Raw genomic sequence first — 144179 nt, 5'->3', positions numbered from 1 at the left:
GGGAACCCTTCCAAACTCATTCTATGAGGCTAATATCACCCTGATATCAAAACCAGACAAAGACACATCAAGGAAAGAAAACTTCAGACCAATATCCCTGATGAACATAGACACGAAAATTCTCAATAAAATCCTAGTAAATTTCATACAAAACATATTAAAAGGATAGTGCACCATGATCAAGTGGGGTCATCCCAGGATGCAGGCTTGGTTCAACATATAGAAATCAATAAATGTAATTCATCATATCAGAGACTTAAAACAAGAATCATATGATCATCTTAATACATGCAGAAAAAGCATTTCACAAAATACAGTATCCCCTCATATTTAAAACACTAGAAAACTGGGAATAGTAGGAATATACCTCAACATCATAAAAGCATATGTGCTAAAACCAAGGCCAACACCATTCTAAATGGAGAAAAATTGAAAGCACACCTCTAAAAACTAATAAGATAGGGTGCCCTCTTTCACCACTTCTATTCAAACTTGTGCTTGAAACTCTAGCCAGAACACTTAGAAGAAAGAAATTAAAGGTATACAAATAGGAAAAGAAGAACTCAAACTATCACTATTTGCTGATGACATGATTCTATATTGGAAGATCAAAAAATTCCACCAGAAAAACTTCTAGAACTCATAAATGAATTCAGCAAAGTAGCAGGATATAAAATCAACACCCACAAATCAAATTCATCACATCAGTAATGAATTCAGTAAAAGAGAAATTAATAAAACTACCAATTCACAGTAGGCTCCAAAAAAAAATAAAATAAAATACTTGAGAATCAATCTAACGAAAAAGTAGAAAGACCTCTACAATAAAACTAAAGAACATTAAAGAAAGAAATTGAAGAAGTCCTTGGAAGATGAAAAGACCTCTCATGCTCCTCCCATGCTCCTGGATAGGCAGAATTAATATTGTCAAAATGGCCATACTACCAAAGGTGTTATACAAATTTAATGGAATTCCTATTGTAATTCCCAATGACTTTCTTCATAGAAGAATTGCAACTCGCAATGACATTCTCCATAGAAATAGAAAAAACAATTATGAAATTCATTTGGTAAAAGAAGAGACCCAAAATAGCCAAAGCAATCCTTGGCAAAGAGTGAAGCAGGAGGCATCACAATACCAGACCTCAAACTATACTACAGAGCTATAGTAACAAAAACAGTATGGTATTGGCAACAAATAGACACAGACCAATGGTACAGAATAGAAGACACAGAGACAAACCCATAAATACAGTTATCTTATACTAGACAAAGGCACCAAAACATTCACTGGAAAAAAGATAGCTTATTCAACAAATGGTGCTGGGGAAAATGGAAAGTCAGATCAACTCTTGTACTGCAGTGCTTGTGTTCAAGAAGGCAGTCTCAGGCTGGGGAGGTAGCTCAGTTGGTAGAGAGCTTGCCTCATAAGCACAAGGCCCTGGGTTCAATCCCTAGCACCACAAAAAAGGTCTCAGTCTCAATAGCTCAATAGTACCTAACACTACATTGTAGGGCCTACAGCATCACATCACTTCATCTTTCCTGCAGGCACTGTATCCTCTCACAATCCTGCAAGAAGGGTGAGTATGACATTTTGAAAGAGAGAAACATTCACACAATTTATTAGTTATAATTCTTCTATTTTAATAGTCATTGCTGTTAATATCTTACTGTATCTAACCTATAAATTGAACTTTTATCATAGATGTACACATAAAAGAAAAAGCATAGTATACATAGGGTTCAGTATCATCCCAGGTTTCAGACATGCCCTGGGGGTCTTGGAACAAGTCCTTCTTAGATAAGGGGAGCCTTTGTATCTCCCTTTTAGAGATGAGACACTAAGACATCACATCATTTTTCTCAAGGCCACACAACTAGTGAGTCTGAAGTTGAAGTCATATTTCCCACTTCTGCAACCATGCATAGAAGGAAGGACTAACATGACACATATCTCATCATGGATCAAAGGAAAGAGAAAAATGCTGACTCCAAAGTCTAAACTTTCCCTTCTTTTTTGTTTCAATCTATCAAAAATAGAAGTATCTTAATTTTTCTCTATCATTATCTTCTGGTGTCTGAAAATGCTAAAGGGGGAAAATGGCAAGGAATTAACATTCACAGAGCTTAGTGCTGAGCTTCACGCTCAATCCTTTCTACGCGTCATCCCATTGAGCAGCCCCTTCAGGGCACCTTTGCAATGTTCAGTTCTCCGTTCAGGTCCCACCAGGACCAGGGCAGATGATCTGAGTATCCCCTTATTCACAACTGCTGTTGAACAAATTCAGAAGGTAAACACCAAATCATGCCCAATGGTCATAGCCAGAAAGATGGATTTCAGAGGGTGAAATAGGTCAAAGGAAAGGTAAAAACAAGAAAGGAACTTGTGACAGTCTCAGTGAACACTACAGAAAATGAGCTCTGGGTGAGTACCTACGCCCTTAGGTGTGCATAAGAGGTCTCTTGACTGAAAGGCCTAGGATTACACAAGCAAGGTCTTTGAACTTCTGAAGGTTGGGTCAAGCTCTGCTTCCCACAATTCCTGTGTAATGAGTGAGTAGCAAATTCACTCAAAACTATCTTTCCAACCAGTGACAAATACGTGGGAGCAGTAACTCCATGTCCACAGTCAGATTCTGAAAAATTATAAAACAGAATATATATTGAAAAGAAAATGAGGAATGAATATTATCCTGGGGGTGAAAGCAAAGAATAAATATTAAGTGACTTTTTCCTTTCAGTCTGCCTACTCTGACCTTTCTCATGAGGGCGTCTCACACATTAAGAAAGGACAAGAAAGCAACCAATTAAGCATCTGTCACCACTTTCCCTTTAGTGTTTAATTTGAAACAACTTTCCATTTCCTTCCAAATGAGAGTTGATTATTCAAGGGAGCTGGCTGCATTGTACATGGCTTTGCTTGGCCCAGACAAGCATTAATCAGCATTGCATCAACAGTGAAGCTGGAAGTTTCAACAAGATGGAAAAGGAACATTTTCACAATGGTTCTGAAAAGCTGCCTGTGTGAGCATTACTCACCCATGGTAACAAGATTAATGAACATAGCCAGCTGGATGGTTCTTTGAACATTACCCTCAAAGTGATTTTCAAATGCTCTTAACCAAGGAGACAAAAATCACATCATGAAAGATATCATATCTGATGTCAATCTAGCAATAGACCTTGTCTATCAGTGAATGTGGGAAATGCTTCATGTTTGATTTGAATCTTAATTTTTAGATCATCATTCTAAGGGAGTTACTATTCCAACTGACTGTGATACAAATCTTTCTAAATTGTTAGCTCTGACTTTAAGGAGCCCAAGTATTTTTCCATTTTCACTCACAGGACTCTGTAGTCAGTATTTATAACCAAAGAGGTGTTAAGCCAAGAAGCCACTTCCTTCATGGTCATCTGCAGTTACTCAAAGATGCACTTCTCTCTCTCATCTCCCACCACATCCCTCACATGCCCTTGTCTCCAGTCTCTTTGAGATGCTCGTCTTTCCCCAAATACAATTCTAGACCTTTGCTCAGTGGATAAGTTTGCTGGGGCTTCCACAATGAAAGTGATTTAAACAACAGAAATTTATTTTCTCGTGGTTCTGTAGGCAAGATGTCCAAGATCAAGGTGCTGGAAAATTGAGTTTGGGTGAGAGTTGTCTTCCTGGCTGCCAGATGGCCACCTTCTCATTGTCTTCACACAACCTTTTCCCTGTGCGTGCATGGCATGGGAAGAGTGTGCGTTCTGGTGTCTTCTTCCTCTTCTTATAATCCAATGAAGACATCAGTCTATTGGAGTAAGGTCCCACCCTTATGAGCTCATTTACCTTAATCACCTCCTTAAAGCCCTGTCTTCAACATATGAATTTGGTAGCAGCACAATTCAGTCCACAACACATATGCACGCCAGTCCCAAAAGTTCTTCTCTCCTTTCTCTACTCAAATATGATCCACTCGAGTTCCAGATTCCATCCAAGTGTTTTCTTCTTCTCAAAAGTTTTCCCCAATCCCAGTCAGACACAATCTATTCCAATCGTGGCCCATCCTCACCCATCTAGTTTCTTGCTGACCACTTCCATGTTTCACTCCACTAATACACAGTGAGCACCTTAGAGACAAGGACTCTGTCAGATTCACCTTGCATGACCCCTCAACACCGAGACAGTCTTGTGTGTCACAATCACTTGTTCGTTCTGCAGTCTCTCCCTAACTGTTCAGTTTGCTCTCTCCTCCCTCACTTCTGCTCCTATAGTCTTTGCAATTGAACACCGAGATCTTCTAGTGTGACGTTGTACCTGTATTCTAATAATCCCCAAATCTGACTGTGGTCCACACCTCCCTGCTGAGCCTCATTTCTGAATGCCCAAATCCCAGCTCGATGTCTCTACTGGATGCCCCTCAGGCAGCCCAAACACAACCACCCATCTAAATATAACTCACCCAGTGTCAAATTCATCTCTAAATTCTCCAGGGGCAACCCACCTCAACATTTCCCTTTCCGCCACTTCTCTTTAACTGAGCCAGGATGTCACTTGCCAAGAGGATGATGACAATGATGCAGGGTGTGAGGGTGGAGTTGAGGAGGTGTGAGGATGATGGTGACAAGGACAACAGCAGCAACTTAATTATTTTTCTTAATTGTGTGCTGAACCCATTCCCATCACTGCCTTCCGTCCTCTTTCCAATCTCACCATACCAAATCCAATTGCCCCCAATTACATGTAATACTTCCTGCTGTTTCTTTCTCAGCCAACAGTATCATCCATACATCTTCTGCATCCATTAATTCCCACTTATTTTTTAGAACTTAGGTGAAGCCCCCACCTCCCACAGGAAGACTTCCAGAATTACCTTTGTGCCCTGTGGCAACAGCAGGTAACCTCTCTCGGTACATGTGTGGGATAAAACGTGGAAAGTTAAACTAAGGGTTTTTCTTGTTGACTTTCTCGACAGTTCTCTTTCACTGTCAGGTCAGGGGTCTTCCTTGCCCCTGGGAAAGGAGCATACACACACAAACACATCATCACCATCATCATCACCATCACCATGAACTAAGGACTTATTTGACTTATAGAAAGAAATCGGATATAAAATTGCCTTCACCGATCACATATTTGAATTGATCAGAGAACTTAAGCTCAGTTTTTAAAATATAAAACTACACATTTGGTCACATTAGGTGTCACTTTCTTACTTAAATAGAATAATAGAGACAGTTCTATATAACTTTTTCTGGGTAAAATGAAGAAATAAACGAGTCACAGCTAAGTGTTGTATTCTACAGCACTACATTCTTGAGACTATAATAGCCGCAGTTAATCTCAAAATAAGTTTAAAAGCAAAAATTATCTAATAGAGTTGCAAGGTCCTCAGGTTTAGGTTATACCCTTCAGACAAACTCAATTATGTATGAAACTATTGTATGAAGGGAGATGGGCAACTCCACCAGTGACTCCCGTGGCTCCTTGAACAGTTTCATCATGTTGCTAAATGTTCCACTGATGAGACAGATCACCAATACCCCGGGTCTGAAATGTAATCAATACTACAACATGGAAACTCAGTTTATTACATTTCAAAGTGGTTGGGTTTAAATGAATAACAGCAGAATACAAAAACAGTTCTTTATGTATTTCATAAGAGGACACAAAAGAAACCGCTAACGAATGGGATAAAACATTACCTCACAAGCCGGCACAAATTTGGATTAAGCAGCCTCTCTCAGTTCAAGGACTGCCCTGGCACTGAGATTAGCTGCAAAATGTCAGCACAAACAGACCAGCCCACACTGGTGAGGAAGAGGGGAGGTGGGAGTATTGTTTGACTAAGATCTCAAGCTGACTGCTCATCAATGCGTACAACTGGCTTGATTAAAAAAAAAAAGTCCCTAAAAGAAAGCTATTCAATTTTCAAGGCTTTTAGTTTGAATTTTTAGTTTTAGTTTTAATCAATCTCCCAATTATTTTGAAAACAACTATTTACTAACTGACTAATACTGGATTTTTAAATTTTAATTCTTACCAATTTCTTTCAAAATAATGTTCAATTGCATCTATCCTACATTATCTTTCACAAACTGATTTTCTAAGGCAGAAGAAGACTAAGAGGCTGTATTGCAAAGAGCAGTAGACTGCAATTCTGATGACTCAGGCAAGCCAAAAAATAACCCTTCTGGGAACAGAGTGTGGAAATGTACTCACAGTCTGCGTTTTATGCGCAAAAAGTAATCAGAAGCCACACATCTCCTTCCCACACAAAGGGTAAAGAGATCCATAGACATATGTAACAGAGAGCAGTATAAAAGGACAAAATTAATTTCCTCATACAAATTAGAATAAGTCTCATTACGTGTAATTATAAGAGGTACACTGAGTTACAAAGCTTAATGCCAAGTTACCTTAATTGCATCATAAGTTATAGATTACCAATGCTTTCATGTACATCATCTCAAGTGATCCTACAACATCACCCAGAGATATTATTATTTCTAATTCAGTTGAAGAAACTAAAGTTCAGAGAAGTTAAGTGGCTTGTCCGAGGTCATAAACTGCTACCTTCTGAACCAGAGCTTTGCCACTAAATCATCTAAATCCAGCATTTTTTCTAACATTCCACAGCTTTCTCCACATACCTAGGTCTACCCAGCTACATCTCTCACCCATAGCCCACTTCCTCAATAAAACGTTTCCTGAGCATCTACTTGCTACTTGGCACTTTGTGACATGTTGAATTTTCAAAGATGAATCAGATAACCTCAATTGAACTCCAGAAGCACACAATCTCCTGGGAAGATGGTTACATTGTCAGCATTATCAAAAGGACTACATTATTTTCCTGCATTTACAATGTACCAGGCACTGTTCTAAGCACTCTAAATATTAACTCAATGTAATCTCATAAAAACTCTGTGGGGCAGTATTATTATCACCATAGTACAGATGAGGAAACAAATGCTAAGCCAAACTTTACCAAAGATTAATAAGTAGTAAAAAGAATAGTTCAGTGCTAAGGCAGCATTAAAGAATTTCAATACAGGCAGTGATGTGAAAGGTGAAAAGGAATAAAACATTCCCAAGCAACATGTATAACATGAAGAAAGTTAGCAAGGCTGAGGGGCTGCCCTGCCTCCTCAACACGTCACGCCACTCTTTGGCCTCTCTACCCTTTACAATCCCTCTTATCCAACCTACTACATCAATCAGGGCTTATGGATTATTGGATGTGATTGGAAAGAAGAAAGAAGTCAGAGGATGACTCCAAAATACTTGAGTGGGAGCAAGAAGGATGGAGCTACTACAAACTGTAATGGAAAGACGGTGGGAGTTGCCACGTGAAGAGGCAGAGAAGCTGCTAAGGGTTGTGTGCACATCCAGCCGAAAGCTGTGCACTCCACACGGGCAGCATTTGCCTGAAAGGAGAGTTTCTTTTTTCTAATTTGCATAAAAAGAAACACTGTGGCAACTCTTTAAAAAAATCAGGAGTTTGGTTTAAGCATGTTAAGGGATTAATAGACATCCAAGTAATTGTCAAGTAGTAAATGAACAAATCTGACATCCCTGAACAGATCCAGAAAGAAAAAACAAGTGGGGAGTTGCCAGTTTCATTTATTATAGAACTATGAGACAGAATGAGTGCATTCATGGAGTGGGAACAAATAAAGGGAAGATACAAAAACTAATGTCTGGAGTATCCAATGTTAAGGGGTCATACCCAAGAGGAGAAACCAGGCAAGGAGACCAAGAAAGGATAACCAGCAAAGCAGGAGGAAATCCAGAAGGAAGTGATGTCCAATGTCCACTGCTGACCATAGAACAAGTAAGATAATAACTGGAAAGGGATTCCTGGATTTACCAATCCAGCAACAACTGGTGACTTTAACAAGACCACTCCTGAAGAAATAATAAGGAAAAAAACTTAAATGGATTGGATTAAGAGTGAATAGGGGGTGAGGAATAGGACACAGAGAGAAAAAGACAGCTCTGAATGTTTCGTTGTAAAGAAAAGCCGAAAAACGATCCCTTGACAGTAGTGGTTTTAACTACCACTTGCTATGTTTTAAGTTGAGAGAAATAACTGCACGTCTTAGGCGCGTGAGAAAGGTTCAGCAGGGATGGAAAATGATGACAAGAAAGAAAAGAGAGAGGATTAGTGCAGCGGTGTCCTTGAGGTCGATATTAAAGGGTGGAATCAGGACACAAGTGGGATGCTTCCGCCTCAGCCAAGAGCACACACAGTCCATCCTTCATAACAGAAGGCAAAGGCAGAGTGGAGGGGCATCGATGCAGGTGAGCAGGCAGAAGCAGTGATGGGAATCATGGTCTGTCTATTCTGGACCTGTTTTCTCAGAGCTATGGAAAGGTAAGCAGCACCTGAGGGTCAGGACTGCAAATATTATAAGATTATTGGTTAAAAAAATTAAGATCTGATGCAAAAAAAAGGCATTGTTGAAGATGTGGAACAACAGAAAGCACCCATACACTACTAGTGGGCATAAAAATTGGTAGGACCACTTGGAAAATAATGACACTATAAATTAAAGGCAAAGATGTGTATAACCTATGACCCAGTAATGTAATTCCTAGTATTTATCCTATATAATTCTGTGTGCATGAGATCATGATCCTTGATAGAATGATTTGGCACAGTTGCTCTTATAAGAGGTGGTAAAAAAAATTTTAAAGATAAAATACAATGGTTTACCAATTAGAAAGGAGTCACTGTGAACAAAAAAAACCTACCAATAACAATTTCAAGGCAGAAATGTTAATTTGGGAACTCGTGGTTTCAGAGGTCTCAGTCCATAGATAGCCAGCTCCACTCCTCAGGGATGGAGGTGAGGCAGAACATCATGGCAGAAGAATGTCACTCAGAACATCATACCAGAAAGCAGAAGGGACTCCTCCTCACCATGAACAAATATGTAGACTTCTCACCTCCTCCAGCCACACTCTACCTGTCTACAGTTACCACTCAGTTAAACCCTATCCGGGATTAATGTACTGATTAGGTCAAGGTGTTCATAACCCAATCATTTCACCTCCAAACCTTCTTGCATTGTCTCACACATGAGTTTTTGGGGGATCCCACAAACTGAAACAATACAGGAAGGCAGGGGCTATGATCATGAATGACCATTCTGAAATATTCTGAAGTATTGTCATGTCCCATTTATTAAGTCAGATGATTTTTTTAAACTATACATGTAGGTTTTACACATTTTGTTTAAATACTTTTATATCTTCAATTCAAACATTAAGAAAATGTTTTTAGGACTGGGGTTGTGGTTCAGTGTAGGGCATTGGCCTCACACGTGTGAGGCACTGGGTTCAATTCTCAGACTGTAATAAATACATAAATAAATAGATAAATAGAATAAAATAAAGCTATGATTTCCATCTACAACTTAAAAAAACATTAAAAAAAATGTTTGAATTCCTTAGTCTTTTGACTTGAAGTTGTCATTTTTTATTTAGAACTATCTCATTAGATAATATTCCATTAATCTAAGATTTTTTCCTCTCCCCTCTGCCATCTTTTCCCTCTGAGGATGACATAATTTCCCAGAGTTGGGGGGGGTTACATGAAATCCTGCAGCTGGGGAAGGGTATCTGATCCACATGTAATAATCTGTGCTCATTAGCATCTATGAAGGTATAGCTCACAATAACAGAACTTAAACTATACTACAGAGTTATAGTAACAAAAATGGCATGGTATTGGCACCAAAACAGACATGTAGACCAATGGTACAAAATAGAGGATGAAGAGACAAACCCACATAAATACAGTGATCTCATACTAGACAAAAGCACCAAAAACATACATTGGAAAAAAAGATAGTCTATTCAACAAATGATGCTGGGAAACTGGAATCCATGTGCAGCAAAATGAAATTAACACCTGTCTCTCACCTGTACAAAACTCAACTCAAGTGGATCAAGGAGATAGGAATTAGACAAGAGACCCTGCACCAAAATAGAAGAAAAGCAGGCCCAAATATTCATCATGTTGGCTTAGACCTGATTTCCTTAACAAGACTCCCAAACACAAGAAATAAAATCAAGAATCAATAAATGGGATGGATTCAACTAAACACTTCTTCTCAGCAAAGGAAACAATCTAATGTGAAGAGACAGCCTACAGAATGGGAGAAAATCTTTACCACATGCACATCAGATAGAGCACTAATCTGCAAGATATATAAAGAATTCAAAAAACTTAACACCAAATAAAACAAATGACCCAATCAATAAACTGCTAAGGAACTGAGCAGACACTTCACAGAAGAAGATATGCAATCAACAAATATATGAAAAATGTTCAACATCTTTAGCTATTAGAGAAATGCAAATCAAAACCTCTAAGATTTCATCTCACCCTAGTCAGAATGTCTATTATCAAGAATACAAGTAACAAAAAGTGTTAGTGAGGATGTGGGAGAAAAGGTGCACTCATACATTGCTGGTGGAACTGCAAATTGGAGCAACCACTCTGGAAAGCAGTATGACAATTTCTTGGAAAACCTGGAATGGAACCACCATTTGACCCAGTTATCCCCACTCCTCAGCACATAACCAAGAACTTAAAAGCAGCATACTACAGTGAGACAGGCACATCCATGTTCATAGCAACTCAATTCATAATAGCTAAACTGTGGAACCAACCTAGATGCCCTTCAACAGATGAACAGAAAAAGAAACTGTGGTATATAAACACAATGAAATATTACTCCGCCTTAAAGAAGAATGAAAATTATGGCATTTGCCAGTAAATGAATGGAGTTGGAGAATATCATGCTAAGTGAGGCAAGCCAATCCAAAAAAAATAAAAAACAAAATCAAATGTTTTCTCTGATAAGTGGATGCTGATCCATAAGGGGGAGGAGGGCAGGGAAGAATGGAGGAACTTTGGATAGGACAGAGGATAAGGAGGGGAGGGAGGAGGGGAGGGAATATGGGGTGGGAAAGATGGTAGAATGAGAAGGACATTATTATCCTATGTACATGTATGATTGCATGAATGGTGTGACTCTGCTTCATGTACAACCAGAGAAATGAAAAATTATGCTCCATTTGTGTACAATGAGTCAAAATGCATTCTGCTGTCATGTATAACTAATTAGAATGAATGAACGAATAAATAAATAAATAATAATAAATGATCAAATGACGTCACACACTAGCATATGATATGCACATGCTCAATTGATGCCCCAGCTCCATGCCAACTTTGAAGGCAGTGCACTCTGAATCCTCCTCATTCTCAGCACTTGGCCCTATAGGCTCAGAAAGTTTCAGCCACTTTTTTGTATTGCCCTGCTGAGCATGAGGATCTAGCAAGACTGCCCCAGGCGTATTATCTTTTGCTTTCCACCCTCCAGCACCAGATCTTGGAAAGCAAAGTGCAAATCTCCACGCTCTGGGATTCTCCCAAATCTGGCATGTTTCTCTGGTTTCGTCCCCTTCAAATGCATTCCCTACAAATATCCACATCCTGCATCTCCTCTGTTTTCAGGTTCATTTTACAACTTTTGTTCTCTGATTCCATTAGACTCTGACTTCTAATATTTCACAATTCTTTGAGGATCTGGAAAATTCTGAAGGTCCTGGCATTTTCCAATAGCTTTAATTCTGTGGAGGTTTGCTTCACATATTTTGAAGCTCTGTTATCAGGCATACTTATTTATGGTTGTCATGTCGTCTTATGTATTGACCTTTTAAACAACATGGAACCTCCTTTATCTTTTGTAATAACCTTTGTCTCAAGGCTTTATCTGATACTGATACACTTTACCCAACCTTCATTTACATGGTATGTCTTTTTCCAACACATTTGTTTTCAATTCATTTTGATATTGCCCTACAGGTTGCTGCAGCTCTGTTCTTTTTTTCCTGTCTTTTTCTCTCTTTCAGACTAGATAATTTCTACTGATGCACCATAAAGTTCCCTAACACTTAACTTCTGTCTTCTTCAATCTATTCTTTCAGTAGCTTTTTATTTCAAATATTATGTTTGTCAGTTCTAAATTTACATTTTGTTCCTTTGTATAGTTTTAATTTAAATAGGCATATTTTCCTTCATATCTTTAGCTATAGTTGTAATTGCTACTTTGAAATCCTTATCTGCTAAAAGCAAAATCTGGTTATCTTTGGGTCAATCTTTTCCATGCAGTGTGGGTCATATTTTCTTCTATCTTTGCATCTAGTAATTTTAGATTGCATCCTAGATATTGTGATAATACATCATGAAGTTTCTGGATTCTGTTTCTCCAATTTTATATTTGTTGGCGTGTTTGGTTTGGCAAAATGAGGTTGAACTCAAATGCCAATTTCTAAAATCTCAGTTCAGTTCTTTTAGCATTAGCTGGGCAGCTTGGAGTTTTCCTGTACCTGTGTAAATCATGATCCTGACAGAAAATTGGGCAGTTGATACACAGTATCTGGGTCTCCCTCCATGTGGTTCTCTATTCTAGGATTATCCCATTACTTTCAGCTGCTGTGACTGCCTCACACTCTGTCCTCAGTTAGCCTGTAGGTTTTTTAATCCATGTTTTGGCTTCTCAGTATACCTACTGAGACTTCCCTTCAGGCTAAAATCTGTAAGATATTAGAAAGCCACCAAGCGCTACTCCTTTTCTCCAAATGTCCATACAAAACATACACATGTGCCTGTTCTGGTGTGTGCTCTCTAATGCCTTCAGCAGGTTAGGCTTTCTATTTTATGCATTTTTATTTATTTGAGGAAGAATTAGTCTGATAGAACCTGCTATTCCATTACCAGAAGCAGAAATCAGCACTTGCCATTAAAATCCATTAAAGAGTTTTCTCTCTATTGTCTAGCATTTTTTTAATCCAATTAGAAACCCAGTGAAATCTTTCCTTCTTTCTTTCTTCCAATCCTTTCTTCCATGGGGCTATAGAATTCAACCTCACAGTCTAATTTTAGTGTTGAAAAGCTAAAGGGAATAGAATAGGAAAAATGCATAGGTAAATATTTCAGAATATTCTATAGAAGAGGTAAAGCATTTTAACAACCATTTGAACAAAATACCAACATTGCTGGTCAAGAAGACCCTGAAAAAGGAGCCATTAGAAGAGAAAATTCAAGGGAGATAAAAAAAAAAAAAAAAAAAAAACACCCAGGACCTGGGTAACAGACAGATCTGAGTGAAACCCTCCAAGAGCTGTAGTTGGGGTGGAAAGGGAGACATCTGTAAGTGAAGGAAGTTCCTCAAGGCTACTTAGAGCACAAGAAAATGGAGAATCCCTAAATTCTAGTGCCATTGCTTCATGGCATTTTAACCTAAAAGATACCAGACTGCCTACATTCCAAGCTTTGTTTTAGATAAAAGAGAACTGGGCAGATATAATCTGCCCTAGAAAAGGACATACACTCTCAGGCACTTCCCAATGAGGTGACTTCCAAGACAGTTTTCCAAAGAAGCAACGGATTTGACATGTCAGCAGTGGATGCTTATTGCAGCTAGGGTATGGGTACATTCCCCTATTAAAAGTAACCCTAGATGGGCACCAACAGCAGCAATGAGAGGTCGGTTTTGCACGCCTAGAACCAGTTCCTTCTCCATCCAGCCATAGCCTCTCTGTGATTCTGGTTGGTCACAATTTGGGGAGAAATTTTTAAGAGGAACCCTAATGGGACAACTCCCGCAAGTCCTGTAGTGGTTCTAAAACCGTAATATCATCTGTTGTTTCTACCACCTGTGGGAAGTAACAAAAAAAGAGAGAGGGAGAGAGAGAGAACTGGATCCCATATCTTCATAATTTAGACCCTGCCCCTTAACCACAGTGTTGACACTACCATATTCTTTTTTTTTTTTTTCTCTTTCCACAATTTTTATTGGTTCATTATAGTTGTACATAGTGATGGGATTTGTTGTTATGTGTTCGCACACACACAATATAACAATATATAATTTGGGCCCTATCATTCCCCCAGTAATTCTCCTCTCCCTCCTCACCTCCCACCCCTGCTCATTTTTCTTTACTGATCTCCCATCGCTTTTCATGAGATTCCCATCCTCCGCCTTTCTCCTCTTGAGCTTCCATATATGAGAGAAAACATGCAACCCTTGACCTTCCAAGTTTGGCTTATTTTGCTTAGCATAATGGTCTCAAGTTCCATCCATTTTCCTGCAAATGACATAATTTCATTTTTTTATGGCTGGATAAAACTTCATTTTGTATATGTACCACGTTTCTTTATCCATTCATCCATTGATGGATACCTAGGCTGGATCCACAGTTTGGCTTTTGTGAATGAATGGACTTGTTTTCCTGATTTCTTTCTCAACAGATTCATTATTGATATTTAAGAAAGCTATTTATTTTTGTATGTTGAGTTTGTAACCTGTTTATCAAATTTGTTTATTAGTGCTAGCAGTCTTTTGGTGGAGTTTTTTGTCTTGTAGGTGTAGCATCATACCATCTGCAAACAATGATAATTCGACTTCTTCCTTTCCTATTTTTATCCCTTTTATTTCCTTGCCTAGTTACTCTGGCTAGAGTTTCCTGCACTATATTAAATAGGAGTGGTGAAAGTGGAAATCCTTGTCTTATCCCAGATTTTAAAGGGGATGCTTTCAGTTTTTCCCCATTTACTATGAACTTGGCTTTGGGTTTTTGTTTTTCAGTTGGTTTTTGTTTGTTTATTTGTTTGGTACTGGGGATTAAAACCAGGAGCAATTTACCACTGAGTTACATCCCCAGCCATTTCTATTTTTTATTTTGAGACAGGGTCACTTTCGGCCTTGCTGAAGCTGGTTTTGAATTTGTAAACCTCCAGCCACAGCACCCTGAGATGCTGGCCTTACAGGCATGGGCCACCACATCCAGCTTGGGTGTTTCATGTGTAGCCTTTATAAGGTTGAGGTAGATTCCTTCTATCCCTAGTTTCTTCAGTGGTTTTTTTTGTTTGTTTGTTTTTTTGTTTTGTGGGGATTGAACTCAGGGCCTTGTGCTTGCAAGGCAAGCACTCTACCAGCTGAGCTATCTCCCCAGCTCTCTTCAGTGTTTTATCATTAATAGGAACTGAATTTTGTCAAAGGCCATCCTGCGTCATTGAGATGACTAAGTGATTTTTTGTCCTTCATGCTATTTATATGGTGAATTACATTTATTGAATAGCACATGTTAAACCATTCTTGCATCTCTGGAGAAAAAAGCGACTTGGTTGTGATGTATATATAATCTTTCAAATACGTTGTAGAACACAATTTGCTAATGTTTTAAGAATCTTTGCATGTAAGTGTATCAGAAATATAGGTTTGTAATTTTCTTTCCTTGATGTGCCCTTAACTGGTTTTGGTATGAGTATGATACTGGCTTCACAGAATGAATTTGGAAGTGTTCCATCCTTTTCTATTTCATGGAATAACTTGAGGAGAATTGGCAGTAGTTCCTCTTCAGCTGAGAACCCATCTGGTCCTGGGCTTTTCTTTGTTGGAAAACTTTTTATTACTGCTTTTATCTCATTACATGTTATTGATCTGTTTAGGTTTTCTTTGTCTTCTTGATTCAGATTGTATGTGTCTAAAGACATATCTATTTCTTTTAGGTTTTCCAATTTATTGGAGTATAAGTTTCCAAAATAGTCCCTAATAATCTGTTGGATTTCTGTGATGTCTGTAGCGATTACTCCTTTCTCATTTCTAATTTTATGAATGTGGGTTCTCTCTCTCTCTCTCTCTCCCTCTCTCTCTCCTTTAATTTGGCTAAAGGATTATCAATCTTGTTTATCTTTTCAAAGAACCAACTCTTTGCTTCATTGACCTTTTTTATTATTTTATTCTCAATTTCATTGATTTAGGCTCTGATTTTAAACTTTCTTTCCTTCAACTGGTTTTGGAATTTCTTTGTTCTTATTTTTCAAGGGCCTTGAGATGCATCATAAGGTTATTTATTTGAAATCTTTCTGATTTTCTTATGTAGGTACTAATAGCAATAAACTTTCCTCTTAAAACTGCCATCATAGGATACCAGGGGCTCTAGTATATTGTATCACTATTCTCATTTTTTTAAATTTATTTTTAGTGTAAACAAATGGGATACATGTTGTTTCTGTTTGTACATGAAGTAAAGGCATACCATTTGCATAATCATACATTTACATAGGATAATGATGTTTGATTCATTCTATTATTTTTTCTCCCCCCCACCCCTCCTACCCCTCCCATCCCTCTTTTCCCTCCTTCCTCCATTCTTGCCCTCCTCACATCCCCCATTATGTGTCATCATCTGCTTATCAGCTAGATCATTCATCCTTTGGTTCCTTGAGATTGGCTTATCTCACTTAGCACGATATTCTCCAATTTCATCCATTTGCCTGCAAATGCCATAATTTTATTATTTTTTATGGCTGAGTAATATTCCATGGTATATATACACCCCAGTTTCTTTATCCATTCATCAATCAAAGGGCATCTAGGTTGGTTCCACAGTCTGGCTATTGTGAATTGAGCAGCTATGAACATTGATGTGGCTGTATCTCTGTAGTATGCTGATTTTAAGTCCTTTGGGTATAGGCCAAGGAGTGGGATAGCTGGGTCAAATGGTGATTCCATTCCAAGCTTTCTGAGTAATCTCCATACTGCTTTCCAGAGTGGCTGCACTGATTTGCAGCCCCACCAGCAATATATGAGTGCACCTTTTTCCCCACATCCTCGCCAACACCTATTGTTGCTTGTATTCTTGATAATCGCCATTCTAATTGGTGTGAGATGGAATCTTAGTGCAGTTTTGATTTGCATTTCTCTTATTACTAGAGATGTTGAACATTTTTTCATGTATCTGTATATTGCTTGTAGATCTTGTTCTGTGAAGTGTCTATTCATTTCCTTAGCCCATTTGTTGATTGGGTTATTTGTATTCTTCGTGTAGAGTTTTTTGAGTTCTGGAGATTAGTGCTCTATCTGAAGTGTGAGTGGCAAAAATTTTCTCCCACTCTGTAGGCTCTCTCTTCACATTACTGATAGTTTCTTTTGCTGAGAGAAAGCTTTTTAGTTTGAATCTATCCCAGTTATTGATTCTTGCTTTTATTTCTTATGCTATGGGAGTCCTGTTAAGGAAGTCTGATCCTAAGCCAACAAGTTGAAGATTTGGACCTACTTTTTCTTCTGTAAGATGCAGGGTCTCTGGTCTGATTCCGAGGTCCTTGATCCATTTTGAGTTGATTTTTGTGCAGGGTGAGAGATAGGGGTTTAGTTTCATTCTGTTGCATATGGATTTCCAGTTTTCCCAGCACCATTTGTTGAAGAGGCTATCTTTTCTCATTGCATATTTTTGGCACCTTTGTCTAGTATGAGAAAATTGTATTTATTTGGGTTTGTGTCCATGTCCTCTACTCTGTACCATTGATCTACCTGTCTATTTTGGTGTCAATACCATGCTGTTTTTGTTACTATTGCTTTGTAGTATAATTGAAGTTCTGGTATTGAGATACCCCCTGTTTCGCTCTTCCTGCTAAGGATTGCTTTAACTATTCTGGGTTTCTTATTCTTCCAGATAATTTCATGATTGCTTGCTCTATTTCTGTAAGGTACATCCTTGGGATTTTAATTGGAATTGCATTGAATCTGTATAGCACTTTTGGTAGTATGGCCATTTTGACAATATTAATTCTGCGTATCCGAGAACATGGGAGATCTTTCCATCTTCTAAGGTTTTCTTTAATTTTGTTCTTTATTGTTCTGTAGTTCTCATTGTAGAGGTCTTTCACCTCCTTTGTTAGATTGTTAGTTTCTATTTTGTTGGAATACAGATATTCAAAGTAGCTTCTCATTATGTTATATATCTCAATGGTGTCTGTCGTGATATTTCCTTTTTCATCATGAATTTTAATAATTTGAGTTTTCTCTCTCCTTCTCTTTGTTAGTGTGGCTAAGGGTTTGTCTATTTTGTTTACTTTTTCAAAGAACCAACTTGTTTTTGGCAATATTTTGAATTGTTTCTTTTGTTTCAATTTCATTGATTTCAACTCTGATTTTAATTATTTCCTGCCTTCTACTACCTTTGCTGATATTCTGTTCTTCTTTTTCTAGGGCTTTGAGCTGTAATGTGAGGTCATTTAGTTGTTGACTTTTCATTCTTTTCTGGAATGAGCTCCATGCAATGAATTTTCCTCTTAGTACCACTTTCACAGTGTCCCAGAGATTTTGATATGTTGTATCGTTGTTCTCGTTGAACTCTAAGCGTTTTTTTTATCTCCTCCCTGATGTTTTCTGTTATCCATGTTTCATTCAATAGCATATTATTTAGTCTCCAGGTGTTGGAGTTATTTCTGTTTTTTATTTTATCATTGATTTCTACTCTCAGTCCATTATGATCTGATAGAACACAAGGCAGTATCTCTATTTTTTTGCATTTCCTAAGGGCTGCTTTGTGGCATAACATATGGTCTATTTTCAAGAAGTTTCCATGTGCTGCTAAGAAGAAAGTGATTCTGCTCATTGATGGATGGAATATTCTATATATGTCTATTAAGTCTAGGTTATTGATTGTGTTATTGAGCTCTATGGTTTCTTTGTTTGGTTTTTGTTTGGAAGATCTATCCAGTGGTGACAGCGGTGTGTTAAATTCACCCAGAATTATTGTGTTGTGGTCTATTTGATTCCTGAAATTGAGAAGGATTTGTTTGATTTACAGGGATGCACCGTTGTTTGGGGCATAAATATTTACAATCGTTATGTCTTCCTGATTTATGGTTCCCTTAAGCAGTATGAAATGTCCTTCTTTATCCCTTCTGACTAACTTTGGCTTGAAGTCCACTTTCTCTGATATAAGGATGGAAACCCCCGCTTTTTTACTGAGTCCATATGCGTGGTAGGTTTTTTCCCATCCTTTCACCTTTAGTCTGTGAATGTCTTTTTCTATGAGATGAGTCTCTTGCAGGCAGCATATTGTTGAGTTTCTCTTTTTAATCCATTCTGCCAGTCTATGCCTTTTGATTGATGAGTTTAGGCCATTAATGTTCAGGGTTATTATTGAGATATGATTTGTATTCCCAGTCATTTGGGCTTATTTTTAGTTTTTAACTTGGCTTGGTTTCTCCTTTGAGTGGTTTTTCTCTAAGGTAGTTCCTCCCTTTGCTGACCTATATTGTTGTTTTTCATTTCCTCCTCATGGAACATTTTGTTGAGAACATTCTGTAGCACAGGCTTTCTATTTGTAAAAACTTTAAACTTTTGTTTATCATGGAAGGATTTTATTTCAATTCAAATCTGAAGGTTAGTTTTGCTGGTATAGGATTCTTGGTTGGCAACCATGTTCATTCAGAGCTTGAAATATGTTGGTCCAACCCTTCTCACTTTTAGAGTCTGGGTTGAAAAGTCTGCTGCTATCCGTATTGATTTCCCCCTATATGTATTCTGATGCTTTTCTCTCACAGCCTTCAAAATCCTATCCTTATTTTGAATGTTAGGCATTTTCATTATAATGTGCCTTGGTGTGGATCTGTTGTGATTCTGTGCATTTGGTGTTCTGTAAGCCTCTTGTGTTTGATTTTCCATTTCATTCTTCAGGTTTGGGAAATTTTATGATATTATTTCATTAATAGGTTGTTCATTCCTTTGGTTTGTATCTCTGTGCCTTCCTCAATCCCAATAATTCTTAAATTTGGTCTTTTCATGATGTCCCATAGTTCTTGAAGATTCTGTTCATGATTTCTTACCATCTTCTGTGTTTGGACCTCTTTACTTTCAAGATTAGATATTTTGTCTTCATTTTCAAGGTTTTGTCTTTCAAGTGGTTTAGTCTTTTGGTGATGCCTTTCCATTGAGTTTTTTGTTTGGTTTATTTTTTCCTTCATTTCAAGGATTTCTGTTTGTTTGTTTGTTTGTTTGTTTGTTTTTTTAGAATCTCTATCTCTTTGTTGAAATGATTTCTTTCAACTGATTATTGGTATGATCATTCATTGCCTGTATTTGCTCTCTTATCTCATCCTTTGCTTCACTAATCATCTTAATCATGTATAATCTGAAGTCCTCTTCTGACATTTCTTCTAACATACTGTCATTGGATTCTATCAATATAGAATCTAGATTTGTTTGAGTCATTTTCTTCCCTTGTTTTTTCATGTTGTTCATGTATCTTCCCCTCTAGTAGTACAGGTCTGGGGTATTTCAGATTCTCCCCTATCGGCTTATAGTGGCCCTATAGGTTTCCAAAACCTTTTCTTTAAGGGGAGATCAATATTAGCAGTGCCCAATTCAGACACTATGCAATCCTAGACCAAATAGCCCCTATGAGAACATTAACAATATTGTCATTATAGACAGAATGAGTTCAATTATTATCTTCACTATAACAGATTTGCAATAAGGTCTGCAGTTTCTAATGGAGGACAAAGAGGATGCAGAGGGATGTAGGATGTAGCTGTTAATGGGATAAGAAAAGAATATACAGAAGTTCTAGATAATAGAAAGGGTGAGTATAATCAAAAGAAATTGGTTGTTAGCGTGCAAAAAGGGAGAAAGAAACTGAGGGAACAGGTAAACAAAAGGAAAAGAGAGCAAGAAAAGTAAATAAATAAAAACTTAAAATTGTTCAGTAAGGAGAAAAAAGAAAATCTACAGTATAACAATTATCTAGTAATGAAACCTCCCAGTGTTCAGTAGCCTGATGCATGAGAGGTACCTGACAATAAGCTTCAAGTCTCCAGCAGGCAACTCAGGATGGGATTTGCCCCACCTAAAGATCAGAGCTAAGGCTTCCAGGATTATCCAAGATGGCCCTCCAGCTTCCAAATGTGTTGGCAAATGGGGAGCTGCAGCTCAGGGTGTGGACTTGGTCAGCTGGAGGTCTTGGAGGCGGGGTGCAGTTGGTCAGGCAGGGGTCCTAGAGGTCGGTGTGTTTGGTATGGTTGCGGGATCCTGGAGGTCGGGTGCAATCAGTCAGTCTGGGGTCCCAGTGATAGGGTGCAGTCAGTTGGTCTGGGGGTCCTGGCAGCAGGGAGCAGTCAGCCGATGTGAGGGCCCCAGAGGCAGGGAGTGATGGGTCAGGCCGAGGGATCCTGGAGACCAGGCTCAGTCAGTCTGGCCAGGGGTCCTATGGGGCCTGGCTGTGGTCTCAAAATGGCAGCAGCCACGTGTAATCAAACCTGCAGGTACTGTGACAGAGAACTTCCAGGCAACAGCAGGCAGCTGTACCTCCACTGGTGGTCGGCGATCAGTTTGCTGACTGTTGTCGGACGATCGCGAGGTGAACCTCATGCATTGGGTAATGGAGAGGTGAAAGGCAGGCGATGCACAGGCGAGAGGCAGGTAAATGGCGGTTGGTAGGTGCCTGACAGTGAGCAATCTGCACTCAAAAATGCGTTGATATGCTGGCAGACTACAGGTGATCACAGTAGACAAATGGGGTAAACAGCAGGGGATTGATAAGCAGCAAAAACTGCCTCACCAAGAAACAGATATCCTCTGATTGAAACCGGAGTTACAGAGCGACAAGGAATGCAGCCTCCCTCTAGTCCGCCATCTTGGATTCCACTATTCTCATATGAGTCTAGGAATTTTTAAAATTTCTCCCCTGATTTATTCTATCACCCATTAATTATTCAAAAGTTGTTCAATCTACATATCTTTATATAGTTTCTGTAGGGTTTTGTCATGTTGATTTCTAATTTTATTCCATTATGATCTCATAAGATGCAAGGAATTATATCAACTTTTGTATTTGCTAAGAGTTGCTTTATGACCTAGAATGTGGTCATTTTGAAGAAGATTCCATGAGCCACTGAAAAGAAAGTGTATTCAGTTCTCAGTGGATGAAATATTCTATAAATAGTTGTTAAGTCCTTTTGATTTATAATATTTTTCAGATCCAAAGAGTCTTCACTGAATTTATGTCTGGATAACATGCCTGATGGTGAGAGATGTGTGTTGGAATCATCTAGTATTAAGTGTTGGGGTCTGTCTTAGGCTTCAATTTGAATAGTGATCTTTTGTGTAATTAGTTGCACCCATGTTGGGGCATAAATATGTATTATTGTTACAACTTCTTCTTGTATTGTTTCATTCACCAGTAGGAAGTAACTTTCTTTGTCTCTTCTGATTGAATTTGGTTTGAAGTCTGCTTTGACAGATATAAGAGTGGGTACTCCTGCTGTGTTCAGGTTCCATTCACATGGTATTTCAATTTCCATTCTTTCACTTTCAGCCTGTCTTTGCCTATAAGGTGAGTCGCTCACAAACAACATGTAGTTGGGTCTTGTTTTTTTGATCCATTTTGTCAGCCTATGTCTATTAATTGAAAAGTGGAGACCATTTATATTTACCATTTATATTTATATTTGATGTTACAGAGAGATGTTTATTGATCCTGCCATTTTGGTTTATCAATATGTTTAATTTGGTCTTGTTTTTCATTTGCTTAGCTACTCTTCAAATGAGATTTGTTCACTGTGAGCTCTGGGGTTTTTGTTGTTGTTGTTGTTGTTGTTTTTGTTTTTTGTTTTTTAAATTTCTTCTGTGTAGAGTATTTCTTTAAGTAAGTTCTGTAGTACCAGCTTAGTGTTATGAATTCTTTTTATTTCTCCTTCAATTTTGAAGAATAGTTTTGTTGAATATAGAAATCTTGGTTGACAGTCATCTTCTTTTAGGACTTGGAACACACCATTCTGAGCCCTCCTGGCTTTTAAAGTTTGTGCTGAGAAGTGATTCTGATTGGTTTACCTCTAAATGTAACCTTACATTTTTCTCTTGAGGCTTTAAAACTTTATCCTTAGTCTGTATGATAGGAATTTTAATTATAATGTGTCATGGAGAAGTTCTCTTTTGCTCTTGTCTATTTGGAGTTTGGTTCCTTCCTCTATATGGATGTCTGTGGACAGCCAAAGAGCCCCAGTCTTTGACTGATCCTGCAGTGTAGGCAAAAACCAGGACTGGGAAACATTCCTTGCCAAAAGGCAAGGATGGGAACAACCTTGACACTCAGCTCTGACATCAATAGTTATCAAACATTCCAGTACAATGGATTTTCTGCATACAGCAGGATAGCCACAGGATGTTCCTAACCTTGTAACAGCAGTATAACCATAAGATGTTTCTAACTCTGTAACTTTTTAGTGCACAAAGAAGCCTGATATCTCACAAGCTTTGAATTTACAAAGGTTCTGTAGTTAAACTTCCTGATTATGAGATTCTCTATGATAAACATGCTGATCTAGTTCTGTGTCACTGTTCCTCCACCAGAGGACAGTTTCCCACCCAGGCCCAACTTTTCTTAAAAATGTCTCTGTTTTTCTTAATCGCCTGTCACCCCTACTCAAGATCCTTTGTTGTTGCTGCACAGGTGTCAGCAGATGTCCATCTCATTCTCAAGGTTTGGAAACTTTTTTGTTATCTTTTCCCCAAAGAGCCTGAATATCTCTATCTCTCTTTCTCTCTCTCTCTCTCTCTCTCTCTCTCTCTCTCTCTCTCTCTCTCTCTCTCTTTCACACATACACACACACCCTTAATTTCTCTCTCTCTCTCTCTCTCTCTCTCTCTCTCTCTCTCTCTCTCTCTGTCTCTCTCTCTCTCTTTCACACACACACACACACACCCTTAATTTCTTTCTCTCTCTCTCTCTCTCTCTCTCTCTCTCTCTCTCTCTCTCTCTCTCACACACACACACACACACACACACACACACACACACACACCCTTAATTTCATTGATTCTTAAATTTGGTCTTGTCCCAGAGCTCTTGTCAATTCTGATTATGGTCACCTATTTTCTTTTCTTTAATGCTGTCTGAATATTCAAGGCTGGTCACTTTGTCTTCTAGCTCTGAGATTCTGTCTTCAGCATGATCTACTCCACTGGAGAGACTTCCAACTGAATATTTTATTTGATTTATTATGTATCATGTCTCATTTCCAAGATTTGTTTGGTTCTTTCTCACTATCTCTGTTTTGTTATTGAATTTCTCATTCATTTTCTGTACTGACTTCCTTAATTCATTCAGTTGTTTTTCTCTATTCTCTTGGAATTCATTGATCATTTTTATAATCTTTTTTTTAATTCTTTATCTGGTATTTCATCCACTTCAATATTTTGGGGGTCAGTTGCTAGTGCATCATGAACTTTAGGAGATGTTGTGTCACCTCATTTGTTTTTTTTTTTTTTCTTCCATATTTCTTGTATTCCTATATTAGGTGTTATGCATCTGTTGTATGTGTGGGCCTTTATAGGGCATAATCTTCACTTGCCAAAGTGTCCAAGAGTGAAATAGATTGAGACTACCTTGTAGATGTGGTATCCATAGCCTTTGTATCAATTCTGTTTTTGCTGTAGCAGTGGATGTAGGTGTGACCTGTGGGCCACCCCTATCTGTTTCTACTTGGGGCCCCATGTTTAGTTGGGTTACTGTCTCTTTTATTCTTCCTATTAAAGTAAAGCTGAAGTTTGAGCAACACTAATTTGTGTGTGGAGCCAGGGGCACTATCTTTTGGTTGAGTTTAGTTCAGTAGAAGAGTCTGTTCCCTGTGAACTTGTAGTGCCCCTGTAGGTTCCCAGCACCTCACAGAATGGGTGGAAACAAACAATAGCAACAACCAATAAAAACAACATATAACATTAAAATAAATACATGGTTCCTACTATGATTTCTACAATGTTAATTATCACAAAAACAGGAATAGTGGAGTCAGTAATTGCCAATAGCAAAAATAAGTAATGATGAAAGAGGTCAGGCATTAAAGCAAATGACAGGTGTCAACTATGTTAAACACAGTAGTAATAGCTGCAGCAGTATAAATGGTGGGGGCAGGAATTATATAAACCAATGAGTTCTAAGAGGTGGTAAAAAAAAGAATACAGTTCATTGAGAGAAAAAAATATGATAGAATAGAGTTTACAATTTCAAAAGTGAACAGAGGAAAAGCAGAAGAGATAGAACAGGTGATGGTTATAAGGAAGGAGAAGAAATTAGGGGAAAAAGGAGTGAGAGACAAAGTGAGAGAATTTGGCTTTTACCAGAAGAAAGGAAAGAAATAGAAACAAACAAATGAAAACAAATATTTAAAAAAAAAAAACTAAACAAACCAAAAACCCTAATCCTCAATAGATAAGTCAAGGAAAAATAACATTTTTAAAAGTGCTAAAAATGAGAAAAAATAAATATGCAATGTGCATATGTTCAGGAATCAATCAGCACAGCAAGAACAAAGGAAGAAGAAGAAGAAGAAGAAGAAGGAGGAGGAGGAGGAGGAGGAGGAGGAGGAGGAAGAGGAGGAGGAGGAGGAGGAAGGGAGGAGGAGGAGGAGGGGAGGAGGAAGGGAGGAGGAGGAGGAGGGGAGGACGAGCAGGAGGAGGAGGAGGAAGAAGAAGAGATTCTTAATTAAAAAAATGAAGAAACTGTCTCCACTGAAACAGTCAAAATAGTTGAAAAGAACAGATGGTCACTACCTATGTCCAACAGTCCTTTTCATTTATTTCTGGGTTATGTACTGAGAAAGAGGGAGAGAGAGAGAGAGCAAGGGCTATGGTTGTTAGCCCCCTCCTCTTTTTAGGTTGCTCATCAAGCTGCCAGTTGAGTGGTCTAAATCAAGCTGGTTGAAATAACTCAGCTTCCCTTCTCATGAGTATAAGGTAGGATGGAGTGGGAAGTACTGTCAGTTGGATCTTTGACAACATAGCTTCCAGGGTGCATTCCCAAGGTATGGTTACTGCAGACTTCTGTGAGGGGAATTCCAGAGGGGACCTTGTTGGGTGATGTCTGCTTTGGACAGATTAAAACAACACACCCCTGTGGCCTGGTAGATGCTGATCTCTCCTGGAGTCTGGACCTCAGGAGTGTCCCAAGAATTCTACTCATGGGGCAAGTGAAGGGTTATGGAAAATGATATTAATATAAGACAGCTCCCCAAGAAAAATGGAGGGACAGCGTGACTCAGGAGGAGGGAGGGAAATTAGCCAAACATTAAACCTCTCCCATACATCCTTCCCCAATAACAATGGGCCCTGAAGGGAAAAGCCAACTTTCATCCTTTCCCAGGTTCATCCCCAGCATCTCCCCCAAAAGCAAACATTTACCCCTTCCCAACCCCAATGGGTCCTGAAGGAAGGAGGCACATACTGAAATGCTGAGTCCTGGACTTTTACCCTTCCCCATTGCAGATGAGTCCTGGAAGGAGAAAAGCAAATAGTGAAGCTCTAGGTAACAACAGGTTCCAGAGGAAGCAGTGAACACCAAGTTGTAAGATTTTCCCAGTGACAGTGAGTTTCAACCTTTTTACAACTGCCCTCCTGAGTTAAAATTTTAACTTGCACAGCTAGGTCCCTGACTGTCCAAACTGCACATCCACAGTCTCTAATGAAACTATAAAACCCAGGCTCCTTCTTTAAGCCAGGGGCCATCTCCATACCCAGAAAATGAGCCCTCTCTTGCCTGACGGATTGCCTTCCTGCAGAATAAAGGAAAGCTTGCTGATCTGAGGATTGCTTCCCATCTCCTGCCTCCGTTATTTGTGGGCCATGAGCTCACAGCAGGGGAGCCAATCCTCCACCCACTCTGCTGCCCACAGACACAGCCTTCCCAGGGGATTCACACTCACCTGTTCAGATTCCCAACTTGCCTCAGTTGGTCACATGAGCTGATAGACTCAAAGGGAAAGCAAGTTTGGCTCCCTTTCACTTTTCTGACTCAAATCACCCTGGGCACAATCTTTTCTGTGCCTCTTTTACTCCCACTCTACTAGGTACACCCTAGGTTGTACACTAGGTGCTTGCCGGGGCAGTATGGCAATGTTAGATGTGGTTTTCTGGCTCCCACAACAATAGCTGCATTGTAGCCACCTCAAGATGGCTCCCACGTCAGCTCTCTGCAGCTGGCTTAGAAACATAGTGCACTTTTCAAACAACAGTTCATGGTGCAGCCTATGGATCAGCTAAGTTCAGGCTTCTTTTCCTATCTCGGGTATTTCGTACCAAATCTGTCCATTGTTTTCTTTCTGTGTTCTCCATCCCTCTGTTCTTAAATAGCACCACTACCACTGCCCCTGCTACAACTGGCTTGGCTCCAATACTCTTTCTTCTTTGTTTAATGCACCCACATTTCTGAGTCTCTGAAACACTGACTGACCAATCCCGAACTGTAGCGAAATCCCTCTTTCACCTACAGGTTGAGAAGCAGTACTCTTACTGCTTAAAACAAAACCGCCAAGTAACTAGGAATGCAGCCTTCCCCTACCCCACCATCTTGAATCTCTCATATTCTTTTTAACAACAGCCTGAGGCCCATTCACATTTCTCTTTTAACTATTCAGTGTCATTTACTTGGGCCACTTGAGTCATGCCTAAACATGATGGAGAATTCTAATATAGAACTTTTTGTTCTTTCTCTGTATATCTTGGAGCTTTAATCACAGCAGAATAAACTGAAGCTTTTTTTATGATTGTGTAGAATACATGAGTTTCCAGCCCTCTCTTCTAATTATGAAAAAGCCACAGGGCCTCTCATGGATTGCTTGGCATGGTGTCCAGGTGTTGATGGCTCACAGGATTTACAAAGATTAATTCAGATTAATTCAGAAATTTATTGAAGGAGATATCTAGTAGGTGTTCCCATCTGTGTGACTGTTATTGACAATAATAAAATGATATGAGTTTCAAACCTCACTGTCCCATGCTGCCTTCAGATTTAATAATTAGTCAGAATCTGCATTCTTCCCTGAGGTATCTTTGTATCATCTCAAGTAAGAATGACAAGCTGAGATCAATGGATTTAAGAAATTTTATTTTAAAGTCTGCTTCTGTCTATGGGTTTATTCCTTTCAATATGTGAGTTATAACAAAAGTTAACATCTTCCAGACAAATCACTATACATCAAGGCGTAAAGCACGCGGTGCACAAATCATGGAGGTGGGAACAGACCTCAGATCAGCAAGCTTTTCTTTATTCAGAGGCAGGGTCAATCAGACAAACACCCGAGGTGGCTCATTTTCAAAGGGAAAAATGGCTGCTGGCCACAAGGTTCTGGGCTTTAGATACAGCCTGAGCACAGCCAGGCCATGGGAGGACTTAGTTACTTCTGGCGGGGTCTTTTGGTGGGCAAGGGGCAGGGCCAGGTCATGGGAGGAGTTTTGATGGCAGGATCACTTAAGGCAAGGCAGGAGGACCGGTATGTAACCACGTTCTTCACAAGGTAAGACTAATTATCTTTTTATTCAAGAGATAACATGTGTTTCTAATAATAGCAATAGCCAAATGAAGAGAGAATAAACCATTCACAAACCAAGAATGGCTAGTTTGTTGGGGTTTTTTTGTTTGTTTGCTTGTCTATTTTTTAATGATGCACCAGATGCCAGGTACAGTGGTACATGCCTATAATACTTGATAAGCTGAGGCAATAGGGTCACAAGTTCCAGGCCAGGCTCAGCAATTCAGGAAGACCCTCAGTAACTTAGCAAGACCCCATCTCAAAACAAAAAATAAGGACTGGGGATATAGCTTAGTGGTAAATCACCCCTGGGTGCAATCCCCAGCACATATACACACACAAAGAAACATACATAATTGAGTAAATAAATAAATTATATTTTAAAAATAATTTTAAAATTATGCACCAGGGGCTTGAGGTATAGCTCAGTGAGAGAGGACTTGCCTGACATGTGCAAGGCCCTGGGGTTGATCCCTAGCACCACAGGAAATAAAATAAAATAAAGTTACGTACCATATCACTCTCCCCTCCTGTCAACCACTTACACTACTCAAAAAGTAGTTTAACAAATAATCTCAAAATGCCCAATATAATCAAAGAGCAACTTAACTTGAATGGAAAATAAACTTAGTATTAGGACTTGTTTTTATTTCCTTCCCTTAAAAAATAAAAATGTTGATATTCTTTAAAAATCATAAATATTCACTGTGTTATTTTTGAAACTGCAATTGTATAACCAAATATAACACAAAATTTAGCATGTGGAAATAAAAGAAACTCCTGACATCTTTTGAGTAACTACTACATGTACAGAAGAGGAGCAGAATCCATATCACATCTAACCCAGTGAAGATTTTGGGGCCTTTCCTTATATCCTAAGGATTACTTATCTTTTCTCTTTTTTTAGGTTTTTTGGTTTAATATTAGAGTTCTCACTAAGAATATTTTCTCCAGTCCTCAGATTACTGCTGTTAGTTATAGTGACAAAGCCTGGTAATCTCCCCAATATATAATCAGAATTCACATATGCTACAAATAAAACAGTGGATCCTGATCATTCTTAAACAAAACATAAGTGATTTTGTCCATCAAAATTAAAAAACAGAGAAAGTTTCTCCACGGAAAAATGATATTTATTGGGGAATAAGCCTGCCGTGGGAATCTGAGAGCATTGCAGAGGGACAACCCTTGCCCATTGGATGTATTAAAGGGTTGGAGGTGAGGGAAAGTTTTTCAAGACAAAAATGAGGAGGGTTACCTCAACTGTGTTGAAGCAAGAGTCCTTGACCACAACGATTAATAACAAGAATGGTGTCAGCTCCAGGTTGAACAGGCAATGGCTGAGCAGATATCCTTGGAGAAATACTTACTGTAGCCCATAGTGGTGGCCTCTGTGCCAGTCTGTGGATCCGGCAGTCTTTGACAGTAGTTACTGTCAAGCAATCACTCCTTCATCACCTCCTGCCTTTGTTGCTGTTGTTGGGATTGATACAAGTGAATCCACTTTGATCTGACAACTTTCGGATTTCTTTCACAATTTATTAACACTAAATATACTACAGAATAAATTATATTTGATTAAGCAGATTTACAAAATCAATAACAGAGCTCACTAGGCTATGAGATAGCATCCAGATGCCACCATCCAAAGCCTGTGCGGCAACCTTTACCAGTATCAGTGGTCAGCACCAATGAGCAGGAGCAGGAAGGAGGGAAGAGACACATGTTTTTAACACTGACTCTTTGCTAAATGTTTTTGTCCTCCATGTCCCTGGCAGTTGCTGGATGCTATCCCCCTTAGCCTGAACAAAACAAATAACCAATGCCACTCCCTTTGGCCCTCCAAACAACTTTATCCTTTCTGAATACAGTTGATATATAATATTAATTGGACACACACCAACTTAATTTTTATTGCCATTAGTGTCTTAAGGCTAAATTAGAAACTTCCTCTCCCACTAATTATTCAATGCACTCATTCAGCAAATAATTACATGCCTGTTAGATGTCAGTCAACATAGAAAAACAAGAAAAAACTAGACAGAGAAGGAGACAAGCTTTCCAGATGGAGGAAGGTGCATGTGTGGTTTTCCTCGTGCCAGCCCAGAACACCTGTGGTGGCTCAATTGCCCTCAAACACTGAGCGATAACAACTCATCCCAGGGCTTGAGTGTTCTTATTTCTGTTAATTCTTATCCAGTAAAGAGAGACTTCGAATCAAGAAAAATAGATTCTTGTTTGTAAATACTTTTTATTTTAGTGGTTACTTATAATTTGGCCCAAATTATTGGAAATCTTTGAAAATTAACCCATTAAGCTAATTTTTCCCTGGGGGGGAAAAAATGTCAACCACATTTTATGGTAGTGACGAGAAAAGTGATTGTCAGTGTGATAATCTAGATTTTTTCAGGGAAAATACATTTTGCATACATGTATCAGTGGGGTTAATAGCATAAATGAGAGGTAAATGAAGCATAAGTGACAAGCTTTACAGTAGTATCAATATGATCTTTAAGATAAATTATGCTTTATTTCATTCTGGAATTTTCCTTCAAGATTCTAATACCCTCTGACTAAAATGCCTAAATAAATGAATTGTTTGCGCTAAGACACATTTAATTCTTGGCCTTTGGGCACTTCTATACTAAAACAAAAATCTGTTTTTCATATATCATAATTCCTTTAAGTCTTTGCTGAACAAATCCATCTTGAAACAAAATGAAAAGAGTAACTGAGAGCTACACTTGATTAGAAAAAATACATTTACTTGTAGTTTTGCAGTGTAATTATATTTTTTTAAATACAAGTATGTCCCTGGTGATTTTACTCCAAAAGTAATCCCTGAGAATCTACCTCAACATGCTAGTACCTACATAAACATGTACATATTTGTTACCAGCATATACATGTTATGGCTTACATTTTAAACAAACTACATTAATTAGTCCCCTTTTTTAAATGAGTCTTTTGTTTTGCTCCACAAGTTGGCATTATAAGTGTAATATTCGATATTAAAGTTTAAAAATAGCCAAATGCAGTGGTGCACACCTGTAATCCCAGCAACTAGGGAGGCTGAAGTAGGAGGATGACAAATTTGAAGCCAGTATCAGCAACCTAGTGAGAACTTGACTCAAAATGAAGTTTTTTTAAAGGTGGGGTATAGCTCAGTGGTAGAGCACCCCTGGTTTCAAACCCCAGTATCACTAAATAAATAAATAATAAAGCTGAAAATAAAAAATTAAATGCAAAGTCACCTCAAACTCACTCCCTTAAATGATAAATAAAAATTTAATTACTCAACAAAGACACTATCAAGAAAGATTATGAGTATCCTTTTGGAAAATAAAGAACACTACCTTATTTCAGACAAAAATATGTATACAGTTTAGCTGTTCCCACCATATTTTTCTAAAAATGACTGAAAAGGAGATAGGAAGAAGGGAACTTCCTGGGGACTTAGGCAGGATCTGCAGGGCTCTAGAGATTCAGCAAGGAACAAAGCAGATATGCTCTCTCTCCTCACAGAATTGATGGGAAAGAGACAGACAGGAATTGAGGAAATACAGTCTTAGGAAACATGAGGAAACAACCAAGTGCCAGGGGAAGGAACAATGAACTTCTCTGCCTTGGATCAGGACCCACTCACCAGTAGTTCCAGAGATGATGCCCAGAGTCACTGTTGCTGTTGTTGTTTTCAATGTTGTTATTATTAAATATGGAGAGCAATAAAAATAAATGGCATTATGAAAGTTTAAGGAACCTTACCCAGGTCTTACAAACACTGTTCCTGGGCTGTAGCTCCTGACTCCTTTTCTTCTTCCTCAAGTCACAGTGAAGTTGTAGTGAGTGTTTGCTTCATGCTGAGAAAACGTTTATGAATAATAACCCACTGCAAGAATGGCTCAGACACATATTTAACCCCAGTGATGCTACCACACAGAATGCCTGGACCTCGCCAGCATGGAAGTACGAATGGACTTAAGCAGCATGGTTGCAGTACTCAATCTAGTCTTTTAACCACCAGCGCCAAGCTCCATAAAATCGATTCAGCCGAGACAGATATTGATCATGAAGACAGCGAAAGCAAAGAGATGAGCTCTGACCATTTCTTCTCATTTTCCCAGCAGCTCCTCAAGGTCAAGGAACATGTCTGCTTCATTCTATAAATCTTCATTAACCCTAGGACAAGGTTCTTCACAAAGGGAGCCCTTCCAGGCGTCCTTGAGGGAAAAGAAGGTATTGAAGGATCCTGTGAGTTATTTTTACTGAAAGTAAACGCAGCATCTTGAAACAATGAATAGATAACTATAACTAAGAAAAAGTGAACGTGAGGAAAAAGTGGTAGAAATGAAAGTTGAATTGTGGGTTGGGGCTAGTCTGAGGAAAACATGGAACTCTGTAGAAAAGAAAGCCACTAAAGGAATTTGGAACACACTTCTTTACCTCAGGCTGAATGAAACTACAGGATTCTTGGTTGAGAAGAGCAGTGAGATTTGGGGAACTATCTGGAAAGGGATGAAGGCCACAGTAGAGTGATAATGGAACTGTAATAATTAATGGTACAAAGGAAGATAGGGAAAGAGAGGGAACTAAGATAACCCCATAGATCCCCCTGACTTGACTGAAAGAGTAGCAATGCCAGTGCTAAAATGGAATTCCAAGGAAATCAGGAGGGAAGTCATTCTGGAGGACAGTCAATGAATTTGGTTAAACATATTGAGTTTGAAGTAAGACTGAAAATACTCAGTGTTTTTATTTATTTATTTATTTATTTATTATTATTATTAATCTGTTTTCTTTAAAAAAAAAAAAAAACAGATTAAATTAGCTTGATTAAATTTAGAATGACCCAAGGTACAATTATTGTTGATTTTATATTATTGTTTTAATGACAGCAATAAAAAGCTCACTAAAATAATTAGGAGAATAATCATTACCAGATATCAATGAGTTAATTAGAAAATAATTGGAAACTCAAAGTCTGTGTTATCTGCATACAGATATTTTTATGTCTGCTCTGGGCCAGGCATTATGCTTGGAGCAGGGCATATAGGAGCAACAATCAGAAGGCCTGGAAGACTGTTAAGAAGACAGTATAAGATATATTGGAATCTAGGGGATTTCTCTTGAAATTACATTTGCACAAAAACAGCACTGTTTTCATTTAGATTGAAATTTTTTTTGAAGTGACTCAGGGGAGAGGGTTAAGATAGGTAACAGAAGCTGTAAACCCCCTTCCCAAATCATCCCTTGGTCCTAACAATTGTGCTGAACAAGAGAGGCCTCATGTCACATGACCGTCTCCCTAATGGAGCTTAGGTCTTGTCTAGAAAAGATGTCATAGTTTTAAGAGGAGGAAAGGAAACAGGCATGGTGGCACAAACCTGTAATCCCAGCAACTCTAGAGACTGAGGCAGGAGGATCACAAGTTTGAGGACAGCGTCAGCAATGTAGGGAGAACCTGTCCAAAAAAAATAAAAAGGCTGGGGGCACAGCTCAGTGGTAGAGCACCCTGGGCTATCCCCAGTACCAAAAGAAAGAAAAAGAGAGAGAGGAGGAGACAGAGAGAGGGAGAGACAGAGAGAGGGAGAGACAGAGAGAGAGGGAGTGAGGGGGAAATCAGGAAGAGAGGCAAAGGAAGAAAAGAAATTGTGTAAGAGAATAACTTAGGGAGAGGGATATGATTTAGATGCTAAAAAACAAACAAGACCTGACTAAGTAACATTTGAACTAAATCTTAAAGAAGGAGTTGGAAGCATCCAGGGGAGAGGGGGTTGCAGACAGAGGGAAAAGAAGGGGGGAAAGCCCTGAGGAAGAAAAGGACCTTGCCTCCACTGAGTGTCAGGAACACGAGGCCAGGTTAGTTCAGAATAAGCAAAGGGAACAGGACAAAAAATTAGGTCGAAGTGGTAGGTATCTTCCACTGAGGAAAATGAAGCTCAGAGAGGTTGAGAAACACAGTCAGGCTGGAAGGGGTCAGTCCCTGAAGCCCGATCAGTTTGATTCAGTCTCTACTCCTAACCCCTTCAGCAGACTCCTAACCCTATCTCTCCTCACCTTCCTGATCTTCCTGGTCTTAAGACCTTTGTTAACATACTATGTCACTCAACTTTTTTGTCACTATGACCAGAACATCCAACAAGAACAATTTAAAAGAGGGAAAGTTTATTTGGGGTTCATGTTTTCCGAGGTTTCAATCCATAGCGGGCTGACTTCATTGCTCTGGGCCTAAGGTGACAGCAGTAGCTCATGGGGGAAGGGCCCAGCAGACGAAAGCCGCTCATCTCATGATGGGATCAGGAAGCAGAGAGGGGAGTATGAAAGGTCACAGGGAAGATACACCTTTCCAGGCAATGCCCCAGTGACCCAGCTCCTCCAGTCATAACCCACCTGTCTCCAGTTACCACCCAGTTAGTGCATTCAAACTAGGATGGACTGATTAGGTTACAGCTCTTATAATGACTTTACCTCTGAATATTCTTGTATTAATAGGAGTTTTGGGGGGATATACTCAAACCATAACAGGTTCCCAGGTCATACTCCAAAACTTCAGAATCAGAATCCTATAAAGAGGAGGATCAGGATCCCACAGAAAACAGACCACAAAAAATTGTATTTTGCACACAAAAATATTTGTATGCAGATAACACAGGCTTTGAGTTTTTAATTGTTTCCTAATTAACTCATTGATATCTGGTAATGGTTGTTTCCCTAATTATTTTAGTGAGCTTCTGAATTGCTGTCAACATAAAATTGTCATATTCTACAAGGAATATGACATTCAAGAAGAATTTAATAAAAGGATTAGATTAGTCCCTGAAACAGGAAAGAAGCCCATATACAAAATCATGTCTGTTTCCCCTGTGTATGAAGTACAAAACATGCACAAACTGAGCCCAACCAAGCTGGTGCCTGTGAGTTTAGCACCCTCATTCTGTGAATTAGTTTGACTTTCACATATGGGTTGCTTTTCTACAATACGTGATTACTACATTATGAAATTCTAATTGTTTTTGCTCTCCTGCATGAACTGCCTGGAAGATGAGATGCAAATTAACACATAATGTAATTACTTCTGCTCTCAACCTATTCAGATGTATTTTTCTTCCCCAATAGGCTCAGGTAAGTGGCCCTTATTTTAATTTACAACATCCTCCTAGTCCTACCTTTTGCAGCCCACGGCCTCTACCCTGGTGAAATGCCTAACATTACCATAATAGAGAAAGTTTTTGTTTTTAACAAACATATCAGAATTTCTGCATCCAAACAAAGCTTATCTTTCTAAATAATCACATTAGAAGGCCCAGTATTTATTATATAGATGGCTGTAGTTTTAGACCATTACATTCTCATTAAAATATTATATAAAGAAAAACCTTGAAAGAGAAAAGCGGTGTCATCAGTGAAGGGTGACACACATGGAATTGGGAGGCAGGTGTAAAAGCAGAGCTGCCTCCTGCCTGGACGGTCATGCAGAGCATGCAGGTGACCGGAAACCTTGTTCTTGCCAGCTGCCTGCCCTGATGCATCCAAAACAGGAAAAAGAGAGAGAGGTGGAAGGGAAGAGGAAAAGGCAGGAAGGCAGGGAAGGAGGGAAGAAAAGACAGTATCAACCAGAAATGTCTTTTGATGAAGTACCTGAAAATCTGGTTTCAATGAGACATTAAGCATGTAAGAATGTTGCTGAGGGTGAATCGTTTGTACCTGTAGATACTTGAAACAGCTGATATGTTCAACCTCAGTGAATTGGTTGTATAATTGATGGACTATGCACACGAGGAAGTGGTTTCCTGTGATTCAAAGTTATGGTATAGACCCATTTTCATTGATACGGAAAACTGTGAGGTGAGAAAAGCAGGTCACAGAACTATACGTACAATGAGATGTCACCTTTCAATTCTGTACCCATGTAAATATATGTATATGTGTGTACAGAAAGATGGGGAGAGAGAGACAAGGAGACAGAGAATGAAAGATTCTCATTAAACATCAAAAATGGGTATTTTTGAGAAAGAAAATTATGGGAGATTTCTTCCTTTTTGCTTAGTTCTATTTTCTAACTTTTCTATAAAGAATAAGACTTACTAGTGCAAAAAGCAAAGAAGGCTATCAGAAAGAAAACTGAGTAACTGTGACTGAAGATTATTATTCAAGTAGTTACACAACATTTACTATTCTATGTCATTTTTTAAAAGCAGGCAATAGCATGCCACAGATACTAGTGATAAGATTTGCAAACCGTTCTCTGGAGTCCATCTCTAGTGTGCCTTTAAAATCATGAGACTCTGTGTCTTCAACATGTATTATTAATGGAAAAAATGAGCAAAAAATGTACAGAGTAGGCAACCAATTGTTCACAAAGGAAAGGAAAATAAAAATGATAGCTGATTGACTTAGATGTGCATAAAAATTATCTGGAAGAATAAATAAAAAAAGTAGAACAGTAATTACAGGTGAGCCATGGGAACTGAGCAAAGGGGAACAGAGAGCACTTTATATTTCTTTAATGTTTGAAATTTGTGAATGTATTGCCTAATGATTGTTGGTTTTTGTTTTTGTTTCTGTTTCCATTTTTTTCTCTGAGCCAGGATCTTGCTATGTTGCCCACTTTGCCCTGAATCTCTTCAGCTCAAGTGATCCTTCCACCTCAGCTTCCTAAGAAGTTAGGACTACAGATATGAGTCACCAGACCTAGCCAACTAAGTTTTTAATCTTCTGTACATCTCATTATCTTTTTTTAAAATCAGGTTTCCCCAGGATTATACATAGCTATGTAATTGATTTCATTGGTTTAGTCTTGAATTAATACTAATAATATTCAAATGTCCACATGCATGATTTTTATGTGTAGATTTATTTTTACATTTCTTCTAGGTCGCTTCAGACATAAATGGTAAGATGGGTTATGTAGAAGAGGACTATCTCAGCACCTTAACAGTTGAATGGGTGAATATTTTCATCCCATTCTTCCTAAGGAGAGGTTAGCTAGAAGGTCAAACAGAAAATGAACCACGTGGAGGGCTTATTAACAGGCATGTGGGAGGCACATGTTCTCATTCATTATTCTATATTGGATCCAGTGTTAACTTACCTTGGATCATACTACTTCTCTATTGTTTCCCCATTAACACGGTGCACCCAATGGGAACATCTGCCCAACATTAATGAGCTATTCACAGGAGAAACAAGAACAGGGTACCAGGAGCCAAGGTAAAACTATTAGAGGGAAAGGGCGATGGTTGGCTCCTGACCTAAATTGAATTGCTTTTAAAAGACAGAAGCAGATTTTTAATTATGCAATCCCTTTGTTTCTCATTTCCTTTAAAATGTAAAGGTCAAATTTCCTTTATGAATGCTAAAAGCCAGATCTGATGTTTACTGTCTGTGATGAACTGCTGGACTAAAACCAGAAGAGGAGACCTGTTCAACCAGATGAAGCAAATCATTTTTTTTTTCCTTTTGTTACCATCCAAAATACTGTTTGGAATAGTTAGTTAGTAGTTACCATCCTTCTCCTGTTATAACTCATTTTTCTTTTTTTAAATACTATTCTAAGAGAAATGTAGTTTGCCTTTATAAAGAAAGTGTTTGAAAGCATCAAGATTTGGGATAAGAAGAAGTCTAGTTAACTTCCACTTTTTCAAGTTTTCACTTGGAACTGAGATTGCTTTAAGCTTCTCTTCTATTTCTCATATACTATTCTTTGCATTTCAATAATGAAAGAGACTTTTTTTCTTCTCACACTTTCCCTCTACCCTTCATTCTTCCCCACCCTCCCAGCTCCAGCCCATACCTCCATCCTTCCAAGTCTCTTAAGTCCATGTCTTAAACAGCAATTTCCCCTCTGGTATTGTCAGATACAGAAAATCCCCATAGTCCATTTTCAAAATACAGCATTTAGCTTTAAATGTAAAATGACTTGGTATATAACAAAGGCAGCTGGAGGAAGAACAGAATGGAAAATTACAGGCAGTTAATACCAGAGTATAAAAATCCACACCCCTTGATAAACAGGAGGTAAGAAGGAAGGGGCCTGGCCTGACCATCAGAGATAAACTGTGTATGTGTCAAAAGGCACTCAGTCCAAGGTGAGAACGAAGGGAGGTAAGGACACGTAAAGGAATATTTCTTTAAATATTCCAACAGGAGAAAGTAAAACCCAGGTAATGTTCTGGAAGACTGTGCTCCCCATAGTATTCAGTTAATGAGGAACTGGGGGAGGGATCTTGTGCTTTAGGGGATAAAACACTGGTTGTACCTGAACTGGGGAGTCCCTGAACACCCAATCTAGGCAACCATCATTAAAGTAAAGCTTCACTGGGGTTGGGGCTGTAGCTCACTGGCAGAGTGATTGCCTAGCACCTGTGAGGCACTGGATTCGATCCTTAGCACTGCATAATGAAGTAAACAAATAAAATAAGGGCACGATGTCCAACTGCAAAAATATATAAAAAAAAAAAAAAAAGTAAAGCCTCATCTTTGCTGTTCCTTGAGTCTCTTAGTCCATTCTTGGAACTTGGACCAAGATACTGTGAGCCTTATCAGTTGCCCTGACTTCTTGTTCTCTGATTTTCTGTGTATTTCTGTTCATACCATCCACCTTAGCACTTAAGCCAACATTGTCTCATCTTTTATTGGCAAGAAATCTAAATAAAGGAACTGCATCCCTTCACTTGACAGTACATAAAAGAAAGAAGGCACAGCTGTGCCCAGAGTTTGAATCATTGTCATCAGACTCCCCCTTTCCATCCCTGGGCTCTGCACTCCTGCTGTGCAGTCTTTCTCAGTCAAGCTGTTCTGGTAAGGTGACTTATGTAATCCTGATGCTAGGGGACAGACAGATGAGGACAGTGGGAACACGAGGTTAAGGAAATCATTCTATAACCTGGGCCCACTGTGCTGACCCCAACATGCTTTCTTTTCCAAGAAGCAATTTACCTGCAGCCCTAAGTGGACAATCTAGCCTAAGTGGGCAGGATGTGTCACATTACTTAGCAAAATACCTGTTAACTACAGAAGAAATGCAGGCCCAAAATAATGTTCATAAGAGGAATTCAAGTTACCCTGATTTTATGAGACTTTTAAGGAGAATTTTATGACCAGATCCTGAAACTCTGGGAGAGAACGATAGTTCCTCCTAACCATAAAATCTCTAACAATGTAATTGGAATGATTTTTGCAATTGGAACTGATCAGCATGGGCCAAGATGAGTTAGAGTTGCCATGGCAGTGGGAACTTGAAAGTCTGATGTCATCTTGCTGTCAGTTCAAAGTCAAGAGGTGGACCTGGATGAGACTCTCTCTGGAAACTTCTCTGGGACCCCCAATAAAATTGAAGCTCAAGAGAGGCACATTGTCCTTTTCCTCTCTGAGAGGACTGCCTTTCTCCCTTAAGAGTGTCCCCTAGGGCGAGGGATATAGCTCAGTTGGTAGAGTGCTTGCCTGGCAAGCACAAGGCCCTGGGTTCAATCCCTAGTACTGAAAAAAAAAAAAAAAAAAAAAAAAAAAAAGTGTCCCCTTTTTCTTTTCCTATCCTTTCAATAAACTCATGCCTGTTATTCTGAGCAACATGTCTGAAATCTTTCTGACTTCATCGCAAGAACCGGGGTTCGAAGGGGTATCTTCACACTGCCTCAGTTTCTCGAAAGGCCCCAGCTCTGTAACACTGACACTTGGAGACCCCATCAAAAGAATACCCTCTTTCCCAAAGTCCTAGCAGAAGTCTCCAGGCTAATGGTAAGAGGTCCAGCCCTGAGTTACATGCTCACCTCTGGAAATCAGCTCCACCCAAAACCCATGCCCTGAAAAGGGAACAGAATGGACCACCCTGCCCTCATGCAAAAAATAAATAAATAAATAAAATAAAAGAGGAATTCTGGCACCAAAAGGAACAATGTTGGACAGACACACACACACACACAACCACCACCAAAACAAAGTCCTCCCAGCTCAGCACCTGTCCTGCCCCAAGATCTGTGTGTACATCTTGCTTCACGCCTAGAAAATAAATTTCTGAAAATCAGATCCACAATGAATCATATCACTAGCAAATGTATGTACGTATTCAGTAAATAAGAAAATTCCTCTTGCTAAAAAAAGTGGGAAGCCCAGTGTAAACCTCAGTGTCTATGAGGCTCAATACTGCCACAAACACAGCAACAGAAGTCCCATTTAGACAGCAATAGATGTACACAATAGATGTAGCAATAGACAGTAGACAGCAATAGATGGTGACAGGCCTCAGCTGATCCCAACACCGTATCTGGAAATCCCAAAATGTCAGCCTTGCCTTGTGCTGTGGGGGACGTTTCAGATATTCTGTTTTGCTTTTTGAAGAGTCTATAACAGAAATCAGTGAACTTTTTCCAGATCCAATAATACATATTTTAGGCTTTGTTGGCCATGTGGTCTCTGTTGCCGCATTTGACTCTGCTTTCATAGTGTTAAAATAGCTCTAGACAATACGTAAGTCAATGAGCATGGCTGAGTCTCAATAAAACTTTATGGACACTGAAATTTGAATTTCACATATTTTTCACATGTCATAAAATATTGCCTTGTTTTGATTTTTTTCCAATGATTTCAAACTGAGGAACACACTCTACAGGCCACACAAAACAATGAACAGTGGGCCAGAGTTTGTTCATGGGCCATAGTTTGCCAACCTCTATCCTAGAGAGGTTGCAATATTTTCTAGAAGAACCACTTTATGACCTTATTTTAATGAGATGCAAACAAAAACTAAATTAGGCCAGATTTGGTGGCACACACCTGTAATCCCAGTCACTCTGGAGGCTGAGGTGTAAGGATCACAAGTTTGAGGACATCCTAGTAAATTTAGCAAGACCCTGCCTCAAAATTAAAAATAAAAATGTCTGGAAGTGAAGCTCAGTGGTAGAGGTGCCCCTGGGTTCAAATTCCAGTATTGTAAAAAATAAAACACACACACACACACACACACACCAAAAAAAAAAAAAAAAAAAAAATCAGGCAGGTTTAATGCTTTCACTTTTAGGTGAATTTTCTTGTTCTAGATTGAAGTGATAGTACGCATGGTATTGTGCATTAAAGTCTTTCCAATCTGTTCTTAATCTAAGGGCCTGCAAAAACCAGTTCTTCAAGTTCCAGAACTGACACCATAGAGGCTTGATACCATGAAAGAGACTTTCTTCAGATTTAAAAGTCATAAAACATACACATAGCTTAATTACATTATGTTTATTCTATTAATCTACTAATGTAATTGTGAAATTACATTATATATTATATATTCAGCTTCAAATTGATCAAAATATCTGGTTAATGGGTGGAAGGCTTTTCTAAATTCATGTATAAATTCAATCAATATTTACTGAATGCTCCAGATATTGGATAAAAATAGCAATGAATGTTTTACTTTATTCCGCATAATAATTGAGGTAAATAATATTTACGTGGTGTTCTAAAATTGTCAGATTGTTAAGAATTGCTATATCATTTATGCATCATTTCATTATTTACTTCTCCTCCTAACTCAGTCAATCAATTGTGTAAATCCACTTTATATACAGAAAGCCAGAGAAGTTCTGGGACTTGAAGACCCAGAACTTGAACCTAGGTGTTTTGGCTCTAAGAGCCTTTCCTTTTCAGGATACTTGCTCATTGATAAAGATTTTTGAGTGTAAAGGCAAGTCCTTTGTGAACTTAAAGTATACCTCAAATTTTACCACCCACATATAAAGACAGATACTGAACAGTAAGCTCTTAACATCTTTCCAGAATAGGAATTTAAATGGAAATTCGATCTCATGAGGCAAACAATTGCAGGAACAGAAGATGCTCCTATTTCCTGTGTCTTTGGAAAACCCTGACAATGGAAATGCAACCTGGTTCCTCCAGAAGACACAAGTATATTCCCCTTAAAGGTAACCAGCCCCAAAATAACAGCCTTGCCCCAGTTTTGCCAAGTTTCTTCCTCTCTGCCCTCCTGCCCCTGTGCACATTTCTTTCCCTCCTGAGTTAATCCCTGCGTAGGAAATCAGATGCCATCCAGTGGTGATAGCCTAGAAAAACTAAAATGAAGCAGCTGTTCAAAGGGATATAAATCATCCCAGGTGTGGGACATGAACCACAAGAGAGCTTAAAGACCCTGGAGGCACACAGCTGACTGTCTTCCCCCTAGGGAAACTCTGATCATTCTCTCAGGAATCAGCCTCATCCAGTAGGCATCATGACCTTGCCTGAGCACTCTAGCCCCATACCCAACTCTTCTCTTAGCTGGGATTTAGCACTTGAATGAGACCTGATAGCCTCAACTGTTACTTACCAGTTCCTGTGTGTTCACAGTGTGTCCTACTAGCCTGTTACCTTTAGACATTAGTTTCACCTCCTTGTATGCTCGCCCCTTTGTCAGTATCTACTGCAGCAGGAATCATTGTGACAGTCTGTTAACCTCAGTGGCCCCAGTGACCCCAACTCCCAGTATTCACACTGTGTTTCCCTCTGATTTCATTGAGGGTTCAACACATAACTAGTTTTAAAATTGGGATGCAACGGAAAGAGCATTGTGACTTGGAACTTCTGCTTTTGAACCCATGGGTATTTGATGGTACTGAGAGAGAGAGAAGCCCTACCATCCCAACCCCCAGGTGACCCACAGGCTGAGAAACCATAGAGTAGTCGTCAGTGAAATTAGCCGAACTATCCAGCTGGGCCCATATTGCAGAACCATAAGAAAATAAAGTGTTACTACTTTAAACCACCACGTTCGGGTTTGATATGCAACAACAAATAACTCAAACAGGTTCTCAGAAAATATTATTTGATTAAATAACTGAATGAATGGATGAATGGAATTCTTAATTTTTAAATTGCTTTTGCTATAAAACTATCAAAGTAGCAAATATGATATTAAAAACTCATAGAGTGGACAGAGAAAAAAGAAAAAATAACATTTATTGAGAGACTTCCAGGCCCCAGACACACTATCAAGGCATTTTTACATTTATATTTCAATTTCTCAACAACCAGCCAGTGAGATTATTAATATTTTCCTATATGTTTTGTTAAGAAAACTGAAGCTCTGGCAAGTAAATCTGGTCAAGGTCAACCAGTTTTAAGATACAAAAACTAGGCTTCAAATAGAAATCTTTGTGCTTTACTTGCAATGCCCACATTGCTGCCCCCCATCCCACCATACAGCCTTCATAGACATCGTAGTCAGTGAGGTACAACCATTATCCACAGCCCTTGGGATCATGAGACCAGACCTGAGATCAGATTCAGTGATGCCTCTTGCTTAGATGCATCTATGCTGGTAATGTCCCAGAAACCTAGAAAAGCAAGAGGAGAGAGAGAGAGCCCAGTCCTCTTTAAAATGCACACCCATATCCCAGCACACCCATGTATATGCTGGCTCAGTAAGTCTGAGCATGACAGCAAATAAGTATGCACTTTGACAAGATCCCCAATTAATTCTGATACACAGTCAGATTTGAAAACCACTATGCCAGTCCATTTAAAAATACAACTATTCCAGAAAAATATAATGATTTACTCTTCAGCGCACATATCATGCTGATGGTATGTGAAAGATGGTACGTTTTTAATTATGGGGATTGTCTATCTTGACATCTTCAATTCACTACATGTCATCAATGATATTCTTTAATGCTGACTTTTATAAAACTAGTTTAAAATATCTCAAAAGGTGAGATAAAATCTCAGTGCCATTACTCCATGAAATGACAAAATGGATTTAGGTTTTGTTCTTTGAACAGACACTAATGCATCTTTACTATGATGTTTCCAGCTGAAACAGTCATATGCCCTATAACAACATTTTGGTCAGTGTTGTACCGCATACAAAATGATATAAACCATATAGCCTAGGTGCATAGTAGGCTAGACCATCTAAGTATATGTAAGTACACTCTAGGATGTTCACAACTACAAAATCAACATTTTCTCAGAATGTATCCCTCTCCCAAGCACATCATTGAAACAAGCAACACGTGACTGTAGTTCAGTAAATTTAGTAACATCTATACCTTGCCTTCACATTTCTCTATTTTGCTAAATAAATGTGATATGATTTGACTTCCGGAGCAAGGTGGAATCTGGTAAACATACTCCTATAAAACTGCTTCCATGTTTGCACTAAAGGATCCATTAAAATACATGGCAAAACTGACCACCCCTTCAGTTCCCTGACTCAGAGCAAAACAGTGAGCAGCAGCCCTCTGTGCTTCCATGGGTGTTTGTCAACAACTCTGCCCTTCCGGAGCCCACTCCTCCAAATCTCTTCATCCAGGCAGAGGTGACAAATTCAAGAAAATAATGGAGCAATAAGTATGCATACAGAGGTGGAAGGAGATGCAAGGAGGGACTGGTAGCAGCTGGTGACTTCTGGTATGGGAGGATACATGCTAGGGATTGTAGATTTTTGTGCCTCATGGTGGTTCACATATCACAAAATCAGGCATTAGAGGTAGATGTCATGTCAGTTGAGCAAAGGTCTCCTCAGAAACAGAAAACTGGGTTGAAAGCTCAATGTGTAAACCTTTCATATCTCTGAAAAAGAGACCCTATCAACGTATCGATACATCTCTTTAAAAGATATGGGTGTGGGGGTGGGAGAAAAAGTCTACTCACTCCGATAATAAACATGAAATCTCTATCCATCTCACTTTGTTCAAGGAAAAGGATCACAAATCTGGGAGAATGGCACATGAATTACAAGTCAAGGAAAAGAAAACAGTATTGAAGACAATGGGAAAAAGAACTAACCCTTGGAAAATAAACTCTTCCAGAAGAAAATTTTCAAACTTGCCCTTCTAAGTAGGTACAGTATAAAAAGACCCTGGGTGTAAAAGAGAGAAGCAGGACCAGAAAGTGAGAGAGTAAAATGAGTGATTTTAAGGAAATTAAAACCACCATAGCACACAGCAGTGTTTGGATGACAACACTTATTAAAGCTGATTTTATGGATGCTTTATTACCCAACGAACTCTCTCACAGATATGAAATTTACCCTAAGAAATGTTACAGGGGCATCAGGATACCAAGTTCAGGACATTTAAGCAGTGTTGTTTGTAGTAGCCAAAAACCATAGAAAGCCCAACCACCCAACCTTAGATGGGATAATGCCATGCTACCCACTGGGTATGTGGGAAGACTGCACAGAAATGAAGGCAAGAAGCCCACAACATAGATGAAGCTCACAAATCATGACTTGCTGAAGAGCCAGACCAAAAGCAAATCTACCTTGGTTGAGTCCACATATATAAAGTTTAAAGGCTAACCTACAAGGTTTAGGATGCCTACTTAGATTATCAGATATTAAAAAAAGAAAAGGTAGGGCAGTGGTTACCAATGAGGCCAGAAGAGTGCTACCTTTAGGAGGAGCCTGGGGTTTGCGCTTGGTTTCACATGGGAGCCTCTGCAATGTGTTGTTTCTTAACCTGAAATGTGATACACGGATTGTTCTCTTGCAATTTCTCCGAATACACATTTAGGATTATACTTTCCTTCCTGCTCATTGTATTTTATTATTTTTTAAAGTTTTATAAGCATCGTGGCAGAAATAAAATCTAGATTGAAGGAAAAGGCAGATTTGACAAAAGAAAAAATTAGGATGAATTTACATTTTCTTACAGAATATAAAGGAAAAGACTAGGGATAAAAACAATGAGAGATAAGAAGATAAGAAGATGACCACGAAGGAAAGAGAATGGACAGATTGAAATTTAGATAACTGATGTTCCCAGAAAAAAAACAGTCCAAAATGAAACTGAAGTCTATAATAGGTAGGAGACTTTATATAAATTAACTCACTTTATATAAATTAACTCACTGAATCTTGACAGTTACTCTGTGAGGTTAAAAACCATCATTAGTTTCCTTAAACTCTCAGAAAAGGTCTAACTTTCCCAAGGCCTTGTGACTAACTAATAGGCAGGTAAGTGGTAAAAAGAAGCCAAGAATTCCTGTTAGCCCTCTGAGCCACTACACCACACTGCCCTCAATTTTTTCTGCTTTAGATTAAAATATAATATACTGTAACACTCAAACTTACAGGATAGTATTAAAAATATTTTTAAAGATTTCAGGAGAAACTTACATTTTGATTCCAGAATTGTATATGCCCCGGCTCTTATAGCTTAGAGACAAGGTGTCTCCCAAAAGCTCATGTGTGAGAAAAGGCAAGAAAGTTCAGAGGTGAAATGATTGAGTTATGAGCCCCTTAACTTAATCAATGTGTTAATAACCTGATAGGGATTAACTGGGTTGTAACTATGGGAAGGTAGGGTGGGGCTGGAGAAGTTCCTTCGATGGGGGCATGCCATTGGGGTCTATATTTTGCTTCCTGGTGCTATGTCCTGAGACATTTTTCTCCACCACACTCTTCTACCATGATGTTCAGACTCATCATGCACCCAAAGCAATGGAGCCAGGTGTTTATGGACTGAGACCTCTGAAACCGTGAGCTCCCAAATGAACTTTTCCTATTCTAAATTTTTCTCATCTAGTCTTTTGTTCACAGAGATGGAAAGCTGACTAAAACACCTGCCTTAGTCCACTTGGGCTGTTAGGGCAAAATTGCCATAGCCTGGGTACCTGACAAACAACAGAAAAGTATTTCTCACAGTTCTGGAGAACGGGAGCTCAAGATAAAGACATTAACTCAGATATTTCCATAAGTATACCCACTTATTTTTTTAAAATATGGAGACAAATTTCAATTGAAGAGTAGAAACCTGAGATAAAAATGAAGAAGTAATGACATAGAAGTATTGACCCAGAGCTCCAAAAATGACAGAAATAAAGACAGATTTAAATAGTAAGGAACACTTGGAAAAGAAAACTGAATCAGTATCAAAACATTTTTGATGGAGATAATTTTTTAAATTTTTTACAATAATCTATAAAACCAAGATTACATTAATAAAAACTGGGTAGGGAGGAACAATGATCAATAAGAAAGTGGAAGATGAGTCAGTCTGCTCAAACACAGTAATCAAAGATACAGTTTTGACTCCTTAACAGTTAGAAAAATACAAGTTAAGGGATATTTTTGAGAAATTTTAAAAACTAAGTACTACTCGAAGAATTTAAATGTGTGTGTGTGTGTGTGTGTTTATCTCCAAAAGAAGATGAAAGCAAAGAAAATGAGATCCATATTTCAAAACAAATGGAATGCAAAGAAATATGAAAACACAACATGAAACAAAATGACAAGTACAACCCCACATATTAAAGTCCAAGGGTGGCAGATGGAGTGCAGAGCGGGAGTTTTTAAGAGATCCATTGAATGTAAAATGACATGATAGTGAAAAAAAAAAAACAAAAAAGTAGAAAATACAGGTAGAAAACAAGAAAGATGCAGCAATGAAAGTACTGTCAGATTAAGAGAAAGTAAAGGCCAAAGCATCACGTGTGGCAAATAGGATCACTTCTATTACGTTAATGAGTAGCATGTCCCTTAGTACCACAATAGCAGTCATATCCCTGTATGCTGACTAGAATTGTAATGAAATCCAGGCAGGAAATTAAAAAAAAAAAAAAAACCAGGGTACATTTTCAGTAATATAACAGAAGGGGAAACTTTGACACAGTCGCCATTTCAACAAATCAAATAGGTGAAAAACAAACAAGAACTGGGCACGGTGGCGCATGCCTGTAATCCCAGCAGCTCGGTCGGCTTAGGGCAGAGGATCGCAAGTTCAAAGCCAGCCTCAGCAATTTAGTGAAGCCCTAAGTAACTCAATGAGACCCTATCTCTAAATAAAATACAAAAAAGGGCTGGGGATGTGGTTTAGTGGTTAAGTGCCTCTGGGATCAATCTCTGGCACCAAAAATAAATAAACAAACAAACAAGAGCAATGTTTTAAGAAATATATAATATGGCCGGACATGGTCTTGCATGCCTATAATCCCAGCAACTTGGGAGGCTGAGGCAGGTCAGATTCAGCATCTTAGTGAGACCCTGTCTCAAAATGTGAAATAGAAGAGTGGGAACATAGCTCAGTGGTAAAGCAACCCCAGGTTCAATCCCCAGTATGGAAAAGAAAGAATGGTCAAATTAGTGGTAATCTAGTGTAATTATCTAATGATAATCTAATTCTGTATCCCGTGAACAAAAAAAAAAAAAAAAAAAAAAAAAAATCCTAAAACCTTCCAAGTAAAAGGGGAAAAAATCAAAATTATTATTAGTATCCATTTAGAAATAATCAAGTGGAAAAAAAGGAAATTACCAAGTAAGAAACTATAACAGAACATATCAATAAGACACTCAGAGAAAAATATTCATAAATACTTTAAATATTAACCAAGAAGGTATCAAAATAAATGAACTAAGCACTTGCAAAAAAGCAAAAAAGCAAGTAAAGGGTAAGCACAAGGAAGAAATTAATAAAAGAATAAGAAAACAAAAAATAATACTAGAATTGATAAATAACTCCAGAAGATGATTCTCTGAAAGAACTTATAAAACAGGCAAATTTCTGGTGAATCTAATCAGGAAGCAAAGGAAGTATTCACAGAGAAACAGGAATTCAGAATAACACATATGAAAATATTTTTTAAAATAAGGTTAAAATATTTCCCAGGTGCTGTGGTGCATGCCTGTAATCCCAGCAGCTCCCGAGGCTGAAGCAAGAGGATTGCGAGTTCAAAGTCAGCCTCAGTCAAAGCGAGGCACTAAGCAACCCAATGAGACCCTGTCTCTAAATAAAATACAAAAAAGGACTGGGGATGTGGCTCAGTGATCGAGTGCCCCCAAGTTCAATACCCAGTACCTCTCCCCCATCCCCCCCAAAAAAGGCTAAAATATTTGAAAAATCTGGATCAAACAATTAAATACAACTTCACACAAATTAGTCTAACAAAAATCACTAAAATCTAGCAAATAACCAGTACTACACATATGTAGTTGGATGTGCTAGACTAAATCACAGAAAACTGCTTTTGTTTTGAGGACAGGAAAGTTGAATGACATGTCATTCAGCAATGCTCTACGAAAGCAGCAAACAGGCAGTGCCCAGGATGTCCGCCTGGCTGTCCATTGCCTTACTTACATTTCATGGCAGCACACCCAGTGAGAGGAGCATACAAAGAAGGGCTACCTGATTTTTACCCCCCAGACACATTAAAATTCAGAAACAACTTTTGCTGCTCAAGAAACCCAGTTGCCCATGCCTGATACTCAGATTCTGTGGCTTAACATTCTTGTTATGCCAGCCCTTATGCAATGCCCTTGTCTGCAGTGCAGGATCTAGGAGCTCTCCACTTATGTCCACCCAGGGGAATTTTGTGCAAAGACTTAGTCATAATCTTTCACAGGTTAACACCCACAACTCTCCTCACTTTTTTATCAATTCTCTCACTTCATTCAATAAATATCTGACAGCATTTTATGTGCCATACAATGTAATAAACCTAGGAATACAAAAACTCTGGGCAAAAATACCAGCCATTAAACACATTAAGTCCGAAATTTTCAATTCCATGAATATTTTAACAGAATTGACACAGATGCATTAAAATGAATTGGAAATCATAATCCAGAGCTTATATGTCCTGTATTATCATTAAGAATGAAAACACAGATTTTTTTCCTACAAATAGGAAACTGGGACAATACACAGCCTTTTACATATATAGGCCATCCAATAAATTGAACATTGGGCAAATATGATATCCTGAGATGGGACAAATGGGTCTCAGTGGAAAGACATGGGAAAGGAAGATACAGTGAAAAAGTGATTTCTGGTATTGACTGTGCAAAAGCAGCTAGGAAAGCACTGCCAATCAGCCCAGGGGTCTTTTTCTCACCTGAAGATAGAAACCACCAAGAGGCTTTCCATGATCAGCCACATGTCTGAAAGGCATGGCAACTCCGGATGGTGCCGAACTGCTGAAGATCTCCAGGCTTGAGGTGATGGACTTTCTCTGGCATCTGCAGAGATGAGAAGCAGAGCTGCAGACCACAGTTTAAAAGTAATGGATGGGTCTTGGGTTGTAGCTCAGTGGTAGAGCGCTTGCCTGGCATGTGTGAGGCACTGGATTTGATTCTCAGCACCACATATAAATAAATAAATTAAATAAATGTCCATCAACAACTAAAAAATAAAATAAATAAAATATGAACTTTGAAAAAATAAAATAAGTAATGGATGGAACCCAAAATTGAGTAAAGATGGATGCAAGCAGGACCTGGGTGGTCACCAGAAATGAGAAAGCAGAGATCGTGTAATGACCTGTCACATCCACCTCATAGCTTGTTCCAAAGTTAGTCAACTGTGAGTGTAGGTTGACGAAGGAGGGTATTGCCTGTGGACTTAGAAGACAGTCATATGAAATCTGTCATCTTAAAATATTGAGCTTAAGGATCTCTGTGATGAAATTTTTGTAATTGGTGCAGTCTCAGTCTCAGTTTCTGAAGCTGAAAAATGATCCTCTAGCAGCCGCATTGGGGCAGCCACCAAGGACATGAACCCCAAGTGGAATCTCTCATGTGCCTGATGAGCAAGGGCTCTGTAAACTGCTGTGCCAGAAGGCTTGAAGTGGACATTGCTTGTCTTTGTCTTCTGTTGAAACTGGGAGGTTCTCTCCCAGTGCTACCAGACCAGATTCGCACAGCCCTGCTTCTGCTAATGCCTGTGAGTTAATTTCCCCCAAATAGAATCATTTAAGAATTCTTTGGATTTCATCTTCAAAAATAGCCAAGGATGATCAGCCCAAAAAACATTTGGCAGCTAGTGAAGTTGGGGCATTACTAAGAACATTTGAGCTTCAGCTTTGGTGGTTTGGGTATAATCTCATGGTATAGATGGGACTGCAGTGATTGTAAATTGAAATTGTTATTAACATATATACACGTTGTTGTAGCATTCTAAGGGGAAACTGATGCTTGGCCTCAAAATGCACTTCTCGGTGGATTTCCTTTGAAGTCAGTGTTTTGGGTCTAAAATTTGAAGCATGATTAATGGTTCTTTTTGTTTTGTTAATAAGGAAGGAATAAACAAAGGAATGAAGGAAGGAAGGAAGGAAGGAAGGAAGGAAGGAAAGAAAGAAAGAAAGAAAGAAAGAAAGAAAGAAAGAAAGAAAGAAAGAAAGAAAGAAAGAAGAAAGAAAGAAAGAAAGAAAAAGAAAGAGAGAGAGAGAGAGAGAGAGAGAGAGAGAGAGAGAGAGAGAGAGAGAGAGAGAAAGGAAGGAAGGAGGGAGGTAGGAAGAAAGAAAGGAAGGAAGGAGGGAGGGAGGAAGGAAAGTTACTAAGAGGCACTACCAACCCAACAAGGCTTTATTGGGACTTATGCTTCAGCAAAAGGGAGACAGCACACAGGATGGGGTTCCAGATCAGTTCTCTGAGGAGGCATTAGGTGAAGCTTTCACAGCCCGGCCACTGCCTTGCATAGGCACACTGTGGCTGTTGCACATAATCCAGGATTTCTTCACACAGTCCATCATCTTCTGCTCCTGGCAACATTTGCACTTGACCTGGTGTTCTGTACACGTGCATTGGGTTATCTGCACTCCACCCCCAACCCTAGCAAGGTTATACAGCAGTCAGTTGGTCATTCTGTGCTAGCAGCACTTGTGGGTTAGAAGAGAAGCTTTGCTAGGGATCAGGGTCTGCCTAATCTGTCTCAGAAGCAAGCCCTGGGAAAACAGTAGACTTCTCTGGGAAGGTATCCCTAAGAGTAAGTATGAGAAGAAAAGAGAAAATAAGAGAGACAAGTTTGGGTTTTCTAGGTAAAGTGAGGTGACCCCAAGAAAACCACTCTCTCTTCCACCTTCCAGCCAATCTCCAGATCCTTTCTATTCCACTCACCTCCTCTAAACATCATCCCCCTTGCTTAAATAACACAGTGTAGTAATTGGGAGAAGCCAAAATTACCTAATTGGAATGAGCTCCTAAACACCTGCCAGTGAATTATTTTAGATTTTTTTCCATGTACTAACAGTCTTCTTGCAACACACATCTAATACAGTCCAGAGCCTGGGACTGTCCTGTGAACCTTCAGTGACGGTGGTGACGCTGATGGGAACCAGCCACTGCAAATGGACAACACCTCCACTGAAAAGGAAGGGATTAGGAATCTGAGAAGAGAGGAAGAGGAGGCAGGAAATGGGGGTAGTGGTAACCGACATGGGACGTGAGTGTGAGACCTAATGCCCTCAATCCTACATCAGGAGGCTTGGAGAGGAGAGAAGTCAGTAGCAATTCCAGGTTAAGTAAGGAAATCCCCAGTCAAAAGGAGCTTGGATCTTTCTTCCTATCTGGAGCTCTATTCTACCTATGGGTAACTATAGTAAACAGCAGAAACCAGTGAGGGCCAAATGCCAGTGAGGACCACATGCAAGCACCACAGGAGTTTTGGTCGCCCTCCAGAAAAAGAGCAGGAAAGGGCATGGATTCTGGAGCAAACATCTGGGCTTACAGCTGGAGTCTGCTGCTCAGCAGCTATGTGAGCTTGAGCAGGTCACTGAATCACTCTGTACCTTAGTTTCCTCTTTGATAAAATGGAAGTAATAATGGTGCCTCTCTCGGAGGTTATCCTGAGCACACAGAACAGCACCTACTACAGAATGAGTGCTCAATTCATATTGTCAGTTACTATTAAAGATATTGTGAGTTTGCACTTCACGATGCATTTGTATACAACCTCCATAGTGTTATCTGTGGGCATAACTACCTACCCAGGTTTCACAAGGTTTTCAAGCCTTTGTTTCTTTCTGTGTAAAAGGCACACAATAATTTGGGGTACTCAAAAGGCAATGAAGGGTCACAGCATGAACTCCCATAACAGTCATGGCAGTCAACGCTTTTGTTTTGGGTTTTTTTGTTTGTTTGTTTGTTTGGTACCAAGGATTAAACCCAGGGGTGCTTAAACATGGAGCCACATCCCCAACGCTTTTTATATTTTATTTAGAGAGAGGGTCTTGCTAAGTTGCTTAGGGCCTCACTAAATTGCTGAGTCTGGCTTTGAATTTGTGATCCTCCAGAGTCGCTACAAGCAACTGCAGGAGGCATGTGCCACCTTGCCCAGCAGCAGTCAGCTCTTAAGGGGCATTTTTTAAGTGCCAGACAGTGCCGTACGCATATTACAGGCACTCAGGCATTCGATCCTCACACACCTCCATGAGGCAGGGGCCATGATTTTCCCCATTGTGCAGCAGAGGAAGCAGACCCCAAGAGGTTAGGAAACATGCCTGAAGTAACCTAGCAGGTGGTGACCAGGTTGGACCTTGAATCCAGGCAGTGTCCCAGGGTCTGTGCTCCTCAAGTACTTCCCTTTACACTCCTTTACTCTTTGCATTTGTGTTTAAAATCAATATCTGTGGATTTTTTTTTCCTTGAAGGATATGGACTATATTTATGTTTCCATCCTTGCTGAATGAAATATACTTTTTTAAAAATCTCTGAATCCAAACTACAGGCTTAACCAACCCTACTGGGTAAGCAAATACTCAGAACTTGATGCTTGAAAAAATCTGAGACACTGGGTATTTCTAAAATTTACCAAAACTGTTCATCCACACAGATGAAGATCTTCTCCACTCAAGCGTGAAAAGTGAATAAGAGTGAGAATTTTTAACTCTTCAGAATCTTTCTCTAAATAGAATTTTTGGAAATAAATTTCCCTGGGTTTTATGGTTGCATTTTTACTGAATAAAGAGTATCACCATATCTTAAAGCTATACCTAGGTTGTAAAGAAAATGTTAAATATTTTACAAGAAATCATGAGTTAAAAAAATATGGTTACATCTGGAGATGTGAGGTTGATGTAATCCCCAAATCCCACCCAGCCTGTCTTGTACTATGGAGCCCACAATTGCTGCTGCTTTTTAAAGAATTGACTCACACAGCAAATAAAAAAATTCATGCATTTATCATTTTCTTCAGGGAACTCAGACTTTGAAAATTTTTCATGCATGATGTGGAGTTAAAGTATTTTCCCATTTTGTACCCTTTCAGCAAACTATTCCTTACTTTCGGGGTCCAATTATTTCACACAGGAACAGGGATTAGCTTTCGAAAACCAAAGACTAACAAAGCATGGGTCTTGATAGAAAAACAATCACAAAGAATTAGAAAGTGGAGAATTTCAAGTGGAGAAGAAAGGGATGTAAGCCAGGTTTCCTGTTATATAGCAGCTACTGTCACCTGGTGGTAAAAAAGTGTCAGTGCCTTCAAATTGTGTTCAACTTGATTGAAATTTGACTTACCCTCAGCGTGTGCTGACATGTTACTCTTAAGTGGTTTCCTCTTTATGTTCAGTACATTATTCATTTTCTTTCTTTAGTCATTCTATCATGTGTTCAATGAAGTCTTAATAATATTAAAAAACCAGAGTGAATTAAAATGTTCACTATGTTCAAGAGCTATTTCAGCAATTCTCCAAAGTAGACAGTGGAAATAATATAGAAAAATGTAATGACACATCTCCCAACAGAACAAAAGAACACAGAATAATTTGTGTCTTGTCAAGTTTTATTTCATAACCCTTCTAAATTTAATAGTAAAGAAGACTAGGAATAAAATCGGAGTATTAATTTGGCTAAATCAAATAATTCAGAAATAAGAAAAAATGTACTCTAATGCATGAGTCACCTAACATATAAAAAAAAAACTTGCATTGATTATTTGAAATAAAATTATGATTTTATTTTCAGGGTGTTTTTTCGGAGGAAAAATGATTAAATACCTTATGCCTCTGTCCCTGCAAATATCTGACTGATAGGTTAGTTCTATTTCTAACTTTCTAGAATCATCAGCAACTGATATTTTTAGCACAAGGCACTGCTCTATAAATCATTTTTATCTCTAGTCTATCAGTGCTATGTAACCTACACAGTATTGCATATAAAATGATTGAACAATTTTTTGTTCTGAGCTATTTTTTAGCTAGGGCAGTCGAAAACACACTGAACTGATGTTACACAGAGTTGTGCAATGGAGGGTCTGTTTTTTGTCTCAGACTTCAAGTAAGGAGGGACTTAAATACCCTTCCCGCTGCTACAGTCCATAAGAATCCCACCCTACAGAGCAGACCCAGCAGCAAAAGAACATGAACACACAACATTCCACAGAAAGCTGCAGCATCACGTCACCCCATCATGTCACCCGCTTCGTTAACAAGAACAGCAGATGACCCTGACTAACATTTCCAAGGGACGCATTACCTTTCATTACAATTAGTTGATAAAGATTCAGTCTTCGCATGTTGTACACATGATCAAAATATCACCCTATATTCCACAAATATGCACAATTATGTCAATTTTTAGAAGATTCAGCTCTTAAAGGTTATTTTGAGCAGTTGATAAGCAAATTCTGTGACTCAGAATAAAGGTTCTGAAGAACGAGATATCCCAGGCAAGAACTGAGTGGGTGAGTCCAAGAGAAAATCCTCAAGTTCTGGGTGAAGAACACGTGGGAGAACAGAACCCTGAGAAACAGTGATTCAGAAGTCTCCATAAGAACCAAAGGATGGGAAAAAAAAAAAAAAAAACAGGATGACAATGGAATTCTCTGTGTCTCATTTGTACTCTTGTGGTGGATGAACATATAACAAGAGGCTTAAACTAAGATGTCGAGATAACAGATGGCAGATTCCAAGTGAACTATGAGATAAACACTGTGGAAATGTAGATGAGGTATTTCCAATCTGGCACAAGACAAGACCATTGTTAAAGTGGGGCTCGGTCTATGACTTTAAGAGTGGCCTTTAAGTGACCCAAAAACTCATCAAGGGATTGTGAGAATGATAAGCTACACATATTATGCAAATTTAAAAGGATAGTTGGGGACAAAAACATAATAGCTTTCATACAGGCTATAGTGTAGCTCAGTGATAGAGTACATATTTAGCAAGCACAAGACCTGAGTTGGATCCCCAACACCAAAAAAAAAAAAAAAAAAAAAAAAAATCTGCTTTCATAATTATAGCCACAGTTCTTGCTCATTTAATGGACTAGTCACAAAGGGGTAGTGACTCATGTGCAACTCCCAGTACCCAATAAGGTCTTCAGTTGCTTTCAGAAAGCTATAAATTAGAAATCCTGCTGGATATTTTTAGAAAGACACCTAGACCAGGTGACTCTTACCTGCTTTGAGCAGACAGATAAGGTAAAAGAGTGCGTCTTCAGGAACTCTGTCCCAGTGTGCTGCCCATTTCGTTTCTGACTTGTTCTCTGAATACTGGATCTGCACTCTTCACAATACAGACAAGTCAAAAGGTAAATCATCATGGTAACTGTGATCTTTGTTTTGCAGATAAATTGAACTCTTAGAATAGGGAGTTCTATTTGGGATTAATGGTGAAAGGATCCCAGAAATAGCCATGCTTCAGGATTTGGGGCAACCGTCTCGGAGCAGCAGGAGCCAAGGACCTACACCCTAGTGTTCCACCATCAGTTCACCTCTTCCACTCCTGTTTCTTGAGTTTGTCCTTTATCTTCTCATTAAAGAATGACTGGTGCTGGGAATGTTCCTATTCAATCTCTCAAGAAGAATATAATTAGTCTAGTCAGTTACCTTACTGCAGAAACTTGTTTTTGTTTTGTTTTGATTTTTTGTACATCCCCAGTTATGGGGTTTTTGTGGGGTTTTTCTTTTTTTGGGGGGGGGATGGGGAGGTTTTTTGTTTGTTTGTTTGTTTGTTTGTTTGTTTTGAGATAGGGTCTCATTAAATTGCCCAGGCTGGCCTTGAACCTGGCAATCCTCACCCTCTCAAGTAGCTGGGATTACAGGCACATGCCAATGCACCTGGCTCAGAAATTTTTCCATGCCAAGTTGTGTCACGGACGCCAATCAGTCTGTGGATTAGGTGCCCTTGGGAAACTTGACTCCACCCCTTTGCTTTAGGAAGAGACTGAGGTTGGCTGTTCAGTTCAGCAGAGTAGCAAGTAGGAGAACGTAAGCACCATGACTGAACTGTCTAGTATCCTAGGTTGAAATTTGGAGTGTTTTACTCTGCACGGATAACTTTAGGTTTTATTTATTAGCAGACTTTATCTATTACAGGAAAAGAGTCAGATATAACATAGCATAGCTACACCATATATTAAACACATTTGTGATTATATTCTTAATAAATGAAAGTAGGTTCTGCACATATTTAAAATTTCTATTTGACAATCACAGTTTCAATAATCTGTTTAATCCCCACATCAATGCACAGAACTGTTGTTTTGTGGAAGGTCTTGCAGAAAGGTAGACATTTTTCAATCCTGTTAGTTCTCTTCAGCAGATACAGGCAGATTCTTAAGTGTTACAGACAGCTAATGATATAAACTTATATCCGAAAGGTGCAGATGGAGAAGCAGATGCAGCTGTCGCCATATAGGCTGAGTAAGCACAGCAGGCATGTCAAAATGTTCCTGCCAGAGAACCCACAATAATAAAATATTAGCTCTCTGAAACCATACTGGACTTTAGACTCCAAATGGAAACTAATCATTAGAGTCATTTACTATGAGTCATGTCGGGAGTGTATACAGCACTCAATAAATTAATATAATTGAAAAGGCCCACTGTAAATATACAAGAAAATGAGAAGATCCACTGTACAGAAAACATAAAACAGAAGTGTATGGTCCAAAGTTTGTTCAGAAACTGTCAAATTTATTTCTCTAACTACAGGTGGAGCCATGTCTATCTATTCTGTAATGATTATTGAACCAACTAATAAACATAACTAATTAGAGACGTTCATAAAATGCCTTGGCAATCTTTTCTGCAGCACCCCCTATAATGGAAGGTAGTTCCTAAAGTAATTAAAAATAGTCATTAATTGAGCCTTTTCACAATTCATTACTCAGGGTCTTCTTTTTCTCAATATCTATTAAAATACATAACCTAATTCTAGGCATTATCAAATCCCAGAATTCAATGAAAACATTCTCTTCAGTTACATATTGTACTACCATTAATATTTCAGCAACTTGGTAGCCTTTTTAATAGAAATACTTCCTTACTGAAAAAGATATACTTGATAGATCAGTAGGCTTACTGTTCTCATTAAAAATAGAACTTTAGAATTAAACATTGCAAAAGCCCACATATGATGGCATAATCCATGCCAATGGAGAAAGACTGTGTCTAACTCTGTGGTCCATATTTACCTCATTAGTACTTAGTAAATAATTAAAGAAGAGCCATCTCAGCTAATCCCACAACTTCAGCTATCAATTCCATGCTTATTGTTCCCAAACCTGAGCCTCCCAACTCCAAAATGCATATTTTCCATTCACTGCTGGACATCCACCTATGAAAGTTCCCAAACATGGCAATGTTGCTCTTAGCTGACTGTCGTTTAAATTGTGGTCCACAGAAGCAACACTGGTATCACCTCAGAGCTTGTAAGAAATGCAAAAATCTCAGAACTTGTGGATCAAAATCATTTTATCACTATCCCTGGATGTTCCTATGCATGTACAGGTTTGAAAAGCACTGCCCTTGGATTCTCTTATCTCTGTTGAATTTTACTTCTTCACAAATGTTTTCAAACCTACAGAATACTTAACCTCACAAGGATTTCATGAAGATTAATTTCTAAACCTCTGCAGATTAAGTTATTTTTAAATTGCCTTGAAGAAAGGGCTTTAAGCCTCTAAATAGAGTGAAATGTGATCCTTCCTTATTGGAGATTCTTTAATCAGCCAACTTATCACTTCAAAGTGATATCTTTACTCATAAGTAATCTTTATTCATAAGTAATCTCCAGATTTGTCATTCTTAGAAAAATTTCTAATCCCTTAGAAAATTGTTGATTTTATGGATTTCTCTAGTTTGCCAAAACAAACAGTGCATTCCCCCAAACAGGTGAAATGTATATACAGGATCTTTGTGTGGATGCTTCTGGCTGCTAAGGCAGCTGAGCCGTGCCTTCTCCTAGAGCAGAAACAGCATCTCCTCCAGCAGAGCAGGCCACAGCTCCCACAGGACACAGCTTCATAACACCAGGTCCTACAGTGTAATTTTCCCTGCCTAAATTCCCTGGTGGGGAAGATACAGTTCTGTGAACAGTGGGCGCACGATGTCCCAGGTGGAGGCTTTTTCTTAACCAGTAAACACCTGCCTAACAGGCTGCCTGATTTCTTCTAATGACAGTATCAGAGTGCCAGACAGCTTCGTAGGGTAATAGTTGTGGCCCCTCAGTATGTGTTCTATAAAACAGATTTAACTATTTCTTCATAAAATCCTGGTCAGAGCTTGCTTTTATATGTCATATAAATCCTTCCCAATTCAGTATGTTTTCTTTAAAAGTGAAAGGCACTCTAGCAACCTACACTGTCTTGTCTAACTTGTCAGTAAAAGCCATCTATATCCACTAGGTAACCATCAATGACACTGGGGGGAGGGATTCTTGAACTGGGTTAAGAAGATAGGACTTTATGACCTTAATGGACCTTTTAAGCTTCAAAATTCCTTAATTCCTCAACTCTGCAACTACTTGTATTTCATATGTATGAGTGTAACATCAAGTCTTCCCTGAAGTTCATTAAAGGTGAAGTTTTAGATAGGTTAGTCATTAAATAACTAAACAATTATGATTTGCCATTAGCTTGGACCAAAAAATGTAAGTCATTATTCATTCAATGCTTCCATTACTTTTTTAAGGCAGTTATTTTACCATTAACAGAAGAACCAATATCTATTTCCTTCTTAACCTTAAAACTTAATTTACAAAGACTTTCAAACTTGGCCTTTTGGGTTTTACAAAATATCTCCATTGAATAATTTTGTTTTCCTTCTCATTAAAATTCTAATTTTATCATTATTTCTTTTCCCTTTCTTTCTTTAGATTCATTTGTGGTCCCTTGTTATTTCCTAAGATTGAACAAAAATTTCTTTTCAACCCTTTCCTCCTATTGCATTTAAAATAACTGATCTATATAATTATCTTTTTTCTCATACTCCAAGTTTTGACCTATAATACTTTCATTGTTCAATTCTACATTTTCATTGAAATATCTTAATTCATCAGTAAACCAACCCTGACAGCTGTTTCCAAACAGAGTGGTGTAACAAGGACAGGGCAGTAGACCTGAGCTTCATTATCACCGGCACCAGCAATTCTAAACAAGCAGTGATTAAAATATTACAACTCAAAAAAAAATGTTTTATTGATCTAAGTTCTATACATTCACTATGGATACTGCTGAGTTTTAAAAATGTGTGTAACTAGCTTGTGATTTCAATGGCTCTGATTGAGGCTGAGGCAGGAGTATCGCCAGTTCAAAGCCAGCCTCGGCGATGACCAGGCGCTAAGCAACTCAGTGAGACCCTGTCTCTAAAAAAATACAAAATAGGGCTGAGGATGTGGCTCAGTGTTCAATCCCCAATAACCCCAAAAAGCATGTAACATTCTGATTCATTCACTTTTTTGTAACTTATCCTCTAATCAACATTGTGTTCTGCATGAAACTTGACTCCAAGTCATACAATTGAGCCCCAACCTACATGGACACCTTACGTTTACAAGATAAGATTGTTTTAACCATTTTAGCTTATACAGTTTGTGTCTTCAGTACCTGCAGAACTATGTGTCTTAGTGTTCAAACAATAGATTCAAAATAAAAACTAAGAGCACCATAATTACAAAGATGAAAATGCATTTGTCATTCAATGTGATCTCTTGGAGTTTTTGTGATTAAATTTTAAAATAGAAAAGCACTGAACAGAAAAACACCGTGTGAACTTTGTGTAATTTTTATAAGTGAAAAATTTGTTGCACTTACACATGGAATCAATCTTTACTGAATCTGAATGTCTTTCCAATTGAATTTTTTTAACTGTCGTTTAAAGGACTAAGAAAATTAACATTGCACCAGTGATACAATTTAGAATATTTCTCTGCTGTGAAGTTTCAGATGAAGTTAAGAGGAACCCAGACTCAATCAGGCTTAAGCAATGTATGGTGAAACACTGAGCTTTAAAATTGTTCCTTGAAGATCAGACACAGAAATTCTAGCTACTAACTAAAAATCTCTTGATCAAGTTTTTTTGGAAATCACTAGAATCAATCCTATATAGAAACATAGTGTTAAAAATTCAGGAATTGATTGTGAAATGGGATTTTTATGCATCTCCAACTTATCTTTAGCAGTCTTCTGTAGTAGTCAGCTTTTTCACTGCTGTGACTAAATGACCCAACCAGCACAACTGTAGAGGAAGAAAGGTTTATTTGAGGGCTCACAGTTTCAGAGGTCCTCATCCATAGAAGGCTGGCTCCATTCCTTGAGGCTCTGGGTGAGGCAGAACATCATGGTGGAAGAGCATGGCAGAGGGAAGCAGCTCATATCATCAGGAAGCAGAGAGACAGAGAGACTCCACTCTCCAGATACAAAATATATTCCCCGTAGCCACAGTTCAATTCCCACCTCCTCCAGCCACACCCTATCACTTCAATTAATCCCACCTGTGATTAATTCACCAATTGGGTTAAGACTCTTACCACCCCATCATTTCCCCCCTGAACCTTCCTGCATTGTCTCACATGTGAGTTTTTAGGGGACACCTCACATCCAAACCATATCTTCCCATTTGTTTATTTGTTGCTTTAAATTTTTAAAAATCTTGAAATAAAATAAAAAGTATTCTACAACTATGAACAATAAATAGACTTACAAATCTGGCTATGTTCTATAGAACATGGTGATGAGAAAGGATCAGTTTTTATGAAAGCTTGAGAAATTTGCTGAAAAGAAAGAGAAAATGTAATGATATGTTCCTTATTGTGACAGATCAAGAGATATATTTTCCATTTTTATAGAATATACTAAATAGTATTAATAAATTTTCCCTTTTCTTTCTTTTTCTTTTTCTTTTTTTTCTTTTTTTTTTTTTTTTTTTTTTTTTTTTTTTTTTTGGCTGCTTCTTTCCTCCTCCTTGACTTCTCTTTGATTGATCAAGTTACTTTTACTGCATCTTTTCCTCTACTCGTTGGAATTTACATTTTGGTTTGGAAGCTATACGTTCTATTTTGGGTCTTTATTATCCTTAACTTTTGAAAATACATGGCTAATTGTATATTACTTTTATGAAACCTGAAGTTACGGTTTCTGCCCATTCTTACTTTACCATTTACATTTACTTATTTTTGTTGTTGTTTCTTTAGAGGAAAAAAATCCCTCAGTTTCAAAAATATCCCAACCTTGCCGATAATTGAGTTTAATGTCAGTAATGATGCATAAATGTGAAAGAAAAAAAATCTGGACTTATTTGTAATGTAACTTCACTCATGCTTACTTGGATTTTTATTATAGTCACTGGATAATAAATACGTTAAAGCTAAACTGGTAGTTGTATCAGTAGACTAAACAAAAGAAGAAGAATAACAGAAGAAGAATGCTTTAACTTTGTAAGGTAAACTATTAAAAAGCAAACAGGAAAAACAGACATCATTGAATTAGTTGGTGAAGTGCTCAAGATGAACACAAATCAAGCACATAAGAGTACAAAAAGAATATGCACAAATACACTGCAGATATGGAAAATGAAAATAAAGATAAGGAAGAATGTCAGAAAACAAATATTGAATTTGCCAACATTGTTGGAAAAATAACTGAAAAAATATTTCATTGATGTAAAATAAAACAAAATACAACAACCCACAGTATTTAATTTGTAACAGCCAATAAAGAATGCATTTTCCCAACAAGTATATGAAAAAATGCTAGATTGTGAAACCAACCTAGATGCCCTTCAACTGGTGAATGGATAAAGAAACTGTGGTATATATACACAATGAAATATTATTCAGTCATAAAGAATAATATTATGGCATTTGTAGATAAATGGATGGAACTGGAGAATATCATGCTAAGTGAAATAAGCCAATCCCAAAAAACTAAACACTGAATGTTTTCCCTGATAAGTGGAGAATGATATATAATGGAGGTGGGGGGTGAGAGAAGAATGGAGGAACTTTAGATTACATAGAGGGAAAAAATGAGAGGGAGGAGGGGGCAGGGATATGAAAGATGGTGGAATGAGACAGACATTACCCTATGTACATGTATGATTAAACAAATGGTATGAATCTACATTGTGTACAACCATAGAAATGAAAAGTTGTACCCCATTTGTGTACAATGAATCAAAATGCAATCTGTAAAAGTAAAAAAAAAAATTTTTACATATATGAAAAAATGGTCATTCAATATCACTAATCATCAGTGAAAAGCAAATCAAACTCATGTGAGATACTTTCTTACCCCAGTCAGAATGGCTATTATCAAAGAACTAAAAAAGAACAAGGGCTGGGGAAATAGCTCAGTTGGTAAAGAGCTTGCCATAGGTTCGATTCCCAGCACCCCCCCCCCAAAAAAAAAGAACAAATTTTAGTGCAGATGGAGAAAATATGGAACCCTTATACAGTGCTAGTGGGAATATAAATTAATACAGACATTATGGAAAATAATACAGAGGTCTTTCAAAAAACTAAAAATAGATTCAACTAACTTCTGATTATATATCCAAAAGACTTGAAATCATTCATCAGAGATACCTACATTCTTACGTTTATTACAGCATTATAATAGCTAAGGTGTGAAATCACCCAAGAAGTCCATCAACATATGAATGGATAAAGAAAATGTGATACACACACACATACACACATATATACACCATGGAATATTATTAGGCCATAAAAAGACTAAAATCTTGCTATTTGCAACATAATTGGGTGGAACTGGAAGTCATTATGTTAAATGAAATAAGCCAAACAGCAAGACAAATCCCACATGTTTGCTCTCATACATGGAAGCTTAAATTTTGATCTCTAAGGTCAATAGAGGTAGTAGGTTGAAGAATGAATAGAATAGTGATTACTAGATTTGTGTGTATGTGTGTGGCACTGGGTATTGAACCCAGGGGTGGGGGCAGGCTCTACTTCTGAGCTATATATCCCACCTCTTTTTTAATTTGCAGGGGACAGGATCTCACTAAGTTGCTGCTGCTGGTCTTGAATTTAAAATCCTCCTGCCTCAGGCTCCTGAATCACTGGGATTACAGGCACATTCCACCATGCCTGGCTACTAGATGTTAAGAGAAGAGGAAGGGGAATAGTAACTAAGATCTACCTCTCTACTAGCTCCCTGTTTGAGGGAGGTTGGATAACAGGTACCAGAATACAGTTAGATAGGAAGAATAAGTTCTAGTATTGTACAGCATAGTAGTGATACAGCTTACTATAACCATTTATCTATTTTGTAAAGAACTAAAAGTTAGGAGCTTAAAGTTTCAAAACATAAGGAAAAGATTAGGAAATAGGAGGGCTAATCAGCCTGATTTGATCATTACACATTGTATACATGTACTGAAATTCACACTGTACCCCAAATATGTACATTTATAGTGTTAATTAGAAATAGGGCTGGGGATATAGCTCAATTGATAGAGTGCCTGCCTCGCCAGCACAAGGCCCTGGGTTTGATCCCCAGCACCACAAAAATAAAATAAAATAAACCCAAAAAAAAATAAAATAAAAATAAACAAAATGTTTGTTTTTGTCACTAGATTCCAAATGCCACACAAGGGCTGAGGACGTAGCTCAGTGGTAGAGCACTTGCCTCGCCTGCTCGAGACCTTGGGTTTAATCTGCAACTACAGAAAAAGAAGAGTTCGAATAGCATATGTCAATTAATGCTTAGATAGAATTAGAGGCCTGACTCCACCAACTGTGTCCTTTCTACCATTTTTCCAGGGAAGAACTGAAATCTGATTTGATGTATATTATACTATGTGAGTAGGCAGAAGTGTTTAGATTTTATTGTGAGGACAAAGGGAAATGACTGTCATATTTGTATCTCAGGAACAGCACTTTTGTTGCAGTGTGGAAAGCAAAGTGGATGGGATGGAGAAAAGGGGATTGAGGAATCCACCAAACCAGGTGAAACATAATGAAGGTAGAAGAACAGCAAGACAGAGAACAGTAACTAGACTAGGGAGTTATCAGAGAGGTAGATCTTAATTACTAAAATTTGAGAAGCATTAAGAGTTGACAATGCGGGGGGATCCAAGATGGCGGTCTAGAGGGAGGCTGCATTCCTTGTCGCTCCGCAACACCGGATTCAAGCAGAGGATATCTGTTTCTCGGTGAGGCAGTTTTTGCTGCTTATCGATCCCCTGCTCTTTACCCCATTTGTCTGCTGGGATCACCTGCAATCTGCCAGCATATCGACGCCTTTTTTGAGAGCAGATTGCTCACTGTCAGGCGTCTATCATCCGCCATTTGCCTGCCTCTCGCCTGTCCATCGCCTGCCTTACCCCTATCCATCACTCAACGCTCGAGGTTCACCTCCCGATCGTAGGAAAGCTGCCAGCAGATTGACCACAGACCGCCAGTGGAGAACCAGCTGCCTGCTGCTGCCTGGAAGTTCACTGTCACAGTACCTGCAGGTTTGATTACACATGGCTGCCATCATTTTGAGACAACAGCCAGGCCCTGTAGGACCCCTGGCCGGACTGGCTGAGTCCCGTCTCCAGGATCCCTCAGCCCAACCAATCACTCCCTGCCTCTGGGGCCCTCACATCACCTGACTGCTCTCTGCCACCAGGACCCCCAGACCAACTGACTGTGCCCTATCACCCGGAATCCAGACCAACTGATTGCACCCGGCCTCCTGGATCCCAAAACCACACCAAACACACCCGACCTCCAGGACCACTGCCGGACCAACTGCATCCTGTCTCCAGGACCTCCAGCTGACCACGTCCACCCCTGAGCTGCAGCTCCCCATTTTCCAACACATTTGGAAGCCAGAGCAGCCATCTTGGATAATCCTGGAAGCCGTAGTGCCGATCTACGGGTGGGGCAAATACCATCCTGAGACGCCTGCTGGAGGCTTGAAGCTCATTGTCAGGTACCTCTCATACATCAGGCTACTGAACACTGGGAGGTTTCATTAGTATATGACTATTATACAGTAGATTTTCTTTTTTCTCCTTTTTTAAAAAAAATTTAAGTTTTTATTTCTTTACGTTTCATGCTTTCTTTTCCTTCTGTTCACCTGTTCCCTCAGAGTTGCTTTCTCCCTTATTTACATGACGTTATTGTCCCCATAGGGGCTATTAGGTCTAGGATTGCATAGTGTTTCATTTGGGCACTGCTAATATTGATCTGTCCTTAAAGAAAGGGTTTTGGAAACCTATAGGGCCACTATAAGCCTATAGGGGGAAATCTGCAATACTGCAGATCTGCAGCGCTAGAGGGGAAGATACATGAACAACATGAAAAAACAAGGGAAGAAAATGATCCAAACAAATCTAGATTCTATAGTAATAGAATCCAATGACAGTATGTTAGAAGAAATGTCAGAAAAGGACTTCAGATTATACATGATTAAGATGATTTGCGAAGCAAAGGATGAGATAAGAGATTAAATGCAGGCAATGAATGATAATACCAATAAACTGAAAGAGCACCTGCAGGAAGCAAAAGATCATTTCAACAAAGAGATAGAGATTCTCAAAAAAAAAACAAACAGAAATCCTTGAAATGAAGGAGACAATAAACCAATCAAAAAACTCAATGGAAAGCATCACCAACAGACTAGACCACTTGGAAGACAGAACCTCAGACAATGAAGACAAAATATTTAATCTTGAAAATAAAGTCGCCCAAACAGAGAAGATGGTAAGAAATCATGAACAGAATCTACAAGAACTATGGGACATCATGAAAAGACCAAATTTAAGAATTATTGGGATTGAGGAAGGCACAGAGATACAAACCAAAGGAATGAACAACCTATTCAATGAAATAATATCAGAAAATTTCCCAAACCTGAAGAATGAAATGGAAAATCAAATACAAGAGGCTTACAGAACACCAAATGCACAGAATCACAACAGATCCACACCAAGGCACATTATAATGAAAATGTCTAACATTCAAAATAAAGATAGGATTTTGAAGGCCGTGAGAGAAAAGCATCAGATTACATATAGGGGGAGACCAATACGGATAGCAGCCAACTTCTCAACCCAGACTCTAAAAGCTAGAAGGGCCTGGACCAATATATTTCAAGCACTGAAAGAACATGGTTGCCAACCAAGAATCCTATACCCAGCAAAACTAACCTTCAGATCTGAAGATGAAATAAAATCCTTCCATGATAAACAAAAGTTAAAAGAATTTACAAATAGAAACCCTGCACTACAGAATGTTCTCAACAAAATATTCCATGAGGAGGAAATGAAAAACAACAATGGAGGTCAGCAAAGGGAGGAACTACCTTAGAGAAAAACCACTCAAAGGAGAAACCAAGCCAACTTAAAAACCAAAAATCAGGCAAATGACTGGGAATACAAATCATTTCTCAATAATAACCCTGAACATTAATGGCCTAAACTCATCAATCAAAAGACATAGACTGGCAGCATGGATAAAAAAGAAAGACCCAACAATATGCTGCCTGCAAGAGACTCATCTCATAGAAAAAGACATCCACAGACTAAAGGTGAAAGGATGGGAAAAAACCTACCACGCACATGGACCCAGTAAAAAAGCGGGAGTTTCCATCCTTATATCAGATAAAGTGGACTTCAAGCCAAAGTTAGTCAGAAGGGATAAAGAAGGACATTTCATACTGCTTAAGGGAACCATAAATCAGGAAGACATAATGATAGTAAATATTTATGCCCCAAACAATGGTGCATCCCTGTACATCAAACAAATCCTTCTCAATTTCAAGAATCACACAGACCACAACACAAAGTCTGGGCGACTTTAATGCACCGCTGTCACCACTAGATAGATCTTCCAAACAAAATCCAACCAAAGAAACCATAGAACTCAATAACACAATCAATAACCTAGACTTAATAGACATATATAGAATATTCCATCCATCAACGAGCGGATACACTTTCTTCTCAGCAGCACATGGAACCTTCTCGAAAATAGACCATATGTTATGCCACAAAGCAGCCCTTAGGAAATGCAAAAAAATAGAGATACTGCCTTGTGTTCTATCAGATCATAATGGACTGAGAGTAGAAATCAATGACAAAGTAAAAAAAGGAAATTACTCCAACACTTGGAGACTAAATAATATGCTATTGAATGAAACATGGATAACAAAAAACATCAGGGAGGAGATTAAAAAATTCTTAGAGGTCAATGAGAATAATGATACTACATATCAAAATCTCTGGGACACTATGAAAGCGGTACTAAGAGGAAAATTCATTGCATGGAGTGCATTCCAGAAAAGAATGAAAAGTCAACAATTAAATGACCTAACATTACATCTCAAAGCCCTAGAAAACGAAGAACAGAATAACAGCAAAAGTAGTAGAAGACAGAAGCTAATTAAAATCAGAGCTGAAATCAATGAAATTGAAACAAAAGAAACTATTCAAAAAATTGACATAACAAAAAGTTGGTTCTTTGAGAAAGTAAACAAAATAGATAAACCCTTAGCCACACTAACAAAAAGAAGGAGAGAGAAGACTCAAATTACTAAAATACATGATGCAAAAGGAAATATCACAACAGACACCACTGAGATACAGAACATAATGAGAAGCTACTTTGAAAATCTATATCCCAACAAAATAGAAACTACCGAAGACATTGAGAAATTTCTAGAGACATATGCTCCTCCCAAACTGAACCAGTAGGACATACACGATTTAAACAGATCAATATCAAGCAATGAAATAGAAGAAGCCATTAAAAATCTACCATCCAAGAAAAGCCCAGGACCAGACAGATTCTCAGCCAAGTTCTACAAGACCTTCAAAGAAGAACTCATTCCAATACTTCTCAAAGTATTCCAGGAAATAGAAAAGGAGGGTACCCAACCGAACTCATTCTATGAAGCTAATATCACCCTCATACCCAAACCAGGAAAAGACACATCAAGGAAAGAAAATTTTAGACCAATATCCTTGATGAATATAGATGCTAAGATCCTTAACAAAATATTGGCAAAACTTATCCAAAAACATATTAAGAAAATTGTGCACCACGATAAAGTGGGGTTCATTCCTGGAATGCAAGGATGGTTTAACATTCATAAATCAATAAACGTAATCCATCATGTCAATAGACTTAAGGATAAGAATCATATGGTTATTTCAATTGACGCAGAAAAAGCATTTGACAATATACAACACCCCTTCATGCTGAAAACACGAGAAAAAATAGGGATAGTAGGAACATACCTGAACATTGTAAAGGCTATTTATGCTAAGCCTATGGCCAACATCATTCTTAATGGAGAAAAACTGAAACCATTCCCTTTAAAAATGGGAACAAGACAGGGATGTCCTCTTTCACCACTTCTATTCAACATTGTCCTCGAAACTCTAGCCAGAGCAATTAGGCAGACTAAAGAAATTAAAGGGATACGAATAGGAAAAGAGGAACTTAAGCTGTCACTATTTGCTGATGACATGATTCTATATTTAGAGGATCCAAAAACCTCCTCCAGAAAACTTCTAGACCTCATCAATGAATTCAGCAAAATAGCAGGTTATAAAATCAACACACATAAATCTAAAGCATTTTTATACACAAGCGATGAAACAGCTGAAAAGGAAATGAGGAAAACAACTCCATTTGCAATAGCCTCAAAAAAACAAAATACTTGGGCATCAATCTAACCAAAGAGGTGAAAGACCTCTACAATGAAAACTACAAAACACTGAAGAAAGAAATTAAGGAAGACCTTAGAAGATGGAAAGATCTCCCATGTTCTTGGACAGGCAGAATTAATATTGTCAAAATGGCCATACTACCAAAAGTGCTATACAGATTCAATGCAATTCCAATTAAAATCCCAATGACGTACCTCACAGAATTAGAGCAAGCAATCATGAAATTCATCTGGAAGAATAAGAAACCCAGAATAGCTAAAACAATCCTTAGCAGGAAGAATGAAACAGGGGGTATCGCAATACCAGAACTTCAACTATACTACAAAGCAATAGTAACAAAAATGGCATGGTATTGGCACCAAAATAGACAGGCAGATCAATGGTACAGAATAGAGGATATGGACACAAACCCAAATAAATACAATTTTCTCATACTAGACAAAGGTGCCAAAAATATGCAATGGAGAAAAGATAGCCTCTTCAACAAATGGTGCTGGGAAAACTGGAAATCCATATGCAACAGAATGAAACTAAACCCCTATCTCTCACCCTGCACAAAAATCAACTCACAATGAATCAAGGACCTTGAAATCAGACCAGAGACCCTGCATCTTACAGAAGAAAAAGTAGGTCCAAATCTTCACCTTGTTGGCTTAGGATCAGACTTCCTTACCAGGACTCCCATGGCACAAGAAATAAAAGCAAGAATCAATAACTGGGATAGATTCAAACTAAATAGCTTTCTCTCAGCAAAGGAAACTATCAGCAATGCGAAGAGAGAACCTACAGAGTGGGAGAATATCTTTGCTTCTCATACTTCAGATAGAGCACAAATTTCCAGAATCTATAAAGAACTCAAAAAACTCTACACCAAGAATACAAATAACCCAATCAACAAGTGGGCTAAGGATATGAACAGACACTTCACAGAAGAAGATCTACAAGCAATCAACAAACATATGAAAAAATGTTCAACATCTTTAGTAATAAGAGAAATGCAAATCAAAACTACCCTAAGATTCCATCTCACCCCAATTAGAATGGCGATTATCAAGAATACAAGCAACAATAGGTGTTGGAGAGGATGTGGGGAAAAAGGTACACTCATACATTGCTGGTAGGGCTGCAAATTAGTGCATCCACTCTGGAAAGCAGTGTGGAGATTCCTTAGAAAACTTGAAATGGACCCACCATTTGACCCAGCTATCCCACTCCTCGGCCTATACCCAAAGGACTTAAAATCAGCATACTACAGAGATACAGCCACATCAATGTTCATAGCTGCTCAATTCACAATAGCCAGATTGTGGATCCAAACTAGATGTCCTTCAATTGATGAATGGATAAAGAAACTGTGGTATATATATACAATGGAATATTACTCAGCCATAAAGAATGATAAAATTATGGCATTTGCGGGCAAATGGATGAAATTGGAGAATATCATGCTGAGCGAGATAAGCCAATCTCAAAAATCCAAAAGGCAAATGATCTCACTGATAAGCAGATGATGACACATAATGGGGGGATGTGAGGGGGGCAAGAATGGAGGAAGGAGGGACTGTATAGAGGGAAAAGAGGAGTGGGAGGGGAGGGGGGGAAGGAAAAAATAACAGAATGAATCAAACATCTTTACCCTATGTAAATGTATGACTACGCAAATGGTATGCTGTTACTCCATGTACAAACAGAAACAACATGTATCCCATTTGTTTACAATAAAAATAAATTTAAAAAACAACAACAATAACAAAAAGAGTTCACAATGATTTTTTGGTTCCTGGTCTGAACTGGACAACTAAATATATTCATCAGATGCAATCTCTGAGTTAGGGAATGTGAGAGGGAAGTTTATGAAGCATGGACCAGATAAAGAAATGTCAGTTCAGTTTTGGAATCAGTCAATAAAGGAATATATTTATCCCATTACACCAAAGTAAGTATACATAGATAGGGTCTAAGGGTCGTTTTTAGAGATAAGGCCAAGAGAGGTGGCAGGTTGAAGATCGTTCTTAAAAAACTCAATTCTGCTAATAATTTAGCAAATTTTTTTTATCTGCCCTTTTTTAAAAGGGTGCTGAAAGCAAATTAAAGGGAATAGAGAAAGAAAAAGAAATGGAGACAGGTCTCAATGGATCAGTGATGCTTTATTAAGCAGCAGAGGGGCATATTTTCAAGAGGGAAAATGGCAACTGGCTACAATAAGGATCTGAGTTTTACAGGGCTAGCAGGAAATGTGTTATAGGAAATGTGCTGGTTACAGCTAGAGGGAGACCTTGGGCAGCCAGTGGAACGGTTGTTGATAAGGAAAATTGCAACAAGTTCAGAGCCCATTATTCTCCCTTTCTCCTTGGGGATTGTTATTTTCCACATCCTTCAGGTGCTAGGATAGCAGGGAGGTTTCAAGATGGTGGAATAGAGGAGGCTGCTTTCCTGGCTGCTCTGTGGCACAAAACCAAGAAAGCAGACAGGCAGCTTCTCAGCACGGTGGGTGAACACAAAAAAGAGAGGGGGACTTAACTGGAATTTAAAACAGGACATTTAAAGCAGACTGGGGACTCAGGAGTTTGGATATAATAAAGAAGAAATCCCCAGCGGTATAGCCACTGCTGCAACCAGGCTGGAAGCGCCAGCCAGATAAGTCCTCCCATGAGCAAAGTGGAAGGAAAAGAGGGACAGGAACCCACATTTTTAGGAAGCTTGAGGTGGGTGTGGGTATGGATCAGATTGTTTAGAAAACAAGACATTGCCCAAATAAGCTGAAAGGCACACTGTAACTCTCCAGGAGGCATGCAGAGGACAAAGGAAGAAACTACTTTGCAGCCATGGGAGCAGATCCCTGGCAAACCCGAGTTGGGCCCGAAATACAGGTCCAGTAAACACACACTGCACAACACAGAGTGTCTAAGTGACCAGGAGAAAATCAGACATGGAGAGAAGTTTACACAGGAGACCACTGGTCAGGAAACTCACCCAGCTCTAGCCCTTTCCCTCTAATCCAGCTGCAAGCAAGACTAGCAGGGAGAGATGCATCTGGCCAGAAATTCAGAAGGGTGAGGGGCAGAAGAGATTGAGTTTGGAGACCAGGAAACCTGGGGGCCAAAGGTGATGTAGAGGACTAAGAATTGGCTCCTCCATCACATGAGTGGAACTCAGGGGAGATCCTGGGGTACAGTCTTCCAGTGTGGACCAGCAATTGCTGGGCCCTGGAGGGGTGTGGATTTAAAATCTCCAAACCAACTGGCATGCAGTGAAGAGCCCAGAGCCCACCTAAACCTAAACACTGCCTCCAGGAATTTCACTATAGGATTACCTCCTTGGAGCATCACACTCCAGAAGACCATACCTAAAACTGCTAAGAGAAACTGAGAATCTTCTGAACTCAAACAGAGTTAACTTTTCTTCAAGATTTTTTTTTCTTTTTTCCCTTTTTTTACTTTAATGCTGTTTAATTGTGTCCTAAATGGTACACAGACATTTATACACACTCATATTTGTTTTTTTTTTTTCATTTCTAGCATTCTTTAAAAATATATTTTTAGTTGTCAATGTCTTTATTTTACTTATTTATATGCGGTACTGAGAACTGAACCCAGTGCCTCACACATGCTAGGCAAGCACTCTACCACTGAGCTACAATCCCAGCCCTCATTTCTTGCATTTTTGAAGCAATTATTTTTCATGGATCAGTTTTTTGAGGACTTGGGTGTTTGATTTTAGTTTTGTTTTGTGTTTTTTTTAACTTTTATTTTTTCTCTTACCTGTCTCTCTTAATTCACTTTTCTTCCGCCAACAGCCAATCTCTATTGTTCTTTCATTCTTCCTTTTTTAATTCTACCTTCTCTCCTTCTTCCTCATAACCATCACATCCTATATCACTTCTGCTCTCTCCTTGTCCACCATTTGAAATTATAAACCCTTTTGCAAACTTGCTGTTTTCATTGTAGGCAATAACTACTCATATCACTCATTTATTGTGATAATTAACATTGTAGATGTCATAGTAGGAACTATTTGGTTTACTGCTGTATACTGCTTGGATTGGTTGTCATTATTGTCTCCCCTTAAAAAGTGAGGTACTGCAAAGCTTCAGAGACATTTTAAGTCTACAGGGAAGAAACTCTACTGCCTCAGATTCATACTGTTAGATGGGTAGACAAACACCATGAAAGAGCAAGGGAACAAATTGCCTCAAACAAACCAAGATACTCTAGTAAAAGAATCCATCAACACCACAGTGGAAGAAATGTCAGAGGACTTTAGAATTACATAAACTGATCTGCAAAGTAAAGGACAATATAAGGAATTAAATCTAAGAGAAAATACAAGAAGTGAAATCAATTCAATAGAGAGGCAGAGATTTGAGAAGGAAAAAAATAAAAGTGAAAAACTGCAAATGGAGGAATTACACTAAAAGAACAGCAAATCAATGTAGAAACCAATTTAAGTAAAACCACAAATAAATCCAAATGATAGGAAATAAAAATATCTCAATAACAACATTGAATGTAAATAGCCTAAACTCATGAATCAAAAGACATAGACTAGCAGATTGGATCAAAAAACAAAACCCAACAATATGCTGTCTCCAAGAGATTTGCCTCATAGGCAAAGATGTCCACAGACTGAAGGTATAATGATAGGAAAAAACATCTCTCTCACATGGATCACATCAACAAGCAGGGATTTCTATTCTCATATCAGATAAAGTTAACTTCAAGCCAAAGTTAATCAGAAGGGACAAAGAAGGACATATCTTACTGCTTAAGAGAATTGTACATCAACAAGACATAACAATCATAAAGTATTTATGCCCCAAACAATGGAGCATCTACATACATCAAACAAACTCTTCTCAATTTCAAGAAGCAAATAGACTAAAACACAATAATACTGAATGACTTTAATACTCCTCTCTCACCACTGGTTAGATCCTCCAAACAAAACCGAAATAAAGAAGCTATAAAACTAAAAAAGACTTGATTATTTAGATTTATAGACTATTTCATCCATCAATATCTGAATATATTTTCCAGCAGCACATGGATTCTTCTCTAAAATAGACCATACCTTAGGCCACAAAGCAAATCTTAGCAAATACAAAAATATAGAGATAATACTGTGCATCTTTTTGCATAATGGAATGAAATTAGAAATCAAAGATAAAATAAAATATAGAAGCTACTCTAACACATGGAGACTAAATAATATGCTATTGAATGATGAGTGGATAGCAGAAGAAATCAGGGATGAAATAAAAAATACTTAAGAGGTAAATTAGAATAGTGATACAAACATATCAAAATCTCTGGGACACTATGAAGGCAGGGGAGGAAAGTTTGTTGCATTGAGCTCATTCATTAAAAAAATAGAAAGTCAGTGAACAAATGACCTATCATTTCATCTCAAAGCCCTAGAAAAAGAAGAACAGATTAACACTAAAAACAGAAGACTGGATATAATTAAAATCAGAGCTAAAATCAATAAAATTGAAACCAAAAAAAATCAAGTAATTGACAAAATAAAAAGTTGGTCTTTGAAAAAATAAATCAAACTGATAAACCCTTAACCACACTAACAAAGAGAAAGAGAGAGAAAACTCAAATTACTAAATTTAAATGATGAAAAAGGAACTATCATGATGGATACTACTGAAATACAAAAGATAATTATAAACTATTTTGAAAATTTATACTCCAATAAAATTAAAAATCTTGAAAACAAATTTCTAGACATATGATCTACCCGAACTCAGTCAGGAGGAATATGCAATTTAAACTCAATCAGGAGGACTATGCAACTTAAACATCAATTTCAAGCAATAAAAGAGAAGACACCATCAAAAGCCTACCAATCATGAAAAGCCCAGGACCAGACAGATTCTTAACCTAGTTCTACAAGACCTTCAAAGAAGAATTAACACCAATCCTTCTCAAGTTATTCCATGAAATAGGCTAGGAGGGAACCCACCCAAACTCATTCGATGAAACTAGTATCACCCTGATACCAAACTAGACAAAGACACATCAAGGAAAGAAAACTTTAGACCAATGTTCCTGATGAACATAGATGCAAAAATTCTTAATTCTGGAAAATCACATACAAAAATATTAAAAAGATAGTGTACCATGATCAAATGGGGTTCATCCCAGGGATGCAAGTTTGGTTCGATATATGGAAATCAATAAAGGTAATTCATCACATCAATAGACTCAAAACACAATAATCATATGAGCATCTCAATAAATGCAGAAAAAGCATTTGAAAAAATACAGCACCCCATCATACTCAAAACACTAGAAAAATTAGAGATAACAGGACCATACCTCAACATTGTAAAAGCTATATATACTAAACCCAAGGCCAACATCATTTTAAAATGGAAAAAAATTAAAAGCATTCCCTCTAAGAACTGGAACAAGACAGGGATGCCCTCTTTCACCACTTCTATTTAACACAGTCCTAGAAACTCTAGCCAGAGCAATTAAAAGAAAGAAATTAAAGAAATACAAATAGAAAAAGAAGAGCTCAAACTCTATTTGCTGACAACATGATTCTATGTTTAGAAAACCAAAAACTCCACCATAAAACTTCTAGACCTCATAAATGAATTCAACAAATTAGCAGGGTATAAAATTAACACCCATAAATAAGTTGCATTTCTATATACCCATTGATGAATCAGCTGAAAGAGAAATCAGGAAAATTATCCCATTCACAATAGCCTCAAAAAAATAACATATTTGGGAATCAGTCTAACAAAAGAGATGAAAGACCTCTACAATGAAACTACAGAACACTAAAGAAAGAAATCGAAGAAAATCTTAGAAGATGAAAAGATCTACCACATTCTTGGATAGCCAGTATTAATATTATCAAAATGGCCATACTACTAAAAGCACTATACAAATTTAATGCAGTTCCTACTAAAGTTTTTATGACATTCTTCATATAATTAGAAAAAGCAGTCATAATAGTCATTTGGAAAAACAAGAGGCTGAAAATAGCCAAAGCAATCCTCAGCAAGAAAAGTGAAGCAGGAAGCATCACAATACCAGATCTTAAATTATACTACAAAGCTGTAGTAACAAAAACAGCATGGTATTGGCATCAAAACAGACATGAAGACCAATGGTACAGCATAGAAGACACAGAGACAACCCACACATATACAATTATCTCAAACTAGGCACAGGTACCAAAAACATAAATTGGAGAAAAGATAGCCTCTCCAACAAATGATGCTGGAAAAAATGGAAATCCATATGTAACAAAATGAAAGTAGACCCCTATTTCTCAGTCTGCACAAAACTCAAAGTAGATCAAGGACCTAGGCATTAGATCAGAGACCCTGCACCTAGTAGAAGAAAAAGCCATCCTATTGTGTCAGTTTAGGAACCAAATTCCTCAACAAAACTCTTACAGCACAAGAAGTAAAATCAAGAATCAATAACTGGGATGGTATCAAACTAAAAAGTTTCTTCACAGCAAAAGAAATAATTAAGAATGTGAAGACAGAGCCTACAGAATGGGAGAAATTCTTTGCCACCTGAACCTCAGATAGAGTATTAATCTCCGGGATATATAAAGAACTAAAAAAACACCAAAAACAAAATAACCCAATCAATAAATGGGCAAAGAAACTAAACTGATACTTCCAGAGGGGGGTGGGGGGAATACAGTTAGTCAACAAATATGAGAAAAAATGTTCAACATCACTAGCAATTACAGAAGTGCAAATTAGAACTACACTGAGATTTCATCTCACTTCAGTAAGAATGGCAATTGTCAAGAATACAAGTAACAATAAATTTTGGCAAGAATGAGGGGGGAAAGGTATACCCATACATTGCTGGTGGGACTGCAAATTGGTGCCACGACTCTGGAAAGCAGTTGGAGGTTCCTCAGAAAACTTGAAATGGAACCACCATTTTTTTAAATTATTTTTTTATTTTTACAGACTGCATTTTGATTCATTGTATGCAAATGGGGTATATCTTTTTGCTTCTATGGTTGTGCATGATGTAGATTCATACCATTCATGTAATCAGACATGTACATAGGGTAGTGATGTCTGTCTCATTCCACCATTTTTCATATCCCCCCATTTCCTTCTACATAATCTAAAGTTCCTCCATTCTTCTCTCATCCCCCCCAACCCCTATTATATATCATCATCTGTGGCGGGCGAGACCCGGGGCCCAGGGTTACACCACATGCATCCAAGATGGCGACTGGCAGAGAGCCAAAGGGCATGCTGAATGCGCCTTGAGAAAAACAGGAAGCATTTACCATTGGCTGTATGATAATTAGTTCAGCCGCCTAGCGCGTGGACAGATATCTTTTACATGTATGCTTGAACTCATGATCACTTGACCTTTAATAGGATTGGATGGACATATCTGATTACAATTGCTTATGCATGAGACTGCTTATATATTGAGGGTGTTATCCGAATAAAGCAGAAGCTGCTTCATAAACTTCTGAAGAGTACTTGTCGTTTGTCCCACTGGTCGGCAGCAAGTAGCAAGTGGTGGCCCATACAGGGAGCGGTGAGCACTCAGGTAAGTAAAAGACAGTTTCGCTAGCGTAATTAACGAGAAGGTTTCCCTATTTGAGGAAACGGTTGCCTTAAGGTTTTAACAGAAGGTTCCCCTAGAAAGGGAGTGCAATGGAAGATTCCCCTAGTGAGGGAATGTAATGAAAGGCTGTCCCAAGGGACAGCAAAGGACATCTTGTAGTAAATGAATATGTGTAAGGTGTTATTTGTGTTACCTTTTCTTGTTTCATTTCTATTTGTTGTTGTGGTGGTGATATGGACATTAGTTCGTTTCTGTCTGACTTCCAAAAAACCAAAATTTCAAGAACAGTTAAGAGAAGGGGAAAATATATTAGAAACTGTAAAAGTAGAACAATCAAGTCAAGCTTCTGAAAGAGAAAGTAGGTGTTCAGACTCAGAACAGGGATATAACTCTGAAGAACAGGAGCTATCTGAGACAGAGCTAGAAAAGAAGTTCCCTCAGTGGCATTTAACCCCTACCATGCCACGCCCTCCAGCATATAATCCAGATCACCACTCTTTTCCAAGTTGTAGGGGTGCATGTACTTGCTGCACAGGGGCGGCCCCCAGTGGGCTGATGTAGAATCTCGACCAGTGTTCCCAACATTCCCGGTATTTGAAGATCAAAACAATCAGAGATATCATCACATATTAGATATAAAATTAGTAAAACAGTTAAAAGAGGCAGTTATGTCCTATGGAGTACAAGCTGCATTTACCATTTCTTTATTAGAGAATGTTGCAAGTCAAAATCTTACTTCAACTGATTGGGGTAATTTAGCAAAGGCATGTTTATCTGGGGGACAATATCTCATGTGGAAGGTGGCTAACCAGGAGTTATGTTCTGATACTACCCGACATAATGCAGTTGCGGGCAATCCTCCATGGAATCTAAACATGCTGACAGGCCAAGGACCATATGAAGGACAAGGTAATCAGATTAATTTCCACCCCGGTGTGTATCAACAAATTAACCCTCAACTTTTAATCTATCCTTATATGGATGATATTTTGCTAGCTCATAAAGAAAAACCTGTCTTAGAGCAATGTTATAATTCCTTACTAAAGTCACTGGAAAGATGGGGCTTACATATTGCCATTAATAAAGTACAAATCACAGACACCAAAAACTTCCTGGGATCTATCATAAATGCAACTATGGTTAAACCCATAAAAATTACCGTTCGGGGTGGACAAACTTAGAACTTTAAATGATTTTCAAAAACTTTTGGGTGATATTAATTGGATTAGACCTTACCTTCATTTACCCACCTCAAGTTTGGGACCCCGGTTTGATATTCTTAAAGGTGATTCTGACCCCCTTTCTAAGCGAGTGCTTACCCCTAAGGCTCGAACAGCTCTCAAGCTTGTTGAAACAGCTGTGGAAAAGACTCATCTTGATCGTATTGACCTAGCTAAGCCTTCATCATTCGTTGTCTTGGCCACAAATAAGTTACCCACAGGAGTGTTTTGGCAAAAGGGTCCTATTCTATGGGTTCACATGAATTATGCCCCTAACAAGGTCTTATCCTTGTTCACTGAATCTGTTGCAGAATTAAATCCTTAAGGCGTTAAAAGTATCCCTTTCCAGGCCAAAAATATGCAATGGAGAAAAGATAGCCTCTTCAACAAATGGTGCTGGGAGAATTGGAAATCCATATGCAACAGAATGAAACTAAACCCCTATCTCTCACCATGCACGAAACTAAACTCAAAATGGATTAAGGACCTCGGAATCAGACCGGAGACTCTGCAGATTATAGAAGAAAAAGTAGGTCCAGATCTTCAACATGTCAGCTTAGGACCAGACTTCCTCAACAGGACTCCCATAGCACAACAAATAAAAGCAAGAATCAATAAGTGGGATAGATTCAAACTAAAAAGCTTTCTCTCAGCGAAGGAAACTATCAGCAATGTGAAGAAAGAGCCTACAGAGTGGAAGAAAATCTTTGCCACTCATACTTCAGATAGAGCACAAATTTCCAGAATCTATAAAGAACTCAAAAAACTCTACACCAAGAATACAAATAATCCAATTGACAAATGGGCTAAGGAAATGAATAGACACTTCACAGAAGAAGATCTACAAGCAATCAACAAATATATGGAAAAATGTTCAACATCTCTAGTAATAAGAGAAATGCAAATCAAAACTACCCTAAGATTCCATCTCACCCCAATTAGAATGGCGATTATCAAGAATACAAGCAACAACAGGTGTTAGTGAGGATGTGGGGAAAAAGGTACACTCATACATTGCTGGTGGGGCTGCAAATTAGTGCAGCCACTCTGGAAAACAGTGTGGAGATTCCTTAGAAAACTTGGAATGGAACCACCATTTGACCCAGCTATCCCACTCCTTGGCCTATACCCAAAGGACTTAAAATCAGCATACTACAGAGATACAGCCACATCAATGTTCATAGCTGCTCAATTCACCATAGCCAGATTGGGGAACCAACCTAGATGCCCTTCAGTAGATGAATGGATAAAGAAACTGTGGCATATATATACAATGGAATATTACTCTGCCATGAAGAATGATAAAGTTAAGGCATTTGCAGGCAAATGGATGAAATTGGAGATTATCATGCTAAGTGAGATAAGCCAATCTCAAAAAACCAAAGAACGAATGATATCGCTAATAAGTGGATGATGACACATAATGGGGGGGTGGGAGGGGTTAGTGTTAGGGTTAGAGTTAAGGTTATGGAGGGGGGCAAGAATGGAGGAAGGAGGCACTTTATAGAGGAAAAAGAGGGGTGGGAGGGGTGGGAGGGGTGGGGGGAAGGGAAAAAATAACAGAATGAGTCAAACAACATTACCCTATGTAAATTTATGATTACACAAATGGTGTGCCTTTACGCCATGTACAAACAGAGAAACAACATGTATCCCATTTGTTTACAATAAAAAAAAAGTATCCCTTTCCACCTTTGGATTACATCCCTCAACAATCACTACTCCATATACTACTGATCAGATACAATATCTTATTAATAATTCAAATTCATGGGCTATAGTCTTTACTAGTACTTCTGCTGTGTTTGACAATCATTTGCTATCTGATCCTCTTCTCCAATTTTGGAGTCAACATCCTATAATTTTCCATAAAGTCACCCAAAAAGAACGTATTATAGGAGTTACCCTTATATTTACTGATGGATCAAAAAATTGTAGGGGTGCTATTGCTATAGATAATGTTACAGAAACATTGTTGTTTAATACTCTGTCTGCACAACAAAGAGAACTATTAGTAGCTATAGAAGTATTCAAAACCCACCATGAGCCTTTTAACCTATTCTCTGATAGCAAATACGTCGTTAATGCTATTCAAAATTTAGAATTAACTGGTCTGATTTCCCTCACCTCCACTATTACTAAATATTTACAATGCTTACAAAAACTTATCAGGGACAGAAAAGATCCTTTATTTATTGGGCATGTTCGGGCTCATACTGACCTCCCAGGTCCTCTAAGTTTACACAATGATTTAACAGACATGGCCACCAGAGACCCACACATCTTTAATACACTTGAAAATGCAAAAAACTTTTCATTCCAAATTTCACGTAAATGCTTCCACTCTACGTACACACTATAAAATTATTAAGGCAACAGCTCGGGACATAGTCAAGTCTTGTGCTAAACGTGCTACACTTATTCCTAACCCCTCGTTAGGAGTAAATCCAAAAGGGCTTCAGCCCAATCATATTTGGCAAATGGATGTAACTCATTATTCAGAATTTGGAAAACTACAATTCATTCATGTGTCTATTGATACCTTTTCAGGATTTATTATGGCCTCTGCTCTTACTGGAGAAAAAACTGAAGATGTAATAACACACTGTTTACACTCTTTCTCCATCCTGGGGGTTCCCAAACAAATTAAAACAGATAATGGTCCTGAATATACGTCCCAGGCCTTTAAACAATTTTGTTCCACTTTTGGTATTCAACATGTCACAGGAATTCCCTATAATCCTACTGGACAAAGCATTGTTGAGCATGCCCATTTAACACTTAAAAACATGCTTTATAAACAAAAAGGGGGAATAGGGGCATCATACAGATCCCCAAAAGACAAATTATCTGTTGCCTTGTTCATCTTAAATTTTTTAAATCTCGATTCTGAGGGCCGATCGGCTGCTGACCGTCATTCAGAGCCTAATAAAAAGCATCTACCTCAAGTGCTCTGGAAGGACATTCTATCAGGACAATGGAAAGGCCCGGATCCGGTATTAATCTGGACCCGAGGGTCTGTTTGTGTTTTCCCACAGGACGCACAATCGCCAATTTAGGTGCCAAAGAGATTGGTCAAGGCCTCAACAGAGACCCAAAAACAGAAGAAGATGAGGAGGCTTCTCCCGCTGATGGTGCTGGGGATTTCTCACCAAGTTAATGGAGGAGACTCGCGTAAACTATGGGGGATAGTGAAGGTGTGGCCCTATCCTGTACCCCTTACCAACTCTTCTATTCTATATCCTCCTATTTTTACAACAATTGGCCACAGTTCTCCAGTCAGCTGTTCAATGGGGAAAAGAATGGTTTGGGTTTTTGTCTGGGGGAGGTCTATTGTGTGTTCTATCTGTTCTGTGCATATAGTGTTTATACAAAATGTGTATACATCGGCGCAGAAAAACAGCCATTATTCGCCAAGCTCTCATCGCAATTGATGCTGGCTCATCCCCCCAAGTCTGGTTAAATATGCTGGACCGGTAGTCAAAGACGGGTAAGATTCATGGGGAGCTCATACCAACCTAAGGCAGGAAATAAGGGCTAGAGTCTCATTGTCCGATGACGGGTAAGGATGTGGCTCCGTCCTGGACAACCTAAGACAGGCACGGTCTCTTGTATAAACAGAAAGGGGGAGATGTGGCGGGCGAGACCTGGGGCCCAGGGTTACCCCACATGCATCCAAGATGGTGACTGGCAGAGAGCCAAAAGGTGTGCTGAACGCGCCTTGAGAAAAACAGGAAGTGTTTACCATTGGCTGTATGATAATTAGTTCAGCCGCCAGGCGCGTGGACAGATATATCTTACATGTATGCTTGAACTCGTAATCGCTTGACCTTTAATAGGATTGGATGGACATATCTGGTTACAATTGCTTATGCATGAGACTGCTTATATATTGACGGTGTTGTCCGAATAAAGCGGAAGCTGCTTCATGAACTTCTGAAGAGTACGAGTCGTTTGTCCCGCTGGTCGGCGGCAAGCAGCAATCATCCACTTATCAGCGAAAACATTCAGCCTTTGTTTTTTGGGGATTGGCTTATTTCACCATTTTTGACCCAGTTATCCCACTCCTGAGCACATACCCAAAGGGCTTAAAATCAGCATACTACAGTGACGAAGCCACATCAATGTTCATAGCAGCTCAATTCACAATAGCTAAGCTATGGAACCAACCTAGGTGCCCTTCAATAGATGAATGGATAAAGAAAATTTGGTACATATAAACAATGGAATGTTACCCAGCCATAAAGAAGAATGAAATTATGGCATTTGTTGGTAAATGGATTGAACTGGAGGCTATTATGCTAAGTAAAATAAGCCAATCCCCAAAAAGCCAAAGGCCAAATGTTCTCTCTGATAGGTGGATGACAACTCACAATAGTCGGGGAGAAGGGAGGAGTAGAGGTTCACTGAATTGAACAGGGCAGGGTGGGGGAAAGGAATGGGGGACAGGAATGGGAAAGAATAGAATGAATCAGATATAACTCTCCTATGTTCATATATGAATACACCACCATTGTAACTCCATAACATGTACAACAAAAATGGGAAGTTATACTCCATGTACGTAATACATGTCAAAATACACTCTACTATCATGTATAACTAAAAAGAACAGGATTTTAATTTTTAAAAATTATTTTTAAAAATTATTCAGACTGTGGTCTAATGTTGGGAACCCCCTCAAAGCTTCTAGGTTAAGACTTAAAATTCCAATGTGGGGGCTGGGGAGATAGCTCAGTCGGTAGAGTGCTTGCCTTATAAGCACAAGGCCTGGGTTCGACACCTAGCACCCAAAAAAAAATTCCAACATGGTTATTAAGAGGGGGGGTTTTAGGAGTTGATTAGGGCATAAGGGCAGGGTCCTTGTTGATGGATTAGTGGCCTTATAAAAAGAGGCCTAAGGAAGCTGGTTAGCCCCTTGCCTCATGAGGATACAACAAGAAGGTGTGTCATCTAACCTTCTAAATCCCCCAAACTCTAAGAAATACATTTCTGTTGTTTATAAAAATTAGAGTCTACTGCATTTTATTAAAGTAACCCAACCAAAGACAAAGGATTAAACATTTTTTCAATCATTTGAATAGCTAGCAATTTACTAATAGCTTAAATACACACAAAAATGATTTCTTTTAAATTGCAAGTTAAAGGGTATGATGATATATTTGTTCATCATTTATTCTTATATATAGAGGAACTTTAGCACTTAAGCTGTACTTGATTAGACATAAAGAACAATGTAGGGCTCAAGTACCATCTTATCACTAAGACCAGAAACAACAGCATTCTTAAAGGATGTAACTTGAGGGGAAAGCAAAATAAACAGGTGTTTTTATCACAACATCTTTCCTCAGTCTAAAACAAACTCTGAGGCATACTTGCCCTACATTAAAAAATTAACAACTATTTTGGCATGATGAAAATGCCCTAGAATTGATTGTGTTAGTAGTTATAGAACTCCACTGAAATATTCAAAATTATTGAATTGTACAATTCAAAGAGTGAATTGTATATGTGAAATATATCTCAACAAAGTTATTTTTTAAATGAGTATTATCTTACTCCACTAAGCAGATTTTAAATGTTCTAATTTTTTTTGTGTGTGTGTGTGTGTGTGTGTGGTGAAATATTATTGAATCATAAAAAAGAATGAAGTCCTGACATTTACAGCAACATGAACAGAATTGGAGGACATTATTTTAAGCAAAATAAATCAGGCAAGATGTACGAATACTACACATTATCAATCACATAGAAACTTAGAAGAGCTGATTTCATGGAAGTTGAGTAGAACAGTAGTCACTAAAGGCTAGGAAGGGGGGATGAAGGGGGGATGGATAATAGTCTTCAAAATGCAGTTGAGTAAGAGGAATACGTTCTAGTGTTCCACAGCACAGATGGGTAACTATAGTTTACAACCATTTACTACATATTTTATGAAGAACTAAAAGAGGAGTTCAAAGTGTCCCAACACAAATAATAAAAATGCTAATTACCTTAATTTGATTATTATATATTGTATTCATGTATCAAATTATCACACCATACCCCATAAATACATACAATTACTATGTGTGAATTGAAAATGCTTCAAGTACTCTAATGCTACATTAGGCTTCTTAGGCTTTACTAGATTTCAAGATAACAAGAAACACAGAGAAAAGTATATTTTATTGGCATTTTGGTGTAGCACAGTTCAATTCAAATAAAATGGAACTTACATAAGCAAACTGAATATAACAATTGTAAGTTTTCTGTTTTACCATCATATGATTGTGTTCATGCAAGTAACAATCATCAAAACTGTCTTTCTAAGCATATATCAGAGCACCACCTTTCATTTGCAGTACTTGATATGTAAATTTCATTGTCAAAACATATCTGGCTTTAGCAATGTAAACATATACTATAAGTAAACTTTAAAAGGTAAAAGCGAATGTTACTAATGAATAAATCAAAACAGAACTACCATCACATGACATAATTAAACATTATATAATACTGTTTCAATAAGAACCACAACTTAATAAAGTTCACACAAAGGAAGCAGAAATAAGTGTAAACTCTCAAAATAGTGTTAAATACTGAAGGATATAATGTAAAATTTACCACAGAAAAAGAAGGGAAAACAATAAAATGATATTGTGAAAACCAAATTTGGTTTAGTAGTTATAACTGTCATTTTACTTCAAAGGCTTTCTTTATGCACTCTAATGCTTTCAAATGCTTTATTTTCTGTCTTCTTTTCAAAAAGAAATTATTGTGGTTAGTCACATAAGTAAGGTACTTTGTGGGAACTTCACATTTATTGTCAGTTGTGGGAATGTTATCCCCACCAAAATTTTTCATCTCTAAATAATTTTTCCAAATAATCAAAAACATTAAATTATCTTCATGAAAATTACCATTATAAAGTCAGATCATTTCTAAACAAATCATAAAATAAATCCGCCTTAACAGGGTAAGTACAGGAAAAATTGTATACATAAGTGCTGAAAATCACCAAAAAAAAAAAAAAAAAAAAAAAAATTCAAGAAATAAGCAAAAATGTTCACATTTATCATTACTATTGATTTGTTCCTTTCTGGCTAAAATTAAATAAGTTTTTAAAAGGTCAGTGAGGACATTCAGTGCCACTTTGTATTTGTCTGCAATATACAAATAAGTTATATCTATTGTACAAGGCAGACTATTTTTACTCTTAAACATAATTAAGTTATAAAGACTTTGAAATTCTGAAACCAGTTATAATACTGTGGCAAGCAAAACAAATTTGTTCTCAATGCTCTCATTATATTCCAGCTTTATCTACAAACGTGAACATTTTTATGTTTTCTCAAACCATACTGATACAAAAAAGTCTAGAGATTTTTGGTTTCCACAGACAAACTGAAAAAGGGAAAAAAATGAAACTGAAATATTTCATCTTTTTAAGTGTCTTTAACATGTTTAGCATGTCAAGCAGCACTTGACACAGCAAGTTTCTTCAAGTGATCCATAAACACTTGTAAACTAACATCGTCTGTGAGGATAGGTGCTCCAGACTCCTAGAGGAAAAGAGAGATATTTGCTATGATTAAAACAAAGGCTGATACCTTGGAATGTATAAGGAAATGTTTAAAATAGACAAGGGAATCATTTTAAGCAGAAGAATGCCTATGCTCCCGGTTTCTGAGAGGGGAACTCTTACCTATGTCTCAAAATTTCCTAAGCAACAGAACTGTCTTTTGAGTTTATGCTAGACAATGAGAGGTCTCAGGATAGAGCCTGGTTACCAAAAAGACCAAAAGATATGACTAGAGGATTGGGGCTTTTAAACAGCCTGACCTCCAGACCCCTTCTCCCTGGCATTTTAACAGAAACACCAGCTAGAAGAAAGCAAATTTATAGCGTCATTTAAAAAATAAACTATGCTTACTGTAGGGAACATTCCTCAAGCTTATCTGACAGCAGTCACTGACACCATGTCTAAGTAAGCCAAACAGTCTGAACAGAGGAAACTGAGGTAATGGTAATGACTCGCCATGGAATGAAGGTCTTTGCAGTTGCTGAGGCTGAGTTTGAACTGAGGGGAGGCCTCGTTCTGTCTTCCATCACAGAAAGCTGTGATGTGAGCTCACCTGTGCTGCCTTGCCTCATGCTGTGTGCTGGAGCTTGCCATTTCCCCAGTGCTTTGTCTCAGACCTGTTGCTGGGCAGAATTGTTTAGGCATGCTTGGTTTGTTTACACTACCTGGACCCTCGACGTATAGTTCACCTACAGGCTGACTCTGTTATACTTTAACAAGCATGTTAACCTGATTGGATAATGTGTCTATATATGTCCTGTGCAACCCTAAATAAAATTAGATCCATGCCTTCGGTGCTCGATCTCCGATGCCTGGGTAAGCTGGGTAAGGGTAGGCATCGTCATCCTCACCCTCAGCAAACCCGTCTCAGAACATCTACAGCTTACCAAGTTTTCAAGTCATTGAATTGATTTCTGTAAGTTTCAAGAAATTAAACAGAATTACAGAAATTCCTAGTGTCTATTTTAATAAAAACTGTACTGACAAAATTGACCTTGATAATCTAATCCATTAGCAATGAAATTTTACTGTAGGAAGAGAAAGTATTTGTGGACTTTCTATCTGAATTTTTATAAATTTTCTTCTCATACTCAAATTCCATTTATTAGTAAATATAAAAGGTCAAAAACAGAAATTAAGTAATTTTCAGAGGAGATCAGCAAGTTAGTGGCAAGTGTGAAATATGAATTTACAGCTCGTGTGGGTCTAAACTGGCAAAGTCAGACCTGCTATTACCTCTTCTGAATAAGTCCTGTTAATTCATAAGAAGTTGAAAAACTTGGCAATGAAGGGAGGAATTAAAATGAAGGATGCCTGGGCTCAAATTCTGGTTCTGCCACATACTACTCCTATGACTCTGAGGAAATTATTTGACCTCTGTCTTAGTTTCCACATCTATCAAGTAAGGAAAACAGGGCCTATCTCAAATAGCTCTTGAAATGATTCAGTGAGTGAAGTGGTATAAAGCAAACAGAAGAATCTGTGCCACACAGTAGGCACACATGTTTTAGCTATTTTCACCATTACTTTTGAAAAAGCTATTACTTGGTAACACAAAAATACTATTTCTTATTCTACATTCAGAGTTATCATAGAACCTCGAAAATGTGACCCAAACCAATAATAACCTGGTGGCTCTTGCTTTTTTTCTTCCTATAACTATGCCTGATTTTTTTTTTCATTTTAAGTGTTTTCCACCTCAACTCACCCAATCCCAGATCTATTTCTTCCATTCAAGATAAAAGATACTGATTGTCTAATTTACAAACTGCAGAGATCCTATTTGAAATTACAAAAACTAAGGCTCAACTCAAATTTTAGCAAAAATTAGTAGTTAGCTTATCTTAATTTTTCAAATGGGTCTTTTTTTCCTCTTTATCTAGTTTTTTTTTTTGGATTTTTTTTCCACCCCAAGGTGCTGGGGATTAGAACCCCAGTCCATCCGCATGCTAAGCAAGTGCCCTATGAGATAGGCTATATCATCAGCACTTTTTTTTCTCTTTAAAATTACAGAAAGGTCCAAGCTTTACAACATTTAGCAAATGAAGCACTACACCAACAGAGGACCTGTACACCACAGAAGCAGTATTGCAGTGGTGCCCTCTTCAGGCCATTCACAGGTAATACTAATCACTAGGTCTTGATTTTCTGGCAAAAAGAAAACTAAGATATTTCAATTCCCTCTTCTGAAAAGTTTTTTCATAATTAAAGAAGGGTAAAGGAGATAAAAATCTAAAGTATTGTGACTAAAACATACTACTGGTTTGACTTATTATGATGATTAGTTATTAAAATACAATTTCCCATAAAAATTATAGGTCAAGGAAGACTTCATTGAAGGCTCTTGTTGATGCCTCTAATGTCCTACTTTCAGTCAGCATTAATTAAACTTCAAAGTTGAAATTAGGCTTTCTTTCCTATGTTAAATATCTTAGGAAAAGACTTTTTTCCCCAATGATTAGAAATGAAAATTAATAGCTAATATTTAGAGTATTACTAACCATAGCAAGCAAGTGCTATTATTAAAACTCTGTCGGCAAGAAAGTAAAGGCAAAGAAAACTTAGGCAGAAATCTGCATTCTCATTACCATCTCAGAATGACGCTTCTCCATGTTTACCAATTGGACAAGTTCTTTCCTTTACTAAAAGACTACTAAAACAGCCAAGCATGGCAGCATACGCCTGTAATCCCAGCAACTCGGGATTTCACGCAGGGATCATGAGTTCAAAGCCAGCCTCGGCAACTTAGCAAGACACCACGCAACTTAGAGAGACTCTAGCTCAAAATAAAAATAAAAAGGGCTGGGGATGTGGCTCGATGGTTACACCATCTCCTTTTTATTCCCCATCACTTGAATTACTTCAATGAATAGTTTCAACTGACAGAGGGTCCCATTTTAAGTTTCAATCATACCAAGACTCAAATTTGCCCCTTTGTCCAAAAACCTTCAACAACTTTCCATTGCTTACCAAAAAAGGTCTTCAACCTGGCATTTAAAATCCTCCACAATTTGTTCACACAACGCATTTCCAGTTTTATATTCTACTATTCATCTCTACACATACTCTATTATCTTATATAGAATTCCCTTCCTTGCAGTTTCTACCTATTGAAATTATAATCATTCTCTAAATTAAACACTCCTTTTTCCTGAGTTGTTTTCTGATCACACACCCTTTCCTGCTGCCACCACATGACTTCTAACCACTGTACTACATTATATTTTTCTAAAGGCTCATTTACCATATTCTGCCTGTACTTTTACTTAGGCATGTGTCTTATCACTAATACCAGACTACAAAAGCTCCTCAAAGGCAGGCAGGGATAACAATCATGTACCCTGAAGTGCCAATACAGAGTCCTGCACATATTGGACACCCATTAAATATTGACATGTTATGTAAAGAGGCTGGACCTCTACAAAGTTAAAATATGTCAATAATGGTTTCTAGACTTCCTGCCTTCTGCGTAAGTATAATCTCTGGCCTCTCCTGGCTTATGGTGGCCCTTTGTGGTTCATGGCCTCACATTAAGCTTCAATCATTACTTCCTTGCTTACGTATCTTACTGCTTTTTGGATTGTGGGTGTGATACTGAACTTGGAATATGAAGGGGTTCTGCTTATTAGATAGGATCATTTATTTATTGTCTATTGTGCAACCAAATGCTAATTCTATTTCTACTTTTTTTCATTACTTTTTTAACAGAAATCATCACTAAATGCATAGAGGAAAAAAATGTAGATTTCATGAAACTGAAATAACAAACTACAAATATACGAAGAAATAATTTCCAAGACTGCCATTTACACTTACCTGCCCCCAGGCATACATATTATTATGAGTCTGTGAAGGGTTGACTTTTGAAAGCAGGAAACGAGCCTTAAAAGCAAAGAACATTATCCATCAGAAATAGCTTTAGAGGGCTGGGGAGATAGCTCAGTTGGTAGACTGCTTGCCTTGCAAGCACAAGGCCCTGGGTTCGATCCCCAGGACCACAGGAAAAAAAAAAAAAAAAAGAAATAGCTTAGAAAATATAAGCTGAATAAATACATTGTGCCATTTAAAACCAATTTTATTTAATATGTTGGTAAAATTAATTTTATTAAAATGTAACATTTAAAAAGATTATTTTTTATTTAATTTTGAAATGTATAGGCCACTGTTATAAATAAATAATAAATGCATCCACTTCTCTAAATCATACATTTATAATCTCCATAACAAATTGTTCAGTCTAAAGCTCAGCACATAAAAATTGTGTGTATAACATTTATGACAAGGTTAGTGTAAAAGCACTAAATGCTTTGTCTGAAACAGCTTCAGAAATTCAAAATCCCAAATAATAACAAAAATTAAAAACAAGAAAATCTTATATTCTTTAAAAAAATGATTCTCAAACTTTCTTAAACCACAGGTAGATTCCATGAAACAACTTATCCAATGTTTTACCTATCTGCCCACTATGGTTTACATCATGAAAATAATCAGAACAAAGAGGAAAACAGTAACATGCATAGTGAGATATTAATAAGACTAGAACACGGGCAGTCATATCTTTTCAAATGTACTATAAAAATCTTTTTCTATTCTCTAAGTATTCACATTACAGTCAAGAGCACTGGTCCCGGGCTCAGAACTCCAAAACCCCAGATCCTCCCTTTACCATTTCCTTGACTACAAGTAACCTAAGTCTCAGTTTTATTACCTATAAAAATGGAGATTACAATAGAATTCTCATGAAGATCAAATAAGGAGTGTAAAGTGCTTTGCAAATTCTCAATACCTAATAATTTCTACTACAAGTACAGTAAAACCCCAACAATAATTGTTATAATTTCTGAATAATAATTGTTACTGATATCTGCTACCTATTTTGTAATACTTGCTAGATGCTAGGGTTACAGAATTAAACAAAGCATAGTCCCTGCCTTTAAAGAGTAAGTGAAACAAACTTACAATAACTTAAAATTAATTTATCATAACTCTTCTAACTCTTCTTTAGTACTGGAGATTGAATTTAGAGTGCTTTACCACAAGGCTACATTCTCAGTCCTTTTTAATTTATTTTATTTTGAGACAGGGTCTAAGTTGCAAAAGCACTCCTGTCTTCTTCCCTTTCTGTCTTGTGAAGCAATGTATTCAAATTAAAGTTAGAAGGGGGCTGGGATTGTAGCTCAGTGGTAGAACACTTGCCTCACGTGTGTGAGTCACTGGGTTCGATTCTCAGCACAATGTATAAATAAATAAAATAAAGGTCCACTGACAACTAAAAAAAAAAACAACTTTTTTTTCCTTAAAGTCAAAAGACAAGTAGGTACACCTAATTGCAAACCTATCAACAACCACACACCCAAAAAAATTACACTACTTACCTGGCTGCCCCCATGTTCAGTGTCAATATATCTTGGCATTGGAAATCTGGAGTGAAGGATCTCTTGTGCATCATCTACTGGGGCTTGCAGAAGATGACGGAAATTTTCGTATTCTGGCATGTCCTGGTATCCTGACTTCCGCCACTGTGCTATGGTCTAGTTTTAAAACAATTGAAGGTAAATTTCTTGCCCATCTAAAAATCTTAAGGTTTTTCTTAAAAAAAGGAAGTAATATTCAAAAAGCAATAGAAAAGTATTCCATTTATCTCAATTTTTTAAAGTTAAAAATATTAATTTCAGTAGATAAAATATTCTTAAGTAAACAAATACAAAATTGGGAGATTTTTCTCCTTTAAAAGAAAAGTAAAATATAAGTTTAGGAGGTGTGAGGAGGATTTCTGTTACAGATCTCTCAGAAACTTAAAAATGAATGACCTACTATTATGGAGTTTTTACCAGTAGCTTTACATTCTGGTAAGACATAAATATACAAACTTTAATAACAATAACTTCTAACAATAGCAAAAACATTTTTTAAAATATACCTGTAAAACAACTAAATCAAGTCTTTCACTAAGGTAAATGGCACAAAAAACCTTATAATTAAATCATTCAAAAATTTCAACCAGGCTTTGTTTCTAAATTACCTGAATCAGTAAATATATATTCTGTATAACTTCATGTCCACGTATTTTAACAGATGGTCACCTGTACTTCTGATAGCTAACGTTAACAACAAGCAATTTGAAGAAGCAGAAATTACCATTAAAAAAAAAAAGCAAAAAACCCTATCAGTATCCCAATTATTGTTCTTAAAAAGTAGGGGGAATTGGAAACTGGAATCAATTAAAAATAATCAAATAATAATAATGAATAAACTTTTTTAAAGTCCTAGATAGTATTACTTAAAAGGATATTTTGAATAACACCTTTACTATTCCAATGCAAATCTAAAATAATTTAAAATTAAAGAAATGAAAAAATAAATCTGTATAAATTACTAAAATACTAGACTACAAGCTTGAGTGCAGGTCTGTGAAAAATCAATCTCTTCCAAAGCATCCAAAGTATGGTACTTTTATATACAGAAGATGTATTTAAATATTAGCTGAATAAATTCAGTAAGAATAGAGCTCTGCTAAATACCTGGATTAAAGCTTAATGGCTACTCAAATATTCGGCTTTTTCAACCATTTACCATTCCAATTAAGTTATAAATTTTAATTCATTTATACCTTAAATGAAGTTTTCAAGATCATGTGGAACACTTTTTAAAATAACTTATAATCATCACATGAAATAATGAAAAGAAAAGCTTGCCCACTGACGAAGGCTGGCTTCTCCCCCTCTCAATGTCTTTAGGTAAAACCTAAAAGTCTGATATGTCTATGCACACGTCAATGTTTTTACATTCACAATCCTTGATTTGTATAAAATCTATTTGTACAATCATGTATAGACAAATGAACAAAAACAAAAACATAAACATAAGAGGGTCAATTGTGACTGAAACCTAAAAACCTACATTAGGAAGAATCACATTACATACACACAGGTTGAACATTTCTATTTGAGATGCTTGGAACCAGAAGTGTTAGGGATTTCAGATTTTTTTCAGATTTTGGAATATATACATATACATAATGAAATATCTTCTAGTTGGAACCCCAATCTAAACAAAAATTCATTATGTGTCATATAGTCCTTATAGATATAATCTGAAGGTAATTTTACATAATATTTTTAACAGCTTTGAGTATGACACAAAGTTCCATGGTGTAGAATTTTCTACTTGTGTCATGTCAGTGTGCAAAAAATCAGATTTTGGAGTACTTCAGATTTGGATTTTTGGATTGGGGTGGCTCAACCTGTATTTTATAAAGAGGGAAACCAAAGTTAATTGTCAGAGATGAACACTAACTATATTAACACAGGGGCTAAAAACCTTCCTTGAGTAAAAAGACTTTACATGCATAGCCTTCAATGGCTACAGAATCTTACCTCACCATGATAAATCAAAATTTGGAAGAATGTGTCCATGAGAAGAATACGATCTGCAAGAATGCTGCTGCTATCAAGAAGAACCGGCTAGCATGAAGAAAACAATAAGAGGTAAGAAAAAATTAACTACTTAAAGATTAAAATGAATCTTGCCAAGATATTTTTTTTAATTGTGGAACTGGAAGTTTAATCCAGGGGCATTCTAGCACTGATCTACACATAAATTTTTGTTTGAGGCAGGGTCTCACTAAGTTGCCCAAGCTGGTCTCGAACTTGCTATTTTCCTACCTCAGACTCCCAAGTTGCTGGCATTATAGGCATGTACCACTACACCCAGCTTCAAGATATTTTTTGATTCTGAAATTTTTATTACTTGAAATATCTTGCTGTTAAAAATCTTCACAGTGTATTTGAATTGTCTGAAAAAATATTTATAAATTGAGGTAACAATTTTAAAAAACAGAGTAAAGAAGAAATCAAAGATGACTTTTAAGCTTAATAGTGGCATCAATAAATGAAATGGGAAAGGCTTGGGATAGAGCAAATTTCCATATATGAAATGAAAAGGAGTTGACCAGATTGATGACATAAATTTGGGTATCATATGCACAAAGACAGTAATTAAAACTAGGGATTTGACTGTATCATCTAGAGAAGGGTGAAGATAAGGAAAACCACAAGATTGGGCCTGTAAGTACGCCAATATTTACAAGTCTAAAAATGAAGCCTTCATAAGTAAGGGAAACCAGGTGAGAATAGTAGGAGTTCAAAAAGACTAGAGCATAAGGTTTTTGAGAAGAGAGTCTATACTAGCAAATGCTTGTTGAGGCAAGATGTGGAACAATGGCGGGTCTTGATAAGAGCCATTTTCATGTAATGTTTGGGACAAAAACTGATTCAGAATGCATGACATGCTCAACCTGTATTTTATGTGATGAGAATGTCCAGTAAGAAAGTGTAGACAACAAATAACTTTTTTGAATTTAACTGTGATCAGAGAAATGGGATGATAATTAGAGAAAATATGAGAAGACAAGGGTTTTGACAGTTTTCTTTTTTAACATGAGTGCTGGTTAAGTTTCTAGGTTAAGGAAAATGATCCAGATGGACACAAAGTGATGATGCAGGAGAGAAAGAAATAATTTCAAAAGCAAAGCCTTAGGAAAAGAGGTTGATGGGATTCACATATTAAATGGAATGGCTGGAATTTGATATAAGCAGGTACCAGGGGTGGTAGGATTCCAGTTTCTTCTAAACACTATTCTACATTTTCCCAGTGTCTATAGTTTATATACATTACTCTGAAATAAGAAAAAGTTACTTATAAAACTTATTTTCTTGATTCAAGGAGTTACAAAATTTAAATCACAGCCAAACCCACATGTATTTTCCTAGTAGAAACTATTTGACAAATTATTTAAAAATTACCATAATAAAATAAAACATTTTTCCACTATTTTACAAGACATGAGGTATCATGAGGGATCACTTACCAATAGATATCACAAATATTCTCTATATATTAACCTTTCAAGTATTATTTTCAAATAAAGTTATTACATATTCTTATAAGTGTAAAACAGACAATTCAGAATACATAATAGAAAAACTGTTCATTGATGACATGTTAAAGCAAATGGGACAGTTTGCAAAGGAAGTTAAGCCATCATTCTTCTATGTTTATGTCTTAGATATGTCAACTGTATCATACGTTCTCAAAGGACAAAAGGAAAATGAGACTGTTAAAATAAGAGACTGTTTAGACAGAATATTGTAACTATCTGACACAAATTTTGAAATAAGCTGCATACTACACAATCACAAGCACATCTGAACATTATTATAGATACAAAGAATAATCATACGTCTGACATGGTGGCACATGCCTAAATCCCAGTACCTCATAAGGCTGAGGCAGGAGGATCACAAGTTTAAAGCCAGTCTCAGCAACTTAGTGAGGCCCTAAAAACCTTAGCAAACCCCTGTCTCAAAATAAAATGTGCCTCAGTGGTTAAGTATCCTTTGGTTCAATCCCTGATACCATTGGAAAAAAAAAAAAAAAAAAAAAAATCATAGGTGCTACAGGATTTGATCAACCAGACAAAATGATCTAAAAGTCTCTTCTACAATGTTTTTATGTTATTTTTAATGATTTCCCATTATAACCTACCAAAATACCTAATATAAAAGAAGCACTCATATTTTTAAGTGAATATGTGTATTTAATTCTTATATGTTATAATTATATATTTTTAAAAATCATCTGTTCCAGGGCTGGGGATATAGCTCAGTTAGTATAGTACTTGCCTCGAAAGCACAAGACCCTGGGTTCAATCCCCAGTACCAAAAAAAAGTTTTAATGCCAATCACAGTAGTAAGACCAATGAACATTTTTTTGTGTTCCTCTTACCTCTGGTGGTCCACTAAAAGAATATGCATACAGAATAGGCTGAATCATGATTAGAGACTGGGTCAGATCTTGACGCATAAAATGATGACGATAATACGAACTTTCATCAGGACTATTGTTAAAAACTTGCAAGAAAGGAGATCTTCTTAAATGAAACATAAACTGTAAAATAAAATATGAGATAGTTTTACTGATTTTAATATTGCAACAAGTTTACTATCAAGAAAAGCATTTGATGACAACTATTAACAATAAACAATTTATATTGAGAACATTCTAAAAAATATTCCTCAGAAACTCATGCTATTTATCAGCTACTTGAGAAGAAAAAAATTAAATAAGAGAGGTGACTCCAAAGTATAATAGGGACAAAACTCCTTTCTCAAATCCATTCTTCAGAGGCTGATGCCAGGTAGTGATTTCTCAGCATTCTGGGGGTTTTTTTTGTTTTGTTTTGTTTTGGTTTGTTTTTTTGTGGTGCTGGGGATTGAACCCAGGGCCTTGTGCATGCAAGGCAGGCACTCTACCAACTGAATTATATCCCCAGCCCCTCAGCATTGTTTTTTCCCTCATCCCTCTGACCACCTCAACTCTGGACTTTTTTATTACTATTCATTACCATATCAAAAGGCTCTAAAAAGAACACAAAGGTAGATTAATAGATTTTTTATTTTTGGCATACATCTCAAAAAAATTGGGATCAAGACTTTACTTAAATTTAATGAGTGCTACTTCTTTTTAATTATTTATTTTTTCCTGGTACAGGGGATTGAATCCAGGGGCACTTCACAGAGCTACATCCAAATTCCTTTTGAATTTTTACTGTGAGACAGGATCTCACTAAATTGCTGAGACTGGCCTAGAATTTACAATCCTTCTGCCTAAGGCTACTGAGGATCTGGATTACCAGCGTGGGTCTATGCACCTGCCTCTGACACCTTTATAGAAGACCATCAGGTTTTGAAAAAACCAAGGAAAAAGTATTTCTGGGTTTTCTGCTTCCTATTCCCAGCACAGAGGAAAAGAAGCAATTGGTGAGATCTCTCTGAAGATCTAAAATTCTAAAGAGAAGTCTTAAGAGTAGGGACAGGAAAAGAAGAAAGGAAATTGGAAAACTTAGTCTAACACCCTCATTCTTTTTGCTATTATTTTTTATTACAAAAGTAAGGTCTCAAAATTCCCAAAAGAGAAAGGATTTTTCATGCCTTAGGACAAGCAGACCCCGCCTTTTCCTGGTTCTTTAAAACTTCATTAGTTTTAAGTCTCCCTTTGTTTAAAAAAAAAGGGGGGGGGGGGAGTTTCTGGATCACAAATCAATAAAGGATCTTAAAATAGTAAAATTAACTATAAAAAGACAACTTTTATACAAATGTTTGTTTGCTTTGTTTTTTATGTTTTGTTTTTTTTGTTTTGTTTTCTGTTTTCAGTACCAGTGATTGAACTCAGGGGCACTTAACCACTGAGCCACACCCCCAGTCCTATTTTGCATTTTATTTAGAGATAGGGTCTCACTGAGTTGCCTAGCACTTCACTTTTTTTTGCTGAGACTGGCTTTGAACTCTCGATCCGTCTGCCTCAGCCTCCCTAGCTGCTGAAATTATAGGCGTGCACCACCAGGCCTGGCTACACAAAGTTTTTAAGAGCAAAAACTTGAATTTCCATATCTCAATACCAATCATCCCTCTAGGGTGAGCTGAAATGCCACCAGCTCTATAAAGATGTATCATATCATTCATTTGAAAAAATTTCTTTAAGTTTCCTTTAAATTCTGTATGCCTGTCATAGCATTTCTCATTTTTTCTTCTGTGTTGTTTGGGTGTATGTCAGTTTTTCACCTTGAAACTGAAGTTCCTTCAAGTGGGATCCAGGCATCATCAATATAGTACTCGATTGAATAAATGTTCTGTTATTTATTATATAAACAATCTAGAGTTTATTGATAGGGGAACAGATTCCACTGTTCCCAGTGAAAAAGGTTGATAAGGTAAATCAAGCTAATTTCTTTGCCTGGTATGACCCCATAAAACGGTTCTCAGGTGATGAAAACATGCTGTAAGACTAGCATGGTAAAATTACCTCACAAAATTTCTTGTGGTATCACTGCATTTAGATCCCCTTATATCAGATGGAAGGTTAATCAACCTTTCACCTAATTGTACCAACAGTGGGGTTTCATTGTAAATCTGTGTTTACCACAAATAAATGACTATTTGTAAGACCAAAATACAAAAACACTATATACTTTTCATTGACTACTCACAGCACAATATTAAGTATTTAGCTATCCCAAAAGCTACCTAATCAAAAGAATAACTCAATAAAAATAGATCCAATAAGATGGGCAATAAAAGATAATAACAGTCAGGCATGGTAACACATGCTGTAATCTTAGTAGCTCAGGAGGCTGAGATAGGAGGATTGCAAGTTCAAAGCCAGCCTAAGAAACTTGGCAAGGTCCTAAGAAACTTAGCAAGACCCTGTCTCAAAATAAAAAAATTTAAAATGGGCTGGGGATGTGGCTCAGTTATTAAGAACCTGTGGATTCAATCCTGATATATCACATTTTAAAAAATCACATTTAAAAAAAAAAAAAAAAGGCGAGACTGAATGCTACTGACAACATAAGAATTTTTATCTACTTACCTGTGGATAAAGAGAAAAAGTTTCTGAAAATCTGAAAGAACTTGGATCATCTTTGTGATACTCTCCAAATTTCTGACACTTAAAAAAAAAAAACAAAAAACTGTTAGTAATGTATTCCTGCTATCAGAGCCAAAACTGTTGCCTGTATATGATCTATTTAGAAAAAGTTACTACTTTTAAGTAAGTAGACATTTGATGTAGGATAAAACTGGAATATTACATGTACATTTAACAAGAGACTGATTACAACAAAAAGAAAACATTTGAATTTCAGAAACAATTATGGTGCCAACTCACCCTAAAATGTTTGAATTTGTTTGTTTAACTAAGTATCTCTGTTAATAAAGAACTCCTAGATACTGACCAAAAAAATTCCCTAACACTTTACCAAAAAAGATATTAATCAACTAAAGGAAAGACGCCTATCCAAATATCAGAGTAGCTATAAAAGTAACTTGCTGGTACAAAACTTGGTATATCAGAAATACCATAAAGAAGAAATGAGGAAAAGAAAATCAGAAAGACCAACAGGCAATCTGATAAAGAAAAAAGGCAGGGCTGGGATTGTGGCTCCTTGGTAGAACACTTGCCTACTATGTTTGAGGCACTGGGTTCGATCCTCAGCACCACATAAAAATAAATAAAGGTCCATTCAACTAAAAAAATACATTTAAAAAAAGGCAGAAATTAGAAGATGGAGAGAGAGACATACATTGGCAACAGAGAAGTAGGCTATAATAACATGACAAAAGGCACCTAAGGAATTAAGTGAGATTATAAGAAAAACAAGCCTAGCACAATGACTGAAGCACTCAGTAAACGATAACTTATAACTTTTCCCTGAAGAGTTTTTATAAAACTTATGTAACTGGTCTATCTTCTGGCAATGTTTACCATAGTAGTTGCATATAAGCTAAGGGCAAAAATAACAGGCAAAATAATAATGAGCAAAAAGTGACAAAAAAGTTCACTGCTAAGAGTTGTGCAGGACTTTTGACTGTTCAACTCCATCATTTATGCATTTATTTGTGCCTTACTGAGAAAGCAGAAGGCATATTTGGCTTTATCTAATTTTAGCTTCCAGGAAAAATCATTTCAGAATCAGTTATCCAAGGACAGAAAAGTCATAGATGGCTCAGTGATAGAGCATTTGCCTATCATGTTTTTATTTTGCTTTGTTTTGGTATCAGGGATTAAACCCAGGGGTCCTTTACCACTGAGGTACATCCCCAGTCCTTTTTTATTTTGAGAGGGTCTAAGTTGCTGAGGGTCTTGCTAAATTGCTGAGGCTGGTCTCAAATATGTGTTCTTCCTGCCTTAGCATCCTGAGTCACTGGGATTACAGGCATGCAACACCACACCCAGCTTCTTGCCTATCAGGTGCAGAGGCCCTGGGTTCAATCCCAGGCAGACAGGCAGGCAGGCAGGAAAGAAGGAAGCTATAATAATAGAGTTAATCCTCAAAAAACCACATCTCAGATCTTATCTTCAGTGTTCCCTGATAATGCTTCACTGGCAAATTAATAAAATCATCATTGCCCAATGATAGCCACTAGCTACATGTGGCAATTTAAATTAATTAAAATCAAATAAAAATTAGAAAGTCAGATCTTCAATTGCACTAGCCACGTTTCAAGTGTTCAGTAGCCATGCGTGGGTACCAGTTCTGTGATACTGCATTTATAACACTGCAGAAATTTCTGGGTAGTGATGATCTAGAATATCATATATACTTACAAAGATCTAAAATATCTAATACATTGAAAAGATTTTTATGAAAAAGTCAGTATGTCGGGTATTATTCAGAACTATCAGCCACATTATATTAACCATACATTAACCATACACCTGTCAAACTGTGTCCAAAATTCTGCTAAAATAATGCATTAGGCAAACCTGATGTTATAATAATGAGGAAAACAAAGGATTATTAAGCTGGGCAGTGCTGCAGGCCTGTAATCCCCAATACTCAGGAGGCCAAGGCAGGAGGATTACAAGGTTAAGGGCCAGCCTCAGCAATTTAGCAAGACCCTGCTCAAAATAAAAAAGAAGGTCTGGGACTGTAGCTCAGTGGCAGAACACCCCTGAGTTCAATAACCAGTACAAAAAAAAAAAAAAAAAAATCCCAGAGTTGGAAGTATCTAATACTTATGACAAAAATTTCTGCTATTATTGTGAACATTTCTTTCATGTCATTAAGTACTCTTATTATTACTTCAATTTCAACACCTGACTAGCATTGCAATACTGACATATACCATAACTATCTTAACCAATTCCTCATTACTGGCATCTATATTTATCCTATTGTATTTTTAGAATATATTCCTAGATATTTCTAAATAAAATATAGTTTTTATTTTTGATGTAGTAAACAACTTCCTTGACATATACATGATTATAGAGATGTTTATAAAGGCTACACAGATTTATATACCAAAACTACAAACTATGAAGTTGTCCATTTCCCTGAGTACAGGGCAACTCTAGCAATTATCCTGCCTTTTTCTTCTTAAAAGAACTGGTGAGAACCTAGCAAAGTCAACATTAGCACAAAATTCAATCTGGGAAATCAAAAAGTTTCATTGTAGAGAGTTAGGAGAGTAGCTCAGTGGTAGAACAGGTGCTTAGCATGCACAAGGCCTTGGGTTCAATATCTAGCACCCAAACACAAAGGTTTGTTCAGAATGAGGAGTTCACAGGTTTCACCAATGTCATGTCAGATTTTTAAATGATAGTAAATTCCAGAAAATTTTGCACTGCAAAGATAATCTTCTCTGTTGCCCAAAACAAGAAAAGGTCAAAATATATTTAATGATTTTTCTTCCTATCTGGATCAAAAGGTCCACCTCTGAGCAACTATGCTGGCATTTGTACTGACAGTGATCATCAATGGCTGAGTCTGAGAGGTCAAATCTCTCTTGTTAATAAAAGATACACTAATACTGTCATAATACTGCTTTCTTCACAGAGAGGTGCTTCACAGAATTTTTCTCTTCTTGGATTTTAATTCAACCTTAGTGAATTAAAAATTACATAATTAAAATTACTTCACATTCTTTTCTCTCTGCATTAATATACGAACTAAAGCCAAAAGTTAAGTGAGGATTTCAGTCTGAGGGATTAATTTGATATTTTGCATAAAATAACTTAATTTATTAAATTTACATGTTCTATAAATGAAGATCAAAGTTCAAAAAAATGCTAAAGTAGATAATGCTGAGTGTGGTGGCACACACCTATAATCCCGGTTACTCAGGAGGCTGAGGGAAGAGGACAAGGCCAGCCTGGGCAATCTAGTGAGACTCTATCAAAATAAAAAATAAAAAAGGGCTGGGATGGAGCTCAGTGGTAGAGCACTTGCCTAGCATATGCGAGGTCCTAGTTCTATCCCCCAAAAAACAAAAACGGCTAACTTTACTAAACAAAGGCTAGTTCACTCAAGACTATTTTTAAAACTACATGAAACAAAGAATGACCTATTCGATAGCTTAAAAGCAAGTTAGCTCTGTCTTGCACTCAATAGCTTATTTAACAGAGCTCTCAACAGGATATTCCAGCTGAAGAGTGAATGAAGAAGTACTTGCAAGAAAATGACAGACCAGAGAAGTAAAAATGGAGCATTAATAAAGTCTTCTAGGTCATAATGTGAGAAATGGGTTCTCCTGGTATGTTTACAAAATCAAATATCAGTCTGGGGATGCAGTTCAGTGGCAGAGTGCTTGCCTGGAAAGCATGAGGCCCTGGGTTCATTTCCCAGCACCATACATACATACACACACACACACACACACACACACACACACACACACGTAAAATCAAGTAAATCAACATCACCAATCATTTTACTAGCATATATTTGGTAATCTAGATACCATATAGATACATGTCTATATTTCTATATGTTACTATGTATAATTTATACATACCCCAATTACTTTTAAAAGATGTATATACAATATAAAGTTTCATTCAGTATAAAACAAGACACCAGAGTAATGAATATACAAAAAGCAGTAAGAACAGTATAGTAATGCATAATTAAATTTCAAACTAATTTCGTACCAACTAAAATAAATAGAAAAATAATAGGTTACTTATTTGCCATTCTTTCATGTTAAGGAGAAAAAGGCAGTCACGTTTAGTAGAAGTTACTACTGAATTCTACTCTCATTTCCACGCTATTGTCTCAGTAATTTGAATAGGAATCCCTCATACAGTACTTCAGGTCACTGTTAAGTACTTTGAAGGAAATACAACAAGCATATTACAAATGAAAATATACAGACTTAGAAAACACAATGTTTATTTACCAGACGAATGAGCTGTCTGTCCAGCCATCTGAGCACATCTGGCCCTTCCTCTGTTTCTGCTCTATATATTGCTAGCCGGGCCATAAGAATGGCAGCTGCCTCCTGGTCAAAAGATGCAGCAATGTTCTGAATTTGAGTTTGAGCATCTGCCCAGCTAAAGAAATGAGAGAGTACAGAAATGTTACTGAATTATATTTGCATTATCATGGTTGGACACCGCACAGATTTAAATGTGAAAAATGCACAAAACTACTTCAATATTTCAAGCTAGACAAACAAGCTTTTGGGAGAGGGGGTGGAAGCTTTTTCTGGTTGTTTATTTGGACTGTTTTGTTTTGGTGGTACTGAGGATTGAATCTAGGACCTCGTACATGCTAAGCAAGCACACAACCACTGAGCTACATTGCCAGACCTAGCATGTGTTTAAAAAAGAAATCACTAATAGTTGTTTTACTACAGCATTGTTTTCAGAAAAATATAAAAAAAAATTCTCTAAAGTAAACTATAAAAGTATATCTCCTCCACAATCCTAAAAACATCAAGATTTTTGCAAGTTAACATAATAGTATATACATGTGTATGTGTGCATGTGTACATACAAACAGAGATATACATGTCTCTATATCAGACTTTAGAACATCATTTCTTCAATTTTATAAAAGCAGAAAAGAGGCTCAGGATATAGCTCAGTGGTAGAGCACTTGCACAGCATGTGTGAGGCCTTGGTTCAAAGCCCAGTACCACCACAGGGGGAAATAAAGCAGAAAAATAGAAATATAAAAAGAAACGCTAAGTAATTTATGAAACTGGGAAATAAAACAATAGAATTTTTTTCTCATTAGTCTTCTCTCTCCACTTCAGTATAATGACTAAAACCAAAAGTTAAGTGAGCCTGGGCACGGTGGCACACACCTATAATCCCAGCAGCTCAGGAGGCTGAGGCAAGAGGATCAAGAGTTCAAAGCCAGCCTCAGGAAAAGCAAGGCACTGCTAAAGCAACTTGAGACCCTGGCCCTAAACAAAATACAAAAAATTGGACTAGAGATGTGGCTCAGTGATTTAAGTGCCCCTGAGTTCAATCCCTGGCACCCCCCAAAAAAAGAAGTGAGAATTTCAGCCTGAAGGATTAACTTGATATTATGCATAAAATAGCAGTAATTTTATTAAATTCACATGTTCTATAAATCCAATTCAGTAAAACTAGTGCTGGGCCTATATTTGTTCATTTGATTTTTCAAAGCTGCAGTTTTATAATACTTCAGATGATCCTAGTTCTAAAGTACCTTACTTTGAGCAAGATTGACAATATTTATGAACTTCCTGAAAATAAATGTTAAACCAATTTTACAGACAAGAGCAATCCCAAGGGAATTCAGGCAGTAAAATCTTTAAAGTTCTTCTCCCTTTTTCTTCTGCTGATAGTTTTCTAAGAATGAGAATGTATTAAAAAAGGCATTGATAATTTTGAAAATTATTTTAATGCAATACAGTGACTACATGAATAGTTAGCGTAAGTATTAATAATTTAATATTTATTTTCAAATAATCAAAGAATTTAAAACAAAATTGTTTAAATCAGGACTTTCCTAACTTAGAACCATAAAGGTGACATTCTTTCTTATAAAAATATAATGGTTCAATATTAGAAATACATTATCAAGTAAACACATGAAAATGTGCTAATTATAACTTGTTAATTATAACAAAATTTGATCCAGAAAGTCCAAATTTTCTGACACTATAAAATTTGTCTTCTGTATTGCCAATATTCTTTTACCATAATTCTTACTAGTTTCAAATCAAACTTTCTAGATCAAAGTTATTTTCTATATGAAAAATAGGGTAACTATTTTCTCAGGAGGCTGAGTTTTAATTCTACATGGTTTATTCACTTAACAAAAATACTTGTCAAGGCCCCTAAAGTCATGTTTCTAGTAAATGAAGAAAATAATAAACCCTTACTATTGAAAATAGTCAAGATAACTTAACCTGAAAAGGAGACTTTGGTGCAACACAATGCTATAGAAAGGCGCCACGTACATAATATCTCTACTAATATTGTGCCAACAAGTTGAAATAAACCCATGAAATTTCTTTTAAAAAAAAAAATCCCTTTATTTTGAAAGGCTAACCTAACTTCTTTAAATTTTTCATTTTAAAAATATATCAGGGCTGGGGATATAGCTCAGTTGGTAGAGTGCCTGCCTCACATGCACAAGGCCCTGGGTTCAATCTCCAGGACCAAAAAAAAAAAAAAAAAATTCAAGCATAAAAGCTGTAACAGGAGTAGAATAAACTCCTCTATACCCATCACCTAGATCCATCAGTATAATAAACTTTTCTATACCCATCACCTAGATCTATCAGTTGTTATCATTTTAACACATTTGCTTTATCATTTTTCTCTTTATACGAAAATTTTTTCTTTTATAGAACTTTTGGAGCTTAAGTTGGAGATTTATTCCCCTTCCCTAAATACTTTAGTGTTTATTTCTTAAGAACAAGAAAATTATATTATAACCCAAGTCAATGATCACATTCATGAAATTTAACACTAAAACAATGCCATAATCCCACATCATATAGACCATATTCAAATTTCTCCAACTGACTCAATCATGTTCTCTATGCAAGTTTTTCTCCTACACAGGGTCTTATCCAGGATCACATGCTGGCTTTAGTTATAATATCTCTTCAGTATTCTCTAATCTGAACCAGTTACTCATACTTGTATTCTAAGACATTTTTAAAGAGTGTTAACCAGTAGCTTTGCAAAATATTCCTCGATTTGTTAAGTCTAGTTTTTCCTTAAGCAAATGTTTTGAATGTCCAATTTAACCTACATATGCATGTGTATACACACATGCATTAAGGGGTCATAAACAAATTGACAGGTGTACCAAGAATCAGTACTTATAAGTTCCTAATTTGAAATCTGAACAAATCAAAGGGAATGCTCAGTTCATACTTTTCTTCAAATTAATAATGAATTTCAAAACAAAGCAATGTAACAGCAGGAAACAATCTATGTATAATCCTACGCTAAGTAATAGATCATCCAATACAACCAACATTCAGTTCAGACACTGGGCTCAGGATTTCAAGAACAAAGCTGAAGTTTAAAAATAATTTAGTTGCCAAGCACAGTGGCACATGCCTGTAATCCCAGTGGCTCGGGAGGCTGAGGCAGGAGGATCACAAGTTTAGAGCCAGCCTCAGCAATTTAGCAAGGCCCTGAGCAATCCAGCAAGACCCTGTCTCTAAATAAGGTATAAAAAGGACTGGGGATGTGGCTCAGTGGTTAAGTGGTTAATCCCTGGTACCAAAAAATTAATTAATTAATTATTAATTATAATAATATTTAATAAAATAAAGAGCTACTAATGCCTTTGCTGTTCATTTTCTAGGCCATGCCTAAATTGGATAAATTTAATTCAGTCAATACTTTCTCCATTTAGGCAATCAAGTTCAAGACAAACAGAAATGGAGAGTAAAAGCCTATTTACTCCTAGATTCACCTCATCCAAGAAATCTTTTCCTGGCTAACTTCATTCCATGATTAGTGTCTATTTTTTATGTTTCACAAATAGTTATATACAGAAAGATATTAAAATAGATAAGAAATAATTAATTCTTAATACAAAGAGGCACTAAATTCAGTTTCAATTTGTCATCTTGGCAAATACTGTGTAAAGAACATATGACCAAATATATGCCTTATTCAGAGAATCTATTATACAGATAATAAAAAAATTATCTGTTATGTCTAACTATTCCCCTCTGAAGATTCTGCCTACATCAATAAATTCAGACAAGACCATGTTACACAAAACACTACCTTATAATCTTAAATACTAGACACTTTACCTTGTGTGCTCTTAACAGGTGCTGGTCAAAGTGGGATGTATGAACTAGCTCTCATTTCCCATGAGATAAGAATACAAACTAAGACTTTCAGAAAATTTTGAGCAAATCAACAAAATAATTTCATATCTAATGAATCTATTAATAAAAAATAGAAACTGTTTTGAATGACTTTAAAATCTCATTTTCCTAGTAATTCACTTTTATTGTATTTACTAAAAGTATTTGTTCCCAAAGGATCAAAAGGAAAAACAAAACAAAACAAAACAAAACACTGGCCTTTTAGCATAGACCATTTGAAGATGAGCCTATATGATGGTGAGCCTACACCATCATATAAAGACCAAGTCTGTTCAAGTCTCTTGCATTCACTCTCCTCTAACAGTACCACAAAACAGAAGCTAGACAAAGACGTGAAAAATGAATTAAATAACTAATAGTTAAGAATTTTATTATCCATTGAAAAATAATGCTATTAATCTCTGCACTATATTATTAAGTACATATATTTTCATATGTGTATGCATTGACTTATATACAGAGATAGATACAGATTTAGATATATATAGATGTAGATATTACTGCCTATTAAAGGAAAATGTTTGATTTTCCCTGTCCTGTCTCATGGGTATGAGGTAAATAAAAAATATTTTGAAGAGTATGTCTCAGGAGTACTCTTTTAAAATTGCTCTTACAGTTCTCATCAATCAATAGTCTAACAAATAAAATGGTTTTGAAAGAAATAAAATGCTGTTTATTGTAAATGTTCACATTCTACTCATAAGTGTCTCCCACTTGAATCCCACAGAAATTCAATTTGGAATCATGACCTAAATAGTTTTGATGTGTAAATTAAGTCTTTAAGAAATAAAATTTATAGGCTGGGAATACAGCTCAGTGGTAGAGCGCTTACTTAGCATACCTAGGTTTGATCCTAACACCACCACAAAAAAAATACAACTTACTTCCTAGCAATGGTGGTCACTCGGATGCGTCTCTGCCCACTTGAATGCTGATACTGGGTCACAAACTGGATTGCACCCCGTCCTCCTTGAGGAATTGGAGCATTATGCTGTGTAAAAATAAATGAGTAAAAACAAAATAAAATTGACTATGTTACTACCATAGACTACCTATTCTCTAGTAGTAATAAAATTGATTCAAAAATTTTTAAAAGTCTCCCATCAAGCAAAAGCCAGGACGAGACAGCTTCACTGCTCAATTCTAACAAACATCTAAAGAAGAACTAATACCAATTCTTTTCAAAATATTCCAGAAAACTGAAGAGGAAAGAGGTCTTCCAAATGGAGACCAGTATTGCCCTGAAACCAAAATCAAAAAGGATGCAACAAAAACTGATAACTACAGGTCAATGTTCCTAATGAACAATGATGCAAAAATTCTAAACAAAATAATAGCAAACCAAATTAAAGAGCAAATTAAAGCCAGGCATGGTAGTACACACCTGTAATCCCAGCAGCTCAGGAGGCCACAGCAGGAGGATCACAAGTTCAAAGTCAACCTCTACAATTTAATGAGGCTCTAAACAATTCAGTGAGACCCCCATCCCTAAATAAAATGTGAAAAAGGGCTACAGATGTGGCTCAGTGGTTGAGTGCCCCTGGGTTCACCCCCAGTACAAAAAAAAAAAAAAAAAAAAAGAAGAGCAAATTAAAAAGAGGGATTCTTCTCAGGAATACATGAACTGGCTCAACATAAACAAATAAATAAATGTCATCGAGAGAATGAAGGATAAAAACTATATGATCACCTCAATAGATGAAGAAAAAGCAATGCGATAAAATTCAAAATCCCTTTATAGTTAAAACACTGAACAAATTAGGTACAGAAGGAACATACCTCAACATGAAGGCATATTAACAACCCCTTAGTTAACATCATACTGAAAGGTAGAAAGGTGAAAGCTTTCTAAGATCTAGAATGAGATAAGGATGCTCACTTTCACATTTTTATTCAACACAATATTTGAAGTATGCCTAGAGCAATCAGGCAAGAGAAGGAAATCAAGGGCATACAAACTGAAAATGAAGAAGTCAAAAGTGTCACTGTTGGCAAACAACACCATCTTTCTCAAATGCAGAAAATCCTAAATACTACACAAAAAAACTATTAGAACTAATAAATAAATTCAGCAAAGTTGGATAAAAAATTAACATACAAAAATCAGCAACATTGCTATATACAAATGGCAGTTTATCTGAAATAGAAAACAAGGGCTGGGGATGTAGCTCCGTGGTAGCGTGCTTGCCTAGCATGCAAAAGGCCCTGGGTTCAGTCCCCAGCAACACAAAAAAAGAAAAAGAAATAGAAAGCAGTCCCATTTATAATAATTGCTACAAAGAAAATGATATATCTATGAATAAATGTGATCAAAGAGGTGAAAGATTTTTACAATGAAAACTATAAAATGTTGATGAAAGAAATTAAGCAAGCTAAAACAAATGGAAAGATAACTGTGTTCATGGACTAGAAGAATTAATATCATTAAAATGTCCATGCTACCCAAGGTTATCTCAGATTCACTGCTATTCCTATAAAATACCTATGACATTCTTCACAGAACTAGAAAAAGCAATACTAAAATTCATATGAAATATCCATGACCTAAATTAAATATGTTCAATATTCAAATATAGAAAGTCATACCTGATTAACAACTTCAAAGTATATAGCTAAGGTTGTAGTGGGACTGAGTCCACATATCTTCCACTGACAAGTGCCACCCGTTCCAATCTCCTGTAAAAACGAAATACAATATGCATGAAAGCCAGAGAACATAATTTATTAGTATAAATTAAGGACAAAAATCTCCAGTAAGAAAAAACATTTCAAGTTTCGAACTAACTCATTGCATGTTAAAAGCTTAAGAGTTGCAGGGCCTATAATCCTAGCAACTCAGGAAGCTGACAGGAGGATCACAAATTCAAGGCTAGCAACTTAGCAAGGCCATAAACAATTTAGTGAGATCCTGTCTTAAAAGTTCAAAAACAATAAAAAAGGGTTGGGGATGTAGCTCAGTAGTAAAGTGCCATGGGTTCAATCCCCTGTACCAAAAAATAAATAAACTTAAGAGTTTTTGAAAACCATATCACAAATATATCATGAAATAAAATTAATCAATTTTTAAAGTAATAAAACTATAAGGCAATTAGGATATTAGTCACAAAATTTAAAAAGTATTGATACAAGGTCTTTCTTAAAAGCATATGCCATTTAATAAAGTAAGTAACCAATATTATTTTTCTATTTCCACTATTTGATCTGTGTAAAGAGATATAAATTTTAACACATAATACATGCATATAAGAAAAAAATCCTCTTGATTAGAATTATGTCTGAATTCCAAGAAAACTGAGATACAGATCTTCAACATGCAAACTGCTTATAATTTTGTAACCTGTAACAATTTTGTAACTGTCATTTTTAATGCTGATTACCCACTTCGTGTGTATTTATCCCATCAGCTAGAACTTTTTAGTGCATTATACCACTACGAGATGGGATAAAGACAAAGAAAGTAAGTGAAACTTAAATCTGGTTAATCTGGTTACTTTGTTGGAAATTCTGGTTTAACAAAAATCTATTTGTGATCAAGTTTGACTTTCAAATCACGAGTTTTTTCAGGATTTTTGTTTGTTCGTTTGCATGTTTTTAAGGCACACTGGTCCAGGAACAACTTGGACATTAAAGATATAAAACTGGTAACAGTAAAAAGTTTTAACTTTAGAATGGATGGGAAAGGGTATGTGAAAAAAGCAACCATAAACAGAAGCATATCAGCAAAAAACAAACCACAACAGGTCCTACAACAATTTCAAAAAAGAATGCCACACCAAATCTCTGTTGGTGCTGTCCTAAGAATTAACTGCTTTTTTGGTTTTTTTTTTTTTGGGTGCTGGGGATCGAACCCAGGGCCTTGTGCTTACAAGGCAAGCACTCTACCAACTGAGCTATCTCCCCAGCCCCCTTTTTTTTTGGGGGGTGCTGGGGATCGAACCCAGGGCCTTGTGCTTACAAGGCAAGCACTCTACCGACTGAGCTATCTCCCCAGCCCCTGTTTTTTTTTTAAAGAATAAAAGTGACTTACATTTTCAGACACACAGGGTCCTTTGGAATTGAGAGATACACAGGGTCCAATTGCTCCTGAAATCTTTATTTCCCTTGAAGTCTGAAAAACAAGAATACAATCTGGTTTCTTCAAAGATAAGTTCATATGTTCATTTCAAAGTATTTAAGAATGTAAGATATTCTTCCATATTTAAAACTGAAAAACCAATGAAAATATACTAACATTGAAAATAATTCATCACTGACCACTTGTCTGTTGATAACTCCCAAATTTAAAATACAGTTTAAATTTAATTTTACTTCTCCATTTCCATCAGCCTATAGAGGTCTCCCTCTGGAAATCTCACCCTGGATTCAAACTTACACCATACTCAAAATTCATATGCATTAATCCAAAATCATACACATCATCTTCTGGTTTTCCTCCCAAATAAAAATCTTGTCCAGATTGGTCTCTCCAGTCTCTACTGTCACCAAAATTTAACCTATCACATTACCTTCTATCTAAAAAAAATGTAGAAATCCTATTTATTTTCTTGTATGAACTTCTTTTTCATGCCTTATTCTGAACAGATAAATCTTACCGAAGACAGTATTCACTATACTACAATGATTTCTGCAGACAAATGCATCTCCAAAGTATAACCAATCTACATAATTAAAACTATTTCTCTTATATTCCAATAAAAACTATACACTTTCACTGGACATTTTTGTCAAACATTTCATATTGATTCTCACCTCTCTGCCTCTCCCTACACTGGGCTCCTGAAAAAAATGCATTTTCCTCCCATCTTTCAAAAACTGTAGGATACTCCCCTAAGATAAATTGTACCCTACATGCATTCATTTTTCTTCCCTAAACTTTTATAATCTGTTATTCAATCTATCACATCAGTTAGTCTTTTCTTTCTATCCTATGACAAGACTATACCTTAGATATCTCTTGACATCTCACTTTTTTTTTTTCCAGAGCCAAAGAACAAACTCACCTTGCACATGTTAGGGTAAGGGCTCTGTCACTGAGCTAAATCCCCACACCCATTTCTTGACATCTCTATAATTTTTTAGCATTATGCTGGATATATAGCAAGCATTCAATACAATTAACAAGATTAATAAATACTTAATGAATATTAAAAATCAGTGCTTATAATATACATGTAACTAACACAAACCCTTTAGGTTTTTGAATGCAAATTTGAAAATGAATAATAGAATTTTATAACAACTGACTAACCACAAAATTATTGTCAAATCTTAAATGACACAGAATAGTTTATCTTAAGTTAGATAATTGCTCCATTTAAAAAAACTAGCACTAAAAAGATCAAACACACTTAAAAAGTTAAACCCAATGTAAAGAAACAATAGAAAGGTAAAAGAAATTTTACTTATATAATTCTACTTTCTAACAATTGTTCAGAAATGCTCGATCTCATTGTACTTTAAATGGTACCTGTTTTTCAAGTGAACAAAATCTCTAACTCAAGTTTCAAATAAGAGGCTGGGGATGTAATTCAGTAGCAGAGCACTTGACTAACATGTATGAGGCCCTGGGTTCTATCCCCAGCACCACAAAAACAAAACAAAAAAATTTCAATATAAAATAACCACTATTTTTTTAAAGCCTACTGAATTTGATTAATGATATTTTAAAATTACGATCAAGACTACAATTTCTGTCTTGATAAACATATCACACATGGCAAGTTTTGGTTCTTACCTTTATTTCTAATGTACCACCAAAGCCCATTTTAAACTGTCCGTGCATATCTTTGGTAAAGACTCTTTGAAAAGTTTGTTTGAATAAGGAAGTGTTGAAAGAATCACCCATTACCATGTATCCACTACATGGAAAGAACAAAACAATGTATGAGCCACAGTAAAATGGATTCATGTGTTACCAGAAAATAAATTACCTCTCAAGAGTACCAATAAATTTTAAAGATATTTCCCAAAATGTTTAAGACTCAACTATATATGAGAATATCCTTACTCTACAAATAATCTTAATTCTGAGTGGATCTGAATGCCCCTAATACTTGCAATCTGTCCTCAGCGATTTTTTTAAATTCTGCCTTAAATAACAACACATTCACATATTAAAAATGCAAAAGGCACAAAATGCTATACAGTGACAAATGTGTTTCTCTCACCACTGCCTCCCAGTTCTGCATATTGGCAAAGATACCTGACATTTTACAGCATATATTTTCATTCTTTTTTTTTTTTTTCTGGCAGTACTGGGAACAGAACCCAGCAGTGCTCTACCAAGGAGCTATACCCCCAGCCCTTTTTTTGTTTTATTTTGAACCAGGTTCTTGCTAAATTGCCCAGGCTGGCCTTGAACTTGTGATCCTCCTGCTTCAGTCTCCCAAATTGCTGGGATTACAGACATGCACCACCATGCCCAGGACATCCTCATTCCTAAAAACAAATGTGCAAGTTTATGTGGGGTGTGTGTGTATGTGTATGTGTGTGTGTGTGTGTGTGTGTGTGTGTGTGTGTGTGTGTGTGTGTGTGTGTCACATTGAACTTTCCAGTGTCATAACCAGGGAATGAGAATAGAGGGACGTATTAAGGGAACATTTTCTCTTTATACATTTATGCATTGTTTAAATTTTTTTTACAGGCTCACTTTGGCAGCAAGAGTACAGAGTATACATTAGAAAATTATACTGAAGAGACTTGCACAGAAGATAAGTTCCGTGAGGGCAGATGTTTTATGTTTGGTTCTTTGCTGTATTTCTAGTCCCTTGAACAGTTTGCCAGGATAGAGCTCAATGGAGCATTTGCCTAGCATATATACAAAGTCCCAAGTTCAATCCCCCAGCACTGCAAAGAAAAAAAATAAGACTGTTGCTACATAGTTGGTACTCATTAATATTTATTAAATGAACTAACTAAATAAACCTGAGAAATGAATTGACATACCTGAGTTTCTTAAAACCTAACAAAATTATCTCAAAAGTAATAACTATCAATGGAAGAAGAGGGAACACTTCCCAATTTATCCCATGAAGCTAACACCAAACAAAAGACATCATAAGAAATCTATAGCTTAATATGCCCTGTGAAGATAGATGCGAGAATTCTCAAGAAAATACTAACAAGTTGAATCTGACTATAAAAAGGGTTATATGACCATGACCACATGAGATTTAACCCAGGAATGTAAGGCAGACTTAAAAACAAAAATCAGAGGTAGAGGTTATAGCTCAGTAGTAAAGTGCTTGCCTACTATGTCCAAGGCTCTGGATTTGATGATGATGATGATGGTGGTGGTGGTGTAGAGGAGAAGGGGGAGGGGGGAAAGATTAAATGATTTCCCTCTAAGATTAAAAACAACACAGGATGTCCACTAACGCCTTTTTAATTCAACATTGTGTTGCACATTCTATCCAGAAAAATTAGATAGGCATCAAGATGAAAGGAAGAAGTGACATGGTCTTATATATAGAAATTCCTAAAAAGTTCACAAAAAAAAAATTGAAACTAATACACAAGCTCAGCAAGGCTGTCATATACAAGATCAATGTATAAAAACTGTGTTCCTAACACTAACAACACAAAAAGAGAATTAAGGAAACAATTCCATTTGTAATAGCATTAATAATAAAATACTTAGGAATATAAATTTAACAAAAATATAAAACTGGTTCACTGAAACCCAGAAAACACTTCAAAGACTTTTTAAGAGATTTAAATAAAAAGAAAGGCATTCCTTGTTCACAGACACAACAACACTTAAGATAACGACACTCTCAAAAAAATTAAAGGGATACAAATAGGAAAAGAAGTTAAATTATCTGTTTGTTAATGACAAAATCCTGTATCTAGAAAACCCAAAAGACTCTACCAGCTGATAAATGAATTCAGCAAAATAGCAGGATACAAGATCAATACTCATAAACTTTCCTATACTTTCCTATATTGATAATACTCAATAACTTTCCTATACTTCAACAGTGATTCTGTAAAATCAGGAAAAATCATCCCATTCACATTAATCTCAAAAAAAGAAAAGAAACGAAACTGGGAATTAATCTAACCAAGGAGGTGAAAGATCTCTGCGACTAAAATTATAGAACACTGAAGAAAGAAATTGAAGAAGACTTTAGAAGATGAAAAGACCTCTCAAGCTCTTGGGAGAAGCAGAAGTAATACTGTCAAAATGGCCATACTACTAAAAGTAATATACACATTCAAAGCATCCCCTTCAAAATACGAATGACATTCTTCACAGAACTAGAAAAAAAACAGTTCTAAATTCATTTGGAAAAATAAAAGACCCAGAATATCCAAAGCAATCCTGAGCAAGAAGAGTGATACAGGAGGCATCACAATATCAGATCTCAAATTATACTACAGAGCTATAGGAACAAAAACAGCATCCAAATAGACATGAAGACCAATGGAATAGAATGTAAGACACAGAGATGAACACCCATACTTACAGCTATCTGATGTTTGACAAAAATATATGTTGGAGAAAAAACAGCCTTTTCAATAAATGGTTCTGGGAAAACTGGATATGTATATACAGAAGAATGAAACTAGATCCCTGTCTCTCACACTGCACAATGTCTAAAGTGGAACAAAGACTTAGGAATCAGACTAGAAACCTGCAACTGCTAGAAGAAAACACAGGGTCAGCACCCCATCATATAGGTGCAGGCAAACTGCACTTAACAAGATTCCTAAAGCTCAAGAAATAAAACCAAGAATCAATAAGTGGGATGACATCAAATTAAAAAGTTTCTGCACAGCAAAGTAAACAATTAAGAGCATGAAGACAAAGCCTGAAGAATGGAAGAAATTCTTTGCCAGTTAGTCCTCTGACAAGGGGTTAGTATCCAGAATGTACCAAGAACTCCATAAGCTTAAGAACAAAATCAACTCCACATCTACATGTGTCTAAGAGAAACAAAAGCTCAATGTTAACCCAAAAACTTGCACACAATGTTCAAAAGCATGATCCATAATAACCAAAAAATGGCAATGAAACATTCATGACAGATTGATAAAATGTGGTATATCCATACAATAGCATATTAGTAAATGAAGTTGGACCCCTTCTTCCCTTTTTCTTCCACAATAAAAAGAAATAAAGCTGAGTGTGGTGATACAAGTCTAAAATCCAGCTGCCAGGGAAGCTGAGGAAGAAGGATCTCAAATTTGAAGACAGCCTAGGCAACTCAACAAGACCTTGCCTCAAAACCAAAATAAAATTTAGATAAAGGATTAGAGATAGTAGCTCTTTGGAAAAGTACTTGCCAGGCATATGTGAAGTCCTTGGTTCAAACCCCAGTACTACCAAAAAAAAAAAAATGCTGTTATGCCATAAATATGAATTAAACTTGAAAACATGCTAAGCGAAAGACCACAAATTATAGTATTCCATTTATATGAATTATACAGAATAGGGAATTCATGGTTGCCTAGGGCTCAGAGGGTAGGTTGGAAGGAATGGAGGATCTCTAATGGGTAGTGTCTCTGAGGTAATGCAAATGTTCTAAAATTAATTTATGCAATGGTTGTGCAATGTGTAAATACATTTTAAAAAAGTCACACTATACATTTTTAATTGGTAAGTTTTACGGTATGTGAATTATGTCTAAAAACTGTTAAAATAAAACAATGATTTTGGGATATCAAAATGAGCTTCTTAAACAGAACTTGCAGCTTTACAACATGATATTTTTAAAAATTACTTTTCCTGATTCATGAAAATTTAATATAAGTGAACATTTTTACAATTTCCCAGATAATGCAAGGATTTTTAAATATCCTAATTCCTTTACCCCTCTTTCAATGCTACTATTGTTGTGTATTTTAATTATATGTAATACAGCATAATTGTATGTATTTATTATTTTACATATTATTTAATTATAAATAATATTAAATACATGTTTATTATTTTAAAAGATATTATTACTTATGTTTTCAATGGTGAAAATTCATTTGAGTTGGCCTACTTGTTTACAGTTTCTAAAATAAAAATTTATGTTAGAATAATTTTGTATTTACAGAAAAGTTGCAAAATAGTTCATAGAGTTCTGCATATCACAATTCACATTATTGTGGAATACTGTGACAAGTGAGGAACCAACACTAATCCATAACTTCAGGCTTATCTGTGTCTAGAATCAGCTAATTCTCTAGGCCTAGAATCAGCTAATTCTCCCAGAACCCTTGATTACTTTTAGTAACCAAAATCTGGGCACTGGGTGTTCTCATTATTACTGTACTATCATTGCATATAGGCCCTTTCAACAGACAGAACTACTGTGTATACTAACATTATATTTTAGACAAAAATGTAAAGTAAGCTTTACAGAAGAAACATCAAACCATTAACAGAAGTTTCCCTCAAGTGGTAAGACAATGATTCTTTTATTTTCCTAAACTGTCATTATTGGTTTGTATTGTACACTGTCATCATGAATTTATAATTTCAAGTTATAAAAATTTAAATACATACCCAGTAAGGTTAGGACAGCATTTCATCTCCAGGAGACCTGTCTGATCTAATGCACATGCATAGATATCAATAACATGACCAGTCGTAGCAGCTCGATTAGCCAATGCTTCAAAATGCTATAAAAGATTTTTTAATTAAATCTAACATACAAACAATCATTCTATAAATATTTCTCTGTTGTCAAATCAAAATGATTTTAAGATTAAAAGAATAATACATAATTTAAATATGACTTATTCTTAAATTTCTAGCATGTCTCATAAAAATGATATAACTTCTAGAAGTCTGACACTTTCACATTATTTAAAAGCCACTAGTTCTAAATAAACCCATAAATGAAGCAAAATTTAAAGGCATACCAAACATCTTTCTATTCATCTGTCGACAAAGTAGAACAAGACAGAATTCTTTAATTCTTTTTTTTGGTTAAGTTCACACATAAGTAACAAAAACAAATAATACCAAAAGCAAAAAGATAAATAAATCTAAAACATTTTTTTGTAGCTCTAACCAAGAAAACCTGGAAGTTCTAAAGGGAAATCTGGCTGGGTACAGTGGCATACACCTGTAATCCCAGCTACTTAAGAGGCTAACACAGAAGGATCATAGGTTTGACACCAGCCTAGACAACTTCACAAGATCCTGTCTCAAAAAAATATATATAAAATAAAATAAAAATGCCTGGAATTTAGCTCAGTGGTAAAGTGCCCCTGGATTCAATTCCCAGTAGCAGAAGAAGAAAAAAGGAAATTAGTTATTAGGGAAAAAAAAAAAAGAACCTATTAAGATTGACAAAAATTGTGTCATTAATTACTTTTAAAAATTTAACAATGAATACCTAAAAAAGTATGATATAATACAACACAACTAAATTAAAACTGTGAATGCTGGAGAATTAAAAAAAAAAAAAAAAACTTACCAGGGACATACATTAACAAGCAAACCCATATAACAGAATCAAGCATCATCATATATTTGCACAAACTTGAAAAAAAAAATGAAGTTAGATGAACCGGAAACAACTCACAAGAAAATGATGAACCATTCAAACTACAAACAATGTACTTATCAAGAGGAAACATTAGGGTAGGTCGTGGTGGCACATGCCTATAATCCCAGACTTAGGAGTCTGAGGCAGGAGGATTCCTAATTCGAGGTCAGCCTCAGAAACTTAGCAAGGCCCTAAGCAACTGAGCAAGACCCTGTCTGAAAATTTTTAAAATATATATTTTTTTTATTTTTACACAGGTTCTCACTAAGTTGCCCAATGTGGCCTCAAACTTGTGATCCTCCTGTCTCAGCCTCCCAAGTTGCTAGGTTTACAGGTATGTACCCATGCCTGACTACAACTAAATTTTAAATATTGCAAACCAGAAGAACAATTACAACTTTCAAGGAAAAAACAAAGACTATTTCTCGGGTTCTAAACAGCAGTTATAGTATCAGGCTTCATGACACCAGATTTCTTTTTTTTTAGTTGTAGATGGACACAATACCTTTATTTATTTATTTTTATGTGGTGCTGAGAATCAAACCCAGTGCCTCACAAGTGCTAGGTACTGTATCACTGAGCTATAACCCCACTCCCACGACACCAGATTTCTATAGAAAAACATTATTCTTCCTCTCACATCAAAACAATACCTGTTTTCTAGTAAGGTAATAAGCCTTAAAAACAAAAATTACCTTGGTTCCCTTTTTAACATATTTGGCATTGTCTTTTTCAATGTCATGCCATGATCTTATAGGTGTCTTCAATTCGTCTCCAACAACCATTCCAGGTCCCTGAGTAGCAGGACCACCAATGAACATCATGATACGAGCACCAGTGTTGGGGAAAGTACACTATTGGAAAAAAGAAACTCATCAAAAGAGTTTAAAGGAAAATAAGAAATATATGGATATACGCATTCTGATATGCTATTTCAAGAAAAGCCGAAAGCATGTATTTTCTAAGAAATAACATAATTAAATGTTTAAAATGAAATTAAAACCAGGTGTTTGAAGTTTCTTTTGAAATTCTCTTCTAAACAGTAGTGTATTACTAATTTTCTTTCTTTTTTTTGCGGTACTGGGGATCGAACTCAGGGCCTTGTGTTTGCAAGGCAAGCACTCTACCAGCTGAGCTATCTCCCCAGCCCACTAATTTTAAAATAATCTACAGCCAGTAGTGCCTACGAACACAGACATCTCACCTGCTTAACTAGTGCCAAAGGAGTAGAAAGAAAAATAGAAGGCATCCTCGCATACGCTTTCATCTTTGTTATTTTATTGTTCCTTTTTTTTTTTAGCCCAGTGCAGGGGATCAAACCCAGGGCATTGCACATGATAGGCAAGTGCACTACCATAGAGTTAAACCCCTAGCCCCACAGAAAACAAGAGAAAAAGGGTGGGGATGTAGCTAAAACTACTTTTTACTTTTCATTTTTATGCATTCTTACATATTGTTTGGATGAAATCATGTTTATTACTTCCATAACTTTCTCAAAACTAGTTTAATAAACAAAAACACTTTTCATTTTGGTTATCTGAAATAACAGCAGTCATGTAAAAATGAAAAAAGGAAGAGCAAGAACAAATTAAAGTACACACACACACTTTTATAAAACTAAAGCACAAATAACATCCAAACTTTAAAATTTCTATAAGTTAAAGAAAAGGCAATAAATTTCCTGACCATCCCATCCTTTCACTGCAGTATTCACAAAGAACAAAGAAAGGTGATTAAATGGGTACAAATGGGAAGAAAAAAGAAAGAAACCAACAGGCCTAGAATGACAGCCAGATTCAAATAAAAACTTAATAAGAAATATTAAAGAAAAACCAGAAGATAACCAAGAGAATGAAAATGAAATAAAGAAGTAAAAAGATAAGCCAGGCATGGTGGTGGCACATGCCTGTAATCCCAGTGGCTTGGAAGGTGACAGAGGAGGATCACAAGTTCAATTTAGCTATGCCCTAATGAACTTAGCAAAACCTTGTCTCAAAATAAAAACTAAAGCCAAGCACAGCAGTACACACCCATAATCCCAGCAACTCAGGAAGCAGAGGCAGGAGGAGCACAAGTTTGAGGCCAGCCTCAGTAACTTAGCAAGACCCTGTCTTGAAATTAAAAATAAAACGGCTGGGGATGTGGCCCAGGTATTAAGCAACCCTGGGTTAAATTCCTGGAAAAAGAAAGAAAGAAAGAGAAATAAAAAGATAAAAATGCTGAAATGGAGAGGGAGGCTGCATTCCTTGTTGCCTCAAGAAAGAAAGAAAAAGAAATAAAAAGATAAAAATGCTGAAATGGAGAGGGAGGCTGCATTCCTTATTGCTCCATAACTCAGGTTTCAAGCAGAGGCTGTTTCTCCGTGAGGCAGTCTTTGCTGCTTATCGATCCCCTGCTATTTACCCCATTTGTCTACTGCGACCACCTGCAGTCTGCCAGCATACAGACTACTTTTTGAGTGCAGATGGTTCACTGACTGGTGTCTACATCCACCATTTACCTGCCTCTTGCCTGTCCATCACCTGCCTTTCACCTACCCATCACCCACCGCCAGAGGTCCAGCAGACTGATCACAGATCACCAGTGGAGCACCAGCTGCCTGCTGTTGCCTGGAAGTTCACTGTCACACTACCTGCAGGTTTGGTTACACGTGGTTGCCACCATTTTGAGAAAACAGCCAGGACCTGTAGGACCGATCCCTAGCCAGACTGACTGAGCCCCGTCTCCAGGATCCCTCAGCCCGACCAATCACTCCCTGCTTCCAGGGCCCTCAGACTAACTGACTGCTCCCCATGGTCAGGACCCCCAGACCCACTGACTGCGCCCTGCCTCCAGGACCCCTGCCCAACCAAAACCCTGAAATGAAAAGTGAAGAACTTTCAATTTATTTACAATTGAATCTCTTAAAGAAAACAATAAAACAAAACTGATACTTAAAATTATAACCCAAGGCAACACTTAAATACACATATAAGAAAGAGCTTACTGGATAGTACAGAAAATTAACCTATAACAATCATTCTTATACTAATAGATAAAAAAATAAATTTCTCATTGAACACCAATGGGCAATGATGCAACCAATCATGCCTATGTAATAAAGCTTCCATAAAAAGACCATAAGGACTGGGTAGGACTGGGTTCTGGAAGCTTTCAAATTGCTGAACACATGGAGTTTCCTAGAAGGTGGTACTCCCACAAAAAGCAATGGCAGCTCCACGCATCTGCCATCTGGCTATTCATCTGTATCCTATATAATACCCTTTGTAATAAAATAGGTAAACCTAAGTAAAGTAAGTGTTTCCTCCAAGTTCTGTGAAACCCTCTAGCAAATTAATCAAACCTGAAGATGGAGTTTTGAGATTCCCCACTTTATAGCTGGTCAGTCAGAATTATAGTTGACAACCTACTACTTGCAATTCGTATCTGAAATGGGGTTGGTAGGAGGATCCAAGATGGCGGACTAGAGGGAAGCTGCGTTCCCGTAGCTCCCTAACTCCAGTTTCAAGCAGAAGATATCTGTTTCTTGGTGAGGCAGTTTTTGCTGCTTTTCGATCCCCTGTTACCCCATTTGTCTATTGTGATCACCTGCAGTCTGCCAGCATATTGACGCCTTTTTGAGGGCAGATTGCTCACTGTCAGGCGCCTATCATCCGCCATTTACCTGCCTCTTGCCTGTCCATCACCTGCCTTACACCTATTCATCACCCCAATGCACAAGGTTCACCTCCTGATCATGAGACAGCAGTCAGCAAACTGATCGCCGACCCCCAGTGGAGCGCCAGCTGCCTGCTATCACCTGGAAGTTCACTGTCACAGTACCTACAGGTTTGATTACACGTGGCTGCCGCCATTTTGAGACCACAGCCAGGACCAATAGGACCCCTGGCCAGACTGACTGAGCCTGGTCTCCAGGATCCCTCAGCCCGACCCATCACTCCCTGCCTCCGGGGCCCTCACATCGACTGACTGCTCCCTGCCGCCAGACCCCCAGCCCGACTGACTGCGCCCTATCATCAGGACCCCAAACCAACTGATTGCACTTCACCTCCGGGATCCCACAACCACACCCCACCTCCAGGACCCCTGCCTGACCAACCACACCCAGCCTCCAGGACCTTCAGCCGACCACTTCCACACACCGAGCTGCAGCTCCCCATTTGCCAACACATATGGAAGCCAGAGCGGCCATCTTGGATAATCTTGGAAGTTGTATCTCCCATCTTTAGGTGGGGCAAATCCCATCCTGAGACGCCTGCTGGAGACTTGAAGCTCAATGTCAGGTACCTCTCATGCATCAGGCTACTGAAGACTGGGAGGTTTGAATACTATATGACTGTTATGGTGTAGATTTTCTTTTAAGTTTTTATTTCTTTACTTTTCTTGCTCTCTTTTCCTTTTGTTTACCTGTTCCCTCAGAGTCTCTTTCTCCCTTATTACATGCTAACATCCAATTTCTTTTGATTATACTCTCACCCTATTATCTAGAACTTCTGTATATTCTTTTCTTATCCCATTATCAGCTACATCCTACATCCCACTGCATCCTCTTTGTCCTCCATTAGAAACTGCAGACCTTATTGAAAATCTGTTTATTTTACTGAAGATAATATTTGAACTCATTCTGTTTATTATGACAATTTTGTTATTGTCCTCATAGGGGCTATTTGGTCTAGGATTGCATCCTGTCTGAACTGGGCACTGTTAAAATTGATCTCCCCTTAAAGAAAAGGCTTAGGAAATCTATAGGGACACTATAAGCCTATAGGGGGGAATCTGCAATACCCCAGACCTGCACTGCTAGAGGAGAAGGGAAGAAAATGATCCAAACAAATCTAGGTTCTATATTAATAGAATCCAATGACAGTATGTTAGAAGAAATGTCAGAAAAGGACTTCAGATTATACATGATTAAGATGATTAGTGAAGCAAAGGATGAGATAAGAGAGCAAATATAGGCAATGAATGATCATACCAATAATCAGTTGAAAGAGCAACTGCAGGAAGCAAAAGATCATTTCAAAGAGATAGTGATTCTCAAAAGAAAACCAAATAGAAATCCTTGAAATGAAGGAAACAATAACCAAATAAAAAACTCAATGGAAAGCATCACCAAAAGACTAGATCACTTGGAAGACAGAACCTCAGACAATGAAGACATATTTAATCTTGAAAATAAAGTGGCCCAAACAGAGAAGATGGTAAGAAATCATGAACAGAATCTCCAAGAACTATGGGACATCATGAAAAGACCAAATTTAAGAATTATTGGGATTGATGAAGGCACAGAGATACAAACCAAAGGAATGAACAACTTATTCAATGAAATAATATCAGAAGATTTCCCAAGCCTGAAGAATGAAATGGAAAATCAATTACAAGAGGCTTACAGAACACCAAATGCACAAAATCACAACAGATCCACACCAATGCACTTTATAATGAAAATGCCTAACATTCAAAATAAAGACAGGATTTTGAAATGGGGGTGGTGATCTTGTGAAATTGAGTCCTTAATCCATCTGATGTAATGCTACCTCTAGGTAGATAGTGTCAGAATTAAGTTGGATTAAAGAACATCTAGCTGGTGTCCATTGTAGGACTGCTTGATTGGTATGTAGTTTAAAACACTTGAGATAACAGAAGTATTCTCTGTTGATTACTGAGTAAAAGAATAAGAAAAAGCACTTTTTGTTTTTTCCCTATATCCTTGCAATTCCATACTCGAATACACACACACATTTACATTCCCCAAAAAATCCATCATCACTACCTCAAGTAGTCCTACAGCTATGGAAAGTGCCACTCCTGAGGAACGCAAAGGCCTCTTTCCCTGTGGTACAGGCCAAGGATCTCGCTGCAGTTCTCCCAGAAGATCTGTGAGATTCATGTCTATTTTCTGTACTGGCTGTAAAAATCTGCAAAAATAATTAAGTCATTTCTAATTGTTATTGAGGGTTTAAGAAACTTGCCTAAAAACAGAGAAAATTATGTTGAATACATAGCAAACCAAAGGTTTTCAAATTTTCACAGGCATCAGAAATTTGTTTTAAAAGAGATTGCTGAGCCCCAATTCTAGAGTTTGTTTCAGTAGAAAGCAGAGGTTGGCCAAAAATCCACATTTCAAACAAGTTTCTGGTGCTACTGATGTTACTGGTCCAGTATACTAAAAATGCTATAAAAAAACACTCAAACCAAGTACTTCATCAAGACTTCATTTTTCATTTATTCATCTAGTAAGTTTTAAGTTACTGAAATAATTATGACAAGGTACATCAACCCAAATTTAATAATATCACCTCTAATTATAAAGTTAAGGAGAAAAAGCTACCTCTAAGGTTGAAAAAAACAAAATAAAAGGGTCCTATTTTTTTTTTTTTTGAGGTCCTATTTTTGCTGGATTGCCCTCAAACCACAAAAATTAAATATTTATGGGGGCTGGAGATATAGATCAGTTGGTAGAGTGTTTGTCTTGCATGTACAAGGCCCTGGGTTCAATCCCCAGCACTGCAAAAAAAAAAAAAAAAAAAAAAAAAAAAAAAAAAAAATATATATATATATATATATATGAACTTAGAAATAAAAAATCAGCAAAATATCAAAACTGAACTCCTTACATCATAATAATTAAAAAAGATTTCAGTGATATGATTCTCACATCTTGAAAAAGTATACTCATGTCAGGCATGGTGGTGCACACCTGTGATCCCAGTAACTTGGGAGGTTTACACAGGAGTATCACAAGTTTGAGGCCAGCCTCAGCAACTTAGAAAGTCCCTAAGAAATGTAGCAAGATTCTGTATCAAATAAAATAATAAATAAAATTAAAAGTAGTCTAATGCAATCCATTTATATTCCTAAAAATATTTAACAATATAGTATCACTGAATACATCTATGTTCTAGTTAAGGGTATGAGCTGGGCTGGAAAAGTGGCTCAGTGGTAGAGTGCTTGCCTAGCACCCAAGCATGAGGCCTTGGATTCAATCCTTAGTACCACAATAAAAAAATTTTTAAAAATAAAAAAAAGGCTCAAGGGTATGAGATGCTTAAAATAGCTACATAAGTTGCAAAATTCTAACTGTCATATTTGATTATTACCTGTTGGAAGGAGGTGGCTGCTGTACCTGAGGACCACGTGTTGCTTGAGTAACCGGTACTTTAGAGAGTCCCAGCATCTCCTGTAAAAATATTTGAGTAACATGCACCTATTTACTTCTACAAAGATTTGTCAACTATTTACAATATGCAAGATGCTATGCTAGAAAGTGGGTACACAAAAAATAAAGTACACAAGCAAGGTCTCTCTTCTCAGAGGGCAGAGTCCAGTTGAAGAAAGTTTCAGAAAAACATTAACAGTCCAGTGAAATAATCATGAGGAAACAAAGGACAAGGTTTTATAGGAGCAAATGAAAGGATATTAACTCAAATACTTTATTTCTAATAGTCAAAATAAATAACATATTCATTCATCCCTTTCAGCAACTGTATCTTAAATACCTGCTATGTACCAGGAATAAAATGGTGAAAAAATAAATAGTCCCTGCCTTCTTAGAAATTAAAATCTGGGCGCTGGGGAGATAGCTCAGTTGGTAAAGTGCTTGCCTTGCAAGCACAGCACCGCGGGAAAAAAAAAAAAAAAAAAAAAGAGAGAAATTAAAATCTGGAAAGAGAAAGGAATTAATTCAATCATCAGATTTTCAGACTTTCTGATTGCCTGTTATACATTTTTACTACTTCATTGGTACCAAGAATTTTGGACACAGGAACTCAACCTATATTTCCATTTTATAGATGAAAAGCACAGAGGGGTTAAAACTTGACCACTTTCTCTGCTGTCTCATGGAAACAGATGATCCCTCTTTCCAAGGCATTCTGCTCCCTAAAGAATTCCCGCCATGTCGTTGAAACCTCGCTCTGCTCATCTCTTTCTTGCTTGCATTCACTCTCTTCCATGTCTTTCCCTTCTGTAGTGTTGCTCCTCCTAAAGTAATTATCTTTGATTTGGTTCTTGCTCAAATTCCCACACTGTCTCCTTCCTTATCTTCAACAAGAAACCTCTTAAAACAAACTTAGCCTATTGGTGGCACACACCTGTAATCCCTGAAATTCAGGCAGCTTGTGGCAGGAGGATGGCAAGTTCATGGCCAGTCCCAGCAACTTAATGAAACCCAGTCTCAAAATTAAAAAGAAAAAAATGGGTTGGGATGTAGCACAACAGTAGAGCACTCACTGTAGGGTATTCCCCTCAACCAAAAAAAAAAAAAAAAAAAAAAAAAAAAGACTTTATTTTATTTTCTCAAATCCGATTTATTTACTACTCATTATCCTCCCCATCCAAAACTGCAAGCTCCTCAAGAATGTTCTCTCTCTTTAACTATACTACCATTATGCCAATCTGTCAAGCTTCAAATTAGAGTCATCCTCAAAAATCTTTACTTCCTTTCTTTTTCATTTTGAGTTAACCTGGATGCCCCCAAAGTTTGACTTCACATGTGTTGACTTTATGTCTGGTTTATCTGTCATCTTCTAGGGTAAATGTTTTCAACTGGAGTTGTACCAGAATCACTTAGAAATTATTTTTAAAGTAACTAAATGAACAACCCTGCCCTCCCAGTCATCTCCCAATATACACATTCACTTACTTTTTTATGGGCTATCAAAATCTCTAAGTGAAATATCTAGAACCAAAAGCTAATATTGTTTTATATATATATATATATTTTTTTTTTTTTTAATTGTGGACGAACTTTTTTTTTTTTTAAACGTGGTGCTGAGAATTGAACCCAGTGCCTCACATATGCTAGGCAAGCACTCTACCACCAAGCCACAACCCAGACCACTAATATTGTTTAAAAAAAAAAAAAGAAGAAAAACATCTAATATTGTGTGGTTGCTCTCTCCTAGCCTTCAGCATATTTCCTCTATATGCCCTTCAAATCTCTATTAAAATATCTTTCATTTCACTTTAAATTTTAAAGATATAGTTAGGGGCTGGGGAAGTGTCTCAAAGGTAAAATGTTTGCTTAGTATGTGTAAGTCTCTCAGTTTGATCCCCAACACCCATGGGATTTAAAAAAATAAATACAATTAAAAGTAAAAGGTCTTTAATCTGCATAACAGCAATTTAAGGCACACAAAAGAAGAATGATGTCAACACTAAGCATTTGATGTAACACATTTATATTAGTCATTCATAATTTTTCTTTATTTTTTAGAAACATATCCAAAAGGTATATATATTACTTATATGAAGTAATACTCACAGACAGATTGAAAACGACCACCCTTACTTACCTGCAGTTGTTTGGCAGACAGATCTTTTGTGCCCCTGAAGACATAGCTTTTTGAAATGCCTTCACATCCAAGTTCATGAACCTGCACCATCCTCCCAAAAGTAATAAGTCCAACCAAAGCTGTAGGTGGTAAGAGACTTAATGACATCTGCATGGATTCTTTCAAGGCTTGTAAATCTTCATCTTCCATGCAAGTATCAACCACATAGAGGAATATCAAAGGCATCTGAGGACCACGCTTTTAAAAAAATTTTGCAATAGTAAAAGAAATAAGTTTTTTTTAAAGGCATTAACACTTATTGGGCACAATATTTAAGATAATCAGCCAGAAACTAATTAAATAATGAACACAATAGAATCCTAATACATGCATACAATGGAATACTATTAAAGCCATTATAGAAATAAAACAGGTTATATGCATTGTCATGAAGAGACATCCAAAATACAGTATCATGAGGTTTCATTTCTCTTGTTTTTGGCTTTCTATACTACTTTTTAATTGGTACATTATAATTATACATAATAATAGGATTCATTATGTTATAGTCATACATGCACATAATTTGATCAATCTCATTTCCTAGTACTTTTCCTTACCCTCCCCTCTTCTCTCCCCCAGTCTACTTGCTTTACTCTACTGATCTTCCTTCTATCACTATTACTATTATTATTTTAATCAGTGACTTATAATTATATATAACAGTGGGATTCAGCGAAGCATGGTGGCACACGCCTTTAATCTCAACAACTTGGGAGACTAAGATCCTTCTGACTGCAAGTTCAAGGTCAGACTTAGCAATTCAGTGAGGCCCTAAAGCAACTTAGGGAGACCCTGTCTCAAAATGACAAAAAGGGTTGCCATGTAGCTTAGTGGTGAAGCACCCCTGAGTTCAATCTCAGTCAAGGTTGAATATTTCTCTCATATGTAGAAAATAAAGGTGGGGGGGAATAATAAAGGGATCTTGTGAAAACATAAGGGAGACCAATAGAGTAGAGAAAGGGGGTTGAGAAGGAGGAGGGGAGGATATAGGGAAGTACTGGGAATGAAATCTACCAAATTATACTATGTCCACCACACCCAACTCAACCTTGATTTTTTAAGTCTAGCTTATTTCACTTATAATAACTATTTATTACTTTTAAAATAATAAAATAACAAATATAGAATTTAAAAGTAAAGTGAGGTGACTTTTTAAAAATAATCATCCAAACGTGAAGTGAATTTTCAGAGAACCAGAAATGAGCCAGGCTGAACAAATTACTGACTGGCTCAAGTGAACCATAATTCTTTTCTCTACAATATTCACTATTTCCACACTTAAACTTATAAACAACTATGTGAAATAGTCCAGAAAGGGAATCAAAATGATTTTCCACTATAAGAATATTTTCATTAATTAATCAGATTTCAGCATTATATTGACCAATTATTTATAAACTGATCTTCCAATTACAAAACAAGACTGATATTTATTATTTATTGGTTTATTCAGAATAGCAAATTACACCACCCTACCCAGTATTTGGCCACCCAACAAATAACTGTGATAAATTACTTAGCTCAAATTGACTTTGACAGCTCTTACCATAGAAATGTTCCATCAACTTAATGTGATGATCCCTTTTAAGTTGTCTCAATTTTATAATTATCCTAATATAAAACACTGGATATTTAAAACTTTCTTAAATATTTGTTCTTATGTTCTTACCAGAACTACATATTCAATGCTAGAAAACTGAGGTAAAAGTTCAGCAGGCTGATTCAGTTCAGATATCCCAGCATAAGTAGGTGGAAACTACAGACAGAAATACAAAAAAATTTTTAACAAATTATTTGCCATAAAAATCAATAAAATTTTAAACTGAAAACAATTTTTTCATAATCATTTCATTATTAAGAAAAATATTTTCATTACATGAAAGATAATTATATTTCTTTCTAAATATGCATTTTTCTATATGACTAGTATTATAGCATTAACATTTATAATGTGGATTTTCTTACCTGATTCCTTTGATAACAAAAGTTGCAAGCCCAGAGTTTTGCTCGATAATCCACTTGACTGTTTTAAGAAAAGATACAATAGTTCATGTTTCAGTTTAATTATATAAGAATCCTAATTTCAATAAAATTAATTTCTTTCTAGAACATGAATGCATTCAAACCAATAGTCAAAATGATCTTTAAAAGCCATGTACTTTGGAGCTGGGGTTGTAGCTCAATGGTAGAGCACTTGCCTAGCACATGTGAGGCACTGGGTTCAATCCTCATCACCACATAAAAATAAATAAACAAAATAAAGGTATTATATTCATCAACAACTAAAAATATTTTTTAAAAAAGCTATGTATTTTTGGATGTTACCAATATCTAATTCATACTTTTAACATACAAATTCACCAAAATAGTAAATATATGACTTTTTAAAATATTTTTAAGATGTCAATAGAGCTTTACTTTATTCATTCATAGTTGGGCAAGCGCTTTACCACTGAGCCACAACCCCAGCCCAATAAATGACTTTTAATATGTAGCAAATATCATCAATAAAATTAGGATAATTCTACCTTTTCCTTTAAATGACTTTAGTAACATATATACTCAGGTCTAGAAAATATTTATTCAGGTCAAAAATATGTGTAAGCCAGGTGCAGTAGTACATGACTATAATCCCAGCTACTCCAGAGGCTGGATGACAGGATCACTTTAACATAGGAGTTTGAGACCAGAATGGACAACATAGCAAGACCCTGTCTCAAAAATTATTAATAATAACTGAATGCCTAATATGTCCCAGTCATTATTTCAGCCTCTGGCAAGAATGTAGTAAATAAGAAAGAAAAGGTTCCTGCTCTCATGTAGTTTACATTTTAGAAAAAAAAAAAAAAAAGACAAGCAGATACATAAACACAGAAAATAGTTTTAGACAGTGATAATAAAGATTAAAGAAGGACTGGGTACATAGCTCAGTGCCAGAGTGCTTATCTAGCATATTCAAGGCCCTGGGTTTAATCCCCAGAACCATAAAAAATTTAATAAAAAGAAAAAAGAAAACAAAGCAGGACGTGAGAATGTGTTTGGGATAGCTACTCTAAAGGACAAATGAAGCATAACCTGAATGAAAAGGAACCAAACTAAAAAATCTGAAGGCAGAGCAATCCACAAATCCAAAGGTAGGAAAAAATTTGGTATATTCAAGGATCAGAAAGACAGCAAAAAGGTTAAAATATTATGTAGATGAGAAAAAAGAAGATGAGTTACACAAGATGATGGCAGCAATATATAGAGGCTAAATCACAGAGGATTTTACAGGTCTTGATAAGGAACTTGGATTTTTCATTCCAAGTATAAGGAGTATAGATTTTTTTTTGCGGTGCTGGGGATCAAACCCAGGGCCTTGTGCATGCAAGGCAAGCACTCTACCAACTGAGCTATCTCCCCAGCCCTAGGAGTATAAGATTTTAATAATCTGATTTCCAATAATAAAACTCCAGCATTTGCATGGAGAATAAAATGATAAAAGCTAAGAATGAAAACAGGGTGACCAGTTAGGATACTAAAGTTGCCCAAGAGAAAAAATGATGGCATGTCCGGTATAGTAGTGCATGCCTGTAATACCAGTGACCAGGTAGGCTGAGGTAGGAGGATTGCAAGTTCAAGACCAGCTGGGCAAATTAGCCAGATCCTGTCTCAAAATAAAAAATAAAAAGGGTTGGGGATATAGATATAGCTCAGTGGGAAAGCACCCCTGGGTTAAATCCCCGGGACCAAAAAAAAAAGGAGGCATTTTTAAGTAGAGTGTTCTAGCAGGTATCGAGTAAAACAGAACACATTTACTAGGAAAGGATGCAGGAGAGGGAGTAGAAAGAATTCCTGAGATTTTAGCTTAATCTAAAAGAAATTATAACTTTTTTAAATGCCACACTATTCAATTATGACTTTTCTAATGGCAAAAGATGACTTGATACACAGTCAGCATCAGTATTTAGAAAACACTGATAGGTTCTAAGAGTTTTTATAGTAATTCTTTTATATCTGATATCTTTATATGATCAACTCACTACAACTAGAATGATCCTAAAACTTTACAGTTCTGTGGATTTCTTTGACTACTCTAGTTTGAAAAAATATGAACAAAACAGACATTTTTATATAAATGAACATAAAGAAATTGCATGTTCGAATTGTACTACTGTATTAGTTCTGTCAATATATTACCATAAAGGATTCAAAACTGCACGGCAAGTAGTCCTACTACACAGAACAGGTTCATATTGAATGGGCGGTAAATCAGGCCTTTCCTTCAATGGTGTAAAGAGGGCTGCAACTGGAACAACCATTCTTGTAGCTTCCAGTCGACTTGATGGCCAAACATTCCAACTAAATCGAACTCCATCACGCTCTTCATTTTGTTGAATGAATTCCAAATATGTTGTCATTGTAAAGCTTGGTTCTTATTTCTGTAACAAAATTTAAAATTTTTATCCTTTTATGAAGATTCAAAATAAGTACATTTTTCCTACATTCAGCAATATTGACATATTACAAATCATGACCACAAAAAAATATTTATCTCAGCAAAGAATTAACAAGCACAAGAACTACTTGTAACACAGACTCCAGTGTCCATTAGGCCCAGCAAGAGGTATTTTGTCCTTTTTTAATTCACCCTTTAAAAAAAAAAAAAAAAAAAAAAGCAAGCACCTTTACTACTATTTAAGGGCATATAGAAAAGAAAGGCAGAAGTTGGGGGGTTGCTAAATCAAGATGCTATGGTTTTTATGTCAATTTTGTAAATTATATACTATCACAACAAAAGGATATCAAAATCATAAAATTCTAAAACTTACATAAGTTTTCCATCCATAAAATGACAACTTCCTACTAAACTTTATAGAAGAGAATGTTTAATAGAACATAACAAACTAACACATAAAACTAGGTATTTCTGAATTAGGTGATTTTTTATTGTGCAAATATAAGATATCATGCTATTGGCAGAGATGAAGACAAGTTAAAAGAACTGAAGAATTATGATCCTAGGGTATCAGAAGAACCAATATGGATGTAAAGGTTGCTAAGAAAGGTGGTGGGACAAGAAATTTATTCTAAAATAAGTGAAAGAAATATAATTTAAATGCATATACATTAGCTATAACAACATTAATTTTGGAAAAACTTTCAAATAAACTTTGATAAAATATAAATTATAGAAAGTGAAGCTTAAGTGTTTCAAGCAGTTACAAACTTTCTTTTTTTCTTAAAAAGAAATAAAATAAGTCAAGGGCTGGGTATATCGCTCAGTTGGTTAAGTGCTTGCTTAGCATGTACAGGGCCCTGGGTTCAATCCTCAGCACCACCAAAAAAAAGAAAGAAAGAAAATAAGTCAAGCACAGAGGTAAATGCCTGTAATCCCCATGACTTACAAGGCTGAGGTGAGAGGACTGTAAATTCAAGGACAGGCTGGTGAACTTAGCAAGACTCTGTCTGAAAGTAAAAAATAAAAAGGCTTGGGATGCATCTCAATGGTACAATCCCCAGACACACACACACACACACACACACACACACACACACACACACACACACACACATACACACACACACACACACACGAATAAAATAAAAATTAAAGAAAAACTGTATTTCCTCCTATCATGCCCAAATGTTGGGAGACAACTAGAGAATATTATGCTAATCAAAAGAGATGTGGATTTTCAAACATGTATAAAGAGTAAAGAATAATCCTAAAATATGATTAAACTATCTTGAAGATAAATACAGGAGACAGTATTGAGAGGATGGTTTGAGTTTTCAAGAAAAAAATGGCTGCTGAAAGATAATGATAAAGATCTGGGATAGTGAGAAGGCAAACAGAAGATGCTTCTAATAAGCAACAATAAGAGGAAAAACAATCTCCTCCAGGAGAAATCTAGTTTCAGTAACATCTTCCATGTTACAAATGTATTCACATTGTTAATTTGCATTCTAGGACCACCTAATCCTCCCATTATTTCTATAAAACATAAAGCAAATGATATTTTATTTATTACTTAATTGTGCCTATAATTTAAAACAAATCTCCAAAAAGCATTAAAATAATTAAAACACACCAGACCAATCATGGTCATTTCTCTGAAACACAAAACACAAAAAAATAGGTTTTGTTGGTACTGGGAATTGAAACCAGGCCTTCATATATTCTAGATAAGTGCTCTCCCACTGAGCTATGCCTCCAGCCCCCAAAAACTGCTTTGAGTGACTATTTTCTCAATTCTCTCAAGGATAGTACATAACTAGTATTTCAGACATTTCCTTAAAAATGTAAACTAGCAGGGCATGGTGGCATATGCTTGTCTGCAATTCTTCCTACTAGGAAGGTTGAGGGAGGAGGATCACAAGTTCAAGGCCAGCCTGGGCAACATAGTGAGATCCTGGATCAAAATTAAAATTTTAAAAAGGGACAGGGATGTAGCTCAGTGGTAGAGCACTTGCATAGCATGCACAAAGTCCTGTGTTCAATCCATAGTATTAAAACAAAAAAAAAGAAAGAAAAGAAAAGCTTTATTTCATGGAACACACGACAATATTTTTTAACAATGATAAAATGAGTTTGCAAGCAAATGTTAAAATTTTTCAAAACATGTATCCATAACAGGAACTTGAGAGCTTCCTAATATGTGGAAAAATTTCTGATGAGATCGGTGATCATATTAAAAGTAATTTTCTTTGACATTGTATAATAAAACATCAACATTTGGAAGATATACATTACTTCCAATGGTCAGTTTTCCTAAATGGTCAACTCATGATGTTACAATATTGTACACAGTAGATGAGACATTCAAAGTGAAGGTTAAACCAATGGATTTTAAGGGTAAAAAAAAAAAAAAAAAAATCATTTCTAAGGTTTCAGATTCTACACTGGAATTAACCTTTAATTTCTTAATTAAAACTACTGGATTTTGGGCTGGGGAGATAGCTCAGTCGGTAGAGTGCTTGCCACAAGGCCCTGGGTTCGATCCCCAGCACTGCAAAAAAAAAAAAAAAAAAAAAAAACTACTGGGTTTTTATGTAATCTCAAAGAGGAATACACATAATTATCTGAAAATATTATTAAAGCATCTTTTCTTATAACTACCTATATGAAGCTAAATTTCCTTCATATAACTCAACCAAAACAATATATCTCAACAGAATGCAGAAGTAGATATGAAAACCTACCTGCCTTTAATTCAGTTTTTTTCTTTGGATCCTCAATAAAGTTTAATAGTACAAAAGGGTTCTGAGCACCACTGTCTTAAGAATACTATAAAACATCACTTAGAAAGAATTTTACAGACATTCACATACAGGTTACAAGCAGGTTTAAGTTTCTGTAACAGGTAAGAGGCTGGATTATAACTCCACTGATTACTTTTTATTATGACATATTAAATATTATCTGAATGATACCTGAGCACAATTTCCCTCCTCTTTCTCACGTTTTTTTCTTTCCATCTCTCTACTGTAAGATTCCTACTTTGCTAAATCACATCCATTCTTAGATTCTCACCTCACAGCAAAGTTTGAAGTCCCACCTGTTTTTTCTTGATTAGTCCAATTACATAGCCATCCACAACACCTTCCTGACTTTCTCACCCTTGAAAAGGAGGAATTGCTCCTGTTAACTATACTATTGGAGAAAAACAGCTTAAACATTTAGGTTTACATCTATATTTAAATGTAAAACTTCTTTAACCAAGTTAATTTAGCTAATTATCCATGGCTTTGGGGACAGGGTGGGTAGGTGTTAAAGTTGAGAGAACATGAATGATTACTTGTAGATGTACTAAGACTTCTTACAGTGACTTTTCCTTTCCCACTCAAAGGGGAAGACAAAACTGGCAGCGTGGAAGCCCAAAGGTATAGGATGGTCCGGTCTGAAAACTGAACTCTATTAGTAATCAAGGCCCAAGGCATTAGCTTTACTGGCACTTTTCTCCTTAATCTATTTAACAACAAGGCCGATTTACAGGTGATAAAGTCACCTCGGTTCAAAGTCTAGGGCACATCAGATCAGCCAGGAATGAATCTAGGGGCCCCAGTGCCAGCGAGCGTTGCGCTGGGGTAGGGAAGGTTGGTCGCCCAGGAAATGGGGGTGGGTGCTGGGCCAGATACTCGAACTGCCACCCTTCACTTGGCTCCTACCTTTGCACCTAATCCAGGGAAGCTGGGTAAGCGGGCCGGGCCGCCAGGCCCCAGGAGAGCGAAGCAGGGGGCGGCGGGTGAGATGGTGACAGGTTCAGGGCTCAGCGCTCCCCCAACCGCACTGGGCCGCAGCCTCCGGCGCGCCTCGCCCGATGCGGGACACCCAGACAGCAGAGCCGGGACCACCCCGAGACCCCTGCCCGCAGGCCTGCCGCCACCGCCCCGCCCCGCTTCCCGCGGAGCGCCCGCGGGTCCCCGGGGACCGGAGGGGAGGCGGCCTTGAAGTCGGTCCTTACCACACTGCCCCTCCTAGGAGATCCGCGCCAGTCGCAGCCACGTCCTCGCAAAGTCAGTCCCCTCCACCCAGCAGGACCAGCCGTGGCACTACGACCGAGGCCGGCGCCGCCCCGCCCCCGACCTCCTCCTCTAGGACCTCGGCGGGGCCAACATGGCTGGTGCCGCCTCTGCCACGTCAAGGGGGCGGGCCCAGCCAACGAGGGGCGGGGCGGAGGGCGGGGCTAAAGGGCGGCCGTGAATCCCAACCCCGCTGAAGGAACCCGGGTGACTGGGGCCCGGAGCTAAAGGTTAAAATGCCCGACTTGGGCGCGGCTGGGAACCCGACGAGATGGAATGAATGGTAGAGGGGAGGTAACGGAGCCCTAGGGGCAGGACGACCAGAACAACCCAGGCAAGGGAGCAAGGACGTGGGGCGGGCGAGTGACGCGCCCTTGCTCTCTCCCAGGAGCCGCGGCGTACCCACTCCCTGCAGGTCGCAGAAAGGGTGAATAACTGTAATGGGCACTCAGGACAGCTCGGCGACAGATTAAAGGCGTCCTGTAGAACATCCTCTCCTCTAGGGCCCTAGTGATTCTCAAAATCACAAACCACACATCTGAAAAAACAAAGTGAGAAGTTCCTTTTTTCACTTAATGCAACAAATGTTTACTGAATACCTATGTGCCAGGAACCAGCTGAGATGCTGATAATATGATGTAGGCAAAATAAGCCTAAGTCCCTGATCTGGCAAAATGTACACACTATGTATCTCTTTTCCTCCTACCCCATAACCTCAACACAGACACAGTCACACACACACAATACAATCTTTGATTATTCTTGATAAGTTTGCTGCTTTTCTTTCCAAGAAAATTGCTAAGCAAAAATGGGACAGTAACAGGTTGGAAAAACATTCAGTTTGGTGGTCTCAGGCACACCTCATCTTTCAATGAGGGGTTACTCATGAAATTAGCTCCAGATATGATTACACTAAAATCTTACAAAGCTTAGACCTATCAGTAGTTTATGGACTAGAAAAATATAAATCAAAGTTCTTAAACGCTTATGTTCATGAGAAATAACATCAAACACAGCTGGGGATATAGCTTAGTAGAAGAGTGTTTGCCTAGCAAATGTGAAGCCCTGGGTTAATCCCCAGTAACAGGGTGGGAGGATAGAACCAAATATAATGTATATGCTAAGAGTGTATTAGAAGATGGAGAAGAATACATTTGCTTAACAAATTTTAATACAAGCCTAAGGAGAGAATTAAATCAAAAGCCAAAATTCATTCTGGGAGCGGTGGCCCACGACTGTAATTCCAGCAGCTTGGGAGGCAGGCAGAGGCAGGAGAATTGCGAGTTCTAAGCCTGCCTCAGCAACTTAGCAAGGCACTTAGCAACTCAGTGAGACCCTGTCTCTAAATAAAACATTTTAAAAGGGCTGGGGATGTGGCTCAGTGGTTGAGCACCCCTGGGTTCAATCCCCAGGACAAAAAAAAAAAAAAAAAAGCCAAAATTCAGTATAACCCTCAAATGGAGCAGATTCAGGGTAACGAGAATGATGCTTGACTGAATACAACATGTAAACAACAGTGGACAATGTCATAAGGGTGAAATAAGGACATTCACAAAAAAGATATAAGATCCAAGAATGAATAGGGTAAATAGATATATATCTTGGGCTATTCAGTCTGTTATATCAAAAATCATCAACAGGGCACTTTATAAACAACAGAAATTTCTCACAGTTCTGAAGGCTTAGAAATCCAAGATCAAGATACAAGATGATGAGGTATGTGGTGAGGGCCTTCTAGCTGTGTCTTCACATGATGGAAGGGGCAAGCTAGCTCTCCGAGGTCTCTTTTATAAGGGCAGTAATCCAATTCCTGCTCATGATCTAATTATCTTCCAAAGGCCCTACCTTCTTTTTTTAATTAAACTTATTAAATTTATGCTTGAAATTATATGTATTAACGGGGTAACACGTGATATTTTAATACACATGTACATTGCATAATATTTATTTTTTACTTTTTTATTTGTTCTTTTTATTTATACATGACAGAAGAATGTATTTTGACATATCGTATGTACATGGTATATAACTTCCCATTTTTGTGGTTGAACATGATGTGGACTTACACTGGCCCAAGGCCCTACCTTCTTAACACCATTAATTTCAATGTATGAATTCTAGGAGGACACAAATATTCAGACCATAGCAACACAGATAAGATCCATGGGAGGAATGTAAGTATAGCACCTGTGATAACTTCATTCATTTCATGGTCCTCAGAAAGGCATCTTTACCATCCAGCTTATGTTATCTTTCCATCACTACAACAAAATAGCTGAGAAAACTGATTAAAAAGAGAAAAGGTTTATTTTGGCTCATAGTTTCAGAGGTCAGTTGTTCCTATTGTTTTTGGACCTGTGGTGAGGCAGTATATTATGGCAAGGAACACATGGTAGAGCAAAGTTGTTTATGTCATGATGGCCAGGAAGAAAAAGAGAGAGAACAAGAAAGCAAGGCTCCATACTCCATTTTGAGGGCATAACCTCAGTGATCTTTCTCCCATTAAATTCCACCTCTTTTTTAAGGTTCTGCCTCCTCCCTAGAGTCCCATGCATGGGCTAAGGACTAAGTCTTTAACACATGAGGCTGTGGGGATTGCTTATTCAAACCATAGTACCATTCAATGAAATCTAAAAGTCATGGTAAGTCCTTTATTTTCAGTTGAATAAAGTCTTTGTTTCCCAACCTAGATGCCCTTCAACAGATGAATGGATAAGGAAAATATGGTATATGTACACAATGGACTATTACTCAACCTTGAAGAAGAATGAAATTTTGGCATTCACAGGTAAATGAATGGAACTAGAGAATATCATTCTAAGTGAGATAAACCAATACCAAAAAACCAAAAGTTGAATATTTTCTCTGATAAGCAGATGCTGATCCATAGTGGGGAGGTGGGTAGGAAAGAATAAAGGAACTTTGGATTATGCAGAGAGGAGTGAGTGGATGGGTGGGGCAGTGGGAATAAGGATGGTAGAATGAGACAGTCATTATTACCCTATATACACATATGAAAAAATTTAAAATAAATAAAATAGAAAAAAGAAACTGTGGTATATATACACAATGGACTATTAGTCTTTTTTAAAAAAAATTTAGTTGTCTATGAACCTTTATTTTTATTTATTTATTTATTTATTTACATGTGGTGCTGAGAATCAAACCCAGTACCTCACACAAGCTAGGCAAGCACTCTACCACTTAGACAAAACCCTAGCACTGCTCAGTCTTAAAGAAGAATAAAATTATGGCATTTGCTGGTAAATGGATGGAACTGGAAACTATCATGCTAAGTGAAATAAGCCAATCCCCCAAAAAACCAAAGGTCAAATGTTCTCTGTGATATGTGAATGCTGACTCACATTAGGTCAGGGGGAAGAAGGAGGAGAGGTTCCCGGGATTGGAGTGGGCGGGGATGAGAATGGAAAACACAGTAAAATGAATCAGACATAACTTTCCTACATTTATATATGACTGCATGACCAGTGTAACTCCTCATCATACACAACCACAAAAATTGGAAGTTATACTCGATGTATGTATGATATATCATGTCATGTATAACTAAAATTTAAAAATTACAAATTTTTTAAAAGACTTTGTTCCCTATTATAATGATAGACATGTTAAGATGGAAAACAAAATCACCTCTATGTATTTTTTAAATACGTTTAGCCTTCCAATATACCAATCAGAATCTGTTGGACCCAACCTTAGTTTTTCAGGTTTTTTTCTTTTTTCTTTTATTTTCAGTTTTATTTATAAGGATTGATATTTCATTAATTTTATTACTCCTTAGAAGTCTTCCATAGAAAAAAGAAAAAGTTTATTCTTTAAAAAATACTAAACTCATTTTATTTGTAATTACCATACATGTACATTAGATGCATAAACCTAGGATAGATGGGATTTTTGTGATATTATTTTCCCTATAGCTTGAATACTCTGCTGCTTCATCATCTTTAGAATTATTTCATCATTACTCATCAATTACTCCAAACTATGCATTTAAAAAAAGACTAAAGTATTAAGAAAAATGAAAAATGATGTAATTGCCAAAGAGGATAAAATAAGATTTACGTTCTCAAAAAGAAGAAGATATGACTTAATAGTAGTAGAGGAGAGTGCAAAGGAATCATTCCTTAAAAGGTGTGTTATTCTTTCTGTATGATCTTCATCAATTTTTTTTTTAACTTTAAGGTCAATTACATCCATAAAGAAAGGTTTGTTCTGGCTAGCAGTTCTAGAGGTCCAAGATGGAGGGTCCACATCTGGTGATGACCCTTTTTGCCGGCAGAGATCTAAGGCAGTACAGGCATCCCATAGCGAGAGATAGATAGCAACCTTCCTTTGGTTTTCTTTTTCAGTGCTGAAAGTACTGCAGCATTATTCCACATCTATTGTACTGTGATTTCAACTTTCAGTAAACATAGTTGAGAATTTAGAAAATGAAAGCTAAGAGTCAGAGAGCAGCAGTCTTGACCCTAATGATGGATGATAGGGAAACTATGAGTCCTTAGATGATCCTGGCCTAGATGAGTTTTTCAAACTCAACAGTCAATGAGTGAACAGTAATATTTCTAAAGACAAAAAAAGGAAATATGGTATTCTTGTCCAATTATTCAATAGGGATGACTTCATCATACAATAATTTACAAGAATCTGGAAAATCTCATTCTGCTAAGAGCACAAGTTTCAAAATTCTGTTATCTTGGACTGGGGCTGGAGCTCAGTGACAGAGCACTTACCTGTCAGGTGTGAGGCACTGGGTTTAATCCTCAGCACCACATAAAATAAAATAAAGACATGCTGTCCATCTACAACTACAAAAAATATGTTTTATAAAATTTTGTTATCTTTTATGATGTTTTTAGCATAAATTGACTTGGTTCTGAAGTGAACAAATGCTAATGGCAGTTGTATATAAAAAGATGAATAGAAGGAAATAGATAATCTAGAAATTAAAAATCATTTGAATTGATCATTTATAAAACTAAAAATGCAAATATTTTTCATTTAGGTAGCAAAGAAGATGGTTATACTCTTTTCAACAAAAGTCTGAGCTCTCGGGGCTAGGGTTGTGGCTCAGTGGTAGAGCGCTTGCCTAGCACGTGTGAGGCACTGGGTTCGATCCACACCACATATGAATAAATGAATAAAATAAAGGTCTTTCAACATCTAAAGATTATTTTTTAAAAAAGTATAAACTCTCAAAGTTTAAAAAAAATTCTTCAAACTGGGTATGATGATGCAAGCCTGTGACCCCAGATACTCAGGAAGCTGAGTATTACTAATACTAGGTGATGATTACTACTTCAAGGCCAGCCCTGACAACTTAGTGAGACACTTTCTGGAAATTTTTTTAAAGTAATAGAAAAAAAAGGTGGGGTGAGGGTGTAGCTCAGTGGTAGAGCACTTGCCTATCATGGATTTGATCACCAGTAAGGCAAAAAAAAAAAAAAAAAAAGTAAGGATTAAAAAGTGTTCTTTGGACCCAGGTGGTAAATGGTGAAGACTATTTTTTCTGGTTATACTAAGAGTTAACAGGTTTGGGGATGGGGATGTGGTTCAGTGGTTAAGTACCCCTGGGTTCAAACCCTGGTATGAAAAAAGAAAAAAAAAAAAGAGTTAACAGGTTTTGATCTAGGAGAGAGAGAAGAAAAACTTTTTAAGCTACTGAGAAAGGAAAGTCAAATTGGAAATTGCAGAAAGGGAGGAATCTCTAAAAACAATCTTCTCTGGTTTTCCAAATTAATCTATAGACAAACTTTGACCAGGGCATTTAAGACCAATCTGAATCTGAAGGATGTTTGTTAAACATTTGCCAGCACACAACTGATTATAATTATTTGCTTTCAGTTATAACACTTTGTGCAAATCCTGCCGTACAATGATTAGTCCCTAAATATTCATGAGTGACGTGAAAATTTAAAGTTTATCACCATAATCATCATCATCACTATTACCATGATTGTTATGTATTAAGGAACCGATTATAAAAATATAAAGTCTGACACAAGTTCCCTCTTTTCTCAAAAAGTTTTTTTTATAAAGCAAATGCCCTTAAGATCATTACATTCTCAAACTAGCATTTCTCAAAATTACAGAGATTAAAAAGAGATTCTTTGGTCAAATAAAGTCAGGAAACACCAAGTTAAATTATGTAAAATAGGTCTCTTGACTTGTCCAAGATTTTAATATATTAATACCTATGAGTCTTCAAGAAAGGGATCTAAGTATATTTCCCAAAAATATTTGACCTTCAAACTTCATTGCAGGGATTATCTTGAGCTAAGTATTCTAAACACCCTATGAAAAACTTTGTCTTCCTCCATTAATTACCCTAAATGTTAGTTAATATATAACAGCCGATAGTTTCCTTTCTACTTCAGAACACACAGTTTTTTTATGAACTTAAAATTCCAGTACTACTCAGTCAAGTGAAGTCTGATAATGTGAATTCTTGGAATTTTATGTGTTAACCACCAGATGGAGCTTTCATCTCTACTTTTTGGTTTATTGAAGCACTTAAAAAAGTGTTTTTCTAACATGGATTCTTTTCCATTTGTTCACATGGGGACAGAACAAGGCACTGGTTAATTATTTCTCAAGTATTTACTAGAAAAAAGTGATGCTCAGATTCATCTAATTTTGAATTTTCAGCATCAAAAGTATGTCAAGTCCATATATATATATATATATATATATGTATGTATGTGTATATATATATATATATAATATGTATATCATATTTGGTGTTCTGATCCACACTCATTATGCCTAAAATCTATTAGATATAAAAAAATAAGGCTAATTAGTAAGTCCCACATGAAAATTACAGAATTCTAAACTCACATAGACCTAAGTGGTCATGTAGTCTTGTCATCTATGTTCTAAATGAAGAAAAGCTAAATGGAATACATGCATTCTTTTCCTCTTTAAATGCTAAAATGACTAGGCATTAAAATTTCTACCTCTCAGGCAGAGTGCAGTGGCGCACACCTATAGTAGCAGCAACTTGGGAG

General features: G+C 37.0%; 1 protein-coding gene across 5 annotated transcripts; it reads right to left on the bottom strand.

Moving 5' to 3' along the window:
• Positions 1–85178: 85178 nt before the first annotated feature.
• On the bottom strand, positions 85179–137261 carry SEC23A (SEC23 homolog A, COPII coat complex component). Of its 5 annotated transcripts, none has more exons than XM_079119617.1 (22): positions 137094–137261; positions 135832–135983; positions 134034–134094; positions 132826–133067; positions 130612–130669; positions 130316–130402; positions 128605–128841; positions 126409–126488; positions 125082–125226; positions 120004–120162; positions 118318–118433; positions 113554–113677; positions 111847–111927; positions 110406–110495; positions 108704–108810; positions 103875–104028; positions 99562–99639; positions 96919–97080; positions 94509–94595; positions 92508–92663; positions 90949–91014; positions 85179–87112 (listed from the first exon to the last, which is right to left on the bottom strand). In XM_079119617.1, the coding sequence occupies exons 4-22, from the start codon at positions 133044–133046 to the stop codon at positions 87023–87025; spliced, it is 2298 nt and encodes a 765-aa protein (XP_078975743.1). In that variant the 5' UTR covers positions 133047–133067; positions 134034–134094; positions 135832–135983; positions 137094–137261; the 3' UTR covers positions 85179–87022. The 5 variants fall into 5 exon arrangements, with proteins under 5 accessions (XP_078975743.1, XP_078975744.1, XP_078975742.1 ...); XM_079119618.1 differs by having other exon boundaries at positions 134034–134090; XM_079119616.1 differs by lacking the exon at positions 135832–135983.
• Between the last annotated feature and the right edge of the window lie 6918 nt (positions 137262–144179).

The sequence above is a fragment of the Sciurus vulgaris genome, assembly GCF_902686455.1.
Source record: "Sciurus vulgaris genome assembly, chromosome: 2".
Classification (NCBI taxonomy): Eukaryota; Metazoa; Chordata; class Mammalia; order Rodentia; family Sciuridae; genus Sciurus; species Sciurus vulgaris.
Note: the sequence above shows the minus strand (reverse complement) of the source record. Positions and strands in the feature narration are given on the sequence as shown.

Excerpts from the sequence above, each read along its gene's own strand:
- SEC23A (XM_079119617.1), bottom strand. The coding sequence starts at position 133,046 with ATGACAACATATTTGGAATTCATTCAACAAAATGAAGAGCGTGATGGA. Across the intron at positions 108,811-110,405 it reads ACTTTGAAGTTGTTAATCAG|CATAATGCTCCAATTCCTCA; the intron begins GTATGACTTTCT and ends ATTTTTACACAG. Across the intron at positions 92,664-94,508 it reads TTTTGATTTATCATGGTGAG|ACCATAGCACAGTGGCGGAA; the intron begins GTAAGATTCTGT and ends TTTTAAAACTAG.